We start from the raw sequence: 133,087 nt of genomic DNA on the forward strand, positions 1-133,087 counted from the left end.
CTGGAGCAAGTTCAGGGTGCTGAGGCCGTGTCCCAGGGCTGTTCTTCCGTTCCTGGCCCAGCCTGGAATTGTGCTGGGATTGCCCAGGCCTGGGAGCAGCACCTGCACCTGGCCTTGTCAAACCTCCTGACATGGGCACAGACCCAGCTCTCATTTGTTCGGGTTCGTTAGTGGGAAACCAATAGGTGGCTTTGATAAGGACACTCTGACCAGGACACATTGGTCAGGACACTCTGATTAGGTCACACTGACCAGGATGTACTGATCAGGTCACAAACACCTCCAGGGCAGCAGAGTCCCTGTGCTCATCACCTGTAGGAAGTCGAGGGTTCAGGTTCCAGGCTGGGACACGGAGGGCCCAAGACACGGTGTGGCACCTGCCCACCACGGCTGGGGATCCTGGGGTCCTTGGTGTCACCAGGGCAGTGTCACCTGGCATCAGAGAGGTTGGGCCACCAGCTTTGCTTGTAGCCATCATGGTGTTGGCCAAGCGGGTGCTGTGGGGTGGCAGAGCAACCAAATCTCGTTAATGGCTTAATTGGATTGACCCAAAGTCGGAGGATCTTCACTGCCCAGACAGCGTGCCCCAACCACCGCTGGGGCCCAGCCAACCACCCTGCTCTGAACTGGTCCAAGATAAAGAGCATTCCATTGCTGTATCCATGGCAGTTCCTGTCACTGACACCCAGCATCAGCTGCCAGAGCTCCAGGGGATCAAAAGCGGCACTTTCATTTCTGATTGAGGATTAATTATTTGTTTGTGCTGTGTAAACTGGGTGTGATTATGAGGCTGGGCGTTAATGACCACGGCTCCTTCCTGCCTGGTTGAACCTGTGCCCTGGGGCATCCGAACAGCTTCCCGAGGTCTGTAATCCGGGCAGCTGAGCAGTAATTACCCCAAATGAGGGTGACACCATCAGGCTCTGAGGGCACGTTCTGCTGACCACCCAAATTCAGCATGAAGCCACCCAATGGCCTGACACCAGCGAAATCACAACTGTAGCTGGACTGACCATGGAATTGTGGAATCTCAGACTGGTCTGAGTTGGAAAAGACCAAGAGATGACTTTGTGCCACCACCTATGCTATGGTGCTAAGGGCAGCACCATGAGGTGACACGGTGGCTGTCCCAGCCCTGGGCAGAGGGAACAGGCACCACTGGCCTCAGAAACCACCGCATCATTTATTCAACAATGATTATGAGGGAAAGGAAATTAAAGGAGTTTTCCCCCAAAATCCTTCTCAATCCAGCACCCCCGCCGGACGGCACATTGGGTTTGACTCCAGGCTCATCACCAAACAAGTGATCGGGATGAGGAACAAGGTGGGATTGAGGCTCCAGGGAAGCCCCCCCCACATCCCAAAATTACTCCTCAGCTGCAGCCAAAGTTTTCTCAATCAGATGGTGGGGACCAGCCGGAGCCCCCTCAGTGGCCACGTGTGTTCATTCCTCCTCCAGCCTGTGTTGGAGCCACCCCCCCGAATGTGATCCATCACCACTGGCCCCACTCCGGGGGGTTTGCGGGGCTGACAAACATGGGGAAGGAGTTTGGTGATAATTCCCTGTCGTTCTCTAGCTTGGATGGAGAATTCCCTCGGGGTCAATGTGATCTTGTCCTCCTTGAGGCACCCGTGGGTACAGACCTCTTTGGTCGGGGGTTTATTGTAGGGACCGTGGGCTTTGGAACCTGAGGCCTGAGGCCCCGCCGTGGTCTGGGATTCAATTGTCGCCAATCATGATTAATGATTTATATTCCATAACAATTGGAGCGTGTCCTGGCACGGGGAGCTGGGCCCAGCCCTGGTCCCACAGGAGACCCCCAAACGGCTACGGCTGGGCTGTTGGGACCAGTGGAAGTGATGGGGACAGCGGGCCAGGCTGCGATAAGGGACTGGGGAGCGGCAAATGGGGTAAGGGGTCTGGGGGGGTGGAGCCCCTCGGGACAGTTCACTGGGGCTGGCACTCCCCGGCCCGATGTGGGTGGGAGCCCTCAGGGACTGTTCATTGAGAATGGGGGTGGGACCCCCGTGGGACGGTCCATGGGGGCTGGGGGGTCTCTGGAGCCCTCAGGACAGGCTATGGGGGCTGGGGGAAGGTCCCTGCACCCCGCGTTCCCATTTGGGGGGGGGGGGGTCGCGGGTCCTTCCTGCCCCGCCGGGTGCGCCCGGACACGTTTAACCGCCGCACCGCCGGAAACCCGTTCCGGGCAGGGCGTGGGGGGGGGCGGTGGGACAAACCAAGGCGGGACGGGAGAGGACGGGACGTGATGCGATGGAATGGGACGGGATGGGACGGATCTGGACGGGATGGGATGAGATGGGATGGGATGGGATGAGATGGGAGAGGGTGAGCGGGGCGGAACTGGGCGGAGCGGGCGGCGGCGCGCGAGGCCGGCGGAACGGAAGGACGCGGAACGGAAGGCGCGCGGGCGCGTTTCCGGGGGCCGGCCCGGTGCGGCGGAGCGGCGATGGCGGCGGGCGGGCGGCGCTGAGGGACCGGCCATGGAGCGCGGGCCGGGCCGGCCCAGCCTGCAGCTCGTCCAGCAGGCCGTGCAGGCGCTCTACCACGACCCCGACCCCAGCGGCAAGGAGCGGGCGAGCTGCTGGCTGGGTGAACTGCAGCGCTCGGTGAGAGCCGCGGGCGGCGGGAACCGGGCCCGAGCTCGCGGGGAGGCCTCGGGCCCCATCCGGGGTTGGGCGGGGCACGGAACGGCGGCCTCGGGGCGGCCCCGGGGAGCCCCTACCCCGCCTGTGCCGCTTCCCGCTGCTCTGTGGCTGCTCCATTCCTGGGAGTGCTCTGGAGAGAGACTTTGGACAAGGGCCTGGAGGGACAGGAGCCAGGGAATGGCTTCCCAGTGCCAGAGGACAGGGCTGGATGGGAGATTGGGAGTTGGGAATTGCTGGCTGGGAGGGTGGGCAGGCCCTGGCCCAGGGTGCCCAGAGCAGCTGGGGCTGCCCCTGGATCCCTGGCAGTGGCCAAGGCCAGGCTGGACATTGGGGCTGGAGCAGCCTGGCACAGTGGGAGGTGTCCCTGCCATGGCAGGGCTGGCACTGGAGGGGCTCTGAGGTCCCCTCCCACCCAACCTATTCCCGGGTTCTGTGATTAACACCAGGAGCAACGGACTGGGAGGTTTGGCACAGTCCTGAGGTAGCTGGGAAGGAGGAATCGGCTCCCAGAGGGAAATTTGGGCTCCTTCCGGGCTTCTCCTGCCGGCTGGGCCGAGAGAGCCGCCGGCATCTGTGACGGGATGGAGCCAAGGCCTCGTTCCCCTCCCCAGAGCCCTTAGGGCACAGCCCCGGCTCCTTCCCCCAGCTCCACCCGGCTTGGGGTGTTTGTTAGTGTTTTGTGGCCTCATCTTGTCCTGCTGGAGCCACTTTGTCCCCCCCCTCAGGGGGTGGATGTTCCCCCTCCCCAGAACTGGGCAGTGTCCCCTCTGTGCTGCCCTCGGGGCCCTTGGGGTGCCTCGTCCTCCCCCCCTGCTCTCCCCAAACCCTCCCCATGGGACAAGATTCCCTCACGCTGGGACTGGGGAGGAGCCGTATCCTGCCCCCTCCCTGCTCTGTGTATCCCAGTTTCTGCTCAGCTCCCTCCGGAGCAGCTTCAGCTCCGTTCCCTTCCCACCACTGGGCCAATCTCGAGACTCTCTGTTCCCACAAACTCAATGTTTGCCCCATGTTTTGTCCCCTAAATTCCCTTCAGTGCTGCAGCTACATTCCAGTTCCCATCGGGGCTGCTCCCCCGTGTTCCCCTGGGGAGGGGCTTTGCTGGAACAGAGATCTCAGGGCAGCTAGAGGAGGCAGATTTGCATTTCAGGGATGGGTTCCTGTCACAGGGTCCCCTGAACCTGGGTGAGACCCCAAAACTCCTGTCCCAGGGACTCCCAGGTCGGGGTCACCCACTGGGGCTGGGGGTTGCCTGGGTGAGACCCCCAGGATTCCTGTTGGATAAAGGGGTGTCCTCAGGACAGGCCTCCCCATCCCAAGGAGAGTTTGGGCCTTTGGGGACTGATTGGTATTCCTGAGCACTCTGACCCTCTTCAGGGCCGGGATCTCTGCTCCAGTTCCTCTGGGCTTTTCCCTGCTTGTCTGGGCTGCTTTTGATACAATAGTAGTAATAGTAATAATAATAATAACAACAGTAACCACAGCAATAATTAATAATTGTTATTAAAGCAGCTCAGCCTCAGGTCAGCCGCATTCCTGCTTCTCCCCTTTTATTGTGCTTATTCACCCTGGTCCTTTCTGGGCTTTATTTGCCGGGTCTCAGAAGGAATCCCAGTTATTTTCCAGGTGTTCCGGGCCCAGCCTGGTTCCATCCAGCACCTTCCTCTCCTCGGAGCTGCCGGGTTATTCCAGCCTGTGGGGCAGCGGGAGCTGATGCTCTACAGCAGGAGCTCCCCTGGCATGGGATGGGAGGGCTGGGATGCTCTGGCGGGACCTTTCCCAGCCAGGGGTGGCTGGGGGAGCTGCCTGGAAGGTGTGTGGGGAAGCAAAGGTCCTTCTGCCTTGTTTTTGGGCACAGAGACCAAACCTGGATATTTCAGTGCTCACAGAGGCAAATGGAGCTGCAGGGTTGGGCGTTAAGGCCTTTCCTCGTTACCCATTCCAGCAGACGTGGCTGGGAATGGCAGTGCTCTCGTTGCCCCTGGATTTCATCCACTCAATATGAGCAAAAAGCTCGTAACTGGGTCCTTTGGAGGTGACTTTGCCCGCTGCCCCTGGAGCTCCGTGAGGGCAGGTCCTGCAGGAGCTGCTCGTGGCACCTGCACAGGGCTGTGGCTGTTGGAGGAAAACGGGAAAGAAAAGCTCCTTTCTGGTGTTTCTGGCCCCTCCAGCCCTGCTCCTTTCCCTTCCCGTGCTCCCAAGCGTGGTGCAGCAGGCAAGCCCCAGGGAGCTCCAAGGGAGGGTCGTGCCCAGGGTTCTGTCAGGAATGGAAATCCTGGGAGTGGTGGGTTTGCTGCCCAGCGTCCCTGCAGGGTCCGTGGGGACAGAACTGGCTGCCCACTTGGGCTGGCAGCAGGGACAGGCCCCGGCTCGAGGGTCACTCTGGCTGTGGTGGCACTGGCTGGGCACTTAGGCACAGGCCAAGGCTTGGGGGCCACGGTGACACCGGTGGGACAGGCCACGGCTTGGGAGTCACTGTGGCATTGGTGGCACTGGTGGCCCTGGCTGGGCGCTCCCTTGTCACTGGTGTTTGTCTCTCAGGTCTCCCTGTGCCCTGGTCTGGATCGAGTCCCTGGGATTGACCCCCAAAGGACGTTTGCTTGGATCCTCTTCTGTGGCCAAAACGTGTCCACGCAGTGCCACCTGTCATGGGGTGTCCCTGACATCCCTGGGGCAGGCTGTGCCTGTTCCAGAGCACTCAGCCCTCGTCGGTTCTGTCCCATTTGCCTCTGCTGGGACGAGCTCTCGGGGTTGGGTTCCCACTGTTTTTTGCCTTTCTGGAGTTTTAAGCACAGAATCCTGGAATGGCTGGGTGGGAAGGGACCTCAGAGTCCCTCCAGTGCCAGCCCTGCCATGGCAGGGACACCTCCCACTGTGCCAGGCTGCTCCAGCCCCAATGTCCAGCCTGGCCTTGGCCACTGCCAGGGATGTTGTGTTGAGCTCTCCCTGTTTGCCAGGGGGATCAGAGCCATCGTGGGCATGAGAAGGCAAAGCCTAAAGCTGAGTTTGGGTGCCTGAGTCAATCTGTGGGGGTTCAGGTTTGGCACTGGGGACCCCCAAACCTGAGATCCCCATGGTTTCCATCCCTGGCATCTCTGGCAGGACGTGGGGTTCAGGTTTGTCCGGCAGCTCCTCCAGCAGCCTCGCTCTTGCCTTTCCTGCTGGTTATTCCTGGGAAATGGGGCCGGATGTGGTGGAGCAGCTCTGCGCTTGCTCAGCACTGGAGAGCTCGGCTGAAGGTGCAAGTTGACCTAAATCCCAGAATTTGAGGATCCTTCAGCCAGCTGTATGGTGGGAGTCATGTGAGGGCTGATTCCAGACCCACTGGGGTTTCCTGAGGCAGAGGAGCCGTACCCAGCGGGGGGATTGGCCTCATCCTGGCTTTCTGAGCTTCATGGCTGCAGTTTCTCTGCATCCCTGGTGTCTGGGGCAGAGCTGTGGGAGAATGTTCCACGTGGATCCGTGGCTGTGAGCTGGGTGTTGGGGTTGTGGTGTGGATTGAGTGGAGATTGGTTTGGGTTGTAGTGGTGGTTCAGGAAGTGCTTTCTGGGAAGGAAATCCTCTGGCTTGTAGTCAACAGGGTTCATTGGAGTGGCTGGGTCTGACGTTTCACAGTCCCTTTGATCTGTCCCCAAAGCTCATGTATTGATGACATCGGGGAGCAGAGTGACCCCTAATTAATTAAAAACCCACCAGAGCACCTTGTACCAAATGAAGTGTCCTGGGCAGAAGTTTGAAATCCTTTCCCACTTCTGTGGGAATAAACTCTCCTGGCCCTGTGCCCTGTGCCCACAGGGGCCTGGGAAAGGGTCCCAGTGTCTCCCTCTCCAGGCTCAGCCCTGGCCCCTTGGCGATGGTGATGAGGCCATGGCTCAACCTGTCCTCTCCTCGGGGCTTCAGCCTGACCCAACATGTAGGGTTTGGACTGCCAGGACACCAATGGAAATGAGAAATCCCCGGATTCCTGGTGTGTGCCCAGCGATGAGCTCGCTGGCTGTTTGTGTCCTGGAGCCCTGGGCCACCGGTCCTGGGCCACCGCGAGCGGCAGCTGCGGAGCAGCACCGGGAGTCTGCTTGGGCACAGCCTGGGGTTAAGAAGCCCCTTTAGGCCCTGGAAGGGGCTCCAAGGCCTCCCTGGACATTTCTCTTCTCCAGGTGAGCACCCCCAGCTCTCCCATCCTGTCTCCACAGCAGAGGGGCTCCTCGAGGACTGAGGATTTATTTATTTCCTGACACTGCTTTAAGTTTTTCCCTACCTGTTCTGCTGCCCTGTGCACCTGTTCCTGCTGAATGCTCCATCAGGGTGGGATTTCCCAGGACACTGATCCCAGGTCGGCATTGTTGGAGCTGCCTGAGGGTGCAGGAGCCGATGTCATTCAGCTCTTGAGGGCTTTGTAGAATTCCTGAATGTGCCATGAGGAGTTTCAGGCATAGAAACAGCTTCTTGTAGCCATTGGTGCTCACAGTCCGTTAATAATTGTGCTCTTTGCTGAGTTGGTGGCTCCCAGAGGGATTATCCATGTGCTCTGGGATGGGTGGGTTTGGGAGGATCTCCCATATGTGCCACCGTGTGCATCCAAACTGGGAATTACCAGCCCATTAATTGAGGGGAGAAAGAGTTTAATGAGAGGGTTTGCTGGGATTCTGGCAGTTTTAGGTGTTGAGTGTCTTAACTTTTTGTTTATTCCCAGTTTGGTAACTTCCTGGTGAGGGTAAATAAATCCAGAGGGGACGTTTACAATGCCTCCAGATTTTTCTCACTCTCTGTCAGTGTCATTACGGGTGAGTTTCACACCAGGAGTCGCTGGAGATACTGGAGTTACTGACCTGGAACAGCACATGTCATGGAGGCCGCTGGGAAAGGAGGATCAGGGCCTGGAAACAGCAAAGGAGCTTGTCTGGAAGCTCGGGAAAGGCTCCTTGACCCTCCTGTGGTCAGGGATGGTGATGGAGCGGCATTCCATGGGGAAAATGTGCTGTATCCCATGGGAAGCTGCGAAGAGTTTCCGCCTGGATGTGGCAGAGATGGATCCTTCGGCCATGGGGTTGAGCCTGGCGGGACTGGAGAGCCCTGTGGATGTGGCACTGGGGACGGGGGGCAGTGGTGGCCTTGGCAGCGCTGGGGAATGGTTGGACTCGGTGGCCTCTGGGGGTTTCCAGCTCAAAGGATTCTTGAGGATTCTGTGGAAGGGGAAAGGGAGAGGAGAGGAGAGCAGAGCACATGGGGTGCTGAGTGTCCCAGCCCTCCTCAGCTTGTCTGGGCCCTTTGGGTTCCGCAGTCGGCTCCGGCTGCCTTCCAGGCTGCAGTGGCCGTGGAAAGATTTCCTAGCAGAAATTCTGGGAGTGGGATCAGGAGCTAGGCTCTGTGCTATCACCAGCTATAACGTTTTCCTTTTCCACCTGCAAGAGGTTGGGTTTTCCTGGGAATGAGCCTGGATCATGCTGATCTGGCCTGGTGCTGCCCTGTTGTTCCCTGTTCGATGCTGGAGAGCCCTGGGAACCCTGGCCCAGGATTTGGGTCCGGAGCACTGGTAGGGGTGGAGCCTCTGGGCACCACTGTCCTGCCCGTGGGAGAGATTTGGAAAGGGGATTATTTTTTCTTCCAGGCTGGATTGCAGCTGGAAGCGAGGCTGGGCAGGCGGTGGTTTATAACAATGAGCTGTTCGGCTGTTGGAGTGGCTGGCCAAGGGTTGTGATGGAATTGCCTTTGTTAGTGAGGCTGCAGTGAGGACCACAGATGGGTTTTAGGGATGCAGAGGTTTTATTTCACACTGGGTTGAGCTCAGGGAAATCCTGTGGCCCAAAGGCTGTCAGAGACAAGGGCTACGAAGCTCATGGAATCAGCTCAAGTTTTGCTCCCAGGTTTCCGCATCACCTGGATTTGGGATTTTTAATCATGCTGCCCAGGGAGGTTTGGAGTCCCCATCCCTGGAAGTGTCCAGGGAAGGCCTGGAGGTGGCACTCAGGGCTCTGGGCTGGGTACAAGGTGGGGATGGGGCACAGCTTCGCCTCGATGGTCCTGAAGATCTTTTCCAACCTCAGTGACTCTGGGATTCAGTGACAGTCTGTTCCCGAGCCCCAGCCCAGCCAGGGGGCTCTGGGGTCTGCCTAGTGTTTCCCTGGTTCAGCAGTGCCCCGATCCCACACTCAGGACCGAGCCTTTGGGCTCAGACCAGCCCAGCACTGGCTGGAGCAGCTCTGAGGCCGGGCAGGCTGTGGTTTCCTGCCTGGCTCTCCTCCAGCTCTTGGGCACATCCATGTTCTGCTCTGGAGTCCTGGTGTGGGCCCTCAGATGGGCCTGGTGTCCTCAGTACTGGGATTCCCTGTCGTGATTTTGGTCTTTATCCAACCCCCTCCTGCCACCTGTGCCTTGCTGGGCTCTCCTGTGTTCGTTTCCATGTGAGACTCCACTCAGCCCAGGAAAGCCTCTGACTGAACTTTCCTGCAAGGCTGGGGCATCGGATCTGCTGTGGAATCTGCTCTCCTGGACGGGTTGTGGGGTCTCTGCTGATGTTATGGAGCTGCTCTGTCCCTCCTCGGGTGGCTGTCCCAGTGCCAGCACCTTCCCAGCCCCCAGCCTGAGCTGGGATGGCAGCACAGTGAGGACTCTGCAGTCAGGGGCGTTTGGGGAGTCGTGGAATGGCTGGGTGGGAGGGGACCTCAGAGCCCCTCCAGTGCCAGCCCTGCCATGGCAGGGACACCTCCCACTGTGCCAGGCTGCTCCAGCCCCAATGTCCAGCCTGGCCTTGGCCACTGCCAGGGATCCAGGGGCAGCCCCAGCTGCTCTGGGCACCCTGGGCCAGGGCCTGCCCACCCTCCCAGCCAGCAATTCCCAATTCCCAATCTCCCATCCAGCCCTGCCCTCTGGCACTGGGAAGCCATTCCCTGGCTCCTGTCCCTCCAGCCCTTGGCCCCAGTCCCTCTGCAGCTCTCCTGGAGCCCTTTTAGGCCCTGCAAGGGACTCTGAGCTCTCCCTGGAGCTTCTCCTCTCCAGGGGAACATTCTCAGCTCTCCCAGCCTGGCTCCAGAGCAGAGGGGCTCCAGCCCTGGAGCAGCTCCGGGGCCTCTCTGGACTCTCTCTGGCAGGACAGGGCCATATTTCCATTGGGGAATTTGGACTGTCTGCAGCCCCCTGACCCCCCCACCCCTCAGTGCTGCCCCGGCCCTGCCCACTGACCACGCTGTGGTTTTCCCACAGGTCCATGCTTGGGAGATCTCAGACCAGCTGCTGCAGATCCACCAGGATGTGGAGTCCTGCTACTTTGCAGCACAGACCATGAAGATGAAGATCCAAACTTCATTCTATGAACTTCCCACGGATTCCCACGCCTCACTCCGGGACTCTTTGCTGTCCCACATCCAGAACTTGAAGGACCTGTCCCCGGTCATTGTCACACAGGTGGGTGCTGGTGGGGGAAGGATGGAGCTGCTCCCTCCCTGTCCTGCTCCTGGCAGTTACTCTGGGACTGCTCTCCCTGGGCTGGAGAGCAGGGAAGGCTGATCCCTGCTCCTGCCTGCCACAAGATTGTTTTCCTTCCTTCATCACTTGGTTCCTTCGGTGACATCCGTTACTTCATCCTCGTTTGCTGTGAAGAGAGGAGGAGCAGGGGTTTTCCCTGAGACCAAACCCAGCAGCGCCGTGGGTGTTCAGGGGGATTTCTCTGCACCCTTCATTCCCATTATCCATACGTTCCTGTGGCACTGGGGGGTCTGACACCCCAGGCTGAGGCCAGGGTGCTCCTCCAGCCCCTGACTATTGTGGCCGGGAATGTCACCCCTGGGGGCAGCTGGCCCAGAGCTCCCTCAGGTGATGTTGGGAATGTTTCCGGAGTTACCTGCTGGCAGGGATGGTAGGGGTGGACTCCAGAGCTGCCTGCCAGCCCTTTCTCCTGGGCACATCCCAGCACTCCTCACACTGATCCGTGTGTTTTTGCATTCCCTTCCAGCTCGCTTTGGCAATAGCTGACCTCGCCCTGCAGATGGCTTCGTGGAAGGGCTGTGTGCAGACACTGGTGGAGAAGTGAGTGACTGCTCTGGTTCTGCACTGGGGATTGTCCTGCGGGCAGATGTTTGGTGGGTGGTCCTGTGTGGTCTGGGAAAGGGCAGTTTTTCTCCCATGATCCCTGGTTTCAGGTGCCCTGGGTGGTGGCAGGAGGGACTGTCTGCCGTGCACGCTTCCCTGCCCACAGCCCAACACTCAGCGCTTTTCCTCATCCCTGTTTTGTTTGGGATGATCCCTCTCCCCTCAGCTGGAGCTGTGCTGCGGGATGGAGCAGTGAGGCTGGAGCTGGTCACTGTTGGGTGTCCCCAGGTGTCCCCACAGGATGCCACATGCTGCTGCACAGTGACAGCAACAGCCCCTGGGGCTGCCACCATGCTGAGGTGGCCCTGTGTCCATTGGCAGCAGGAGGGGACGGGATTTGTGCGGGCAGTGGCACCTGGACTCACAGAGCTCATGGGCTGGGAAAGCTTCTGCCACCGCTCTGTGGGAAATCCTGGGCTGAGCCATCCTGGAGGCTCCTCTTGGCAGGGCTGTGCCCCTGTGCTGGACACTGCCTGTCCTTGACGTGACACTGCTGCCAAATCTGTGGAATATGGAGTCCTGGGATGCTTTGGGTGGAAGGCACCTCAAAGCCCACCCAGTCCCACACCCTGCTGCGGGCCGGGATGCCCCTCCAGCTCTCGCTGTGCTGTTCCCGGTGCTGAGGTGTCTCCTGTCCCTGCTCCCGCACTCCAGGTACAGCAATGACGTGACGTCGCTGCCCTTCCTGCTGGAGATCCTGACGGTGCTGCCGGAGGAGGTGCACAGCCGCTCCCTGCGCATCGGGGCCAACCGCCGCACCGAGATCATCGAGGACCTGGCCTACTACTCCAGCACCGTGGTGTCACTGCTGGTGAGCGGGGCCAGGCCTGGGCAGCACCTCCAGCTGCAGCTCCCTCTGCTCCACAGTGCCCAGCCCAGCTCATGGGATCGTGGAATTGTTTGTGCTGGAAAAGCCCTCAGAGCCCACGTATCCAACCATTCCCAGCACTGCCAAGGCCACCACTGACCGTGTCCCCAAGTGCCGCATCCACACGGCTTTTTAATTGCTCCAGGGATGGGCAGCTGTGCCAGGGATGGACAGCCCTTTCCAGGAAGGAATTTTCCCAATATCCCACTTAAGCCTCCCCTGGCACAACTCGAGGCTGCTTCCCCTTATCCTGTGTCAAGAGATGGAGCTGAGCTGTGTCCTGTGCTCAGCAGCTCAGGTGTTGCTGCAGAAGCCTTTCCCCATTCCGTGTTCATCCCGGCAGAGTTCCCTGCCAGTGCCACTGCAGCCATCAGGGCAGCCCAGCTCCACCTGTTCCTAGGAGAAGTTGTCTGAGCAAGCCCTTGCTCACTCTGAAATTCCTTCACCTTCCTCCAGTCCCCATCCAGTGCCACCCTGCCCAGCCAGCCCCAGCCCTGGCTTTTCCCGGGACCCCTGGGGTATCCTAGCTGGCACATCAGAGAGTCCCTGCACTGGGCTGTTCCCTCCAGCCATGTCCAGCCCCAGCTTTTCCTGGGATCCCTGGGAGATCCTGGCTGGCACGCTGGGGACACAGGCAGTGTCCCCTTGCTCTGGTGCTCGTGGCTGCTTGGAGCTGACACAGGATCACCAAGGGCTGGCCCTGTCCCTGCACATTCCTGCTCCCTCTGCACCTGCCTGGAGCTTTCCTGAGCTTTCCTTATTAGTACGAGCACAGGTGTTTCCATCACCTGCCTGAAGAGCCAAATTTACATTTTCTGTGTGGGATTTGAATGCCAAATTCCCATTTTCAGTTACAAGATGGGGGGGTTAAAGCAGCCTTCCAGGGACTGGGATGAGGTCCAGCATTCCACCTTTAGGACTGCAGTGTCAAGTGAGGAGAGAGGATCTCTGGAAGCTCTCGTGCAAGGATGCCTGGGCCAGTCCAGGGGGTCTGGGATCTTTCTCCATGTCCTGCCTGTCCACCTCTTCCCCCTTTCCCTGTGCCTGTCGAGGCTGGGGCTTTGGGCACGGCTCTGCTGGGTTTTGGGCTGCAGCTGGAGCGTTGGCCAGTGCAGGGAATGAGCTGCTGCCTTCCCACATCCCAGCATATCCTGGCTTGGACACTGGGATGGCGTGTTTGGAATGTCCCTTGGGACAGGTCTGGCTCTCAGCACCAGCTTCTCTCTGCAGAGGTGGTTTGTGGGGAGAAGGATTAAACTGGGATTTGTCGTGTGTGAACATCCCTGGTGGCCTGACACAGCATCCTGCAGGAGTGGGAATGAGGGAGGCACTCCAGCTGCTCTTGCTGCTCCTGTGACAGCAGCTGGAGCTGGCAGGAGAGTCTGGGCTCTGTCCCTTCTGCTCACTGAGTCCAGGGCAGTAGGTAACAGGGCTGTTGGGAGCAGCCTGCTTCTGGAATGTTCTCACATGGGCTCCAGAGGATGTTACCGGTTATTTCTCATGGATCACTGCTGGAGTTGGATCCTGACCCGTTCTCCCGTGTCCCCACAGGTGACGTGTGTGGAGAAGGCGGGCAATGAGGAGAAGATGCTCATCAAAATCTTCCGGTGCCTGGGCAGCTGGTTCAACCTGGGTGTCCTGGACAGCACCTTCATGGCCAACAGCAAGCTGCTGTCCCTCCTCTTCGAGGTGCTGGTGAGTGTTTCCCAGGAAGTAGGGGGGCTCCGGGAGTGTTTGGACACCGCTCCCAGGGATGCGCAGGGTGGGGCTGTTGGGCTGTCTGTGCAGGGCCGGGAGCTGGATCTGTGATCCCTGTGGGTCCCTTCCAGCTCAGGGTATTCCATGATTGTTTGATGATTGCTGGGCTTTTGTGCCTTGCAGCAACAGGACAAGACATCGTCCAACCTGCACGAGGCGGCGTCGGACTGCGTGTGCTCGGCCCTCTACGCCATCGAGAATGTGGAGACCAACCTGCCCCTGGCCCTGCAGCTCTTCCAGGGTGTGCTCACCCTCGAGAGTGCCTATCACATGGCTGTGGCACGGGAGGACCTGGACAAGTGAGGGACAGGGACCTGCGCCGTGGCCGGGAGAGGACGGGCAGGGCAGCATTGACCCAGCTGGCGCCATGTCAGCCTCCAAATGGGGATACCAGTGCCAGGAGCATCAGCAGTGCTGGGGGCATGGGGGCTGGGCAGTGCCCGTCCCTGTGCTGGGCACTCAAGGGGTCACACCCAAAGCCTGGGGGCAGGTCTGGGCCCCTTGCTGCAAGAGAGACATGGAGGGGCCCAGGGCCGGGGCTGGGCTGGACTGGAGCCGTACCCTCACACTTGGCACTGGGCTTTTGGAGAAGTATGAGATGAGTATTTCAGCAGATTTGCATATTGGAACCCCGTGTTTGCACCCACTTCCCCTGCTGAGGCGTTTCCCAGCTGCTGATGAAGCAGAAGTTGGGGTTTCTTGCTCTGGCCGTGGCTCTGGGCACATTTTGGCCCAGCCCTGCCCTGCACTGGGGTAAAGCCCGTGAGGCTGATCTGACCCTTGTCCCTCCCCAGGGTGCTCAACTACTGCCGTGTGTTCACCGAGCTGTGCGAGACCTTCCTGGACAAGATCGTGTGCACCCCAGGCCAGGGCCTGGGCGACCTGCGCACGCTGGAGCTGCTGCTCATCTGCGCCGGGCACCCGCAGTACGAGGTGAGCGGGGCAGCCGCAGCCCAAACCCCGCCCTCCAGAGCCCTGCCAGAGGGGAAGGTCTTTCCCTTCCGTTGCCATGCAGTCGTGGCCTTGGTCCCTGTGAGCTGCTGGCTCTGGAATGCCCGCTCTGCACTCGTGGGCAGGACTCTGGCTTCGCGTTTCCTTCCAGGTGTCCTGGAAGTCGGATTGCCAGCACAGCTCCGAAACCCCTGAGAGTGCTTTCCCACGTGTTAAAGTTGAGCTCAGTGGGAATTTGTGGTTCCTGGGAATTTTGCCCTGCGAGTGACTGAAATGCTTCTTGTCAAAGCTCCCACCCACCTGCCTCAGGAGCAAAACTTGTCATTGTTTTGGTCTCTCTTTATCCTTTATTTAATTCTTTATCCTTTGATTCTTCCCAAACCGGTAATTTAGTCCCTGTAGCTGATCCCTGCCTGTGTTCAGTGGATGGAAGGGGCTGCATGGCAGGTTTGCTGTGGGAGGTGCAGAGTGGCTGTGCTCCAGCAGGCCCCACTGCTCACTGGGGTCTCTGGGACCCTTTTCCTCCTTTCCCAGGTCTGTTAAGCTCAGTTTTCCTTGGCCACGGCCTCATCCTGTGCCGTCGGTGCTGAGGGGGACATGGAGCTCTGCAGCTGCTCCTGGGCAAATTGATACTCTTGGTTTCTGTTCAATAACCACACGATAAATGAAAGAACCCACCACAAAGGGGCTGTGTCTGCTTCCAGCCCGAGCTGCTCCCAGAGCCGCCAGTCCCACTCCGGGGTTGTTCCGGGCCGGAAAGGCTTCAGCTTCCAAGGGCTGGGACAGGTCTTCAGGGTCACTGGGGGGTTCCAAGTCCTCCACTGAGTGACAGGCAGAGAAATCAGTGGCTCTGGGGGAACCGATCCCTGTGTCACCACTGTGTGACACCGTAGCACCGACGCAGATCTGTCATGCCACCACTGCCAGCACCTCAGGGAGGGTTTCTGTTTCTCCATCAGTACCACTGACAGTGGGAAAAAATGTTCTGCTGGTAACAAAATGCTGTATTTTTCTTTCCAAACAGGTGGTAGAAATTTCCTTTAACTTCTGGTACAGACTGGGGGAGCACCTGTACAAGACGGACGATGTTGTGATCCACAGCATCTTCAAAGCCTACATCCAGCGCCTGCTCCACGCGCTGGCACGGCATTGCCAGCTCGACTCCGACCACGTAAGGTCCCTTCTGGAACAGCCGGGGCAGTGGGGGGGGGTGTGAGGGTGTGTGTGTCCCTATGGAACAGCCGGGGCAGTGGGGTGTGTGTGTGTGTATGGGACAGCCGGGGCAGTGGGGTGTGTGTGTGTGTCCCTATGGAACAGCCGGGGCAGTGGGGGGTGTATGTGCGTGTACCAGGGCTTCTCCGTAGCTCTGGGGCTCTGCAGGGCAGCATCCTGTGCTTTTAGGGATTCCAGCAAGGTGTGAGAGGGATAAATCTGCTGCATTAAACCTCTTTCATTCACTCAGTTCTTGCTCTGCTGGAGGCTGCAGGGGGACCCTCTCCCACCTTCCCTGGATGGTTCTCCTTGGAGAGCTGTGTTTTCCCTGCTTGAGGAGGTTTTGTTGGGATAAAGCTGGCACAGCTCACTAGCCACAGTTGGCATCTTCTTCTGTGCCGTCTGGGATGGTTTATCCTCTTCTCCCCTCCTCAGCTCGTCATCCCCTTGCTTCCCCTCCCTTCCCCGGCTTGTCAGAGCAGGAATACGCAGTGTGTGCTCAGGCTGGTCTTGTTTTCCTTGGGCACAGCTCTCTGATCCCTCCAGCAGCTTGGTCTGGGACAGGAGGGCTGGAATGATGGATCTCCCTAAAACAGAATCATTGGTGTTCCCCTGGCTGTGGCTGAGTGGGAACCTGAATTCCCCTGAGCTGCCATTGTGCTCTCCCTCCTCTCCCTCAGGAGGGTGTCCCAGAGGAGACCGATGACTTCGGGGAGTTCCGGATGCGTGTCTCTGACCTGGTGAAAGACCTGATCTTCCTGGTGGGCTCAGTGGAGTGTTTTGCTCAGGTAGGTTTGCAGGAGTGCAATGGGGTGCAGGCAAATCCCAAGGGAGGTCACCGAGCCCTGGTAGCCTTTGGGATTGGAGGAGGTCACACACATCTCATGCACGAGGAAGTGTGTGGTGGGAGCTGTTCTGGGAGAGCAGGAGGTGTGGGGGCTGTGGGAGGTGTCTGACATTTTGGGGAAAGCTGCTGTGGTCCCACAGTCTCATGGTGGCCTGTGGAATGTGGGGTTTCTGTGGGCCCACGGCTGGGGTGGGAGTTTGGGGACAGGAGGGGTCAGGAACAGGGCTTTGAGGGCAGGGGTTGGTGCTGGGGGTCCGTGTCCCCTCAGTGACCGTCCCCTCCTGCAGCTCTACGCGACGCTCAAGGACGGGAACCCGCCCTGGGAGGTGACCGAAGCCGTGCTCTTCATCATGGCCTCCATCGCCAAGAGTGTCGACCAGTGAGTCCCACCCGTGTCCAGGGGGGCTGGGGGGCCAGGGCTGCCTCCGTGTGACACAGACACCACAAATGTCCCGAAGACATTCACATTCCTGGCAGTGCCCAAGGCCAGGTTGGACAGGGTTTGGAACAACCTGGGACAGTGGAAGGTGTCCCTGCCCACGGCAGGGGTGGCACTGTGTGGGCTTTAAGGTCTTTTCACACCCAAACCATTCCTTGGGGATCCTTCCACATCCAGGCAGAGTTTTCCTGGGTATCTTCAGGGGAGGTTAAGTCAGTGAAGGCGTGTTTCCTCCACTGTTAGTGACAGTGGAAGCATGGACAGGTGACACCCAGGGTGGTGAACCCACAGTGAGTCCTGTGCACTGCCAGCAGTGGGACAGCCCAGCTGACCTTCCCTGGGCTAGGAATGCTGTCCCTCCCTCCCCTGGGATGATCCTCATCCTTCTCTTCCCTGGGAGGCTGTGATTGCCATCACTCCTTTTCCCAGGCTGGTAACACTATCCCTCCCTTCCGTGTGAGGCTGGGAATCCTATCCCCCCGTTCCCCAGGCGCCTGGAGGAGTCACCTCAGTCCTTTCACGTCACTAGCTCCTGTTATCTGTGTCAAGGCTGCTCCTGCTCATTTTTCCTGTGTCCTGTTCTGGGAGCACTGGCTGGAAGCACTGGGGACTCTGCTCCCACCAGCCCGTCCCACGAGGCTCCGGCCCGGGGTCGCCCCATCCCGCCCTCCCACGCCAGAGCAGGTGGTTCCCAGATAACGAACCCCCGTGCTGGTGGTGGGGCTCTCCCTGGAGGTGTTCAGTGTTGCCTGTCTGTTCCCTGCTGTGGCACTGGTATCTGTGGGGAGCTGCTGGGGTATCTGTGGGGCTGAGCCCCATCCTCACAGGGTTTGTCCCAGTTCAGCGTGTCCGGTTTGGCGGTGGGTCCGGACCCAGCTCCGGCAGCCCCTCCCAGCCCACACCGCGGCGCTCTGGGAGCTGAGCCGAGCCTGTCCCGCAGGGAGAACAACCCGACGCTGGTGGAGGTGCTGGAGGGCGTGGTACGGCTGCCCGAGTCGGTGCACACGGCCGTGCGCTACACCAGCATCGAGCTGGTGGGCGAGATGAGCGAGGTGGTGGACAGGAACCCACAATTCCTGGGTGAGTCCCGCGGCCCCGCGGCCCCACCGCGCCCGCCGCCCCCTGACCCTCTGTCTCCACAGATCCCGTGCTGGGCTACCTGATGAAGGGGCTCTGTGACCGGCGCCTGGCGTCGGCCGCGGCCAAGGCCATCCACAACATCTGCTCCGTGTGCCGGGACCACATGGCCCAGCACTTCTCGGGGCTGCTGGAGATCGCCCGCGCCCTCGACTCCTTCGCGCTGTCGCCCGAGGCTGCCGTGGGGCTGCTCAAGGGTCGGTATCCGAGGGATCTGCCGGGGTACCTGTGGGAACTGCTGGGGTATCCATGGGATCTGCTGGGGTATCCATGGGAGTCGCTCCCCAGGGTGCTGAGCCCCATCCTCACAGGGTTTGTCCCCATGTGCCCCAAGTCCCATTCCGCATGCAGAGCATCCTCAGGAGTTCCCTTGGGGCTGGAGGCAGAAATAAATCCTGGATTGGAAGCTGTCCCCATCCCTGAGGCACAGCTTGGGGGCTGTCTTGAGCTGGTTGTGTGGGAAGAACATGTGGGAAATGCTGAGAGCCAGGCTGGCAGTGGATCACTGCTCCATCCAAACGCTGGGAATCACCTGTTGGACGCAGAGGGTAGAAATTTGGGAATACTGGTCATTTTAGAGAGTTTGAGCCCAAGAATGGAGATTTTAACTGCAGTTTAGACTTGGAGTTTTGGTGTCACTGGAATGTTGGGCACCATGAGCCTCTTCAACCACAGCTGGTTTCAGGGATGTGCCTTAAAGTATTTCCAAGGAATTCCAATGCTGCTGGAGCCTCTACCCCCAGAGCCAGGGAGCCTTCCCTGTAGTTGTGTGCTGCTATGGGAGACAAAACTCCCCTTGTTCCCCTCGATGCCCCAGCACTGGCTGAGCTGCTCTTCTCCCTGTCAAAGGGTTTTCTCCCCCTCCCTTAGAACAAGCCAGGGATTCCTGAGCCAGGGAGATTTTCCCCCGGGGTGGTTGGCACCACAGCCATGCCCGGGCCGGGCGGTGCCAGGGCCGGGCGGCACAGCTGCTGCCCGTGGCACTGGGAGCAGCTCAGTGCTCCTCGTGTTCATGGCTGGGAGCCCTGAAGCACCTTCACTGGAGCTTCCCGGGATCTCATGGTGCTGCTGGGCCAGGACAGGGACACTGGGGACACATGGGGGGCCCAGATGTGCTTGTGGCATCCGTTGGCCTGTCCCTGTGCCAGCATTGCTCCCTGCTGAGACTGAAGCGTTGCAGTGTCTGGTTCCACCAGAGCCAGGTTCAGCTGCAGGGAAACTCTCCCAGGCCCTGCCCTTGACCCACTGCCTTTCCATTTGGAAATGTCATGACCCCTCCGTCCTCCCGTGCTGCGTCCCTGCTCCTGAGCCGTGTGTGTCCTTGCAGGGACGGCGCTGGTGCTGGCCCGGCTGCCCCTGGAGAAGATCTCAGAGTGCCTGAGCGAGCTGTGCGCCGTGCAGGTGCTGGCGCTCAAGAAGGTGTGTCCGGATGGGGGGGACAGTGGGGACAGCAGCTGGGAGGGGACAGTGGCCCTACCATGGCAACTGTGTCCTCAGAGCCAGAAGTGTATCCTAGAGTCACGGAATTGGTTGGGATGGAGAAGCCCCTCGAGCCCATCGAGTCTGAACATTCCCCAGCACTGCCAAGGCCACCACTGACCTATGTCCCCAAGTGCCACATGGCTTTTAAATCCTTTCAGGGATGGGGACTCCACCCCTGCCCTGGGCAGCCGTGCCAGGGCCAGGAAGAATTTCCCCAATATCCACTCTGAGCCTCCTCTGGCACAGCTTGAGGCCGTTCCCTCTCCTCCTGTTGCTTGTTCCGTGCAAGCAGAGCCCAGCACCCACACGGGACATGTCCAGGACCGAGCCCTTCCCTGAGTCCCTCCTGGCTGGGAAGCACCACGCTGGTGCTGTGTCCTGTGTTACACGGGAAGAGAGCCATCCCTGGGAATCACTGTCTGTGGCAGGAGCCCAGGAGTCTCTGTGACCCCGCAAGTGCCGTGGGCAGCTTGCACCCTGCCGCCCCAGGATGGAGCGGGTGGGAACTTGACTCCCCTGTGGGACACACAGCCCCAAAAAGTCATGTCCTGTCCCAAAACTGTGTTGGCCCACGTGACCTTTCCATGCAGACCCAGGAGAGCAGAGCAGAAATCTCAGGATGGCAGGAGGAGGGAGGGAAGCCTCAGGAAAGTGGTGTGCATGTGGTTCTCGGGAGCTCCTCCTGTGGTCCTTGGCCAGATTCTTCCACCTCCCCCCTGCTCCAAGCTCCTCCAGGACCTCTGGGAGCAGGCTCTGGATGTGGAGGAAACACAGGGAGCCTGTGGCCAAGGGTGGAGGAGGTGCAGAGGTGCTGCTGGTGGGGTCGGTGTCCAGGCAGAGTCTTCCCTGGGCACAGGGCTACCTGTGGTCCTGAAATCGTGTCCTTTTCCTTGTTTTCCAGCTGCTCTCCCAGGAGCCAAGCAATGGCCTCTCCTCAGACCCTACAGTGCCCCTGGATCGACTTGCCGTCATCTTCAGGTGAGGAAGGAGCTGGGGCACAGCTGCTCCCCCAGAGCCTGAATCTGCAGCGCCTCTTTCTCCCCAGCCCTTGAGCAATGGGCTGGAAGTCTCTGCTTCCCCAAGTTCCAGCTCCCGAGGTGGCCCCCAAGCCAGTTCCTGGTCCACTTCCCACAGCTCCAACCCTTTTCCTTGGCTTTAACCCCAAACCCCCCTTAACCTTTGGCTGTTCCCACAGACACACCAACCCCATTGTCGAGAACGGCCAGGTCCACCCGTGCCAAAAAGTCATTCAGGAGGTGCGTGGGAGAGGGCTGGGATTTGGGGAGAGGGTTGTGGTGGGGGGTTGTGGGTGGGGGTTTCCAGGTGTGAGGGTACCTGGGGTGTTGTACAGTCCTGGCCCCCGGCTGGGGGGATCTGTGTGTCTGCTCAGGGCTGCACGGGAGAGGAGCTGTGGAGCACCCTCCTGTCCCTCCTGGAAGAAGAGATTGGGGTGTGGAGGGGGAAAATTTGGGGCTTCAACCCCTGGAAGGGGCCCTGGCTCTGGGAATGTCCTGGGTGTTTGGTTTCCCTGCCCATGTCCCGTTTGCCATGCTGCACTGGAGGGAATAAACCACTCCAGGCTCCCCCAGAAAGCTTTTCTCCCCCATCTGCCGTCCCATGCTGGGATCTGGGTGTTCTGGGGACCGGGAGGGAGCGGGGGATGCTCCAGGGTGGCGTGTGACCCTTCTCCCTGTCCATGCCCAGATCTGGCCAGTGCTGTCGGAGACCCTGAACAAGCACAGTGCCGACAACCGGATCGTGGAGCGGTGCTGTCGCTGCCTGCGCTTTGCCGTGCGCTGCGTGGGCAAGGGCTCGGCCGCGCTGCTGCAGCCCCTCGTCACCCAGGTGGGGGCCCTGCTGGCTCGGGGGGCTCTGGGGGGCACTGCAGGCCCGGGGGATGCTGTGGGTTATGGGGGAACCCCAGGGGGACACACTGCTGGCTCGGGGGGGCTCGCTCAGGTCACTGTGGCTGCTGGGAGTGTCACAGGGGTGGCTGCGGGCACTGGGAAGTGCTGCAGTAAATCCTGGCAGGCTCAGAAATTCCAGGATAAACCCTTGGGGAGGGGAGAGGCTTTGGAAGAGGTGGGGGGTGCTGGGAGGTTGTCGAGCCCTGTGTGTGTGTGATTTGGGAGGAGCAAACCCTGCGTGGTGCAGCTCCTCGGGGAGGTGACCCTGCCTGGTGGAAGGATCCATGAATCCCTGAGCTGGGTGTTCCCTGCTCTGCTTGGGCTTTGCCAGGCTCAAAGGGGAAGCTTCCATGGAGCAGCTGTGCCAGCTCAGGGAGCCTCAGCACAGGGATGCTGCCAGGACCTGGGCGAGTGCATTGGGATGTCCCTGCCCGCATGGGACAGGCTGGGACGCCGGCTCAGGCTGGGCTCAGGGGGATGTGGGATCAGGGCAGATCCGGCGGTGCCTGTGCCAGCGCTCCTGTCTCCCCAGATGGTGAATGTGTACCGGGAACACCAGCACTCCTGCTTCCTCTACCTGGGCAGCATCCTGGTGGATGAGTACGGCATGGAGGAGGGCTGCCGGCAGGGCCTGCTCGACATGCTGCAGGTGGGGCCCGCCGGCCAAATCACGGCATCGCTCGGGGTGGAAAATCCCTCTGAGCCCATCCAGTCCAACCATCCCCAGCACTACCAAGGCCACCACTGACCCTGTCCCCAAGTGCCACATCCACATGACTTTTAAATCCCTGCAGGGATGGGGACTCCACCCCTGCCCTGGGCAGCCCTTTCCAGGAGGAATTTTCCTAATATCCAATCTATATAGAATCTCAAACTGGTTTGGGTGAGAAGGGACCTTGAAGCCTGTCCATGGGCAGGGGACACCTTCCACTATCCCAGGTTGTCCCAAGCCCCCTCCAGCCTGTCCTTGGACACTTCCAGGGATGGGGAGCCCAGGCTTGTTCCATGCAGGGAAGGGCAGTTTGAGGAGTGATCCCAGGTGGTTGCTGATGGATCCCTGTTCTCCCCAGGCTCTCTGCATCCCCACCTTCCAGCTCCTCGAGCAACCCAACGGCCTCCAGAACCACCCGGACACTGTGGATGACCTCTTCCGCCTGGCAGCCAGGTGCCACCGTGCTCCTGCCACCTCCTGCCGCAGGACACCAGCCCCTCTCCCCTTGTGGAGGGTCCCCATGGGAGCACCCGTGGGAGCAGTGGAGCGGGGAGGGGGCAGGACCTGCCCCTGACATCCGTCTGTCCCTGGGCAGGTTTATCCAGCGCAGCCCTGTCACCCTCCTGCGCAGCCAGGTGATGATCCCAATCCTGCAGTGGGCCATCGCTGCCACCACCCTGGACCACCGGGACGCCAACTGCAGCGTCATGAAATTCCTGCGGGATCTGATCCACACCGGTGTGGCCAACGATGTGAGTGACACACAGGGATGTTCCTCAGGGGGCTCTCCCTCCATGGGGCTGTCACCATGGGATCATGGAATGGTTTGGGTGGGAAAGAACCTTAAAGCCCATCCAGTTCCACCCCCTGCCATGGGCAGGGACACCTTCCACTACACCAGGGGGCTCTACACCCCATCAGCCCCATCGTCCTCATCAGTCCTGTCCTGTTGTCCCCACAAGCCACCCGGGTTCCTCCACCACTGCTGGCAGAGAAGCTCTGGGAGTTGCCTGTGGAGCAAGGAGTGTGTCCTGTCCCCAGGAGCAGCCGTGTTCCTGTCCCCAGGAGCAGTGTGTCCCTGTCCCCACGCCCTGCCCACCCCATTCTTCTTCCTCCCACAGCACGAGGAGGACTTCGAAGTGCGGAAGGAGCTCATCAACCAGGTGATGACCCAGCTGGGGCAGCAGCTCGTGAACCAGCTCCTGCAGACGTGCTGCTTCTGCCTCCCGCCCTACACCCTGCCCGACGTCGCCGAGGTGCTCTGGGAGATCATGCAGATCGACCGCCCGGTGAGGGAAGGGACCCCCCAGAGGGCTGGGCTGGACCCATGGGACCCCAGAGCTCTGCCAAGGCAGGATCTGGGAGCCGAGTTGGGCTCCCCATTCCGAGTTCCTCCCTGTCCCTCGGCACAGACGTTCTGCCGCTGGCTGGAGAACTCTCTGAAGGGGCTGCCAAAGGAAACCACAGGCGGAGCCATCCAGGTGACACACAAACAGCTCACCGACTTCCACAAGCAGGTCACCAGGTGAGTGGTGCTGGGGTCCACAGCTGGGACAGCTGCTTCCCTCAGGATGGCCCCCAGCAGCCCTGGAGCCCCCAGCCCTTCCTTCGTTCACCCTGCTGGATGTGCCATCCGCCTGCACAGGCACACAGAGCCCTGGGGGCCACAGGCGCCTTTGCTGTCACCCAACGGGTTTTTCTGCCCGGCCCCATCCCTGCGGAGCCGCCTCCTCATCCCCGTGAGTCACTGGCTCCAGCTGCCAGCCCGGGCCTGTCCCTTCCCAGGGCCACCGGCTGCTTTGGGAGCATCGCTTCCCTCTGCCTGGCTCCACTTTGTCCCTGGACAAATCCCAGAGGCCGAGTGCCAGGGGCAGCGGGTTCCTTCACCCAGACACCACCGTGGTGGCACCCGGTCCCCTCCAGGGATGGTCCCGGGGGCTGCCAACCTCGGTCTGCCCCGGTGATTGTCCCTTCATCTCTCCCAGCATCTCGGAGCCAAGCTGCCATGCTCCCAGCTCCCATCCCTCGGCAGGACACCTGCCCTGGGTCCCAAACGTCCCCTTGGGGTCAGCCCCTGGTGTCACCCCTTGTCTTGCAGTGCTGAGGAATGTAAACAAGTCTGCTGGGCTCTGAGGGACTTCACCCGCCTGTTCCGATAGCTCCGGCTCCACGTGGCTCCTGTCTCCCAGGTAAGGGCCTGGCTTGGGGTCCCTCGCCCCACAGGACAGTGGGGATAGAGGGCTGATGCTCCCTTCCTCCTCCCAGGAATGTCTTTAAGGAGAAGACAGGAAACAGCAACCCAAGAATGTGTCCCACAATCAGCCGAGGGCTCTCGCCCGCTCCAGCGCGTCCCGGAGTCCAGAGCCGTGGGAGGACGGCTCGGGGATCCCGCCTGCCCGGCGGCCTCGCACCCCGGAGCTCGGCCACCGCCCGAGAAACAGCCCAACGGGAACACCCTCCAACCCAACTCCAACCCCACCAGGCACAGGAGTCAGACGGATCCACTCGGATTCGCCCGGCAGCAAAAGAAGTAGAAAAACTTTCTGTGAAATGGAGACAAAAAAGAAAAAGAAGGAAAAGAAACAAACAAAAACCAAACAATACAAATTGTTTAGGAAAATGGGGGGTCAGTCTGGGGGTCCTGGGGCGCTGCCCCCCTGAGCCCACCGTGGCCTGCCTGGTGCCGACTCCCAGAGACGACACAGGCGGGACGGACTCTGCAAATAGAGATTTATATTTTATTTTGTTCTGCTTTTTTAGTTTGTTTTCTTCTTTGGGTTTTTTTTCTTTTTTTTTCCCTTTTTTTGGGGTTTTCTTTGGTTTGATTTTGGGGTAGGAGGCGGTGGCTCGAGTGCGGGCAGGGCGGGCGGGCGCATGCGGTTCCCTCTGGGGGTGTGTAGCCATCTCGAGAACAATAAAAAACAACAAAAACCTGAAAAAATAAATTAAAACCTCCCAAGCCCCCTCTGGTTCTTCTCTCGGGGCTGGGGCTGCTTTCTGCCCCCCAGCGCTGGGTACTCCCCATCCCTGGGAGCTCCAGGTCCAAGGGGGCCCCAGCCCCTGTCTTCTTGCTGTTTCCCCCAAAACCCCGGGGGGATTATCCTTGGGGAATCCAGCGAGGGGGGTCCGGCTGCTTCGGCCCCGATAGAGCCGCCCCAGGGTGGGTGGTCCCCCTCGGAGCTCCCCTGGCTGCTGGTCACTGGCAGCTCTGGGGAGACGGGGATGGGGATGGGGACAGGATGAGGACGGTGCTGGGTGGCCCCGGCTCCACCAGCCGAGATGGCCACGAGTGACTCACCCCGGCTGGCAGTGCCAGGGCTGTCCCCGTGTCCCTGTCAGTGGGGCAGGGGGCCGGGGGGCAGCGCCCAGGCACCCGCGGAGGGGCCGGGCGGGGGCTGCGCTGGCGGCAGCCGCTGGTGGCTCTGCCAGAGCTGGTGCAGCTCCTTGAACTGCTCCACCATCCTGTCCTTGAGGTCGGGGTGGGAGATCTGCAGCGGGATGCTGTCGGCCGACCAGGACAGCTCCCCGGAGAACATCTCCAGCAGCAGCCGCGCCGCCACCGGCACCACCTGCAGGAGCCCAGGGCGTCACCGCGGGCAGAGACACCCGCCCGTGTCCCCCGGGACAGCCGCGGGCCTGGCCCCTCACCTGCACCGTGATCAGCTTCTTCTCCTTGGGCTTCTGGTCCGGCCACTCCTCACCAAAGCAGAGGAAGATCTCAAAGGGGGGCGGGGTGGGGGTCTGCCCCTTCTGGAACTGGATGAGGCCTGCGGGGCCCAATGCCGAGGTGAGGGGCAGGGACCTGTGCCTGCCCGTGCCACCACCACCCAACCCAGGGCAACCCCCATCCCAGCTCCGTTCCACCAGGTTCCCAGGTGCCACCTGCTGTCTCCCCATCCTACCTGGTGTCCCCACCATTCCAGCTGGTGTCCCCATTACACCTTTGTCCCCCTCATGCCACCAGGTGCCCAAGTGCCTGGGGTCCCCCCGCCCCAGCTGACCTCTCCATCCCAATCCATTGCCCTCTGACCGTTGAGGAAGCCCTCGAGGCTGAAGAGCTTGGTCCTCCTCTCCCTCTGAATGGGGTTAGGGCCGGGCTGGGGAGAAGCACAGGGCCCCGTCCAGAAGACCTTGCACTGGCAGAGCCGGAGGGCGAAGAGATCCTGGCCCTGGAGCTCCAGGATGAGCCCTCGGTCCAGCACGTCCAGCAGCTGGTGGGTGTAGAAGCGCTGCTTCTCGTTGGGAATGGTGTCGGGAGCAGGGAAGGGCACCTGCTCCAGCGTCAGGGGCCCGAAGAGCTCCTCCTGCTCGCGCGTGGGCTCCAGGCTGCTGTGGAACAGCCGACAGCCGTGGGGGTTGCTCACGGTGAGGGCGCAGACCTGGCGGCCCCGGTACTGGAACTTCAGCTCCAGGTCAGTCACTGCCGGGGGCCACGGGGGTCAGCAGGGGTCAGGGAGCACCCCAGGGCCACTCCAGCTGGCCACCTCCGCCCACCCCCTGGCCACCCTCATCCATCCCACAGCCACTCTGCACCCATGGTCACTCCAGTCCAGCCACCCCACGGCCATCCCATGGCCACCCCACACCCATGACCACCTCTGTCCCACCACCCCATGGCCACCACATCCTTCCAGCCACCCCATCCAGCCCCCCCAAGACCCCCAGCCCCCTCCTCACGTGGCAGCATGTGGGGGCTGACGAGCAGGTCAGGGATCAGGTGCTCTGTCGGTGCCACTGGGCAGGAGGACGAGGGTCCCGGGGGGCCCAGGGGGGGCCCCGTCTCAGCGAGGGCACTGGGGAGCAGCTCAGGGGCCCCATGGGTGCCCCCCACCTCCCCCTGCAGCAGCGCTGGGGGGGGAGGCCCAAAGGGCCTTCCCGAGGGGCAGCAGCTGGCAAAGGTGGGGGCCTCCTCCTTGGACCAGGGGTAGGGGGGCAGCAGGTCCCCCCTGTGCTGCGTGTCTGGAGCAGAGAGGGGGGTCAGGGGTGCAGCCCAACCCCCCGACACCTTGACCCACCCAATGCCCTCCACTCACCATCGATGCTCAGGGATGTCATCTTCTGGAGCTGCAGGGCACAGTGGGTGTTACAGGGACACCCCCCGCCCCCTGAGATGTCCCCGGTTTGGGGATCCCCCCACCCTGAGCCCCCCCGATACCTGGCTGACGTCTTCCTCCCCGCTGCAGCCATAGTCATCCTCATCCCCCCCCTCTGCAAGGGAGAGAGGGGCTGGGAAGTGCCGAGGGAGTTGAGGGGTCCTGGGGACTCATGGGGCACTGAGGCTTCTCAGGGAGGCGGGCCCCTTTTGGGGGGCCAGGTCTCGGGGGGCTCTGAGTCCTTGGGGGGTGTGGGGGGCTGCTGGGGGGCTGGGACCTCATGGGGTGCTGGGGCTTTTGGGTGTGGGACACTTGTGGGGCGTCATGTCCTTGTGGGGTGCTGGGACTTCGGGGGTGCCCAAAGCCCTCCCCAGAGCCCCCCCGTACCTGCGCCCCCGGGGGGCTCCTCGCAGAGCTCGTACACGCGGAAGGGTTGGGCCGGGGAGCCGCGGGGCCCGTCCAGCAGCAGCCGGAACTCGCGGCTCTTGTTGAGGGCGCAGCGCAGCGTGGCTTTCCAGCGCGGCGGGTCCGGCGGGTCCCCGGCCCGGAACCGGCCCGTCTCCTGCGCCCACGCCTGCGGGGGTGTCAGCGCCCGGCACCCCCCGCCTGTGCGCCCCGTCATCCCATCACCCCCACGTCCCCGGTTCCCCTCGCCACCACACCCCACTGTCACCCACCCATCCCATGTCCCCCCATCATCCTTGTCACTGCCACCCAGTGTCCCTCTTGTCACCCACCCCATGTTCCCATTGTCACCCCATCACCCTGTCACCCCCATCCCACGTCCCCATTGTCGCTCCCACCCCGAGTCCCCCGGTGTCACCTTGAAGATGGTGTCGTGGTCCTGGGGTCCCCCCGGGGGGTTCCTGGTGGCGTGTCCCCAGGGGATGACGAAGCGTCGGCGCTCGGGGTCGAGCCAGCGGAGCCCCGGGAAGCGCCGGCTGCTCACCTGGGCCACCAGCCAGGGCTTGAGGCGCACCCGCCGGGGGGGGTCCATGGCCTGGGGGCACCAGCGGGCACCTCGTGACCCCACGCTCCCGCGTGGCACCCTCGGTCCTGAAAGAGGAACCGGGGCTCCCCCAGAGGGGCCGTGCGTGGCACCGGTTCCGCTTTCAGGGCCAGGAGGGTGGGTGAGGCCGCCCCTGGGCTCTGTCTCCCCCGTGGGTGTTGGGGGCGTCACCTACACCCCGAAAGCAGAAGCTGCGGTGGCTTCAGGGAAAGAAAAGTGGAGCTGAGAAGGGGACGGGACACGAGGGACAGGAGGGACAGTGGGACACAGGGGATGTGGGACGTGAGGGAGACGGGGGACAGAAGACACGGGATGGGGGACATGGGGGACGGGGACGTGAGGGACACAGTGAGGACACAGGATGGGAGACACGGGGACACGGGGTGGACAAGGCAGTACACAGGGGACAGGCAACACAGGGGGACAGGGGATGCACGACGGATGGGGGACACGTGTAGCGACGTGGAGGACACAGTGAGGACACGAGGACACGGAGGGACACGGGAAGCATACGGGAGACAGGGGACACGGAGAGACAGGGGATGCACGACGGATGGGGGACACGTGTAGCGACGTGGAGGACACAGTGAGGACACGAGGACACGGAGGGACACGGGAAGCATACGGGAGACAGGGGACACGGAGAGACAGGGGACACGGAGAAGGGAAGGGGGACAGAGGGGTGGCGTGAGGAGACAGGGGACACGGGATGGGGAGGACACGGTCACAGGGTGAGGGGGGACGGGAGACACAGAGACAGAGCAGAACACGGGGTGACACGCGAGGGATGCGGGGTCACAGAAGCCGCGTGAGGGGAGACCACCCCCGGTCCCCTCTAGCCGCGTGTCCCCGCGTGTCCCCCCATCACCGGGCAGCGCCCACGCGTGTCGCACGGACGGGCACGTCCTCGGCCGCGGCCACCCTGCCCCCACTCACGGACGGGGCACTGTCCCCGCGTGTCCCCAAGGCTCTTCCCGGCCACCTCAGCATCGCTCCGCCACGGCGCCCGCTCCCACGGCCCCCTCCCCGTGGGCACACACCCCACGGGCCCCCATTCCCACGGGGACCCACCCGCGAACTCCTCCGCGCCCCGGGTCCCACCTGCGCTCGGGGCCGGTCCCGGGGCCGCCGCCCGGAGCTTCCGCACTCGGGGCCGGGCGTGGGCGTGGGGCGAGACCGGCCGGGACCGCCCCGGGACCGCCGCGCCTGGGGCGTGGACCGGGGCCCCCCCGTGTCCCCACAGGATCCCCCCACCTCGTGCCACCCCTCTCGTGCCCTTCCGTGTCCCCCTCCCCCCGCGGTCCCCACGTGTTCCCCCCACGCCCCCCCACCCTTGTTCCCCTGTGTCCTCCCCGTGTCCCCACCCTCGTGTCGCCCTCCCGGATCTCGCCCCATCTCCCCGGCTGTCGTCCCGCACTGCTGGCAGACCCTTCATTAACATACACTTTGCATATATTTGCATACTCGGTGCCCATCTCGCTCTCCACGTGACGCGCGGGGATCTCCGCGGTGGGCGGGAACCGCGGAGTCCCTCTGCGAGCTTTGATTGGTCGCGCTCGCTGTCATTTATCCCTGGGGCCGCTGTCCGTCAACGAAGGGGCGTGGCCTGTGGTGGGCGTGACCAAGGCAGCAACTGGAGGGGGCGGGGCGGAGCTTGAGGATAGGGGCGGGGCCTGTCCCGGTGGGCGGGGTCTGTCCCGGTGGGCGGGGTCTGTACCCGTGGGCGGGGCCTGTTCGGTGGGCGGGGCCTGCTCCATGGCGCCGGGCGCCCCCCGCCGCACGCCGAGACCCCCCGGTGCCCCCCGCGCCCCCCCGGTGCCCCCGCCCCGCCCCGGGAGGAAGAACCGAAGGAGGTATCGGGACCCCTCCCTGCCCTGGGGCCCGCCGGGGAAGGGGACCCGTAACTGCTGCCGCGCGGGGGCCGGGGGTGCGGGTTTGTCCCCGGGGGGACGGAGGGGACTCGGGGGTCCCGACGGGTTTGGGGCAGTCTCGCCTCATTTAACTTGCGGATTTCAGGGTTTTAATGTTATTTTTTGCCCCGATCCCGGTGCTACCGCTGGGAACGGGATCGGGGCTTTCTCGCAGGAGCGCAGGTGCCAGGGGGATTATTAGGAGAGAGCAGCAGATCCCACTGTATTCAGGGTGGTGGTGGGGAGCAGATCCCAGTGGATTCCTGGGAGAAGAGAAGATCAGATCCCGGTGGATTCCCAGGGAAAGAGACTCAGATCCCTGTGAATGGGGGGGTAGGAGCAGAGCCCAGTGGATCCCCGGCGGAGAGGAGCAGGTCCCGGTGGATTCCCAGCTGGATCACTTCTCTGCAGCTTATCCCACCACTTTGCCTGCACTTGCCTGTCCATCCTGTTCCCAGGATCCCAGTTGATCCCAAGGGACAGCTGCAGCCTGTGTGAAGTCTGGCTGCAGGCCAGGGCCTGATCCCAGATGGGAAACGGCACCAAAACCACCAGTTATGGGATGCTGAAGGGATATTTCCCCAGGGATCCCACCCTGGTATCTGCTCAGGCCTCACTGGGGGTTTCTCCAGAGTGGGATCCTGGGTGAGAGAGCGCCAGCATCGAGCATCTCGGCTGGGGTTCTGGGAAATGGGAAGTTTGGTCATGCGGACAAAATGGGGGAAAACCTCAGGGTTTGGATTATCCTGCGGTCGCTCCTTCTCCCCCAAACCGGCACTGCTGCTGTCGCATTCCCGGGCACGCTGGTGCTCCGGTGGGCTGGAGTTTCCTCCCAGCCGGGCACAATTCCCCCTCTTCCCTTGGTATTTTTCTGGAAAGAGAAACCGGAGTAGATCTCCCGGATCACCTCGTGGTGGTGGCCATGAGAGGGAGCCTCAGCACTGCCCACACCGGAGCTGCTCCCGGCTGGTGTTGGACGGGATTCCCTGGAACTGGGCTGTTGCTTCCCGGGCTCCCGGCCAGCCGCTGCTCTGGGTCCCATCCCGATGGACTGGGTTTTGGGGCTACTTCAGGCGGGTTTGGGCCGTACAGGGAGAGCATGTGGAAACACGCCTCCAGCGCTTTCTCATCCCTAATTTGGTGGCTGTAGAGCTGGGATGTGCTGCCAAGGAACTGCCTGGGGTGCCGGCTCCGCTCTGGGATGGAGATCCATCCCCTCAGCGGGTCAGCTCTCTGGTCTGACATTCCTTTTACTCCACGGCAGCTCCGAGTGGACGATTCAGCGGAAGCTGCGGGAATTCTTTGCCATCCCGCGGTGCCTGGTCAGCGTGTTCAGCCTCTTCCTCGTGGAGCTGATCCGCTTCCTTGGCGAGGCCGTGGTCCAGGTGAGCCGCCCTGTTCCTGCAGAGCCACGGCCGGAGCAGCTGCTGAGGATGTCAAAGTCCTTCAGTACTGGGAGAAGGAACTTCCATTTCCCACTGTCGCACATTTCCCCTCCCCTAGTGGAATTTTTGTGCCTCAGCCCATTTTTGGTGACTCCTGGCAAATATCCCTCAAACTCAGGATTTCATCCCAAATCCAGGCGCTGGTGGTCGGTGTCCTGACAGCCATTGGCGACCATGTCCTGAAGCCCTTGCTGGCGGCGGCGTTTCACAGCCTCCTGCAGCCACTCCTGCTCTTCCTGCTGAAGGTGCTGGGTGGCATCCGGGACCTGACGGATCCTGTCCTGGACGTGGTGGCCCGGGTGTGCTCCCAGCTGGCCGTGCTGCTCCGCGCTGTCCGGCTGGTGGAAATCCACCTGCGCCCAGACCTGCGGGCTGGCCCTGGGGACGGCGGTGGATGAGGACAGGCTGTGGGTGGCCAAAGAAGATCAGGAAGATGAATTCCTGGGAGCTGCGGAAGGGGTCCAGGGGGCTCCGGAGGGACCGTTGTCTCCACACGTGTCCGGGCAGGGGGCAGCACATGGTGTTGCTGGGAGGGGGGTTTGGATCTTCTAGTTTTGCAAACATCTCCTTAACTTAATTAAATTCCAGTTTTATCCATTGGACCATTGCTCCAGTGGGGTGTTTTTCCTCTTCCTGCCTGGAAAACTTGGCTTCTCACTGAGAGGACTTCCCTGTGCGGTCTCTTGCAGCCAGGCGGGCTCCACTGCTGAGGTGCCCAGAGCCTCAAGCACTGCCGGGAGGGGACGGCTTCTGCCGGCTCCCCAGCACTCTGGAATGGTCTCCATAGCTGGTGGTATGGGATAGACTGGGATTTGGGGGCAATCGAAAAATAGGGATTACAATACAACAGAATAACCACTTCTGTGTTCCTAACAACTGCTTCTGGTGCATGATTTGGTGTGGGGTATGCCCACCCTGCCCTGGAGGGACATCTGCTGAGATAAGGAGAGTGCTCAATCTCCCAGCAAGACTCCCTGGAAAGGGAGCCACTTTCATTTACGGTGAGAAGAAGACAGACCCAGAATCCTCTGGGAGACCCCATGCAGATCCTTTGTAACCCATTGGCCTTTATCCTCTGACACCCACCCCCTGTATCCCTATAAAGCCAGCCCTCTGCCCCTGCGAGGGCAGAGAGAAGCCTGTCCCTGGCTCCCCTTCGCCAGACCAATAAAGCTGCCTTGTGCGGAACAGCTACACGAGCCTCTCGTCTCTCCCTGGTCTGGCCTGGAGGCTGCCCTGCAGAGCTGAGCTGGAATCACGAGCTGATATCACTAAAGAGCTGACAGTCTCTGCACGGGCCCTCCTGCCAGCAGCTGAGGGCAGACACCAGGCCTCGGGAAGGCGATTCCTTTTGGGACCATCTCTTCAGACTGGTCACAGCTTCCTCAGTCAGAGCTACTGACCACCCACCAGCTGTCATAACTTGGGTCACATATTCCCATCAGGATGAGGTGGCCAAGGAGCCGAATGGCGGCAGCAAAGCTCTGGGTGTGTTTTACAAACCCTTGGAGGGGTCAGGACCAGGACTGAGCCGTGTTTTGGGGCTCCCCCCACCCCTAGCCCCAGCTCCCTCTGCCCTTTTGCCTCTCCAACAGCGCTGCCTCCTGGGAACACTTCCCCTGGCTGGCGCAATCCCTGTGTTCCCGATGATTCCATGCCCAAAGCCCTTTGCTTTTTATGGGCAGGAGCAGCATGTTTGGAGCTTCCCAGGCTGTAAGATCATCCACCGGCCAGAGCCGGGGCCGGAGCTCTCCTGCTGGGGGCCAGGCTCGCCGGGCTATTTGGGGGGTGCTGAGTTCATGGAGCCGTGACGGGATGTTCCCTTGGGCGCTGAGGGGCAGGGAGCTGGGAGCCAGCAAAGAGGAGTTCTCTGGGGTCGGGTGACCAAGGGCAGCGCAGGATGAGCTTTGAAACCTGCCAGGCAGCAGGAAGCAGCCTGGTGCTCTGGGACAGGCAGGGCCGCACATGGACACAAACAGGACCCGGTCACAGGGATCGAATCCAGGACATCCTGCAGCAAAGGCACCGTGCCAGGACAGCCACACGCAGGGTCCTGGAGCACCACAGGACATTGGGGACACACGGTTGTCCCTGGATACTTCCACCCTTGCTGGGGTGCAGGCCCGGCCCAGCCACTGCTCCCATGACCTTTTCCTGAGGAAACAAACCCGAGGGAGGGGCAGAATTGATGGGAGGTTTCTCATTGTGTTGATTTAGTTGGCAAATCACTTTAATGATTTAAGTGGTTTTAATTAAATTCTGCTGCTCCGGAACCAGGAATTCCATGGTTCAGTTTCTCCTTTTTGGCTGAAGCTCTCCCAATCAAAGGTCCGGCAGATGGAGAGAGCTGGGAAAATTCAACGCCCAGGATGAGGAGAGGCTGATGGCGTCATCTTTGACCTCCATCCGTCATCCTGCAGCGGGAGAGGAGGGCGGAGGAAACCCCCGGAGCCCTCTCTGGCGGCACCCCGGAGCTGGGAGCTGCCGCCTCCCCCACAGCCCCATCCCGCCGCGGGATCCCGGCAGTTCCAAACCGCGGCGGGACAGCCGCTTGGAATTCGTGTTGTAGCTCCAACGCGAGTGTGTCCTGGCAGTGAGGGCTCGGAGGTGCAGAAACCCACGGGATTTTGGGGTGCAAAGGGGGGAGCGGGAGGTCTGGGCCGCCAACTCAGCAGGTGCAAAAACCTCTTTTCTTCCTCAAAATTCACCCGAGCGTGACCGGAGCCGCTCCTGCCGCGGCCGCCGCTCGGGTACCCCCGCGCCCGGGGCTGATGGGGGCCGGGGCCGGTGGCGGTGTCCCGGGGCTGGCAGGACAATGGTGGGTGACCCGTGCGCTGGCAGCGCCGGGGACAGCGCCGTGCTGGGACAAGGACATTTCTGGGCTGGCGCTGCCGGCAGCCGGGCTGGCAGCGCCCTCGCATTGCTGCTCCCTGAGATCACGGCTCGCAGGGCTCATCCCCGGCTCCCGCGGCCCCGGCACACGCAGGGCGGCCCGAGGAGCGGCGATTCGCCTCTCCGGGCCCTCGAGGGCCGTTCCAGCCGTGCCGAGGGCGCTGTGCCCGCGGGACGGGTCCACCGTGGTCCCCAGCCCGCTCCGGGGGAGCGGAGCCGAGGGCTGGCCCGGAGCAGAGGGAGGAGGGGGTGTCGGGGCGGGATTCAGCCAGCTGGACCGGGAGGGGAGCCAGGAGCTGAGCGCGGTCTCCTTGGTTCTTCCCTAAATAGCCGGCGGCGGGCAGCAGGATTAGCCGGGGCATTCCTCGGCTCATCCATCCTCCCACAGCCGCCTTGCTCCTGAACTCCCCTGGCCTTGGGATTCTCCTCCTCCCTCACGCCACCCCTCCAAACCAGCGCGGGGGCAGCCACCCGAGCCCGGCCGGGTTTGTTCTGCTTGGATTTGGCAGCGGCGTTTGGGCTTTTCCCGGTGACGGCGCGGCCCCGCTGGTGGAGCGTGAGGCCGTTCAGAGGCGCTGCCCGTCCCCGAAGGGCCACGGCGGTGCCAGCCCAGGGACCAGTGCACAGGCAGCACCAGGCGGGGTCCAGGGCCTGGCTCCGGGTTTTATGGGATTGGGCCCAGCCCTGCCGCGGGGCTCCGCTCTGGGGTGCGGCTGTGGGACTGGGGCTGTGAGGGAATGCCCTGCCTGTGCCCCCAGCGGGTCCCACAGAGGGTCGCAAGGCACAAGAGCATTGGGATGGACTGGGAATGAGCCATTGGAAGAAGCCAGGAAAGGCTCATGGTCTGGTTTCTTGACACTATCTTCCTTCCCATGGGCTGAGGTAAACCGAAGCAGAGCATGAGTCAGCCTTTCCCATTGGGAGGCACCTCCCAAGCGGCCTCCTGATGGAGGTTCTGCATCCCAGGTTCTTCGTCCCTGGTTCTCCATCCTTCCCACCCAAATTCCCCCACTGCAGGTCCACGTGCTGGACTCAGACTATCCACACCCTCATCCTCCACCCAGACGTGCCCGGATGGCTCTGCCCTGCTCCTGGATTTCTAAAACATTTCCATATAGCCTCTTTTTCCCACATTTCAAGCACAGGTTTTCCGTCCTCTCCTCACAGAGGATGGTCTGGGACCTCCAGGGGCTGTTCTCATATCCCTTGGGTTTTGTCTCTTCCCAGACCACCCCAGATCTTCCTCCAGGAGTTTCTCTGGGAATTCACAGAGGCAAAGCCAGCGTGGAATCTGTGTCTGGGGCCCTGCAGTGGGCGGGAGGGGATCAATAACACCCACAGACCAATAAAATTCCCTCTCTTTTGCCCAAATCCCGAGGCCATCCTCCCTGGAGCTTTGCTGGCCAGGGTGTGTGACAATGAGGCAAACACGGCTGCAGCCAAAAAGCTGGTTAATAAATAACATGCTTTCCTAAATTCTGGGACTTGGAAGTGTCTGAAGGTCCCATTAATAAATATCCAGCTGGGAAGTGTGTGAAAATCAGAATTTTTACCCAGTTTGGTAGCTGGTCTCACCGACAGTTGGGAGTGGGACAAGACCATTGGGGAAGGGAAATGTTGTCTGTCAGTGCTGTCTGAGCAGAGAAACCCCTAAATGTTCACAGTTTGGGCAAAACCAGTGGGACTGAGGAGGTGAGGAAGAAAACGGGGATTGGGAGTGGGTTTTGCCTTATGCGAAGTACTGGGAGAGAAGAGGATCCAGCTGCAACGTGTCAATGGCTTCGAAAGACTGAGAAACTGCAAGAACTGAAAAAAGAAACAATGGGAATGGTCTGAGACGTGCAGAAAAGGGGGTTCATGAGGGACTTGGAGTTCGGAGGTCCTTCAGCTCCTCCAAAAGGGGAATAACACAGAAAGAGCCTCAAATTCCCCTCAGGAAAAACCCCTCCAGGTTTTGGTCGGCATTGTTGGACCATGCCCAGGACTCCAGGCCGGGAGCTGCTTCATGTCCCTGGGATTGAGCACGAGTGTCCACTCCAAGCCTGTTGCTCCCCGAGCCCTCCGTGTCCTGCCGATGTGGGATTCCTCTGTGTCCGGGTCCCTCCGTGCCTGGGATGAGTTCCCACCCCTGCAGAGGGGGAGCAGGGCCTGCTCCCAGGATCCAGCCTTTGCTCCATTACCCTCCGAGGCCTCTGCTGGGATCGCTCCGTGTCCTGTAGATCCACGCACGGGATCCCTTCAGGTCCAGATCCCCCTGTGCCCGGGAGGATTCCCAGCCTCCTGGGAAGGGGAGCAGGTCCCAGGCTGGAACCGCTGGCATGGGCAGGACCTGGGGCAAGCCAGGCTGCTCCTGGTTTTCCTTGGAGCTCTTATTTCCTGTTTCACATGAGATGAGCCTCAGGGGCCCTTCCAGCTGAGGATTCTCTGGGATTCCTTAGAAAGGAAGAAGTCTGGAGTCATCCAGACTTTTACTCCACCGATGTAAAGATAAGCTCACAACCACAAACATTAAAATCTAAAAACCACAAAGAAGCCCAACTCCAAACCATCTTTTATTCAAAAAGACCCCTCACATTTCAACCTCCCAAGCATTTTTATTTAAAAAAACCCCAAAACTCAATGACCCTCAAACCATTTTTTTATTTTAAAAACCCATCTAAACCCTCTTAACTCACATTTTAATAAAAAGTGAAACATTTCAACCTTCCTGAGCCAACTTTTGTTCAAAAAACCATCTCAACCCTGCTGAGACTCATTTTATTAATAAGATAAAAACATCATGCTTTCAGTGCCTGTTCCCCATATCTGGGGTCATTTTTCTCTCAAAACCATGCAATTCCAGCACCAAGGGAGATTAACGAGGGGAAAAACGCAGTGGGAGGTTTTCCAAGGAATTCTGGGCTGAGCTTTTTCAGCCCGTGACTTCACTGTGGGGCCGTGTCCGAGTGTCAGTTCTGGCACGGCTCCCGGCGAGGCCGAGGGTGGGAATTATCTCATTGACTGTAAATATCTGCTGGGAGCCTCTGCCCCGGCACAGCTCCCTTGGAGTGGGAGAGCTGCAGCCCCAGGATGCTCCTGCTGCCCTAATTTAGGCATTTCTGCAGGATGGGATGAATCACGGCCCTGGAAGCGCCGGTTTCTCCTCAGTGACTCTGCGGGGAGTTGGGCAGACGTGGCCGCGCGTGTCTCCGCAGGGATCATCCAGCGGGATCGGCGCTGACCTCAGCCCGTGGCGTCGGCTGATGTGTCACGGTGCGGAGGCAGCGCGGGTTAAATAGAGCCTGATGCTGCTGGGAGCCCGTAAACCGGGATTTGGGTCCTGGGAGACATTCCCTGCCGATGGGATCACACCTTGTCCAAGGGAGCCGCTAAAGCAGCATGGCCTCACACACCAGAGCGAGGTGTATTTATAGCCAGGCCGTCACTTCGGACGAGGAGCCCTGGAACTATTTTGGGATCGATGTGGTCATGGCTTGGGGCACGTCTGGAGTGTGGCTGGGACCTGCATGGAGAGAGAGGGGCTGGGGCGTGTCCAGGGCAGGGAACGGAGCTGGGAAGGGGCTGGAGCCCCAGGAGCAGCTGAGGGAGCTGGAAAGGGGCTCAGGCTGGAGCAAAGGAGGCTCAGGGGGGACCTTGTGGCTCTGCACAAGTCCCTGACAGGAGGGGGCAGCCGGGGGGGGTCGGGCTCTGCTGCCAGGGAACAGGGACAGGAGGAGAGGGAACGGCTCGGGTTGGATATTGGGGAAATTCCTCCTGGAAAGCACTGGCACAGCTGCCCAGGGCAGGGTGGAGTCCCCATCCCTGGAGGGATTTCAAAGCTGTGTGGATGTGGCACTTGGGGACATGGGCAGTGGTGGCCTTGGCAGCGCTGGGGAAACTCAATGGTCACGGAGGATTTTCCAACCAAAATCAGTTGGCAGCAGGCAAAAGTTGTCCCAGTTTTCAAGACGGGCCAAAAGCACAACCTGCAAGCTCCAGGCCTGCTGGTATCCCTTTGGTGCCCTGCACAATCTTGGAATAGATTCCTCTGGGAGTTATTGAGAAGGCTGCAGCCATGGGATCACCAGAGAACATCCTGATTGCCAAACCTCTTTACCTTGTACCACAAGGTACCCCTGAGCTGATCCAGGGAAGCCAGAAAAAATCACTTTGGATCTCAGTAAAGTTTTCCCAGAATCCCAGAATCACTGAGCTTGGAAAAGACCCCAAGACCATCGAGTCCAAGCTCTGCCCCATCCCCACCTTGGCCCCAGCCCAGAGCCCTCAGTGCCATGTCCAGCCCTTCCTTGGAAACCTCCAGGCATGGGCACTCCAAAGCTCCCTGGGCAGCCCCTGCCAAGGCCTGAGCACCCTTTCCATGGGGAAATTCCTGCTGATGCCCACCCTGCCCCTCCCCTGGCCCAGCCTGAGGCCGTTCCCTCTCTCCTGTCCCTGTTCCCTGGCAGCAGAGCCCGACCCCCCCCGGCTGCCCCCTCCTGTCAGGGACTTGTGCAGAGCCACAAGGTCCCCCCTGAGCCTCCTTTGCTCCAGCCTGAGCCCCTTTCCAGCTCCCTCAGCCGCTCCTGGGGCTCCAGACCCTTAATATCTTTCTTGAAGTTTGAGACATTTCAGCTCTGTCTCTCCCCAGATCTTTCAGGACAAAGTGCCCAGCCCAGTTGGATAAACACCGCAGGACACAGAGAATGACTGGAGCTGTGTCAGGGCAGGGTCAGGTTGGAGATCAGGGAAAGGCTCTTCCCCAGAGGGTGCTGGGCACTGCCCAGGCTCCCCAGGGAATGGGCACGGCCCCGAGGCTGCCAGAGCTCCAGGAGCGTTGGGACAGCGCTGCCAGGGATGCCCAGGGGGGATTGTTGGTGATAGGAGAGATGTGTGCTAATGTCTTTACAAACAATTCCATAGGTGAGGGTATGAGTGTTAACATCTTTGAAATGGGTCTTAATGTCTCTACCAACTTCAAGCAGCAGGCTCCTTACAGAGCCCAGACAGCTTAGACAAGCGTCTGCACAAGCCTGAACTTCTGAACTTTGGGGGAAAACTGACGTGTTTAAGGGAGAATATGTGGTAGGCGGTTCGGGAAGGCTGCACCTTCCTGGTACCTCAGCAACAGGGAAAGGAAAGGAAAAGAGCAACATGCAGCCGGGAGTTTGGGATAAAAGGAGACTGCGCCCTCCGAAACCTCGACAGAGAAAACCCCGCAGGTGTGTGCCCCAGTGGACTCTCTCCCTTTATTCAAATAAAGTTGCAGGGTTCCTCTGTCTCCTTCGTGGACACTGGCTTTTCGTAGCGTGACTTTCCGTACTTTGGGATGTCTGTGTAGGGCCAAGAGCTGGATCCATGATCCCTGTGGGTCCGACCCAGGGGACTCTGTCACTGGGCAAGTGTAACTGATTCTGCGGCTCCGTGGCAGCCCGGCCACTCAGCTGGGCCACACCAGCCGGCTGGGAAAGGCCGGGAATGACCAGGGAGTGACCAAGGAATGACCAGGGCAGGGGCACAGCCCTCCCCAAGCCCGCCGCCGCCTCGACTTTCCCGCCTTTTCCACACACGTGACTCTGCCCACCTGGCAGGCGCGTGCGCAGTGCGGCGCGGGGCGCCCCGGTGGGCGGGGTCGGCGGCCGGCGCGCGCCTGAGGACGTGGCGCATTCCAGCCAATCAGCGTCCGCATTCCCGGCAGGGGGCGGGGCCGGAGGGAGCAGGGCCGGAGGAGCGAGCGGGGGCGGGACTGAGGCGGGCAAAGGGGCGGAGTGGCGGCAGAGGAGACCAATCGAAACGCGGAGCGGCGCAGAGGGGGAGGCGTGGCCTTCCTGTGATTGGTTGGCGGGGAGGGCGCGCGGGGGGCTGTGCGGCGTGGCGCGGCGCCGACTTCCGGTGCGCGGAGCGGCGGCGGCGGCGGCGGGGACGGTGAGGGACGGGACGGGACGGGACGGGATCGGGGTGGGCGCCGGCATGGGGGTCGGGGCCGGGGCTTGGGGCCCCGGGAGGTGGTGGGAGCGGCTCTGCGGGGCCGCTGCGGTGTGGCGGTAACGCGACGGCGGCAGCGCCGGGCCCGGTCTCCATGGGAACGGGCGGGAGCGGCGGCGCCGCCGCGTCCGCGAGTTTTGCGGCCAGTCCTGCTGTGCGATGCTGAGTCCCAGGGCGGCCCGTGCACCGGGCCCAGGGCGGGTGGGCTGGGCCGGCGGGGACCGCCGGTCCCGGGGATGGAGCCTCGTCCGCATCTCGCGACCCGGGCGGGACCGGCCCGCGGGGATCCATGGAGTTCCCCGGGGCATCCGCCGGGATAACGGGCTGTAGGACCCCCGGGATAAGGGGCTGTGAGACCCCCGGGACACCAAGATAACGGGCTGTGGGATCCCCGGTGCTGCCCTGCGCGGGGACTCTGGGCCGAGGAGGTGTCACCCCAAATCCGTGATCCTCTCCCGCAGCCATCAGTGACCCCAAAACTTTGGGGCTGGTTTGGGGCAGGACCAGCCCGTTTCTACGCCGGGTTTTGGCTCCCAGTGTCTCCCCCGCATCCATAAATCTTTCTCAGGGCCGGAATTCCCTGAACCCGCACCCCTCACCCTCGCTGTGCCCCTGGGGTGGCACCTTGGGGTCCCAGTTAATTGTTCCCTGGCTGCTCCAATGGGATCAATCCCATTGGATTGATCCCATTGGTAAAAAGCCAAAACAGAGGCTGATACACAAACCTGAACAAATTGTGTTGCCTATGAGGGGTTTTATAGGATCCTATTGGCCTCCCAGACTGGAAATGTGCGTCCAGAGGGGCTTCTTCCCATCAGTTTTCTCTAAATGTCACCACAGTTCTAAGCCCAGTGCAGAATTCCGAGTTCCTCTGTCAGTATCCCAGCAAACCCAATGGAAATTCTGGGTTTCACCATCAATGTTACAGCAAACCCACCTGGAATCCCAAGTTTCTCCATCAATATCCTTGCAATCTCAAGGTCCTCCATCAGAATCCCACCTAGCTCCGCTGGAATCCTCAGTTCCTCCCCAGCTGAGGGTCTGGACCCCCATTCTGACCCCCACATCTTCCCACTACTGTTTCCTGTTCCCGACTTCCCCACAGTTCAACCCTTTATTCAGGAGAAAAGGGATCTGCTGCCAGTGGCTCCTCCTGTGAGGAGAGGGGCTCTGCCTTTTCCTCAGATTGGGATCTCTGCAGAAAATCCGGGGGCCCATCCCGCTGGTCAGCAGAAGCTGCTGGTGCTGCCAGTTTTTTTTGGGTGATTGTTTACGGATCACAGTTGGTTCGTGGGTTTTGGTCTCTCTGAGCACCTTTCCCGCAGCAGCTCCCGGCCCTGTGCCCGGATCCGGTTGGAGGTTGGATTGTCCCTCTTTAATCACTTCCAAGTGCCTCCCAGGCTCTGTGTGGACACTGGGAGATAAAATCGGGGTGTTTGACCTGTTCCAGGTCGCCCTGTGCTCCAGGCTGGGCTGATCTTGGCATCAGCATGAGGCCGGGCAGGCCCCGGGCACTGGGATGTGCCCACAGTGAGCAGGAGTAAGGTCCTCAGCACATGGATATCCAGAGCTCCACTTACACCTCGAATTGGCTTTCCCTCCTGGAATGTTTTTCCTCTCCAGAAACACTAAAAAAGTGACTTTTACTCTTTATAGCCCAAATCCCTTCTCCATACCTCCTCCTTCCCCACTTCACTTCCAAGGAATTGAAATTTGTGGGTTTTCTGAATGGTCCGATAGATCCTTATTCAAAAAAAAAGGAAGGAAAGGGCTTTTCCATGTTCTTTCCCCCATGTCTGGCCACCACTGTCTTGGTTTGACGTGGGAGCAGTCCCAGGTCATTCCTGGGTCACTCCCAGGGCAGAATTCCTTGGTCTGAGTTCAGGTTAAAGGGGAATACCTGGATTTTAAACCACAGATTTAAAGTGCTAAGGAATGGGAATACCTGGTTTACTTTTATGTTTAAGAGCTCTGGGTGGGGAGGACCTGGATGTAAATTGAAAGGGGTAAGGATGGGGAATATCTTGGGTTTAAATTTAGATTAAAGCAATAAGGATGGGGAATATCTTGAATTAAATTTGCGTTGAAGAGCTCTGGATGGTGAGTATCTGGATCAAATTTGGAGTGAAAGAGTTAAAGAACAGAAATATCTTGATTAAAATTTAATGCTAAATACATCAGGAGGAGGAATACCTGGACTGAAGTTTAAAGAGATCAGGATGGGGAACACCTGGATCTATGATGGAATCTAAGTTGGGATCTCAGTGACAAGGGTGGGGAACACCTGAATTTCAGTTGGGATTTAAAGGGATCAGCCTCTGGAATCCTTCCAGAGCTGCCATCGATCCCAGGCACATTTGGGTGGTTGGATTAGGTGAGTTCCAGTGCGGGGGGATCGGGTTGGTGGGGGAGGATTCCACCCACATCGGGTCTGGAGGAGTGTCCGGAGGCGTTGGGAGGAGGCGGCACAAGGGCTTGGGGAGGGAATGTTGGGAGGAGGGAGAGCAGAGGGGGCCTGTGCCGCACGTCCTTCACATTCCTCCCATCTGGATCCACTTCCTCCCTTCCCGCCAGGATCCCTTTCCCCACCCCTGGATCCCTTCCCAGCCACAGTTGCCACTCTGAGGGGCTCTGGGATGGGGTTGGGAGCAGCTCCGGGGGAAACGGGATGTTGCCCACGTGCACCGGGGGCTTGAAGGTCCCTGTGCCCTGATAATCTGTGTTAATTAATCCCCGTTCCTTGATAATCCACAACCATTAATCCCTGTGCCCTGATAATCTGTGTTAATTAATCCCAGTGCCCTGATAATCTGTGTCAATTAGTCACTGTGCCCTGATAATCCACATCCATTGATCCCTGTGCCTTGATAATCTGTGTTAATTAATCCCTGTGCCCTGATAATCCGTGTCAGGGAATCATTTTTGCCCAGATAACCCATATCAGTTCATTACAGTGCCCTGATAATTGGGATCAATTAGTCAATTTGCCCTGAGAATAGTCAGGAATTCATCACTTTCCCAGATAATTTGCATTTTTTAGTCATTTGTGCCCACATAATCTGCACTAATTCCCCATTTTCCCAGACAATCTGCATTAGTTCATTGTCTTTGCCCAGACAATCCATATTTATCATTTTGTCCAGATCATCTGGATCAATTCATCATTTTTGCTCCCATAATCAGTATTACTACTGAACTGGTTTTTCCCCAATAACATGCCCTAATCCCTATTTTCCCCAGATAATTTGCCCTAATCCCCGTTTTTCCCTGACAGCACGCCCTAATGCTGTCGCTGCCCGTGCCGCCCGGTGCCCGTGCCGGCGGGTCCGGCCCATCGCGGTGTCCCTGTCCCCACAGGCCCAGCACGATGCTGTTCCCGCGGCTCCTGCTGTGCCTGAGCGTGTGGGCGCTGTGCGGCTCCGCCAAGCCCACGGAGCGCAAGGAGCGCGTGGTGCGCGAGGCCCCGCTCAGTGCCCGCGAACACGACGATGCCCAGAGCTTCGACTACGACCACGACGCCTTCCTGGGCGCCGACGAGGCCAAGAGCTTCGACCAGCTCACACCGGAGGAGAGCAAGGAGCGCCTGGGGTAAGGAGAGCATCCCGACCCTTCCCAGAGAGAGCTCCGGGCACAGGGAGCGGGGACACAGGGAGCAGCACCGGTGGGGATGGTGGCACGTGCACCGTTCCCCCTGCAGGAGACCCCGCTCCCAGCCTAGGAATTCACTTCCCAGTGCCAGGCATTCCCCAGGAAGTCACCTGGAGCCATTCCCAGTGCCAGGCATTCCCCAAAACTCCGGAGCAGACAATGGGGGGCTGGGCTGTGACGCGCGCACTCTGTGTTCTCCGGGTACCACTAGAGCCCCTGGGATCACGGGTATTTCTTGGCTGGAAGGAGCTGGTTGGGAGCTGGGTAAACAGACCCTGCATGGAGATTCCCCCTCCAGCGTGGGGCTGGGCCTCGGCTGGGACCCAGGATGCGCTGTGTCTCCCCTCAGATCCAGGATGGCTGCGCCTCCCCTGGGATCTGGCTGTGCCTCCCCCGGGCCCCCCCGGCCTGGCCCTGGGATCATTCCCGGGAGCGGAGCAGGGCTGGGTGCCCCCGCAGCAGCTGCTGCTGCAGTTGTTCTGGGGCTCCGGGTGGCTCAAACCTGGGAACTGCAGCCTCCAGCAGGGTGGGGTGGGGGGAACTGGGGAAGCGGAGGCTCCCTGGGCAGCTCTGGACACTCCTCAGGATGCTGGGCTCCAATCACCTTGGAACTGGGTGCCTTTGGCTGGATTTTCTTGGAATGATTTAGCTGGGAAGGGACCTTAAAGCCCATCCAGTGCTACCCACTGTCATGGGCAGGGACACCTCCCACTGTCCCAGGCTGCTCCCAGCCCCAATGTCCAGCCTGGCCTTGGGCACTGCCAGGGATCCAGGGGCAGCCCCAGCTGCTCTGGGCACCCTGTGCCAGGGCCTGCCCACCCTCCCAGCCAAGAATTCCTTCCCAATACCCCACCTAAATCTCCCCTTTTTTAGTCAGACCTAGTTTTTTCAGCCAAGCATCCCAACCTTGCTGTTGCCAGAGCAGCACCTACCGCAGCCCACGGTGAATTTTGGGCTGTTTTTGGGGAATGGTGCTCCTTGATGGGAAAGAAAAGCTCAACCACATGTGGGTGCTGAGGGAACTTTCAGAGTGAGCCAAGTCCCACAGATACAGCGGGATGTGCAGGGCAGGGAGTGCCACGTTCCATCCATCCCTATGGATCGTCCAGGCTCCCAGTGGGAAGGAGATGCTGGCCTCTCCCCCAACACTTGGTGGGCCGGAGGGAATTTCCACCCTCCAGGGACTATTTCAACTGGAGAACCCCATGATCCCTTGGAGCCAGGCCCTGCTTGCTCTGTAAACTCTCAAAATATAGGATCCAGGAGGCTTTTTGCCTTCTGGCAAAATCAGAGCGAATCCCTCGACCCCCCTGGAGCAGCGTCAGATGCCGGGGGAAGCTCAGCGCTCAGCCCCGGCCACCCTCCCCCGCCGCGTTCCCGCTGCCCAGGCTCGGTCACGGCTCAATCCCATTGTTCTGCCGAGTTATCTCCCGGAACGCCGGCAGCGCCCGCCCGCGCCGACTTTCCAGCCGAGATTTTCCGCCCTCCGCACAAACCAGCCGCAGCTTTATCCGCTGAGGCCAGTTCCTGCTATCCCGAGCTGGAATTGCTTTGATAAACTCGTTATCACGGTCTGATTCTATAAATTGTGTGCTTTAACGGGATTGTGCTGCAGGAAGGGCCTGTTTTTCTGCGAGAGCTCCGCCTCCGGCTTTCCAAGTGCTTTCCACGCAGCTCTGCTCACCTCCCTGCCTTTTGGGCCGTCGGGGATTTGGGAACAATGCCCGGGCTGTACCTTGTTTAGTGCCGGCGGCAGTGCCGTTCCCTGGCAGCGGCCCTGGGCACGCGGATCCGCTTGGATCAGGGAGTGGGAACGGCGAGCAGCTGCCGGCCCTTCCCGAGCATCTGCTGCCCTCCCTTGCGGGGGGGCAGAATGGGGGTTTGGGAAAATGTGAGGATTCGGTGGCTCCTGCCCTGGGAAAGCAGCCGGGAGCAGCTGGTGCCGGCCCCGGGCGCGGGACCAGGGTGGGGAGGAGGTTTGGGAGCTTCCTGAGTGCCCGGCAAGGGTTGGAGAGGGTTTGACTTGCCTGGGAAGCTGTTCCCTAATTAACCCCCTGGTAACTGCCCTGGAAAAACTGCTTTGGCCATCAACCCCTGCCGGCTCTGGTCCTCCATTCCAGGGGTTTTCCCCAATGACTCCCTTTGCCGGTGGTGTTACCTTCTTGGGAGAAGGAAACATGGAATTATTTCCCTGAAATAGGAAGAATTTGACAGATTTATCTGTGGTTTATATATTTACATGGACAAATGTTTAGTATTTATGTGATTTTTTCATATTTCTCCGTTTGATCAGGAATATTGGAAGGGATGCTTTGCATATTGATATATAAAATTCTGAAATATTTATATAATAATCTACATATTTATGCATAACTTTGGGCACTACTGATGAGCTGGTTTTGATACTTACATATTTATTTTATGTATTTCTCTATAAAACTGCTCAGGTCTCCAAGCCCTGCTCACTGCCCCCACTCTGGCACCTCCGAAAATTAGTCAGAACTAAATTTCACATTTTTCCCCATTTTCTTCCAGTCTCTCTCCAGTTTCTCATTGCCAGGAACATCCTTTGTGCCACGGAGGAATTCCTGATTGTCCTTGACCAAGGCAATTCTGAAACACGGAAACCTGGCTGTGAGCATGGGTGGCTCCGGTGTCCGGGTTTTCCTTTGCACCAATATTTTTGGAATTAATAGTCCTAGTGGTGATTTAAAATTTAAAAATTCCATGTTTTCCACCTGTCTTCTAAAATTCCTCAAATACCCAGGCTGGAGCTCAGGATTCCTGAACGGGTTTTCTGTTAAACCTTCATATTAAAGGAAAAAACCAGGATCCTGCTTCACCAGGCAAAGGATTTTGGGACCGTTACCCCTGATTTTCATCCAAGGAGCCCGAAACTTTCCCCGCACAGAGCTGCGTCTGCTCCGGGGAGCGAGCCCTGTGGAGCGCTGTGGATCAAACAGCCCCCACCCCCCGGCTCCATCTGCCCCTGGATCCTGCATTCCTGCCGGCTTTTCCTACAGCTGCTGCTAAAAATAACGGAGGCACGCGGCCGCTGCGGCACTGGGGCTGCTCCGGTTGCTCCCCCGGGCAGCGGGTGGGACGTGGGACAGGCCCGGCTGCTCCAGGGCTGCTCCAGGGCTCCTCTGCTCCACTGGGCTTGGGCTGGGCTTGGGCTGGGCTTGGGCTGCTCCAGCTCCTACTGCAGAGCCAAACTTTCCGGGTTTAGCAGAAATGTGCATCCGTGCTCCTCGCCCGGCGCCATCGAGGTGGGAGGACACACAGATGGATTCCTAAGATTTAACAGGGAAGATTTTCCTCTAAAATTTGTAATTCCTGAAGAAACCAAAGCCTGAGTGGTTCAAGAGTGGCCAAGCTGCTGATTTCCATGTCTGAGCCAATGTTTTCTGCGTCCGGGACAGCGTTTTGGCAGCTGACCCAGTTTTTCAGCAGCTAACTCAAATGTTGGTTTTAAAGATAAACTCTTCAAATGGTTGAATTTGCAAATTCTATAACCACCTCAACTTTCTCCTGGCATCACCAGGGGAGGCAGAGCCAATATTCCCATTTTTAATATAAATATGGGTCCATGCTCATCACCTGGTGCTGTCTTGGTCAAAGGACGCATGGATAGGTCTTTCCCAGGGGCTAGAAAAGAATTTTTTCCCTAAAACTGATAATTTCTGAAGAAACCAAAACCTGAGTAGTCCAAAAATGGCTGAGCCAGCAATTTTCATGTCTGAGCTGAAGCTTTGGCAACTGAACCATATTGTTGGTTTTAAGGATGAACTCCAAATACTTGAATTCCCAAAGTCTGTAACAACCTCGACTAACCCCCTCTGCCCCTTCCCATTCCCTCCCTGCTAACCCCTCATTCTTCTTAACTTTTGCTGGATTTCTCTGCGTTTCCCACAGGAAGATTGTAGGGAAAATAGATGAGGATGGAGACGGGTTCGTGACAGTGGAGGAGCTCAAGGCCTGGATCAAGTTTGCCCAAAAGCGCTGGATTTACGAGGACGTGGAGCGCCAGTGGAAGGGCCATGACCTCAATGAGGACGGGCTGGTTTCCTGGGAGGAGTATAAAAATGCCACCTATGGATATATCCTGGGTAGGTCCTGGCTCTTGGGATGAGCCTTTCCTGGAGCCAGCAGTTGGGACGTCCTGCTCTGCTTTAGAGTGCGAGGGCTGGTGGGGTGGAGGTGGATCAGGATGGGCTTGTAGCATGACAGTCAGTGGGATGGACATGGATCCAGAGGGGGAGTTTGGGGCCTGGATTAAGGAGGCCCAGAGGAAGTCTGTGGTTGGGAGTGTGGAGCGGCGGTGGCAGGTGTTTGGCTGACCCGAGATGGATTTTTCCCCTGGGATAAGCACAGGAATATGATGTAGGGCATGGCCTTGGTATACATGGGGCCAGCTGGAGCAGATGTCCCCGAGATCTCACACTTTAAAACCTACAAAACTCTCCAGATTTATCTCCTGGTGGCATTAACAAAGAGAAATCTAAGGAAAAGAACCCAAAATACATGGAAATCCCCCAAAGGGCATGTTTACAGCCCCACCCATCCCTTTTTTCCCCTCTGCAGCCACGTCTGGGCATTATTGATGTTCCCGGTGACAAATGCAGCTCTGGGCTGAATGCAGGTGATTTTGGGATTAATGGCATGTGGGAATGGGGGTTTCTGGCCCTTTGGAATTCCTGGCTTGTGGGGGCATTTGGGACTTGCAGGTGGAACCGACTGACCTGCGGCTGTGGAAGCACCTTGGTGTGTCCATTGCTTCCCTGAACCCACAAAAAACCATTAGCAGAGGTTTCAATCGCTTTCCTTTATCCTGGGAGCAGTGTTAGACCCCAGAACTCGGAGATGTTGGGACACGTGCTGGGCCAGCAGTGTGGCACGGCTTCAGACATCCCTGGGAGTGTGGGAAGCAACAGCTCTTGTGGGGTTAAAACCTTAAACCCTAAAGCCCTGTGCCAGCTCTGGCCTCCGGCACTGTAGACTGGCCCGGGTGGAGGAGCTGCAGCTCTGGAGTGTTGAATCCACTCTTATTTCCTAAATATTGCCAAAAATAGTCAAACTGCTCCGTGGGATGTGCAGAGAGGGAACTGCTGCACAGCACAGGAGGCTCATCCATCTCCCTTGGGATCAGGGAGGATCTGGATTTGCTGTGTTGGTGGCCAGGGAAATCCCCGTGACACCCCCAGGCTGGGGCAGCGCTTCCCAAACCTCCCTTTTCCCTGGATTTCTGGGGTCTGGGCTAATCTGCCTGTGTAAATCCAGCCTGGAAGGGGAAAGAGAGGTCCTGGGAAGGGTTTGAGCACTGAGGAGTCTGGGGTGGGATTTAGGACGTGCAGCTGTTGGATAGGGAAAAATAGGAACATTCATGAGGAAAAGCCTTAATGAGAAAACCCTGAATTAATGGAATCCCCTTGATGAGCTTAAGGAGAAGTTCCTTCCCACAGTCAGAGCAGCGAGTGGGAGTGCCCAGCCCCCGGCACGGCCGATTCCAAACCTGGAGCAGTGCTGGAGGCCGAGTGCCCTTGGCAGGCCCCGATGGAGCCTCGACTCGTGCTGCTCCCACATACTTGTATCCTTACGGAGTGCCGGGAGGATCCTGCCTCACGCTCTGGCTCTGGCTCCTCTCGGCAGGAATTACTTTTCCACAGCTCCTTGCTGCTGAAGTGTTCCTCTCTCTTCTCCTCGCTCCCCTTCCTGGCCAGAATGGGGCTGGAATGCCTCTGGAAGTGCCTTCTGTGTGTTGAGCAGTGGCCAAGGGATGCATGGGGCCAGGCATCGCCCTTGGCTGCTCTGGAGGGTCCAGAATGTGGTGTTTTGTCAGCAAAATGAGGTGCTGGGACCGGTTTTATTAATTAATTAATTACATGCCAGGATGAGTCACTGGGTGGCCCCCAGAAGTGTCACGGAGCAGTGTGGGGTTCTGCTGGGGGGAATCCTGGGAAGCAGGGAATATCAAGTGATAAATGTCCAAGAGCTTCATCTGAGACTGGAAATTCCTTTGAAACTCCCTTCAAAATCAGAAATTATCATCATCATCATTCCTATTTTTGTTAATTCCTCAGTCCCATGGTAGGATCCAAAACCAGGAATGTTTGTCCCAGGAGACAAGACATTGGGTTGAGCTTGTGGCTTTGCTGCCATACTCTGAGCAATTCCCCAACTCTGTCTCCTTCCCCTCCATCTGCTCCCCCAAACCTCTCCCAGCCCAGGGACCAAGACAGGAAGTGACTTTGGGGGCGTTGGGAGGGTTTAACCCTTTCTAACCCACCTGCCTCCCACCACTCCCCCATCAAACCCATTAATTAGCCCAACAGCAATTAAGGAATTGGTCCTGAAGGTTTCCTTGTTCAGGGCTATGCTGCTTCTCAAGGCAAAACCTTGGGAACAGAATGAGGAATTTGGGGTTCATTCTGCCCTAGAGCTGCCTCAAGTCACAATCTTTGGATATTTAATGGCCCCAGGGCTGCTCCAGAGCTCCTTAATCCAGGGCTCCCTATGCCTGCCTTTTGTCCCAGGTAACAGAGCAGGGACACAGGGACTTTTGGACCCTTTCTTTAGATTGGGCCTGGCTCAGGTTTAACTTAACCAGAGCGTGGCAGTGTCCCCCAGCATCCATGTTCTCCATAGGCTGCTGGACACTGCTGGCCCTGTGTCCTGGAACTCCTGTCCTGCTGCTGGCAAGGCTATGCCAAGAGGCCACGCGTGCCCCGTGATCCCACCCAGCTGAAGCCTCCTGGCCCTGCCACCGCCCCGGCAGCGAGTGAGATCCCCTTACACATTCCCCTCCCAAAATAGCTCAGGTTGAGCCTCTGGCCGTGCTGGCCAAACCCCCCGAGCCTTGTCTTTTGGGGCCTCTCCCTGGGAATGTCATGATCCCAGGGCTTCCACAGCTCCTCCTCCTCCTGGGAGTGGGCACAGGAGAGAAGTGGAGGCTGCAACTGAGGTTTCATTGGCAAAGTGTTGGGAGGTTGTGCTGAGATGGAGGAAGTTGAGTTGAGGAGTTTGAGGTTGGGTGGAGGATGTTGAGGTTGCATTGAGGAAGCTGAGGATGGAGAAGGTTGGGTGGAGGATGTTGAGGTTGCATTGAGGAAGCTGAGGATGGAGAAGGTTGTGTGGAGGAGGTTGAGTGGAGGAGGTTGGGTCGGGGTAAAGGTTGAGGTTGGGTTGAGGAGGTTGAGGTTGGGTTGAGGAGGTTGAGGTTGGGTTGAGGAGATTAAGGTTGTCCTGAGGTTGAAGTTGTGAGGAAGTTGAGGTTCAGTAGAGGAGGTTGAGTTTGAGTTGAGGTTGAATTGAGAATGTTGAGTTGGGTTGAGGTTGGTTTGAGGTTGTGTGGGGTTGGGTTGATGGGTGCCATGGTCCTTCCCCTGCCCAAGCTGACCTGGGTGCTCCCTGTGCTCCCTCCCAGATGATCCGGACCCTGACGACGGCTTCAACTACAAACAGATGATGGTGCGGGATGAGCGGCGCTTCAAGATGGCCGACAAGGATGGGGACCTGGCAGCCACCAAGGAGGAGTTCACGGCCTTCCTGCACCCTGAGGAGTACGACTACATGAAGGACATTGTTGTGCAGGTGGGGCCAGCACAGAGGCATTTTGGGAAGCTCTGGTGGCGGGTGGTCACTGAGGGGCCGGAATTGCTCTGGGCTCGGCTCACACCACCATCTTCTTGCAGGAAACCATGGAGGACATTGACAAGAATGGCGACGGTTTCATTGACCTGGAGGAGTACATCGGTGAGACACTGGAGCTCCACGTGCTCTCCAAATCCTCTCAGTGTCCCCGTCCAGTGGGAGCCGCTGCTGCTGTGTCCTTCCCAGCCCTCCCCCTCACAGAATGTTCTTCTCTCTCTCAACTTCCACCTGCCCCCATGCCTCCATTGAGGATTTTCGGGTGAAATCATGACCCAGATGGTGCTTTTGGATTTTGGGGATGGATTTAGGGAGCTCAAGGCTTTGGGTCAATCTTTGGGATGGGGTGGGGGCCATAGGGCTGATCCTGATCCTGCTCTCCCCACAGGTGACATGTACAGCCAGGACGGTGACGCTGATGAGCCCGAGTGGGTGAAGACAGAGCGGGAACAGTTTGTGGAATTCCGGGACAAGAACCGGGATGGGAAGATGGACAAGGAGGAGACCAAGGATTGGATCCTGCCCTCAGACTATGACCACGCCGAGGCCGAAGCCCGGCACCTCGTCTATGAGTCTGACCAGGACAAGGTGGGCCAGTGGGATATCGGCAGCGGGATGGGAGGAGTGGGGAAATGGCAGGATGGGGAAATAGCGGGATGTGGCGTTCCCTGCAGGACGGGAAGCTGACGCGGGAGGAGATCGTGGACAAGTCGGACCTGTTCGTGGGCAGCCAGGCCACGGACTTCGGGGAGGCGCTGGTGCGGCACGACGAGTTCTAGGCTCGACACCGACACCTATTTATGGGCTCCGTCCCTCGCCGAGGCTGTTCCTGCCGCGGAGAAACCCCATCCCGGCTCCCGGGGATGGGGCTCGGGAAAGCCACACTCCCCCGGCACTTGGGGCTTGTCTTGTTGTGGGTTTTCCCCGGGTTTTAATGACTTTTGGGTTATTTTTGTATGTTTTGGTTTTACCACGTGTGGAAACAGCTCCCCTGGCGCGGGGGCAGCGATGGGGCTGCCCAGGGCTGCGGGGCCCGGGGGCCTGGGGGGGAATGGGAAATTCACAGAGGGATTGGGATTGGAATTGCCGTTGGAATAAAAATTAGAATTGGAATTGGAATTAAAATTAAAATTGGAATTAAAGTTGAAATTGAAATTAAAATTGGAATTTTAATTGGACTGAAATTTGAATTAAAAATGGAATTGGAATTAAACATTGAAATGAAAATCGAAATTGAAATAGAATTGGAACCGAAGAAGTGAAATTGAATTAAATGGAAACGTTGATGTGAAATTGGAATAAAAAGTGAACATTGAAATGAAAATTCAAACCCAAGAAAACCCCAAAAACCGTCGGAGCAGCAGCAGGACCGGGGGAGTGACCCGGAGGTGGCCCCAGGGCGGTCGGACCCTCCTCGCCCATCGCCGCCCCCTGGGATCTGGGCAAGACCCTTCCCCCCGCCCCGCTCCAAGTGCCTTGAACCCCCCAAACCTCTGGGGGGGGGCTCATCCCACCATCCCACCCCGCTCTGGGACAATTCCCAAGGTTTTCTCTCTTCTGTGTTGTTCATCCCCCTGCAGCCACCGGAGCTGCAAGGAATCAGGCCCGGCCATTTCCAAATGCCCAGATTTTCCCTTAGGTCCTTTCCCAAAGGTTTCCAAGGGCTGACCGGTTCCTCCCATCTCCTCCTCTCTCTATTCCTCCTCCTTTCCTCTCCTCCCTAAATCCAGGGGTCAGTGGGTTGGGAATATGCCCCCATGCGGGCCTTGGGAATCTGGGAATGCTGGGGGTGATCTGGGAGTGATGTGGGACGCCAGGGATGATTCGGGACAGCGTAAGTGATGTTTGGAATACTGGGAAAGCCTGTGGTGCAACCTCACCTCTGGTGCAGCCACCCAGCCCCACAGCAGCCCCTCTCCTAACACCCCCTGCCCATCCATGAGGATTTGGGACCCTTTGACAACTCCGGACACGGATTTTTCACCTCCTCCAGGTTTATTCCTCGATTTTCTCCTCGGGCTGATTGAAGGGATTCAGATCGGTTGGAACTCAATAAACCTGTTCACCCCCTGATGGGCCGAGGGGGACGGACCCTAATTCCCTGTTTCCCCCTAAACCGGGATCTGGGGGAGCCCCCCCCCGCCTGAGCCAGAAGGGTTCAGCCGGGGGCGCCCTGAGGAGGGGAGTGGGGGGAACTGGGTGGGGGGATGTGGGGTGTGGGGGGATGTGAGGCCTGTGGGAGTCCTGCCCCTGGGGCTTGGGGGGCTCAGCCTCATAGAGGGAATCCAGCCCCACGGATGGGGGGGCTCAGCCCCACCTCCACCCCACAGATGGGGGGCCCAGCCCCACCCCAGCCTCACAGATGGAGATGGGTAGCAGCATCCCACCTCCCTGCCCCCCACTGCCCGTGAGGCCTGAGGGGGACAAGGGAGCAGAGTCCACCATGGCATCACCGTGGAGCACGGACACCCATGGGACCCCATCCTGCCCCACTGCAGAGCACGGCCACCCATGTGACCCCCGTCCTGCCCCACTGCAGAGCACGGCCACCCATGGGACCCCCATTCTGCCCCACTGCAGGGCACAGCCACCCGTGGGACCCCCATCCTGCCCCACTGCAGAGCACGGCCACCCATGGGACCCCCGTCCTGCCCCACTTCAGGGCACAGCCACCTCCGGGACCCCCGTCCTGCCCCACTGCAGGGCACAGCCACCCATGGGACCCCCATCCTGCCCCACTGCAGGGCACAGCCACCTCCGGGACCCCCATCCTGCCCCACTGTGGAGCACAGCCACCCATGGGACCCCCATCCTGCCCCACTGCAGGGCGCAGCCACCTCCGGGACCCCCGTCCCGCCCGACTGTGGGGCAGTTTCCCCTGGGACCCACTGTCCCTCCCTGCCATGGGGCACAGCCACTCCCAGGACCTGTCCCACCCTGCTGTGGGGCACAGCTACCCGTGGGACCCCCAGCCCAGCCAAGCATGGGGCACAGCCACCCCCAAGACCCCTGTCCCATCCCACCATGCAGCACAGCCACTCCCAGGCTCCCCCATTCCCACCCTGCTGTGGGGCACAGCTGCCCCTAGGATGCCCATCCCATGGATCCCCCGTCCCATGGGCCCCAGGTGCTCACTGGGTCCCTGTTGCGCTCAGACCGCGGCCATGGTTTATTGTCCCACCCGCGCTACATCCTAGGCTGGCCGGGGCCCCCAGGCCCCCAGGCCAGTGCCAGCCCCACACTGGGGGCAGCTGGGGGGTAGCTGGGGGTCCCGGGGGGCAGCCGGGGGTCCCGGGGGCTGGGGCGGTGCCAGAGCCCCTCAGCTGGGGCTGACCTGGCTGGAGGACACAGAGGAGACCTCGGTGCGCTGGGCCGAGCTGGACACCTCGGACTCGTCTGACATGGGCCGCCCGCACACCGTCTCCATGATGCAGGCGCGGAACTGCAGGGACACAGACAGGTGACACGGGGTCACAGGACAGGGGACAGCTCAGCCTGGGGGTCCCACTGGTCCTGTGTCGAGCCCTGGCACTGTCCTCACACCCTCTGATGCTGCATTGGCCCCATCTCCTGTCCGTGGGGTCATGGTACCCCCAGCCATGCAAGTGTTCCCGGATGCCCCTTATACCCCACATACCCCATCTCCAGGTGTCCCTGGTCCCCAGATGTCCTTGGGCAACCCTGCATGCTCCTGTTGCCCCAGTGTCCTGAGGTGTCCCCTCATATCCGTGGGTGTTCCCCATGCTTGGGAGTCCCTGGGTGTCCCTGGTCCTCAGATATGCTTGGGCACCCCTGGATGCCCCCATCACCTGGTGTCCCGGGTGTCCCCCCTATCCCATGTGTCCCGGGTGTCCCATCTCCTGGGTGTCCTGGATGTCGCCCCTATCCCATGTGTCTCTGCGAGTGTCCCGGTGTCGCTGGTGTCACCTGTTTGTTCATGAAGCAGTAGATGATGGGGTTGTAGACGCAGGCGCTCTTGGAGAAGAAGGCAGGGACGGTGACGAGGCGCAGGTCGAGGCCATGGTCGCGGTTGTTCACCATGTACATGGCCAGCGCCGCGTAGGGGACGTAGCACAGGCAGAAGGACCCGACCATGACCACGACCATGCGTGACACCTCCCGCTCCGCCTTCTGTGTCGTGGCCGACTCCTGCTGCTGCGCCGCCACCTGCGCCAGCAATAGGACACCTCGGGCCTGCCCGGGCTGCTGGCCCCCTGCCCCCCCATCCCCTGTCCAGCCCCCTGACCCCCTGCCCAGTCCTGTGCCCGTGCACCTGTCTGCCCCCCACCCATCCTCCCGCCTGTGCTCCTGCCCAGCCTTCTGTCCAAGCAACCTCCCCTCCCTTCCTGCATCCCTTCATCCCTCCAGTCACCTCTCCCCTGCTCCTGCTCCCCATCCTGCCCTCCCTTCCTCCCCGCTTCCAGGCAATTCTCCATCTCTCCATCCCTTGTTCTCTCCCTCCCTCCCTTCTGACCCCCAGCCCCTCTCCACTCTCCATCCCTCCCCCTCAGGCACAAGTGTGCCTGACCCCGATGCCCCCCATGTCCTCCATGTCCCCCGTGCCCCTGGGACTCACGGCCCGCAGGGCTCTGAGCAGCTGGGAGTAGGAGAAGATGATGAGGGAGAGGGGGACGAGGAAGCAGAAGATGAAGAGGAACCAGGTGTAGTACTCGCTCTTGTACTTGGTGCCGACCGTGTACCAGTCAGGGCCGCAGGAGCACTGCAGCCCCTCGGGGACGTACCTGCAGCACCTGTGCTCAGCCCCTGCTCTGCACCGTGTGGCACCCCCCTGGTGCCCCCACAGCACCCCATGGCACCCTGTGGCACCTCACGGCACTTCTGGTGTCTCAAGCACTCACCTGGCACCCTCATGGCACCCCTGTGACCCACCCATGGCACCCCAGTGACCCCCCACTTGCCACTCCTGGAGCTGTTCCACACCCCGCTCACCCCCTGCCCACCGTGCCCGCCATGTCCTCACCTGCTCCAGCCAAGGAAGGGGGGGATGGCGATGCTGATGCTGATGACCCAGGTGGCCGCCACGACCAGCAGTGCATGGCGGGAGGTGAAGCGGAAGTTGCCGAAGGGTTTGCAGATGACGATGTAGCGCTCGACGGCCAGGAAGGCCAAGGACCACCCTGTCACCAGCCCTGGGGAAACATGGCTGCTGGCCTCACACGCCGCCCGTGGCCACCAGGGCCACCAGGGCTACAGGTCACCCCAACACCCGTAGCCCCCCTGGCCACTGGGTGATCACAAGTCCTACAACCCCAGCAGAATGTAGTAATCACCCCTACCTTCAGCCATACCTTCAGACCTCACTCCAGCCACAATAGATCACAGGGCTCAACCCTACCCATGGCCCTTACCCATTTTGTCACCTCCAGCCCCACCAGACCACGATGATCACCCCAATTCCCCCGGCCCTAGAAGAACGTGATGGTCACCCCCACTTCCAGCTCCACCAGATCCCAGTGGTCACCCCAAATCCTATAGTCCCACCAGACTACAGTGGTCAACTCCTAAAGGTCCAGCAGGTCACTTCAATGCTTGCACCCCAGCAGCCCGTGGCTGTCAGCCCAACTGTTACAGCCTCAGTAGAATGTGGTGGTCAACAATACCTCAAGCCCTACCAGACAGACCATGGTGGTCACCCCAAATCTTCCAGCCCCATCATGGTCACCCCATGATGGTCACCCCAAATCCCACAGCCCCAGGAGATCACAGTGGCCACCTCTGGCCCCAGCAGCCCCCAGTGGTCACTCCATCACCTCCGGCCCCAGCAGCCCCCAGTGGTCCCCTCGTACCTCCAGTGGCCCCCGCAAAGCCCTCCAAGGCACACATGTGCTTCCCGAAGATGAAGTATCCCTGGGAACTGGAGATGAAGACAGTGAAGACGCTGAAGATGCAGCACAAGAAGCCGCTGAAGGAGATGTTCACCAGGATGTAGTTGAGTGGCTGCCGCAGCTTCTTGTACTTGACGGTGACGATGAGGACAATGGCGTTCAGGGGGGTGCCCACCACGAACACCACGCCCATGAAGATGGTCTGCAGGTAGAAGGCCCACATGGGCGCGATGTGGTACTGGGGCCCATCCCAGGGCCCCACCGACGACTGGTTCTTGAACAGGTAGAACTCGTCCTCGTCCATGGTGGCAGTGGGGGGGGGCGGCGCCCACCCCTCTGATATACCCTGCGCCCCCAAAGCCGCTTAGGGGGGATCAGGGCTCAGCCCGGCCAAACTTGGGGATTAGGGTGGGCTAAACCAGGCTCAGCACCTAATCGGCCCCCTGAGCCGGGTCGAGCCGATTGCCGGTGCTCTGGGGGATTTGGGGGGGGGGCGGGTGGAAGGGCTCCCCCCCACACCTGGGTATGGGGAGGGTCCCCAGGGGTCTCCCAGCTTGATCCTGCTCCTGCTGGGGTGTTTAGGTGTCCCCAGGTGTTCCCAAGCCCAGTCTTGGTCCCACCATGATGGCCAGAGTCCTGGTCCTGGTCCCACCAGGGTCCTCAGTGCTCCCCAGGGGTCCTCAAGCCCAGTTGTGCTCCCCCTAGTATGGCCAGGTATCCCCAGAGGTCCCCAGGTGTCTCCAACCTCGATTCCGCTCCCCCAGGATGGCCCAGCCCTGGATGCCTTGGGAAGAACTTGGAATTTCCCTCAGGAGGTCACCCGCTGCCGCCACCCCAGCACCCCAGGGTGCCCCCCGCCAAGTGCCTCCCCCCTCAAGCGATTGCCCCCAGTTCTGGGCCTGGGGAGGTCAGGAGCCCTGTGCTGGGGAGGTCCCAAGTGAGGTGGGGGGAATCTGGGGGTACCAAGGGGTGGGGGGGAAGATTGGGGGGGCACTGCTTGAGGCGGGGTGTCTGACAGGGGGTGTTCATTTTGGGGGTGCAGTGCTGGGGGGTCATTGCTGGGGGGCCACTTTGGGGGTGCACTGCTGGGACTCAAATCCCAGAAGACTCCCAGCGTTTCCTGCCCTCCCTCCCCGCCTTGCCCTCCCCCAGGCTGTGGAACCCCCGGGGAACAGGAAGGATGAGCAGAAGCTGCTTAGGGGGGGGATTAGAGGCGCTGGGGCCCCCCCGGGCTGGGGGCACCTATAAAGGCCGGTGCAGGGACCAGGCTGTGGCACCCGGGACCCCCATGGAAGGGGTGTTCAGGCGGGGGGGGACGCCTCCAGGAGAAGCTGTGTCCTGGGGAGTGTGTGTGGGGTGCCCACCCTGGGGGTGCCCTGGGGTACCCCTGGGGTTGTGTCCAGCTCTAGGGCAGAGATGGAGACAGGAGGGCTCAGGGATGGGGCCAGGGGAGGAACAAGGGGATTGGGTGAGCTGAACCCCCAGCCCATGTTTTACTGGGCAGTACTGGCTGGACTGGGCTGTACTAGATCATTCTGGCCTGTACTGTACTGGTTTGTACTGGGCTGTACTGTATCCTACTGGGCTGTAATGGGCTATACTGGACTGCACTGGGCTGCACCGCCCTGTATTGTATCATATGGGATTGTACTGTGTCATACTGGGCTGTACTGCTCTGGTCATACTGTACCGGGGTGTACTGGGCTGAACAGGGTCGTAGTGGGCTGTACTGGGCTCTACTGGATCAGGTCAGCTCTGCTGGTGCTGTACTGGGCATCCCCATGGAGGGGCACCCCCAAACAGGCATCCCCCAAATGGTTGCCACAGGGATGGTGATCCAGGGGACAGACACCCCACCAAGGGTCCCCATATCCCTCTCTGTGTGCCCACCGTGTTCCCCATGGAGCTGCGGTCACTGGGGACACCGAGGCCATGGGGCTGTGGAGGGGGGGACGCAACACAGGAGGAGTGGGGGCCACAGCAGAGCTGGGGCACAGTGGGGAACAGTCAGGCCTTGGCAGGGGCTGCCCAGGGAGGTTTGGGGTCCCCATCCCTGGAGGTGTTCAAGGAAGGCCCAGATGTGGCACTCAGGGCTCTGGGCTGGGGACAAGGTGGGCATCGGGCACAGCTGGGACTCCAGGGCCTTGGAGGGCTTTTCCAGCCTCAGTGGTTCTATGGTTCTGCGACTCTGGGATGGTGGCCATGGAGCAGGGAAGGGACTCAGGGGGCAGTGGGGTGGTGCAGAGCAGCCGCTCCCCCCGTGGGCGCAGCAGGAGGTGCTGAGTGCAGGGCTCCGGGGGCTGCAGCACCAGCCCTGCCAGGACCTCCCAGCGCCCACCAGTGCTGGCACCACCAACCCCCCGGCACCCCCTGGTACTGGCAGCACCCCTGCCACATGGGACCCATGGCCCCCACAGCCCCCCCAGCGCTCTGTCTGTAGCACCCATGGGACTCCCAGGCCCTCCAAGTCCCTGCTCTTGTGCCCTCCTGGATGTGGCCCCACACATGTCCCTGCTGTCCCCATGGCCATATTCCCTGTGTCCCACTGTCCCTGTCCCTTGTGCCCCCCAGCCCTGTCCCCCTTGTCCCCATGGCCACGTCCCCAGTGTCCCCCTGTTCCCCTCTCTGTGCCCCCATGCTGCCCATGGTCCCCTCCTCTGCTTCCAACCCCAGTGCCCAGAGGAAACCCAGGGACAGGGTGGGGGGACACGGGACTCGGGGTGTCACTGCAGGGGGCAGTGGCTCTGCTCTCTGTCTCCTCCCCAGGAGACACTGGCGGAGCCAAGTCCTTTGTCCCTTCATCATTGTCTCCACCATCATCTTCCTCTGCCCCGACTCCAGAGGGCACCGGGACGCCCTGCGAAGCACCCTGGCCCCCCTGGCTCCCCCTGACCTGCCCCGGCAGCATCCTGAACCCCCATCCTGGACTATACTGACCCCCCTGGAGCGCCCTGACTGCTTAGACCCTCCTGGACCACCCTTGACCTCCCCAAAAATCCTGACCCCCACGTCCCAGACCACCCTGACCCCCCAAACAATCTACTCGCTCCCCTTCCTACACCTGCCATGGGTTTGAAGGTCCCGGTGGGGGACCCCTTGGCGTTTCACCTCCACCCCCGTTGCGTGCCCCCCAGCCCCCTCCCCCGGGATATTTTGGGTGATGGTGTGTTGGGGTGCCCCCCCACCGCGTGCCCCCCCGGGTATTTTGGGTGCCGGTGCGTGGCTCTGACTCGGCAGGTTATTTTTAGGTGTTGGCGCAGGCGCCACCACGTCACCCCCCCCACGTCACCCCCCCACGTCACCCCCCTGTCACCCGTTGTCACCTCGGGGTGCACCCACACCGCACGCCCCCCCCCCCCCCTCCCACCGCTGGAAGCTTCCAGGGCAGGCACCGGAACAGGGGGGAACACGATACCCCCCAAATTACCCCCCCAAAAGGACCCAGATGTGGGTCACCCAAGTGTCCCCGCACGCCCCTCTCAGGGGTCTCGAGAAGGCCTCGGGCGTCTGGAGTGGGGGGGGACACAAGAGAGTTTCGGGGGGCAGCGGGGTTCAGGGGTCGCCCCCAAATATGACCGAACCCCCTGCCCAGGCATGTGTCACTGCTATGGGGAATGAGGCACGGCCAGGGGGACCACAGCTGGAGTCACCGGGGGGGAGTGGGGTGCAACCGGGGGGTGCTGGGTGGGGGTTCCACGCCGGGGGTGGTTCTGGGGGGGGGTGTCCCGGTGGGTTTCCCCGGAGGGGGATCCTGAGAGGGTTTGTGGGATCTCCGTTGTGCCCCTGGGGGCTGGGCGAGGATTTTTATGTGAGTTTTTCCGGGGTTCCCAAGTGGGAAGGGAGGAGTGAGGGGGTTCCGAGTAAGTTTAGGGGGCATCTTTGCGGGGTGTTTTGGGGTGTGTTGCGCTGCTGGGGGGCTGCGGTATTGGGGTGCCTGCAGTGTTGGGGTATCAAGGTACAGGTATATCAGGATAACAGGGTGTTGGGGTGCCCGGGCTATAGGGTGCTGGGGTTTTGGGGTGTCGAGGTTGCAGGTACTTGGGATTATTGGGGGTGGATTTTAGAGTTTGGGGGTGCCTAGATTTTGGGGTTCCAGGGTTGTGGGGTTTTGGGGCGTCACAGTTTCGGGGATGTCTGGGTGCCAGGATTTGGGGTACCAGTGTTTCAGGGTAGGGAGGCTGGGGTACTCGAGGGCCGAGGTTTGGTGGTGCTGAGTTTTGAGGATGCTGAAGTTCAGGCATGCCAGTGGTTCAGCATGCAAAGGGTTTGGGGGTGCCAATGTCTGGGGGCGGGGGGTGGGGGTTTTGAGGTGCCAGAGTTTAGGAGTTTGTGGCACTGGACTTTAGGGAATTTGGGGAGTTTTGGGGTGTTGGGGTGCCACTGTTTGGAAGTCTGTGGGTGCCGGTATTTTGGGGTGTTTCTATTTGTGAGTGTCAGTGTTTGGGTGTGCCGGTTGTTTGGGGTTACTGTTTTGGGGAGTTGGTGTCTGGGGGTTTGTGGGTGCCGGCGTTTTGGGGTGTCAATATTTGGGAGTGTCGGTGTTTGGGTGTGCCAGTGTTTGAGGTTACTGAGGTTTTAGGGATGTCGGAGACTTAGGGGCGCTGCTGTCTGTGCGTTTTCGGAACTGCTGGCATTTGGGAGTTTCGGGGGTGCCGGGGTTTGGGGGTCCGGGGTGTGCTGGGATCCGGGGTTTGGGAGGTGCCGGATTCCGGGGTTTTGAGGGTCCCGGAGTGCGAGGTTTGGGGAGTGCCGAAGTCCGGGGATTTTGGGGGTGCCGGTATCTGGGGGTCCGGGTGTGAGGCCGGGGCTATAAATAGCGACGGCCGGGCCCCCCGCCCCCTGACCGCTCGGGCGGTCTTTCCGTCCCTCCTGGTCGGTCCCTCCCCGGGACGGGGCGGGCCGGGCCGGGGCAGCGCTTAAAGCCGCCGCCGCCCCCCGGCCCCGCCACTTGCCGCCGTCGCCCCCGGCCCAGGAACCCTCCTGGAAAGCAGCGCGAACACTCAGGACCCCACCGCGAACCGCCGCTCCGGGAACTCATCGGAAACCGACCCGGGAACCCACCGGACCCCCCATCCCTCCGGGACCCGCCGCTCCGCTCCGGGAACCCACCGGGAACCAACCCCAGCACCGGGAACTTGTACCGGGACAGACCCAGGACACCAGCCCCCGATTCCGGGAATAGGGACGCCTACCCGGGACACCGGAACCGAGCAGCGAGACCCTCTCGGGACACCGGGACTGAGACGGGACCCCGTCCCCAGGCACCCGTACTGACCCCGGGAACCGGGACCCTCCCTGAGCACTGGGACTGACCGAGGACACCGTCCCCCATCTCCGGGAACTGGGACCCCATCCAGGACACAGACACCCACCTGGACCCCCACCCAGGAACCGGGACTGACCCAGGACGCCATCCCCCAGCACCGGGACCCCATAGCGGGCACCAGCACCCACCCAGGGCCCCCACTCAGGACACCAGCTCTGACCCAGGACACCGTCCCCAACCCAGGACACCGTCCCCCAGCACCGGCTTTGCCACCGGGACCCAGAACCCTCACCCCGGGCACCCACGTTGACCCAGGACTCCCACAGTGATTTGGGACCCACACCCACGGGACCAGGATCCCTTCAGGACACCGGGACTGACCCAGGACTCCCACCCAGCACCAGGAGTGACCCAGGACTAACCCCCCCCCCCCCCCACTCAGGACCCTCCACACCACTCAGCAAACCCCCTGCTCATCGAGGACCCCCCCAGCCCCTCCAGGATGAACTCTACTTTTGAGGCAGCACCGGGTGAGGACCCCGAGGAGCTCCCAGCCACCGAGAAGGACCTTGCAGAGGACGCGCCCTGGAAGAAGATCCAGCAGAACACGTTCACGCGCTGGTGCAATGAGCACCTCAAGTGTGTGCAGAAGCGCATCGTGGACCTGCAGCGTGACCTGAGTGACGGGCTGCGCCTCATCGCGCTGCTCGAGGTGCTCAGCCAGAAAAAGATGGGGCGCAAGCACCACCCGCGCCCCAACTTCCGCCAGATGAAGCTGGAGAACGTCTCGGTGGCCCTCGAGTTCCTGGAGCGGGAGCACATCAAGCTCGTGTCCATTGGTGGGTGTGCAAGGGGCATGCGGGGGGGAACAGTGTCCATGGGTGGGTGTGCAAGGGGCGTGTGAGGGGGGAAAGGGCGAATGTGCTGGAGGGTGGAAGAGGAACGGGAATGGTGAGTGTGCAAGGGCAGGGGCAGTGGTGGTGGAGTGGGAATCGGGTGACTGTGAGAACAGAGGAGCGAGGATGGGGCTGGCGATGAGCGTGCAAGGGCAAGGCCAGTGGACAAATGAGAAATGAGTGTGCAAGGGTTGGTGTGACGGAGGGATGGGAAATTGAGGGTGAGTGTACAAGGGCAGGGGTGGACAAGTGGGGATGTGGGTGAGTGTGTGAGGAGATGGATGAGTGTGAAGAGGATGAGAGTGCAAGGGTGGGGGATGGAGGAGTGGGACTGAAGGATGGCTGTGAAAGGGGCATGATGGACAAATGAGGATGGGCCCGTAGGTGAGTGTGCAAGAGTAGGGTGATTCATAAATGGGAATGGAGGATGAGTGTGCAAGAGCAAGGCCGATGGACAGATGAGAATGAGGATGATTGTGCAAGGGGAGGGGTGACAGAGGAGCAGGAGCGGGATGAGTGTGCAAGAGCAGTGGAGGAATGGGAATGGGGGTGAGTGTGCAAGGCTGGACGCAGCCGTGGGGCTGTGGACGTGTGCAAGGGGCGAGCGTGCAAGGGCCGTGCGGGCTGTGGGCTGACCCCGCGCCGGGCCGGGCAGAGCCGGGGGGGTCCGGCCCTGGTGCGAGGGGCCGTGCGGGGGGGCTGAGCTCACGCTTGGCTCGGGGCCGCGCGCGGTGAGCTCAGCGCGGGGGGGACCGGCCCTCGCACGCTCCCGCGCCCCTCGCGGGGCCCCAGCGCCCACCCCCACCCGACAGCTGCAGGGTGACCCCCCCGGCACGGGGGGAGGGCTCGCAGCCCCCCCGCACACACGTTCGTGCACAGCCCCCCTCGCACACCCGGGCCCGGGGGGTGCCAGACCCCCTCCCGCGGTGTCACCTCCCCCTCCCCACGCGTGTCTTTGCTCCCTCCCGTGCCTCCCCCCTCCCCCCCCCAGATGTGACCCCAAGTTTTGGGGATCTCCCAGGTGTTGGCTCCCCGGGAGCTCCCGGCGGGGAGGGGCTTGTCCCGCCCACTCCCACATCTCCCCCATTTCCTCCCTGAAACGCGATCGCTCGTGGGGGGAAGTGGCGGGGGAAGGGAGCGGGGGAGGGTCCGCTCCGCAGGGCGGTGGGGGAGGGACCGGGATGCCTCGGGCCCCCTCCCCCCCCCAGCCGTCCCCTGCCTCAGTTTCCCCATCCTGGCACTCAAGGAATCCCTTGGGGAGGTCAGGGGTGTGGCACCCCAGGGTGCCGCGGGCGGTCAGGGGACCCCCAGGGTGCTCACTTGGGGACCCCCCGGGTGCTGCCAGTGTTGTGCCCCCACCAGGCACTTCCTGGCAGGCTACTGGGGTCCCCCCGCACGGTGTAGGGTACTCGGGGAGGACATGGGGCAGTGTCAGGGAATCCCCAGGCCCACAACAGGGACCCCCTCCTTTGCCCCGGGGCGTCGGGGTGTTCCCAGGCGGGTGTCGGGGTTCAGCCCTCACTTCCTGTGCCTCGGGGTGTCCCCAGGAAGGTGTTGGGGTGCAGGGTCCCGTGGCACTGCCGCGGGGTGTCGGGGTCCCTATGGTGGTGCTGTGGGGTTTCGAGGAGCCCCAGGCGGGTCCTCCCATTATCCCCCCTTCCCGCAGACAGCCGGGATGGGACCCTGAAGCTGATCCCGGGCTCGGGGCTCTCAGGGTGCGGGGATCCCCCCGGCGGGTTCCACAGGATGTCGGGGTGCCCCGGGGGATGGTGTGGAGTGTCGGGGTCTGTAGGGTGTCGGGGTGCCCCCGGCAGGTCCCGCAGGATGTCGGGGTGCCCCGGGGGGGGTTCCGAGGGATCTCGGGGTTCAGCCCCCTCGTTTCGCCCCCGCAGACAGCAAGGCAATCGTGGACGGGAACCTGAAGCTGATCCTGGGGCTGATCTGGACCCTCATCCTGCACTATTCCATCTCGATGCCGATGTGGGAGGAGGAGGACGACGACGAAGGCCGCCGCCAGACCCCCAAGCAGCGGCTGCTGGGCTGGATCCAGCACAAGGTGCCGCAGCTGCCCATCACCAACTTCAATCGCGACTGGCGTGACGGGAAAGCGCTGGGAGCGCTGGTGGACAACTGCGCCCCGGGTGAGGAGCGCGGCGGGGGCAGAGGCCATGGGGGCGCGGGGGGCGTGGGAGGGACAAATGGGGGGGAAAACTGCGCCCCCGGTGAGGAGGGAGTAGGGGGCGGGGGGTGCTGGGGGCAGAGGGTGGGACAGGGGTCAGCTGGCAGGGGTACTGGGGGGTACGGGGTCCAGGCTGGCTCGAGGGGCACTGATGGAGATGTTGGGGGGCACTGGGTGCAGAAGGGAGGAGGCGCAGGATGGGGGGATCAGGACGAGGATCAGGATGGGGGTGCACTCCTGACCCTTCTGGCCCCCCCAGGTCTCTGCCCAGACTGGGAGAAATGGGACCCCAACGAGCCGGTGCAGAACGCTCGGGAGGCCATGCAGCAGGCAGACGACTGGCTGGGAGTCCCCCAGGTATGGGGCACAATGCGGGGCATGGGGGACGCTGGAGGTCTCCCGGGTACAGGGCGTGGGGGGGGCACTGGCTGTCGCCCAGGTATGGGATGCAGGGGAGGAACACGGGGGGGCACTGGGAGAGGACACTGGGGGTGCAGGGGTGTGCCTGGGGGGCGTCCTTGGGGATCCACAGGGCTCCCTGGGCATTTGGGGTACCCCATGGCACCTGTGGGTGTGGTAGGGGTGTGGGTGTGGGGGGATTCCCCAGCAGGGCGGGGAGGGTCTGATGGGTGTCGGGGGTCTCAGGAGGGTCAGGCAGGAGGTCCCTCCTGGTAGTGGGGTGCATGGTGCACCCAGCAGGGTCCTCCTGGGTGGGGGTGCTGGGAGGGTCTGACCGGTGTTGGGCTTCTCCCCCAGGTGATCGCCCCCGAGGAGATCGTGGACCCCAACGTGGACGAGCACTCGGTGATGACGTACCTGTCCCAGTTCCCCAAGGCCAAGCTCCGGCCGGGGGCCCCTCTGCGCCCCCGCCCCCCCCAGCCCGGCCGTGCACGTGCCTACGGGCCCGGTACGGAGGGCTCAGGGAGCTCAGAGGGGCATGAGGGGATGTGGAGGTTTGTGGGGGCACCAGGAGGCTGGGGACTTGGCACAGATGGGACACATGAGGGGCACGGACCCCACACAGGGGGAGGTCAGGGCACATGGGGGCTGGCACAGGGGGCACACGGAGAGGGGTACTGGGTGGGGGACATGGGGAGGGCTCAGGGGGAACCCAGTGCAAGAGAGCACCTGGGGGCTATGGGCTGTCAGGGCATGGCAGTAAACCATGGGCCCCCCCCAAGCCCAGGGACTCCTCTCCAGTCCTGGGGTGTTACCTGTGCCCAGGGACACCTGCGGGACATCCCAGGGTGTCCACCTGCACCCAGGGTTCTCCAAGAGTCCCCCCATGCCCAGGGACCCCTCAAAGTCCCCTCGAGCTCAGCCACCCATACTCGGGAGACCACCACTGACAATCTGGACCCCCCTGCTACCACCAAGGACAACCTGGGGCCTCCAAGTCCTGGGGGGTTGTGGGATGCTGGGGGTTGTGCTCACTCCCCCCACCCTGCAGGCATCGAGCCACAGGGGAATGTGGTGCTGCGCCCAGCCCAGTTCACGGTGGAGACCCTCGAGGCAGGGACGGGCGAGGTCCTTGTCTATGTTGAGGACCCCGAGGGACACACTGAGGAGGTACAGGGGACCCTGGCTCCATGTCTGGGGAATCCCCCCAGTCTCCCTCTCTGGGAGACCCCCCAGTGCCCCAGCTCTGTGTCACCCCCTCTCCCCGGTTTTGGGGTCTCTTCCCATCCCAGGCCAAGGTGGTCCCCAACAACGACAAGAAGCGAACATACAGCGTCACCTATGTCCCCAAGGTCGGGGGGCTGCACAAGGTGAGCCCCTTGGTGACCCCCCCAAGGCACCCCTTCTGTGACATCCTCTTGCTGCCCTCCCTGCAGCACCTCTCATGATACCCCAGAACACGCCCCCTGTGATGTCCCCCGTGACACCCCCACCCCATGACACTCCCCCACTCTCAGAGTGGTGGCTGCCCCTCCCACACCCCCCCGCAAGGGGGATGAGGGACATTTGGCACAGTGGGGTTTGAGGGTCCCTGGGGGGCTCCCTTGGGGTCTCCTGGGGACAGCCCTGGGGTGCCCCTATAGGGTCCCTGGGGTGCCACACTGAAGTCCATGGGGGAGGTGTTGTAATGGGGGGGACCCTGGAGTGTCCCGTTGGGATTCTTGGGTATCCTATGCATTAGAGTCCCTGGGGGGGCAATAGGGAGTCCCAGGGAGGTGGTCACTGCTGGGGGATCCTCTTCAGGTTGTCATCCTAGGGGGGATCCCGGGGATGTCTCACATGCTGTCTCCATGGGAGTCCATGGGGGATGTGGTGCGGCCATGGAGGCCGTGGTCCCCTGATACCCTTGACGTCCCTGTGCCCTCCAGGTGACAGTGCTGTTCGCGGGACAGAACATTGACGGGAGCCCCTTTGGGGTGACTGTGGGCATGGCTCTGGGCGATGCCACCAAGGTGACGGCACGCGGCCCTGGCCTGGAGCCCGTGGGCAACGTGGCCAACAAGGCCACCTACTTCGACATCTACACTGCAGGTGGGGGCACGGGGGGAGCTGTGGGTCTCTGGGGACATGTCCTTGTGGTGGTGTTGCCATGGCATGGCCAGGTGACTGGGGATGTGCCTTCATGGTGGCATGACCATGGCATGACCCAGACACTTTGAGGACGTGTCCTTGTGGTGGTGTGGCTGTGACATGACTTGGTGGCACTGAGGTCATGTCCTCATGATGACATGGGGTGGCCTGGTGGCTCTGGGGATGTGCTCTTGGAGTGGCAGAGCCATGGCATGACCATGGCATTATCTCATGGTGGCTTGGGGACACGTCCTTCTCATTCCAGGGCCAGGGCATGGCCAGGTGGCTTTGGGGCCATGTCCTCAAGGTGGCCTCAACGTAGCATGATTTGGTGGCTCTGGGGCCATGCCTTCATGGTGACATGGCCATGGGGTGGTCTCATGGTGGCAGGGCCATGGCATGGCAAGTGGCACCAAGACTGTGTCCTTGTGCCGTGGCCATGGGATGGTCTGGTGGCTGTGGGACCGTGTCGTCAGGGTGACAGGGCCATGGCATGGCTGGGTGACCCTGGGGACCTGTCCTCATGGTGGCCTGGCCATCTGATGGCCTGGTGGCTCCCCATGGTGGCCTGGCCATGGTGCTGACCCCGTGTCCTGGTGGTGACAGGGGCTGGCCCGGGCGATGTGGGGGTGGTGATCACGGACCCCCAGGGCCGGCGGGACACAGTGGAGGTGATGCTGGAGGACAAAGGGGACAACGTGTTCCGCTGCACCTACCGGCCCATCCTCGAGGGACCACACACCATCTGTGTCACCTATGCTGGCGCTCAGGTCCCCAGGAGCCCCTTCACTGTCAACGTGGCTGAAGGTGAGGCTCCCCCCAGGTCCCCACGTGGCTCCACAACATTTGTGACCTCTGTAGCTAATGACAACTATCAGAGGCCCCCTGTCACCCAGCGGTGACCACGGTGGCCCCAAGGCACCCAGTGGTGACCGTGGTGGTCCATGACACCAATGAGTGTCCACGGGCGAACCCATGGTCCCGTCACACTCCCCAGGGTGTCCCTCTGGCACCCCTGTCCCCGGGGTGTCCCTGTGTCACCCATCAGTCCCAGGGTGTCCCCAGGGGTTGGTTCCTTGTGCCCCTGAGGACCCCATGGCACTCCCTTGTCCCCACGGCATCCCCAAGGCATCCCCATGGGCCCCTCCCAGCCCTGGGGACACCCCATCCCTTCCTGTCCCTGGGGTTCCTCAGGGACCTCCCAGTGCCCGATGGATGCTGGTGGGTGCTAATGAGAGTTTGCAGCCTGCACCCCCTCAGCGGTCCGGGCCACGGGCCGGGGGCTGCAGCCACGGGGGGTCCGAGTGCAGGATGTGGCTGACTTCAAGGTCCTGACACGGGGCGCGGGCAGTGGGGACCTGCGGGTGACTCTGCGGGGACCAGGTGCGTGTCACTGTGGGGGAGCACGGTGGGGTTGGATGGTTGGGGGGCACCATAGGGTTCTCCATGGGGGGCCCGTGGGTAAGGTCCCACTGGGGATCCCATGGGCTGAGTGTGTGGATCAGGGTTCCCCATGGAGGGATGGATATAGATGGGAGACCCATGGGGAGTCTAGGGTTGGGGGACACCGGGGGGGGCCACGGGGAGGTGGGTGTGTGGGTTAGGGTCCCGTGAGGGTGTCCATGGAGGTTGGATGGTTGAGGGGCATCCTGGGGTTGACCATGGGTGGGGGGGCACCATGGGAAGTGCGTGGTTGGGGGGTGCTGCTGGGGCGGGTGCCCCGTCTGACCCCCTCCCACAGGGGGCACGGAGGAACCAGTGACGGTGCGGGATGTCGGTGACGGCGTCTACGAGTGCGAGTATGTGCCCCGGGTGCCTGGCAGCTACCAGGTGTCCATCACCTGGGGGGGCTACGCCATCCCCCGCAGGTCAGTGGCAAGTGCAGGGGTCCTGGCAGGGGGAAGTGAGTGGGGTGGGTTTGTGCGGGGGGGAGGAGTGGTGTACAAGCCCCGCCCCTCACTGCCCCTCCACCTCCCCAGCCCATTTGAGACGCAGATGTCTCCCTGGGGGGTGAGGGGTTTTGGGGCATGTGGGGGGTGTGTGTGGGGTACAAGCCCTCCCTTATCCCCCCAACCTATTTGAGGTGCAGGTGTTCCCCCAGGGGTGGGAGATGTTTGGGGGGGCTGGGGGTGCAGCTGTGTGCAGGTGTAGTATAGCCCTCTCCCCCCTATTCCCCCCAGCCTGCTCGAGGCGCAGGTGTGTGGGAGTGAGGGTGTACAGGTGTGTTACAGCCCCCCCTCACACCTACCTGTTCCCCCCAGCCCGTTTGAGGTGCAGGTGTCCCCCCAGCCGGGGGCACAGAAGGTCCGGGCCTGGGGGCCGGGGCTCGAGGGCGGGGTTGTGGGACGCCCCGCAGACTTCGTGGTTGAGGCCATCGGCACTGAAGTGGGGACCCTTGGTGAGCCGGGGGGGATGTGGAGGTGGGGGGCACTGTGGTGGGGACCCTGTGTGAGCCCTGAAGGGGGGAACATGGAGAGAGGGTCAGGGGCACCATGGTGGGGACATGAGGACAGGGTTGGGGGTAGTGTGGTGGGAACAGGGTGGGGAGCTACATGGTGGGGACAAGAGCATGAGTGGGTGACATCCTGCTGGGGACATGGGGACAGAATGGGGGGGGCGCCATGAGGGGATACAGCACTCTGAGGGGTGTCACTGTGGCGGGGACAAGGGCAGGGAGTGGGTGAAACCCCACTGGGGACATGGGGACAGGCTGGAGGATGGGTGCCATGGTGGGGTCCCCAACTGCTGGGGTGACACAGGCACACAGAGGTGGGGACATGGGGCAGGCTGGGGTTGGGGTTGGCCCCAGTGGGGTCGTGGGGACATGGGTGGTGCCACCCTGGGGACGTGGTCACAGAGAGGGGACAATGCTCTCAAGGTCCCCACTGTGGGGATATAAAGACATGTTAGGTGGCACCCTGCTGGGGGCATGGGCACAGAGCGGGGACAAGGATGGGGTCTGGGGCTCCTGGCATGGGCACAGGGTAATGGTGGCTGCGGTGCCCCCAGGGTTCTCCATCGAGGGCCCATCCCAGGCGCGCATCGAGTGTGACGACAAGGGCGATGGCTCGTGCGATGTGCGGTACTGGCCCACGGAGCCAGGGCTCTATGCTGTGCACGTGGTCTGTGACGACGAGGACATCCGGGACAGCCCTTTCATGGCTGACATCCGCCCAGCTCCCCCCGACTCCTGGCCCGACAAGGTGCTGCAGCCCACGGCAACCCACAGATCCCCACTGTGCCCTTGTTCCCCATAGTGCCCTGCTGTGCCCCACTGCACCCCATTACACCTCACCTGTGGGTGCTGGGGGTGCAAGCACCCCATTGCATCCTCCTAACCCCCTCTCCACAGGTGAAGGCCTTTGGGCCGGGCCTGGAGCCCACTGGATGCATCGTGGACCGCCCAGCCGAGTTTACCATCGACGCCCGTGGTGCCGGCAAGGGGCCCCTCAAGCTCTATGCACAGGTGGGAACTGTAGGGGGGCTGTTGGGTGGTGCTGGGGGCCATGGAGTGGTGCTGGGTGCTGTTGAGTGACATTGGGTGGTGTCGAGCACCTCTGAGTGCTGTTGAACACTGTTGGGTTCCATTTAGTGTTGTTGGGCGCCATTGGATGCCCTTGAGCACTACTGGGTGCTGTTGGGGACCGCTGGGCACCACTGGGTGCCGTTGGCCAACACTGAGTGTGTTGGGCGCTGTTGGGTGCCGTTGGCCAACATCGAGTACCATTGGGTGCTGTTGGGTGCTGTTGGCCAACACTGAGTGCCATTGGGTGCTGTTGGGCGCCGTTGGGTGCTGTTGGCCAACACTGAGTACCGTTGGGTGCTGTTGGGTGCCGTTGGCCAACACTGAGTGCTGTTGGGTTCCCTCACCTTCCCACTGCTGGTCACAGGACGCCGAGGGCTTCCCTATTGACATCAAGGTGAAGGACAATGGTGATGGCACCTTCCACTGTGTCTACGTCCCCACCAAGGCCATGAAGCACACGGTCATCGTCGCCTGGGGGGGAGTCAACACCCCCAACAGCCCCTTCCGTGTGGGTGTCATAGGGGGCCCATGGGGTGCTGGGGTGGCTATGGGAGGGGGTGCTAGTCATGGAGGGTGTTAAGGTGTCAGATGTGGGGCACAGGGGTCCTGTGGGGATGGGGGGCCAGGGTGGGGCTGGGAGCCCATGGGGTGATGTGGTTGGAGAGGGGGGTCTCATGGGGTGCTGGATGTGGGGATGGGGGTCCCAGACCTATAGGGTGCTGGGGAGGGGTTGGAGGTCCCCTGAAGTACTGGGGATGGGAGTCTGGAGTGGTTGGAGGGAGGCAGGGTGCCAGTGGCAGGGTTGGAGGTCCCAGTCCCATGGGGTGCCAGGGAAGGAGGGGTCCGTGCCCCTGCCCCACATGTGACACTGTGGGCCCGCAGGTGAGCGTGGGTGAGGGCAGCCACCCCAGCAGGGTGAAAGTCCACGGGCCGGGTGTGGAGAAGACGGGGCTGAAGGCCAACGAGCCCACCTACTTCACTGTGGACTGCAGCGAGGCTGGACAGGGTGGGTGCCATGGAGGGGGGCACCCTGTGAACTTCTCTGAGGGCATGAGGCCTGTGTCCCTGGGCCAGCATCCCTGGTCCTGGACCATTGCCGCTGGTCCTGCTCCATCATCCCTGGATCAAGAGTCCTTCATTCTGAGCCCATCAATTCTGGTCCTGGTCCTGCATCCCTGGTCCAACTTCCCTGATCCTGCATCCCTGCTCCTGGTCCGTTGTCCCTGCTCCTGGTCCAGGATTCCTGGGCCTGCATCCCTGTTCCTGCACCTGCATCCCTGGTCCATAATCTCTGATCCTGGTCCATCAACCCTGATCCTGTCCGTCAGCCCCAGTCCTGATCCAGCCCTCTGCCCCATGTGCCTGGTTCCACTCCTCGGTGTCCCCCTGGCGAGTGGGTGCCACTGACCCGGCCAACCCCACAGGTGACGTCAGCATTGGCATCAAGTGCGCCCCAGGAGTGGTGGGGCCGCTCGAGGCGGACATTGACTTTGACATCATTAAGAATGACAATGACACCTTCACGGTCAAGTACACAGCGCCGGGCGCGGGGCTCTACACCATCATGGTGCTCTTTGCCAACCAGGTGAGAGTTCCGGGACTGCCCCACATCCCTGAGGGCCCATCCCCCACTCTGTGGGGTGCCCCCAGCCCCCAAGGGCCAGGTGGGGCTGGAGCTTCGACCCCGTGGTGCCGCTGTGTCACTGTGCTCTGGTTTTGGTCCCCAGGAGATCCCCTCCAGCCCCTTCCGCATCAAGGTGGATCCATCCCATGATGCCACCAAGGTCAAAGCTGAGGGACCTGGGCTGAGCCGGACAGGTGAGGGGCCAGGGGCAGTGGGGTGGGGATGGGGGACATGGGCTGGGGGTGATGGGTGCTGTGAGTGCCGTGGGTCCTGCATTGGCTGACAATGGGGTGCAGGGGTGGAGGTGGGGACCCCCACCCACTTCTGGGTGCTGTGGGGCAGGGACTGTGGGTCCTGTGGGTGCCATGGGTCCTACAGTGACTTGACGATGTGGTGCAGGGGTGGAGGTGGGGACCCCAACCCACTTCCGCGTGCAGACGCGGGGGGCAGGGAAGGCTCCCCTGGACGTGCGGTTCATGGGGACGGGGCCTGGCCCGGCTGTTGCTGACTTCGAGGTCATCGACAATCACGACTATTCCTACACTGTCAAGTACACCCCGCTGCAGCAGGTGGGTCCTGGGGGCACCCTGACCCTGGAAGGGGGCACCTTGACCCATGGTGGGGCCCCCCAACCGCTATGGGCACCCACCACCAAGCAGACCCCACTGCAGCAGGTGGCTACCAGGGGACAGCCTGGTATGGGGGGGGCACCCTGACCCATGGGGAGACCCCATGGAGGCACCTCAACCTGTCTGGGCACCCCAGCCCATGGGGTCACTCCATGGGGGGATCCCCCAGATATAGGGACACCCCAGCCCATGGGGTACCCAAGAGGGGCCCCCTCATTGACACCCCATTCCCTGGGCTCCCCCAGGGACATGCCCCCATACAGCCTAGTGTATAGGGACACCCCCGTGAGCACCCCCTCCCCACAGGCACCCCCATGAGCACCCCAGCTGCTGGGAAACTCGCCCCTATGAACACCCCCTATCCCCATGGGCACCCCACTTCTGTGGCCACCCCCCTGGGGCAGCTGCAGCCCCACATGGGTACCTGTCAACCCAGGGCACCCCCAGATCCACGGGTACCCCTCATCCCTGGGACTTTCCCCTCCCCAGCACCCCCATGGATGACCCCCAGCCTCCCCCAGCCTGATGGCTGCGTGTCCCCTGGGACCCCCTTGGGACCCCCCAGCACCATCCCATGGGTGTCCGCCCTCTGCCCCATGACTGGGCGCTGTGTGGGGGACCCCTGGCAGCACCCTGAAGTGGAGTTGTTCCTGCAGGGCCCCCTGTCTGTGGTGGTCACCTATGGGGGGGACCCCATCCCCAAGAGCCCCTTCCCCGTCACTGTGGCCCCCCCCCTGCAGCTGGGCAAGGTCAAGGTGCAGGGGCTCAACAGCAGTGAGTGGTGGCACTGGGGGAATGGGGGGGGGGACCGAGGGAGGGGAGCACCCTGCATGTGGTGTACGGTGGGGGGGTACCCTGGCAAGGGACACTTGAGCATTGGGAGCACCCTGGGGGAAGAGACCCTGGAGGGGATATTTGGGTCAGGGGATCAGCCTGGGGGGGCACCCTGAATGTGGGGGCACTTGGGGAGGGCACCCTTGGGTGTGGGGCTCAGCATGGGGTGAGGGCACATGAGGGCACGGACACTGCATGTAGGGGTACCTGGGTGGGGGATATACACCCTGGTTATGGGCTGCAACTTGGATATGGGGGGCCCCAGGGGTGGTTTGGGGAGCATCCTAGTAGGAGAGGTTTGGGACCACCTGTGTGTGGGGGCAACCAGATATGGGGGACAGACATGGGTGAGGGCATTGGGGGTCACACCCTGTGGAGAGACAATACCCTGGATATGGGGGACACCCTTGGGTGGAGGTGACACACCCTGGGACAGACACACACACACCCACCCCCAGGATCTGGGGGACACATCCGGGTGTGGGGTTCCTCATGGGTCTGGGGGCACCCCAGGGTGTGGGATGCCCCTCTGATCCCCCACTCCCTTGCAGAGGCGGAGGTGGGGCAGGTGCAGGAGTTCCAGGTGGAGGCACAGGGCGCAGGGGGACAGGGGCACCTGGAGGTGAAGGTGACGGGCCCCTCGCGGCGCCCCGTGCCCTGCACAGTGGGGCCTGCGCCCCCTGGAGGCCCCCACCCCGTCACCTTCACACCCTCCGAGGAGGGGCCCCACCGTGTCGAGATCACCTACGATGGGCACCCGGTTCCAGGCAGCCCCTTCCCTGTGGAGGCTCTGCTGCCCCCTGACCCCTCCAAGGTGAGCATGGCACACGCGTGTGCAACAGGGGTGTGTGTGTCCCAATCTCTGTGTGTCCCTCTGCCCTCCTGACCCCCCTGTGCCACTCACAAGCCCCACATGTGCCCATGCCCCCCCCGCATGTCCCCCCGACCCCTACATGTTCTTGTGCAAACGGGTGCTGGCCTCGGGGCTGGGGCTGCAGGGCAGGCGCATGGGGGTCCCCTGACCGTCACCTTCCCCCTGTCCCCCTTGACCCCCCTCCATGTGTCCCTCTGTTCCCCCTGACCCCTACCTGTCCCTGTGTCCCACTTGACCTCCACCTGTTCCTGTGTTCCCCCTGACACCCATGTGTCCCTGTGCCTGCAGGTGGTGGCCTCGGGGCCAGGGCTGAAGGGCGGCCGTGTTGGGGTCCCGGCACCGTTCTCCATTGCCACGCAGGGTGCGGGCAGTGGGGGGCTGGGGCTGACAGTGGAGGGGCCCTGCGAGGCCAAGATCGAGTGCCAGGACAACGGGGATGGCTCCTGCGCTGTGTCCTACTTGCCCACGGCGCCCGGCGAGTACCACATCAACATCCTCTTCGCTGGGCGCCACATCCCGGGCAGCCCCTTCACAGCTGCAGTCACGGCTCCCTTCGACCCGGCCAAAGTGACAGCGTCGGGGCCGGGGCTGGAGCGTGGCCGTGCGGGCGAGGTGGCCTCCTTCTCTGTGGACTGCTCACAGGCTGGAGAGGCCGAGCTCACCATCGAGATCCGCTCCGAGGCCGGCGCCAAGGCTGAGGTGCTGGTGCAGAACAACCGTGATGGCACCTATGCCATCACCTACACGCCGGCCTGTGCTGGCGCCTACACCATCACCATCAACTATGGCGGCCTCCCGGTCCCCAACTGCCCTGTGCGCGTCACTGTTGACCCAGCCATCGACACCAGCAGCGTCAAGGTCTACGGCAAAGGCGTGGAGCCGCGAGGTGAGGGAGGGGCCATGCAGGGGCTGCTCGCCATGTCACCTCCTTCCCTTGGGCGGGCATCTCCTTCCCATGGGGATCTCCTTCTCCCCAAGGGCATTCCATCCCTGTGGGCATCTCTTCCTCCTGGGTGGGGGACACCACAGACACACCCCACAGACACCACCACAGGCATCTCCCCTCCATGAGCATCGCCATGGGCACTCCATCCCTGTGGGTACACCCTCCTTGTGGACGTCCCTGCTCACAGGCATTCCAACCCCACGGGCGTCCCATCCCTATGGGCACCCCATGGACAGCCCTTCTCATGTGGGGGGGTCTCCTGGGCACCCCGTGGACATCCCTCCATGGGCACCTCCCCCTTGCCTGGACAACCCTGTGGCCATGGACACTCCCATGGTCATCAACATCTCCTTCCCATGGGCACCCCCTCTAATGGGGGCTCTCCTGGCCACCCCACAGGCATCTCTCCTCCCCTGTCCCCCTTGCCCCCACCACTATGCAGGGGACTCTGTGGTTTTCCTTCCACTCATGGGGGGAAGGTTTGGGGGTGCAGGGGGTATGGGGTGGGACCCCAAGGGTGCGCCAATTCCTCCTTGAACCCCCTGTGTGTGCCGAGGGGCCATGGGCTCTCAGAGGGTGCTGTAAGGGACCCCCAGATGACCTCTGGGCCCCCTTGACGCCCCTGTTCCCCTCAGGGGTGCTACGGGAGGTGGGCACTGAGTTCATGGTGGATGCACGGGCACTGGCCCCCACCGGGGGACCCCACGTCCGGGCACGGGTGCTGAACCCCTCAGGGACCCCCATCGACACCTTCGTCACTGACCTTGGTGATGGCACCTACCGCGTGGAGTACACACCCTTCGAGGAGGGTGAGGAACCCCCACAACCCCCCTGGGAACCCCAACACTCCTGGGGACCCCCAGACCCCCTTGGAGAACACAGACACCCCCAGGGGACTCCCAAACCCCTAGGGACCCCCACCCCCTGGGGAACACCAACACACTCCGGGAGCCTCCAGGGACCATGAGCACCCCCAGGGACTCTGTTCGCACACCAGACCCCAACACACCCCCGAGACCCCAAGTTCTGGCCAGGCATCCTCCATCCTCATGAGGAACCCTCAGAGAGGCCCTTCCCATACCACGTCCAAGTGGGGACCCCCTTCAATTTCCCCATGGTCCCCAGAACCCGGAACCCCCAAGCCCCAAATCCCAACCAGGGACTCCCAACCTCCCCCCAAAACCTCATCCAGGGATCCCCAAAGCCCCCAAGACCTTCCAAACTCCACCCAGTGACCCCCAAAATCCCCTGAAAATTCCCACCCCACCCCCCAGAGACCCCTTGTGCCCCCTCCATGGACAGTATGCGATGGTGTCCCTGTCACAGGGCTGCACCTGGTGGAGGTGACATACGATGATGTGCCGGTCCCCAAGAGCCCGTTCCGTGTGGGGGTGGCCGAGGGCTGCGACCCCACACGTGTTCGGGCGCACGGCCCCGGCCTGGAGGGTGGCCTGGTGGGCACGGCTAACCACTTCACTGTGGAGACCAGGTGGGCACTGACCCCCGACCCCAACCCAGTCCTGCTCCCCAAAGCCCCCCAACCCCTGCCTTCCAAATCCCCTTCCCTATCCCTATTCCATGCCCACCGACCCCCCATATTGTTCATGCTGGGGGTTTGGGGTGGGTATGGCCACCTGCTTCAGTGTGGAGACCAGGTGGCCACCAACCCTGAGTCTCTCCATTCCCACCCTGCCCCCCCCCACACCCACAGATTCCCCCCCCAAGAGGTGTCACCTCCATCCCAAGCCACCAACCCACCATCTCCATCCCCTGCTGTGGAAGTGCCACCACTGTCCTCTTGCACCTGTGCCCTTCGTGTGCGTGTACCACCTCTATCCCATGTCACCAACTTGCCACCTCCATCCTGTACCACCACTCTGGCATCTCCATGTTCTGCCACAGAGGTCCCATGTCCATCCTCTTGCATCCTCTACCACCTGTGTCCCTTCCCATGGATGTACTACCTCCCTCCCACATCACCAAATGGGCATCTCCATCCCCTGCCGTGAAAGTGTCACCTCCATCCCACGTCACCAGCGTGGAATCTCTGTCCCCTTGCCATGGAGGTGCCACCTCCATCTCCCCACCATGGCTGTTGTTCCCCCTGACCCCATCATGCCTGTGTGACCCCTCTGAGTGGTGGCATGTCCCCAGGGGCGCGGGCACTGGGGGGCTGGGCCTGGCCATTGAGGGTCCCTCGGAGGCGAAGATGTCCTGCAAGGACAACAAGGACGGGAGCTGCGCAGTGGAGTATGTCCCCTTCACGCCTGGTGACTACGACGTCAACATCACCTTCGGCGGCCACCCCATCCCTGGTGCGGGGTGACAGAGGGACGGGGGCTGGGGGGAGAGGTGTCCTGGTTGTCATCTGTTGGTCACAGGGCTTCACTGTGGTGACGCCACCCATGGTGGCCTCATGGCCAAGCTGTCCCCTGCCTGTGCTGTCCCCATGGCCATGGCTTTCATACCCCCACGGCCACAGTGACCCCATGGCCACACTGACACATGGCCACACTGACCTCATCTGGAGCCTTTGCCCGAACTGTTTCCATGGCCATGCTGTCCTTGTTCCCATGCTGACTGTATGGACATGTTGACCCCATGACCATGGTGATCCCACACTGTGCTCATGCCCATGTTGAGCCCTTCCCCATGCTGGCCCCTTGGCCATGCAGTCATTGGGCCCACACTGACCCCATGGTCATGTTGACCTTCTGGCCATGTCCCCATGCCCATTTTGAACCCATAGCCATGTTGACCCTATGAATGTATTGACCCCATGACCACATTGACCTCATGAGCACACTGGCCCCGCACTGTGCCCACGCACGTGATGGGCACACCAACTCTATGGCCATGCTATCCCTGTGCACACATTGTCCTCATGGCCATGTTTATCTTGTCCTCATGCTGACCCTATCCCCACAGTGGCCCCCTGCTAACATTGGCAGTGGTCACACTGCCCCCATCCCCACCCTACCCTGCCCCATGCTGCCTCCCCCATGTACTGACCCCCTTCTCCATACAGGAAGCCCATTCCGGGTGCGAGTGCGGGATGCTGTGGACCCCTCCAAGGTGACGTGCTCAGGGCCAGGGCTGGGCCCCAGTGTCCGTGCACGGCTGCCCCAGAGCTTCACCGTGGATGTCAGTGCCGCAGGACGTGCAGCCCTTGAGGTGACGCTGCTGGGGCCCACTGGTACGTGGGGACACAGGGGGCAGGGGGGACTCGTGTCTTACGGGGTGTCCTGAGCTGTGGGGTGTCCTCCCTCATGAATGTCCTGCTCCGTAGGGTGTCCTGCTCCTTGGATCCCATGGTCTATAGAGAGTTCTGCCCTTTGGGATGTCCTGCCTCATGGGCTGTCCAGCACCATGGATGCCATGTTCCATAGGGTGTCCTGCCTCATGGTGTCCCCTGTTACATAGAGTGTCCTACCTATGGATGTCCTGCTCCTTAGGGTGTCCTATCCCATAGGACGTCCAGCCCCATGGATGTTCTTCTTCATAGGGTGCCCAGTTCTATGGGGTGCCCTCCCCATGGATACACAGATCCACGGGGTGTCTTCTCCATGGAGTTCCCTGCCCAGGGAGGTCGTGCCCTCTGTGCTGCTCTATACCCCCCATGTCCTCCTGTCCCACATGTCCCCTTGCCTCACATGTCCCCACCCCACATGTCCCACTGCCCCACAGGGCTGCCGGAGCCAGTGGAGGTCCGAGACAATGGTGACGGCACCCACAAGGTCACTTACACCCCGGCCACCGACGGGCCCTACACCGTGTCTGTCAAGTACGGAGGGCAGGAGGTGCCACGCAGGTGAGACCCCACCTAGGCTGGGCAGATGAGGGGACACAGGATCCCCACACAGCCTGGAGATCCCGGCACCCTCCTGACTCCCTGCTTCCCCCAGCCCCTTCAAGGTGACGGCGCTGCCCACCCACGATGCCAGCAAGGTGCGGGCGAGTGGCCCCGGGCTGAGTGCAGGAGGGATCCCTGCCAGCCTCCCTGTCGAATTCACCATTGATGCCCGCGATGCTGGCGAGGGACTGCTCACAGTGCAGATTCTGGTCAGTGTGTGAGGGGGAAACATGGGGGAGCATGGGGGTCGTGGGGGGACACATTGAAGGTGGGTGAAGGGGTGCTCACAGTCCAGATCCTGGTCAGTGCAGGGAGAGTCATGGGGGTGCTGAGCCCCACAGGGTGCCCCCAGCATAGAGAACTGATGGGGGTTGCCTGCAGGACCCCGAGGGGCAGCCCAAGAAGGCATCAATCCGGGACAATGGGGATGGCACCTACACAGTGTCCTACGTGCCCGATGTGCCGGGGCGCTACACCAGCACCGTCAAGTACGGGGGCGACGAGATCCCTGCATCGCCCTTCCGCGTCCTCGCCGTGCCCGCTGGCGATGCCAGCAAGTGCCTCGTCACAGGTGGGGCTGCCCCACAGTGTCCTTATGCTGACCTATGTCATCCCCTTGCTGGCCCATGGCATCCCCTTGCTGACCCACAGCATCCCCTCACTGCCCCATGATGTCCTCTTGCTGCCCCACCGCACCCCTCCCTGCCCCACAGTGTCCCTGCTGCCCCATGGCATCCCCTCCTGCCCCACAACATCCACATGCTGACCCACAGTGTCCCCTGGCTGTCCCACAGCACCCACCCCAGACACCCCTGCCTCACCCCCCACCACCCTATGGCTGTCCCCCAGCACACCCACCTGCCCCACTGCTGCCCCTCAGCATCCCTCCCACCACCCCCAAACCTGCCCCATGGAGCAGTGGGGATGAGTGGGTGCCCCCAGGACAGGATGTGCCGGCCCCCCCGGAGCCCCCCGGCCCCCTCGGCACCCCCGGCCCCCCAACCAGCCCCCCAACCCCTTCTCACCGCTCTCCCTGGTCTCTCTTGCAGTATCCATTGGGGGCCATGGACTGGGTAAGTGGTGCCAGGGGGCAGTTGGGGGGCTGGGAGGAGGCAGCTGGGGGATAGGTTTGGAGTCCCCCCATGGCCCTGACCCCACCCTCCCCCACAGGTGCCTGCCTGGGCCCCACGATCCAGATCGGGGAGGAGACGGTGATCACGGTGGATGCAAAGGCGGCGGGACAGGGCAAGGTCACCTGCAAGGTGTCAACACCTGATGGCGCTGAGCTGGACGTGGATGTGGTGGAAAACCACGATGGCACTTTCGACATCTTCTACACTGCTCCTGAGCCCGGCAAATACGTCATCACCATCCGCTTTGGCGGGGAGCACGTCCCTAACAGCCCCTTCCATGTCATGGTGGGTGGAGCACTGGGGGGGTCACTGTAGGTCTGGGGGGTTGTGATGAGCATCATGGGTCAGAGTTTGGGAGACCATGGTGTGGGCAGCATGGAATCGAGAGACCATGGTGGGTGCCATGGGGCAGAGAGCTGGGATCATGATGGGCACTGTGGGGTTGGAAGATCATGGTGGGTGCTGTGGGGCAGACAGGTGGGGCCATGGGGTTGGGCAACGGTGGTGGATCTGAGGGGCAAAGAGTTAAAAGGGCACAATGGGCACCATGGAACAGATCTTGAAGATGAGGGTGACACCATGGAGTAGGACAACCGTGGTGGGGTTGGAACATCAAGGTAGGCACCAACAGACAGAGCACTGGGGCCATGGTGGACACCAAGGGACAGAGAGTTGAGTCAGTTAGCATGGAGTTGCAAGAGCACAATGGGCACTGCACAGTTGGGTGACCATGACAGGAGTTAAGGGACTGGGGGACCATGGTGGAGCAGTATCAGGATGATGGTGGCCATCATGGAGCTGAGAGAGTTGGGAGACCATGGTAGGCACTGTGGGGCTGGATGACCCACCATGTTGGCCAGGGTTGTCGTGTGGGGGGTTGGGGTCATGGCAGACACCATGGGGTTTGGAGGTCATGAGGATCATCACAGGGCTGGGAGCCCACCGTGGGGGTTCTCATGTCCCCTCTATGGCCACCCTGGGGCTGAGATCCCACCACAGAGTTCTCACCCTCCCTCTCTGCCCCATGATTAGGCCACAGAGGAGCCCCCAGCCACCTCTGAGAACCTTCGGCCCTTTAACCTCGTCATCCCCTTCACCGTGCAGAAGGGTGAGATCACAGGTACAGTGCAGGGTTGTGGGGACAGGGACCACCCCCTGAGGTACCAGCCCCCCTCTTGGTGCCCCCACTGACACGGTATCCCCAGGTGAGGTGCGGATGCCCTCGGGGAAGACGGCGCGGCCCAACATCACCGACAACAAGGACGGGACGGTGACAGTGCACTATGCCCCCTCCGAGAAGGGGCTGCACGAGATGGACATTCGCTATGATGGCAACCACATCCCCGGTGAGCCACTGGGGGGCACTGGGAACCACTGGGGGGCAGTGGGAGCCACTGGGAGGTGGCTGAGGAAGGTTGATACCACTATGCCCTGGTTGGGCTCCCATGGGTCAGGCACCCACCATGGTGTGGAATGTCCCTGTGGGGTGTCTCTGTGGGGTCCATGGTTGGTCACCCTTGGGTTGGGGTGTCCTCATGGGTCCCTGACCGTTGTCCCCTGTGTCCCCAGGGAGTCCCCTCCAGTTCTATGTGGACGCCATCAACCCACGCCACGTCAGTGCCTATGGGCCTGGGCTGAGCCATGGGATGGTCAACAAGCCATGCACATTCACCATTGTCACCAAGGATGCTGGCGAGGGTGAGTGATGGCCAAGGGGGGGCTGAGAGGTTGTGAGGACCCCCCAGTGCCACAAGGAGATGTTGGAGACCCCTGGTGCCCCCGATGCCTCTTGTCCGGTGCCTTCTGACACCCCCTGTGCCTCCAGGTGGGCTGTCGCTAGCGGTCGAAGGTCCCTCCAAGGCAGAGATCACCTGCCAGGACAACAAGGACGGGACATGCACCGTGTCCTACCTGCCCACAGCCCCTGGTGACTACAGCATCATTGTGCGCTTTGATGACAAACACATCCCAGGCAGCCCCTTCACTGCCAAGATCACCGGTGAGACAGGCTGGGGGGCGCAGTGGGATCTGGGGGAGTTCTGGGGGTTCTTGGGGCTTCCACATGGCCATGGGGGCACCTGGGTAGCCATAGAGACACCTATGGAGTCATGGCCATGAGGGCATCTGTGTGGCTGTGGGGGCACCTGTGGGGTAGTGGGCACACTTGCCCCATGGCCATTGGGACAATTGTGGTGTCTCTTGTCCATCCCTGGCCACCAGGATTCCCCCTCCCATGGCCTTGGGGAAACTGAAGCCTTGGAGACCCCAGCCCATGACCATGGGGACATCATGGAGCTTTGAGGACCCCATCACAAGGCCCTGTAGACCTTGTGAGGACCCTATCCTTGGCCTTGAGGGCCCTATTCACACATCTTTGGGTGACCCCTCGTTCTGGGGACCCTCTCCATAAGCCATTGGGACCTTGTGGGGCTTTGGGTATATCATTCCATCACCATTGGGACCCTATTCCATCCCGTCCTCCACCTTGGGTTGATGTCCCTGCTGATGGCATCTCTGCAGGGGATGACTCCATGCGCACGTCCCAGCTCAATGTGGGCACCTCGACTGACGTGTCACTGAAGATCGCAGAGACAGACCTGAGCCTGTTGGCAGCTACCATCCGTGCACCCTCGGGCAACGAGGAGCCGTGCCTGCTCAAGCGGCTGCCAAACCGCCACATTGGTGTGTAGGGACACGGGGACGCTGGGGGGACACGGGCACATGCAGATGTGGGCACAGGAAAACTGGGACATGGGCACATGAGAGGAGGATGTGGGACTTGGGGACTTGCTGGGACAGGGATCAGTGGGGCTACGGGGTCACAGGGATGGGCCTTGTGGCATTGGGTCAGTAGGGGGTTGGTGGCCATGGTCAGGGGACTTAGATGGTGACCAGCAGCTGATGGAGGTGGCCAGGGGCTGGTGGCAATGGGTAGGGGATGGGGATGGTGCATGGGTGGTGGCCAAGGCTGGTGGTGGTGTGTGACCACTGTGTTCCCCCCCAGGCATCTCATTCACACCCAAGGAGGTGGGCGAGCATGTGGTGAGCGTGCGGAAGAGTGGGCAGCACGTCACCAACAGCCCCTTCAAGATCCTGGTGGGACAGTCAGAGATTGGTGATGCCGGCCGGGTCAAGGTGTGGGGCCAGGGGCTGCTGGAGGGCCACACTTTCGAGGTGGCCGAGTTCATCGTGGACACACGCAGCGCTGGTGAGGCCACGGTGGGGGATAACTGTGGGGGAGGTGGTAGCCATGGCTAAGGGCAGGATGGGATGATGGCCATGACCATGTGTTGGTTGTGGTCACCCAAGGATGAGGTGGAGGCCATGGTTATGGCTGTGGTTTGCTATGGCCACATGCATTGGTGGCCAAGGCTGTATGTTGCCAGGAAGGGATGGTGGCTGTGGTCATGGCCAAGGCAGGACGGTCACTGTGGCTGGGGTTGGTGGCTGTGGTGGTGGTGTGGCCATAGCCAGGATGATTTGAGGGCCATGGCCATGCCACAGCTGTGGCCAGCACAGGATGAGATGGTCGCTATGGTGTGACCTTCATGTGAATGGGATGGTGACCATGGTGGTGGCATGGCCAATGCCCATGTGAGAGGTGGTTAAGGCCATACCATGGCTGTGGCCAACACAGGATGGGGTGATGGCCATGATTATGGCCATGGTATGACCATGGCCAGGCCAGAGTGGTAGCTGTGGCCATGGTGCCACTGAGAGGGGGATGCTGTGGTGACCATGGCGTGGCCATGGCCAGGATGGGGGTGATGACTGCGATTGGGTGGTGACCATGGCCACTTTGGGCTGGTGGCCTTGGTGTGACCATGGACAGGACAGGGACAGCCTCCATGGGACACCTCTGAACATATCCCCATGGCCACCCAGGTTACGGCGGACTGGGCCTGTCCATTGAGGGCCCCAGCAAGGTGGACATTAACTGTGAGGACATGGAGGATGGCACCTGCAAGGTCACCTACTGCCCCACTGAGCCTGGCAACTACATCATCAACATCAAGTTTGCTGACAAACATGTCCCAGGTGGGACTGGGGGAAACATGGTGGGGCAGAGGGTTGTGGTGGGGAGAGGTGCTAGGACCCCCAGGGGGTGACAGGTCCCTGAGGTAACCATCTCCCACAGGGAGCCCCTTCACCGTGAAGGTGACGGGCGAGGGGCGGATAAAGGAGAGCATTACGCGCCGGCGGCAGGCACCCTCCATCGCCACTGTTGGCAGCACCTGCGACCTCAACCTCAAGATCCCAGGTAGGGTTGGCCTTCTTCCTCCTCCTCCTCCTGCTCCTCCTGCTCCTGGTCCTTCTCCTCCTCTTTTCCTCTTCTTCCTATTCCTTCTCCTTCATCTTTCATTCTCCATCATCCTCCATCATCCTCCTCTTCTTCACCTTCCTGCATTCTAATCCTCTTCCTCCTCCTGCTTTGTGGGCCATGGGGATGGAGATGCATCTTAGCCACTCCAGCTCTGATTTCTCCTTCCTTCTTTCTTCTCTCCCCTCCATGCATCTGTGTCCATGTCTGTGTCCCTCTGTGTGTCTGCGCTTGCGTCCATGCATCCCTCTGTGCATGCCACCACCCACCGATGTCTCCATCCACACCTCTGTCCATGTGTCCATTCATATGTCTGTCCGTGTGTCCATCCCTGGCTTCATCCACCCTTGGCTTCATCCATTCCTGCAACTATCCCTACATCCATCCCTGTGTCCACCCCTCCTTGCACCATCCTCTACTTCCAACCTTGTGACCACCCATGTCTCCACCCATCATGATTCCATCATCCCTGTGCCCATCCTTGTCTCCATCCCTCCATGTCTCCACCCATCCACGTCTCCTCCCATCACTATGTCCATCTCTGTGTCCATTCATCCCCATGTCCATCCATGTCCTCCTGTGTCCCCATCACCCCTCTGTGCACCCTTCTGTTCCCCCACCTGTGCCCACATCCTGTTGTCCCCATGTGTCCCCATGTGTCCCCGCTGTCCCTCTGTGTCCCCACTGGGTGTTCCCCAGGGAACTGGTTCCAGATGGTGTCGGCGCAGGAGCGGCTGACGCGCACGTTCACGCGCAGCAGCCACACGTACACGCGCACGGAGCGTACTGAGATCAGCAAGACGCGTGGCGGCGAGACCACGCGCGAGGTGCACGTGGAGGAATCGACCCGTGTGGGCGGCGCCTTCCCCCGCGCCCCCCCGGAGCCCTTCGGTGCCTTCGGGGCCTTTGGGACCCGCGAGGGCATTGGCGCCTTCACAGCCCCTGCACGCGCACACGAGGGTGCGTCCTGCACCGGGGGGTCCTACTGTGCATGGGGGTGTGCAGCAAAGTGGGATTGCACAGGAGCGGGGCGTGCATGAGGGGCAAGTGTGCATGAGGGCTGGGTGTGCAGGGCACTGGGCTTGCACGAGGGCTGGGTGGGCATGAGGGGAGCGTGAGTGCAGGGAAGTGTGTTTGAAAAAGGACTGGGTGCATGGGAGCACCAATGTGTGTTTGCACAGAGCTGTGCTTGCACAAGGGCTGGCTGTGCACGAGGCCTGGGGGTGTGTGGGCAGGGCCCTGTGCTGGCACAAGGGCTGGGTGTGCAGGGAAGTGGGCTTGCATGAGAGCTGGGCACACTTGCCGTGGGAGTGCTCTTGGATAGGGCTGCGTGTGCTCACACAAGGGCGCACCTGCGTGTGCCCAGGACACACCTGGGACAGACTCCCTGGCACACGCGTTGGGGCTGCTGTGCCCTTCACACGGGGATGTGTGCGGAGGTGGGGGGCAATGCTGGCTCTTTGCACAAACAGGTGCACACCTGCTCACGGGGTGTGTGGGCTCATGGGGAGTGCACGCCTGCCCAGAGGGCTGTGGGTGCCCTTGGCATGAGTGTGCAGTCTCACAAGGGTGTGTGCACACGTGTGTGTGAATGCATGCGTGTGCATGCTGGCAAGTGCACGTCCTGTGCATGCTCGCAGGGCGGGGTGCACCCAGCGGGGTTGCACGTGGGCTCTGGTGGGTGTTGGGGTGTCAGGGCACACTGGGGGCAGGGTGGTGGGATGACAGTGACAGGGTGTCCTGGTGGTGGGCTGACAGGGTGACAGAGTGATGGGGTAGCAGGGTGACGACGGTGCTAGTGTGCCTGGGAGTCCTTGGGATGATGGTGAGAAGGTGATGGGGCAATGGGGTGCCCCAGTGCCCTGGTATCAGAGTGATAGGATGCTGGGGTGATAGGATGCAGGGGTGCTGTGGTTCCAGGGTGATGGCTTGCTGGAGTGACAGGGTGCCACTGTGACAGCATGACAGGCTGCCCCAGTGACAGGTGCTGGGGTACCATAGTGACATGGTAATAAAGAAATGGGGTGCTGAGGGGCCAGGGTGCCCTGGTGCTGGGGTACCAGGGTTACAGGATGATGGAGTGATGTGGTGACAAGGTGCCCTGGTGACAGGATGACAGTGTGCCATATAGTGATGGGGTGCTGGGGTGCCACAGTGGCGCAGTGGTGGGGTTACAATGGGGTGATGTTGGGGTGTCCAGGTGCCTGCAGGGTGACATGGTGTGTGCCTGCAGCTGAGGTTGTGGTGGTGCAGGAACTGGGATGCCATAGTGATACGGTGTTGGGGTGACACTGGGGTGTCGATGGGGTGTTGGGGTGCCCACAGTGACGTGGTGTGTGCCTGCAGGCGAGGCTTCAGCGCAGGAGCTGTCGGCGCAGGTGCTGAGCCCATCGGGGCAGCGGCGTGAGGCTGAGGTGGTGCCGGGGGGCGCGGGGGTGTACAGCGTGCGCTTCGTGCCCCAGGAGACAGGCGCCCACACTGTCAGTGTCAAGTTCCGGGGGCAGCATGTGCCCGGGAGCCCCTTCCAGTTCACCGTGGGGCCCCTGGGCGAGGGCGGTGCCCACAAGGTGCGTGCAGGGGGCACTGGCCTGCAGCGCGCTGTGGCCGGCACACCAGGTACGGGGTGGTCTGCCAGGCATGGGGGGTGATGGGGGCTCTGGGGGCGACTGGGGGGATGTGGGTGTGATGGGGATATGGGGGCAATGAGGGGTGGGTACTGTTGGGGGGTGGGGGTGTATGAGGGTCTGGGTGCTATTGGGGGGTGTGGGTGGCAATGGGGGTGTAGGTGCTATGTGTGTGTGGGGTGTTGGTGAAATTCAGGGTCTCTGCGTGCTGTGATGGGGGATTTGGGTAGAGTGGGGTGTGGGTGACAATGGGGGTGTAGGTGCTATGTGTGTGTGGGGTGTTGGTGAAATTCAGGGTCTCTGGGTGCTGTGATGGGGGATTTGGGTAGAGTGGGGTGTGGGGGCAATGGAGGAGTGTTATGGGTGGTCTGGGTGCCATGAGTGGAATGTGGGTGCTATAGGGGGTGTGGGTGCCATGGGGAGGTGGGTGCAGGTCTATGCTGGGTGTCGCCATCCTGGGGTGCCGTTGAGGGCCAGGGTGACCCCGGTGACCCCCCCCAGCTGAGTTCAGCATCTGGACACGTGAGGCGGGTGCCGGGGGACTCTCCATTGCCGTCGAGGGGCCCAGCAAGGCTGAGATCTCCTTTGAGGACCGCAAAGACGGCTCCTGTGGCGTCTCCTACCTGGTGCAGGAGCCAGGTGAGAGGGGGCTGCACCCCAACACTCCCAACGTCCCAACCACCCTAACATCCCCCAGGGCGCTTGGCCTGTGGTGGGGGCCACAGGACCCTCATGCGAGGAGGGACCCACATGCAAAGGTATCCCCAGTTAAGGGTGTCCCCAAGTGTGGCTGTCCCCATGAGTGGTGTCTCTGTGCATGGGAGGTCCCATGTGAGGGTGTTCTCATGTGAGTGTTCCCATGTGGGGGCTCCCCGCCTGACTATCCCCATGTCCCCCAGGTGACTACGAGGTGTCCATCAAGTTCAATGAGGAGCACATCCCTGACAGCCCCTTTGTTGTCCCTGTTGCCTCCCACTCCGATGATGCCCGACGCCTCACCGTCACCAGCCTGCAGGTACTGGGGACGCCCCCTGTGACACCCTGGGGCACCCCTGGGCTCACATATGCCCCCTGGGTCCCCAGGTCACTCTTGGGCCATTCTGGACCCCTATTGCACTCTTGGGACCCCCCACTGTGTGCCACCTTTGGGTCTCCTGTGGCACCCTTGGACCCTCTGGGGCCACCTCTCCCTCCCTCATGTTATTCTTGGGGCTGCCTCTCTCTCCCTCATGTCACCCCCTAGACCACCTTTATGCCCCTCCATGCCAGCCTTGGGACCCTCTCTGGTGCCAACCTCCTGTCCCCCGTGTCACATTGTACCCCTGTGTCACCCTTGGGACCACTGTGTGGCCCCTTTGCCACCCTTGGGATCCCCTGGAGCCACCTCTCTCTCCCACATGTCACCATTGGTCCCCTCCCTCGTGCCACCCCTGTGTCCCTTGCGTTAATCCTGGGCCACCTTGCGTCCATGTGTCACCCTTGGGCCCCATGGTGCTCCCCCTGCCCCACTGCCCTCCCACTCCCTCATGTCCCCCCATTCTCTGGGGCAAACCAGCTGGCCTCATTCATGATGTCCCCCTGTCCCCCCATGTCCCTGATGCCACCATGGTGTCCCTGCAGGAGACAGTGGCAGTGAACCAGCCAGCGTCCTTTGCGGTGCAGCTGAATGGGGCGCGTGGCGTCATCGACGCCAAAGTGCACACGCCTGCAGGGGTGGTGGAGGAGTGCTACGTGTCTGAGCTGGACAGCGGTGAGGGGACACTGCAGGGATACCATGGGGACACCAGGAGACCGGGTCTGCAAATGTGGGGCTGTGGGTGCAGGACACAGGACATGGGGACAGGGGATGTGGGGACTTGGGGCTTGAGAATATGGGGACATGGGGGATGGGGACAGAGTGCCATGATGGCATCCCCCAGACTAGTACCCGCTGGGGTTCTTGCATGGGGTGTGGGGACACGGGACATGGGGACACAGGACACAGGGATATGGAGACGTGTCTGTATCCCCCTGACTGGTATGTGCTGGGGTTCCTGCTGTGCAAGAACAGGGGTGTGGGGACATGGTGGTGTGGGGACATGGCGGTGTGGGGACATGGGAACACAGGGGCATGGGGACATGAGGACATGGTGACATGTCTGTGTTCCCCAGACCGGTATGCACTGGGGTTCCTGCCACGTGAGAACGGAGTCCACTCCATTGACCTGCGCTTCAACGGGCGTCATGTGCCTGGGAGCCCCTTCAACATCCGTGTGGGCGAGCAGAGCCAGGCCGGGGACCCTGGGCTCGTCACTGCCTTTGGGCCAGGCCTCGAGGGTGGCCGCACAGGTGACACTGCTGTGGATACAGGGACAGGGATACGGCTGTGGGAGGGGGGTGGGGACGGAGACACAGCCATGGTGGTGGCAGGACAGACATGGCCATGAAATGGTGATGGGGACAGGGCCATGATGGAGATGTGGCCAGGGTGGTGGCAGAGGGGATGTGGCCATGGGAGTTGCCATGATGGGAACGTAGCGATGGGTGGTGACCACAACGGTGTCCTGGTGTCCCCCCATGATGCCATCCCCATGTCTGTGTTCCAGGGGTGCCCTCAGAGTTCCTGGTGCAGACAGCCAACGCAGGGGCAGGAGCACTGGCCGTCACCATCGATGGACCCTCCAAAGTGGAGCTGGACTGTACTGAGGTCCCTGAGGGCCACCGTGTCACCTACACCCCAATGGCCCCTGGCAACTACCTCATCTCCATCAAGTATGGGGGTCCCCACCACATTGTGGGGAGCCCCTTCAAGGCCAAGGTCACTGGTATGAATGAGGGGGGACATGGGGATGGGAAGGGACACAGGTTTGGGGAGGGACATGGGGACAGGCAGGAACATGGGAACTAGGGGGGACACGGGACTTGTGGGGGACGTGGGGATACCGGGGTCCCCACTGCATCATGGGCAGCCCCCTCAAGGCCAAGGTCACTGGTACAAATGGGGTGGGGGTAGACATGGGGATGGGGAGCATGGATAAGGGAGATGGGGGGAGGAGAATATTCAGGTCCCCAGTGTGGAGTGACAAGGGGTCAATGATGGGCATGATGGAAGGCTGCAGGAGGGCCACCCTGGAGGACCCCCAGGGTGACATGAAGGGGGGAGTTCCCAGGGGGGTCACAGTGGGTCCTGGGGGTGACGTGGTGTAGGAGCCCTGACACTTTATTGTGCCATAAATCGAGTCTCCTGATGGGAGAGAATTTGCCGAAGGTCCTTGCAAGGAGTTTAAAAGATAAAGCGAGATGTCTTCTGTAGTTTCAGGATGACATGGTGGGGGTCCCGGGAGGAGGGGGGGTTGTCCCTGGAAGATGTCCTCATGTGCCCCCAGCATGGTGTGATGGGGGGTGTCACCACGGTGGGGGCTGACGGTGTCCCCCCTGTACTCCCCAGGCCCACGGCTGTCGGGGGGACACAGTCTGCACGAGACCTCAACAGTGCTGGTAGAGCCGGTGGTGAGGGGGGGGTCACGGGGCCCCCCCGCCTTTGGGGGGGTCACCAAGGCCCCATCGGACGCCAGTCAGGTGGTGGCCCGGGGGCCAGGGCTGGCAACTGCCCGCCTGGGCCACAAGAACCACTTCACCGTGGACTGCAGCAAGGCCGGTGAGGGACGCTGGGGGTCCCGGGGGGTTGGGGTGGCTGGGAGGGGGGAGGGCATATGGGGGCTCAGCAGCGCAGTCCAGGGGCTCCTAGGGGAGTGCTGTGAGGGCTTGGATGGGAGGTGGTGGGTCTATGGGGTGTTCAGCGAATTCTGGGGGATCTTGAGAAGGGATGGGGTGGGTTAAAGTGGGGCCTGGGCATCCTGGGAGGGGATGGGGTGGGTAAGAGGGGGAGTGCGGTGAAGGGTCTGGGATGCAGGGGGGGAAGCTTGGGGTGACCCTGGGGTCTCAAGCTCACCCTGCCCCTGTCCCCCGCTAGGCACAAACATGCTGCTGGTGGGGGTGCACGGCCCCAAGGCCCCGTGCGAGGAGGTGCACGTGAAGCACGAGGGGAACCGCGTGTACACGGTGACCTACAGCGTGCGGGAGCGTGGGGAGTACGTGCTGCTGCTGCGCTGGGGTGACCGCGATGTCCCGGGGAGCCCCTTCCGTGTCACTGCGGCCTGAGACCCCCCAGGGATCTCAGGGGGTCCCAGGCCTGTCAATAAAGCACTGGGAGAGGAAGAGTGGTCCGAGTGATGACATGGGACACAACACGGAGTGGGGCTGGGAGGGTGCCAGGGTCCTAGGGGACTCTGGGGAAGGACACCAGATCTAGGGGTGTCCTGAGCAGGACATCAGAGTTCTGCGGTGTCCAGAACAGCACAGAAGGGTTTGGGGGCGGTCCTGGGGGTCCGGGGCAGGATGATGGGGCCCGGGGGGCTCCAGAGCAGGACATCGTGGTACTGGGGGGGTGGGGGGGTGGGGTTCTGGGGGCTCCAGAGTGGGATCATGAGGTCCTGGTGTGAGATGGTGGGGTCTGGAATAGAACAGTGGAGGTGGCCTGGGAAGGTCTGGGGCAGAATGACCGAGTCCTGAGGGGGCCCTAGGGGGGTTCCATGGCAGAGCAGCGGTATCCTGGGGGGCGGGGAGGCTCGGGGGGTCCCGGCAGCGCGGTCCGGGCTGCCCTGCGGGGCCCGCGCCGTCCGGTAGGGGGCGGTGTGCAGGGGAGCGCCCCGCGTCCCCGCAAGGACACGGCGCGCTGCGCATGCGCGCGGCCAGGCCGCGGGGCGGGGCCGGCGGGACCGCGAGGGGGGCGTGGCCACGGCGGGGGCGGGGCGGCGTGGGGGCGGGGCGGCGGCGGCGGAAGCCGGAAGTGGCGGCGGGTCCCGGTCGTTCCCGATCGATCCCGACCCCGACAGCCGCTCCCGGCGGCGCATCCGGATCCCGCCGGGTCCCCGCAGCGGCTTTCGGAGCGTCCTGATCCCGGCGGATTCCGTTCTCAGCGGGCCCCGGGCATGGCGGGCCGCGGGAAGCTGATCGCGGTGATGGGCGACGAGGACACGGTGACCGGGTTTCTGCTGGGCGGCATCGGGGAGCTGGACAAGCACCGGCGGCCCAACTTCCTGGTGGTGGAGAAGGAAACAAGCCTGGCCGAGATCGAGGAGACCTTCCGGTGTGCAGGGGGAACGGGGCCGGGGGGGCACGAGGCGGTCTGAGGAGGGCTCTGGGAGTGTCTCAGAAGTGTCAGGGGGATCAACAAGGTTTGGGGGGTGTCTGAGGGGTCCGTGTGTTAGTTTGTGAGTCCCTAGAGGGGTCTCTGAGGAGGATCCAGGTATATTTTGAGGCCTAGGGGGTCACAGAATTCCTGGAGGGGAAGGAGAGGGCTCCCAGGAGTCTCAGGTCAGAGTCCCAGGAGTGTTTAGGGGGATCAGGCGGCCCAAGGGGGGTCCCGAGGAACTTGTCCCACCTCGCTGGGGCGCCCGTGGTGCGCTCTCTGTGCCCCCCTCACTCTCCCTTTTTTCCCTGTTCCTAGGGGTTTCCTGGCGCGGGAGGACGTGGGGATGATCCTGATCTCGCAGGCCCTCGCGGAGCAGATCCGGCCGGCAGTCGCAGCCCATGCCCGGGCGCTGCCCGCAGTGCTCGAGATCCCCTCCAAGGACCACCCCTACGACCCGGCACGGGACTCAGTGCTGCGCCGTGCCCGGGGGCTCTTCGCACCTGATGAGCTGCGATAGAGCCCCCCAGGACTCCCCAACCCCTCCCGAGACACCCCCAAATCTCTCTCGGACCCCCTCTAAGCTCCCCCCAAACAGTTCCCCTGATACCCCCCAATATGTGCAAACCCCCACGGCACCCCCAGACTGTCCCCTCCATCCTGCGCCCATGGCCTCTTTGTACCCAGCCACGGGTGATGGGCACTCCCAAACAGTCCCTGGTACCTTCCCAGCACCCCCAAACAGTCCCCCACCACTCCCCCAACTTCTTCACACTCGACAATCTGTGATAGCTGTCCCTGGTACCCCCAAACACCCCCTGGCACCCCACGGGGTCACAAGCCTGGCCTGGGGGTCTCCACCCGGGGGTCCCCAGCCCACGTGGGGCAGTTGTGCCCCATGCCTGGGGGTCCCCACCCCAAGGAGTCCCCAGCCCATTCCATGGTGCTGCTGGGAGGCCCCTGGGGTTCCCAGGGTGTCCTTCAGGTGCTGGGGGGCTGTGGTTGCCCCATGGGTCTGAGGGTGACGGGAAACCTGGGGTGTCTCTGACAGTGCCTGGTGGGACCACGGGGGCCTTGTGGGTGACCTGTGACCATGTCTCAGCTGTGTCCCGTGATGGGGAAGTGCCACCACTGTATCCTGCTGAATCCTGCCAGATCCTGCCTGTAGGCGGGGAGGGACAGCTGGGGGGGGGAGTAAAGGATCACCCCAAGGACACTGGGAGTTGTCGCCGTGACCTTGTCACCATTCCCCCAGTTCCTCCCCAGCCTCCTCAGCCCCAGCAGAATCCTGGGAGGAAGGTTGTTATTTATTGTACCCCCCGGTGCCCAATTGTCACTTGTGTCCCCCATGTGTCCCCCCCCACAGTGTCCCCAACATGTGTGTGCTGACACCACTCATTGTCTGCTCTGCTCTGTGGGCTGCTGTGAGGGATGGGGGCATGGGAGGGACAAGCTGTGGGGCACAGTGGGGACAGAAATGGAGGGGACTCAGGGATGTGGCGCAGGAACATGCTATGGGACATGGGGGGACAGAGACATGGAGGGCTTAGGGCACAGGAGCACCCTGAGACCCCCCCATAACCCCCAACCTCAGGGGGGACAGCAGGGATGATCCCCTGCACCCACAGTGATCCCCAGGGCCTGAGGGGCATTGGTCTGAGAGCCTGGGGGCTCCATCCACCCAGCCCTGCCCCCATGTTTCTGTTCCCATCCCGCATGTCCCCATACCCCCTCCCGCCCCCTCAGCGGCCCATGCTGTGCCCCTGGGGACAGGGGTGATGCCTGGAGAGGTCCCTGAGGCTTGGGGGAGTTGAGGGGGAGCTCACATCTCTGGGGGGCCTGGGTGGTGGCCATGCTGGGGACACACAATGGTGGGTGGGCAAGGGTGGACACAGGTGGACACGGACACAGGTGTCACACACCCAGGGGTATCACACACAGGCCACGCAGGTGTCTCACATACAGGTGTCACACGCATGTCACACACACACACACACATTTATCACACACAGAATCCCAGCTGGAGTGGAAGGGGCCCTCTGGTGATGATCCAGCCCAGCCCCTGCCCAGGCAGGGTCACCTGAAGCAGGTGACACTTGCCCAGGTGGGTTGGGATGTCTCCATGGAGGGAGACCCCGCACCTTCCTCGGGCAGCTGTCTCAGGGCTTAGCCCTTCCGTGATGGAGGGAAGTTCTGCCTCATGCTGAGCTGGCAGTGGGAGTGTTGGAGTTCAGGGCATGGCTCCTCATCCTGTCACTGGGTACCAGGCTGGGTCTGGCACCATCCTCATACCCTGGGGAGATTTGTGGGGATTGGTGGGATCACCCTGCACATATTTGTATGGATTGGTGCAATCCCCTCAAGTGAGAGATTTGTGTGGACACGTGAGCAGCAGTCCAAAGCCCCATGTGGACTCAGGAGCTCTGGCAGCCAGTCAGGCACAGAGAGGGCATTGCCAGGAGCAGCACGGGAGATTAAAATGGCTCCGAGCAGTGCAAGTGACCCAAAGCATCGTGGCTGGGGCAGGCAAATAGGACGTGGAGCAGCAGCAGGACATGGCATGGCAGTTCAAGCAGGAGGGTGTGTAGGAGTGCACAGACACCCTCCTGGCTCCTGAGGTGAGCACACCTCGTGGGGGTTGTTTTTTTCTCTTGTCCAACTTGGTTAGACCCAGCAGTAGTTTACACACTGACAAAAGCCATTGCTGGCAAGAACACGCAGACCCAGACAGAGCTCCCCAGGAAACATGCAGCTGTCCAGGTCTCCGGCTGCAGGGAGTGTCTGAGCCTACTGTTACTACTGGAGGACAGTGGAAATGACACCTGTATGTGCTGTGAATGGGTGAAGGGTCTTAAAGAGAAGGTGGAGAGGCTGAGGAGTATCAGGGAATGCAAAGGAGAAATAGCCTGGTGGAGTTGCACCCTTCCATCCAGGAGAGAAATGCAGTGGATGGAAGCTCAGGAAGAGTCAGAGTGGCCCTGACCCTCTTGCCATCAGGCAAGAGGATACTTAAAAGCTGGGGAATGGAAACATGTCCCTGCTTGGGGAGGTAGAAGAACTGGCTTCCCTCGCCTTCCCAGGTGCCCTTACAGAACAGATACAAGGTCCTGTATTTTGAGGGTCAGGCAGGTGAGAGTGAAGAAGAAGGTCTACCTGGAAGGTATCCCAGATCAGTGCAGTCAATCAGATCACAACTACGGGTATTAAGAAAAAAAGAAGGGTAGTTGCAGTCGGTGACACTTCTGAGGGGAACTGAGGACCCTGTATGCCAACCAGACCCATCCCACAGGGGAGTCTCCTACCGCCCTGGGGGCCAGGCAAGGGATATTGCTGGGAGGCTCTCTGGACTAATTCAGCCCACCAATTGCTGCCCACTGCTCGTTGTCCTCGTTGGCAGGGATGAGGTTGATGAGAAAAGTACCAGGGTAACAGAAAAGGACTTCAAGGCACTGGGTTGCCTGGTTGAAGGGACAAGAGCAGAGGTGGTGGTCTTGATTCCTTTGGTAGTAGGAATGAATGCCAAAATGATCAGGAAAACCCATGAGATGAAAAAGTGGCTTAAAGACTGGTGCCATTGGTGGAGTTTTGGGTTTTTTGGTCATGAGGTGGTTTGTATGGCACCAGGCTGGAGACAGATGGGATTCACCTCTCTAGAAGAGGCAAAAGGGTTCCAGCCTGTGGCAGGGCTGATTGAGAGGGCTTTAAACTAGGTTTGAAGAGAGAAGGGGATGAGACCACGCTCACTAGAGATGAACCTGCGGGCAGCAGGCCAATGCTGGGGAGAAATCGATAGCCTAGCTGAAGTGCATCTACACCAATGCAGCAGTGTGGGCAACATACAGGAGGAGCTGGAGGCCATCGTGCAGCAGCAAAGCTCTGACATAGTTGCCGTCACAGGCGAGGAAGGAGAGGTGGTGTGATGACTCTGTATGTTAGGGAGTGTTTTGACTGTCTTGAGCTTTGTGGCAGTGACGATAAGTTCGCTGGGTCATGGGTGAGAATCAAGGGGAAGGCAGGTAAGGCAGATAGCCTTGCGGGAGTCTGTTCTAGACCGCCCAACCAGGATGAAGAGGCGGATGAATTATTTTCTAAAGTGCTGGCTGATATTTCATGGTTGCCAGCCCTTGTTCTTGTGGGAGCCTTTAACCTGCTGGATGTCTGCTGGAAACAACATGGTGGAGAGGAGACAGTCTGAGAGGTTCCTGGAATGTGTGGAAGAGAACTTCGGATGCGGTAGGTGAGCAGCTGACCAAGGCAGGGGGGCCCGCTGGACCTGCTGTTTGCAGACTGAGAAGGGCTGCTGGAACATGTGGTGGTCAGGGCCATCTTGGGCACAGTGACCATGAAATGAAGGAGTTCTCAATCCTTGGTGAAGTAAGAAGGTGTGTCAACAAAACCTCTACCCTGGACTTTCAGAGGGCGAATTTCAGCCTATTTGGGACACTGATTTAGAAAGTGCCTTGGGAAGCAACCCTTAAAAACAAAGGGTCCCAGGAAAGCTGGGCATACATTAAGAAAGAAACCTTGAAGGTGCAGGAGCAGCCTGTCCCTATGTGACGAAAAATGAATGGGTTGGGAAGTGATTGTCCCCCTGAACTTGGCATTGGTGAGGCCACACCTCAAGTCCTGTGCCCAGTTCTCAGCCCCTCAGTTCAAGAAGGACATTGAGCGGCTGGAGTGTGTCCAGAGAAGGGCAGTGTAGCTGGGGAAGGGTCTAGAGGGTGAATCCTATGAGGAGCAGCCGAGGGAGCTGGAGAGGCTCAGCCTGGAGAAAAGGAGGCTCGGGGGGGACCTTCTCACTCTCCAGAACTCCCTGACAGGAGGGTGGAGCCAGGTGAGGGTCAGCCTCCCAGGGAACAAGGGACACGACAAGAGGGAACAGCCTCAAGTTATGCCACAAGAGGTTCAGGTTCGACATGAAGAAAAATTTCTTCATGAAAAGGGTGGTAAGCCATTGGAAGGGGCTGCCCCATGGAGTCCCAATCTCTGGAGGTGTCCAAGACTGAACGTGGCACTCAGTGCTCTGGTCTGGTTGACAGGGTGGAGACCAGGCATAGGGTGGACTCAATGGTCTAGGAGGGCTTCTCCAATGTAATTGATTCTGTGGTTCTGTGTGATTCTGTGTTTGAGATATTTGTATGGATTGATGGTATCCCCTCAGAGATTTCTGTAGATTGAAGGGATATTTGTGTGGATTGATGGAATCCTTTCTCAGCCTTCTCCAGACTAACCAGGCCCAGCTCCTGCAGTCTCTCCTCATCACCGACATGCTCCAGACCCTGAATCATCTTTGTGGCCTCCTTGACCCTCTCCAGCAGCTCCTTGTCTTTCCTGAGTTGTGGAGCCCAGGACTGAACACAACAGTCCAGGTACGGCCTCCCTCACCTGGGCAGGACAGAGGGGCAGGATGAGCTCCCTGACATGCTGGCCACGCTCTGTCCAACACCCCTGTGATGTCCCACCCAAAAGGGAAGGGAGAACCTGGGATCACAGATGTGCAGGAATAATTTAGTATCTTTGTTAATGACAAGGATGAAGGGGTGGAGGGCACCACCAGCAGGTTTGCAGGTGACACCAAGCTGAGTGGGGCAGGTCTCCCCCTGAGGGACCTGGATGGGCTCAAGTGGTGGCCCATGGGAACCTCATGAGGTTTGACAAGACCAAGTGCAGATGCTGCGTCTGGGGCAACCTTTGGAATCAATCCAGGCTGGGAATGAGCAGAGGGAGGAGCCCTGGGAGAAGGATTTGGGGGTGCTGGTGGATGGGGGTCTGGACACGATCCTGCCCAGAACCCCTTTGTCCTGGGCTTATCCCATAGCATGGGCAGCAGGGGATTCTCTTGGATTGTGTTGTGTGAGGGAGGTCAGGTGTGCTGACCGCCTTCCATCCAGAGAGCTGCAACTGTATTTTCCCCTATAATTTCATACTGTTATCTTTTTACCCTCAGCCATCCTCCCACAAAATACTTCAAGAAATTACAGAGCAAAAAAATGAAACTTTCAATTAGTAAGGTATTTAATCAAAGTCAGATGCCTTTCTGAAATGGATGTAAATAAACATATGTAAAAGGTGAATGTAGGTGAACTAGCAGAGCACCGCTGTTTTACAGCAAGGATCACAACATTTTAAATACTCATTCAGGGTGGGAAGAAGGGCATGACAGGCTGAGTTATGGCCGGTCAGCCTGGAGAACAGAAGGTTCCAGGGAGACTTTGGTGCCCCTTCCAGTACTTAAAGGGGGCTTAGAAAAAGGCTGGAAGGGTACTTTGGACGAGAGCATGTAGTGATAGGACACAGGAAAAATGGCCTTAAGCTGAAGGTGGGCAGGTTTAGATGAGGTGTTGGGAAGGAATTTCTGACTGGGAGGGTGAGGAGGCCCTGGCACAGGTTGCTCAGGGAAGCTGTGGCTGCCCCTGGATCCCTGCAAGTGTTCAAGGCCAGGCTGGACGGGGCTTGGAGCACCCTGGGATAGTGGAAGGTGTCCCTGCCCATGACAGGGATGGCACTAGGTAGTCGTTAAGAGTCCCTTCCACCCAGACCATTCCATGCCTCTATGACTCTGTGCTGCCCCTCCCTGCCATGGCCAGCACACAGAACCGGCCCCTCTGTGACAGCGGCCCTGGGCTGGGGCACTGTGAGCACCACGAAGCCTGTGGCCGCTGTGTCGGTGGCCGCACTGGAGGTGACACCGCAATCCTGGCCACTGCCACCTGCACTGGCACCGATGGCTCTGCTGGGGCTGCTCGTCCTGCTGGCCCTGGTTGGGCCCGTGGGCGGCACCTGGGATACCTGTAGGTGAGCGGCCCCAGGGGCTGGGAGGGAGCTCGAGGAACACTTGGGGGCTTCCCTGGCAGAACTGGGGGAGACAGATGCCCCTTGGGGTTCTCTGGCCCTGCTGCCCTCAGCACCGGGTGGGACCTTCAGCCTGAGCAGCAGCAGCCACCGAGCAGAACACTGATGGCTTTGTGCTTCCAGAGGGACCTGCGGGCTCCGGCCCATGGCATCTGACCACAGCTCTGGAGTTCTCGACTACGACTCTATGGCTTCTGCTGATGGCACATCTGGTGCTGAGGGTGGCACCAGTGTCCAGCCAGGGGCCTGGCCTGGCATCGTCAGCATCCAGGCCACCTGGGAGAACGGCACGTGGCACATGTGTTCAGGTGTCCTCCTCAGCTCCCAGTGGGTCCTCACAGTTGCACACTGCTTCGCCAGGGGCGGGTAAGGAGGAGCCGGACAGAGATGTCCCCCGAGCACGGGCAGGTGGCCAGGTCACAGCACCACATGCCACTTCCATCCTGGCTCTTTCCTCTCTGCTTCTCTCTCTGCCTTGGGAAGCAGAAGGCCGGGAAATGCTGGGCTGCTGCAGCCTGTGGCTCTGCTCCCTGTCACCCCTCTCTCCATCTGCTCTCCAGGGGCGTCTCCACGTGGGAGGTGGTGATTGGGACCACAGACCTGACTCAGCCGGGCCCCGAGTCCAAGGTGCGCCACATCCAGAGGCTCCTGGTGCACCAGCACTACGTGGCTGCCACGGCGAGGAACGACATCGCCCTGGTGGAGCTGGACCAGCCCGTGGAGTGCAGCGACTACATCCAGCTGGGCTGTGTGCCCGACGCCTCGCTCAGGGTCTCCGAGCTGAAATCCTGCTACATCGCCGGCTGGGATTTTGCCAAAGGTGGGTTCCCAAACAAGATGTGTGCGCCGAGGGTGAGCTGGGCACCCTGGGAACACGGACTGGGCACCCCAGGGACATGGGCTGGCCACAGACAGGGTCCGGCTGCAGGACGTCAGCGGGGCCGGGGCTCGGAGCAGCCCGGGCTGGGGGAAAGAGTCCTCGCCCAAGGCGGGGCGTGGAACAGGATGAGCTGTAAGGTTCCTTCCCACCTGAACAATTCCGTGACTCTGTGAAGCCTCTGGAGAGATGGGTCTGGCCCCTCCCCCAGAGCCAACAGCAGGGACACAGCTGGACACCGTCGCTCCATGGAGAAGGGGCAAAGCCAGTCCCAGAGAAGGGGCAGAGCCAGGCCCGGGGTAGGGATTCACCCCAGGCAGGGGAGAGGATGGGTACCGAGCTGCTGGGGGCTCATTCCCCTCTGTGCCCACAGCTCAGGGATCGGGCATGGTGCTGCAGGAGTCCAAGGTCCACCTCATGGACACGGAGCTCTGCAACAGCAGCCCATGGTATGCGGGGGCCGTTCATCTTGACAACCTGTGTGCAGGGTACCCCCAGGGCAGCATCGACACCTGCCAGGTAGGAACACAGCCCAAACACAGCCCAGCCTGTCCTGTGTCCACCCCACCCTTCCCCGCTCACGGGTCCGTGTCCCGGGGCTGTCCTTTCCCATCCTCCCATCCCTGTCCAGTGTCCTGGGGCTGCCCTTCCCCATCTGCAGGTCTCTGTCCTATGTCCCCTTGTCCCCAAGGCCTGGTCCTGCCCACAAAGTCCATCCAGTGTCCCCAGCAGACCCAAAGCGAGGATGTGACCCTGGAACGTTTGTCCTCCGCACATCTGGGACCAATGTGCAGAGATGGGAGAGCCCCCAAGCTGCTCCCAGCCGAGGGCCTGGAGGCTCCGGCCCCTGAGCAGAGCCTTCCCGTGCCGGGAGTGCGGACCTGACAGGGGCTGGGAGAGAGGAGCCAGCCCTGGTGCTGGCAGCAGCCCCCCACAGCCCCTGAGCCCCCTCTCCTGCCGCAGGGGGACAGCGGGGGTCCCCTCGTCTGCAAGGACAACGAAGCCGACTACTTCTGGCTCGTGGGAATGAGCAGCTGGGGCAGAGGCTGTGAGAGAGCCCGGCACCCCGGGATCTACACCTCCACTCAGCACTTCTACAACTGGATCCTGCTCCAGACGGGCCTGAGCCCAGCAGAAAGAGCCGGTCCAGCACCAGAGCCAGTCGTCACCTCGGCCCCTGAGCAGCGTCTGAAACCAGCACCAGAGGAAGACATCAGCTTGACCCCTGAGTACAGCCTGAGACCAGCGCTGACATCCTCAGGCACGTTAATGCCCATGGCATTCCCACACCAGATCCTGGTGCAATTCCGGAATCTGCTGCAGGAGTTCCTGCAGTTCCTGAAGGACAAAAAGGCTTGAGCAGCAGCGGGACGAGCAGGAGCCAGGGCTACAGTGGACCACGGCATTTCCTGCTGGGCCAAAGGTAGCCTTGGGGCCAGAAGCTTCTCTGTCCTGCCCATGCTGCTCCGCTGGGGCCACGCCGATGCTGACGTGACTGAGGTGTTGAAGTAAAGTTTCTGTGTTCACCATTAACCTTGTTTTCAGCCCTGCTCAGTGCACCCGCGGGCTCGGAGAGTCCCTGCTCTGTCTGTCCATCTGCTGTGCGCTTCACATTCATTCTTCAGCCTGCAGAGGGCTCTAGGGAAACCTCAGTGCCCCTTCCAGTGCCTGAAGCAGGTTATAATGGGGGAGAGCGGCTTTTTGCACGGGCGGGTCCTGACAGGACAAGGAGTGGTTTATATCTAGAGGAGGGGAGATTTGGATGAGGTGTTGGGAAGGAGTTTTTACTCAGGGGGTGGTGAGGCCCTGTCACAGGTTGCCCAGAGAAGCTGTGGCTGCCCCTGGATCCCTGGAAGTGTCCAAGGCCAGGTTGGACGGGGCTTGGAGCAACCTGGGACAGTGGAAGGTGTTCCTGCCCATGGCAGGGGGTTGGAATGAGATGGCCTTTTAGGTCCCTTTCAAACCAAACCTTTCCATGATTCCATGAATGTCTAAGAGTGTGTGTGTGTCCAGCTCCCTGGAATGCAGCATCTTGTGCGTGCACACACACACAGACAAGAGCCATGGCCAGATCCAACAAGCTGGGACAGAACCAGCCCATGGGTGTGAGCCCACCTGTGTCAGCTGTAGGGACCTGAAAGGAGAAACTTCCTGCGCTCAGCAGCCCATGGGATCTGGCTGTTCTGGGGCAGAACAGGGACGGGAGCCCAGGAATGTTGTGGCAGAGGTCAGGGGTGGACAGAGGCAGCACTGGCTCAGCTGTGACCAGGCAGGGCTGGCCCGTGGCCTTATACCACCTGGGACGTGCCTCCTTATGGCAGCAGTGCAAGAAGGATGTCATCTCATAGCTTTGTAAAAAATATGCTTTAGTGTTTGCTTTCTGCAGCAGGAACCACTACAGCATCTGGGCAGGATCCTTCCTGCAGGTCCAAGATGGCTCACCTCTCCCAGCCAGCTTTGTCCTGAAGGAGCAGTAGGAATGAGCAATGATCCATGTGGAATCATGTGGATTCTCCCATCCCTCCCCTGAGTGAAATGTGCAGTAGTGAGGGCTGAGCCAATGAAGATCCTGCCCAGACAGGCTCCCACAAGAAGGGAAGAGGCCCAGCTGCCCATCACCACATCTCTAGGGCACGAGAAACATCACTGTCCTGTGTGCAGGCCCCAGAGATCCAGAGCCAAGGGAAAACCAGGCTCAGGGTCCAGGCCTAGGCAGATGGGGGCTCCTCTTCAGTGCAGCTCTTCCCTTCATCCAAGAAATCCTTGCTTGTCTTCTGCAGGTCAAAGCTCTGGAAAGGAGCAGGACAAGGAACTGCTGAGAAGTGACAGAGACTGCAACAACAGTATCTGCTGTGGCTCTTTTAGACTCCACCTAGGGCACTGAGAGCTCTGGTGATGGTTCCCACTTTCCCCCCCCCCAGCCCAGACATGAGCAGCACACAAAGCCCCCGGGATCACCAGAGGGCAAAGCTTCCCGTGCTGCGTAGTGTCCCCCCTTTGCCACAGGGGAAAAAGAGCAGAACTGCTCATCCTTCAGGAGAAGCAGGGACAGAGGCTTCCCTACCTTCAGCTCCCGCAGGACCTCGTCCATGAAGTCTCCCGAGTGCTGTTTGTAAGCCACGGCCAGCCTGATGGCGTCGTTGAAGAGCTGGTGGGAAGGACAAGGCCCGTCACTCACAGGATGGGGCACATGGGCATTGAGTTCCTGTAGCAGATGGAGACTGTTCCCACATCCCAAGGAAAAAAAACCCTCTGCAACTCTCCATAGCCACCAGCTTCTCACATGGAGCTGAAATGATGGACCGTTTCCTGCTCTCACAGCAGCCCCCGAGCCCCTGGGCTGCCGAGGGGCCTCATGGACACCAAGCCCAGCAGTTGAACGCCCATCTCACCTTCACCACGTTGGTGCCATCAGCAGCAGACACGAAGTAAAAGGGCAAACTGAACTTCCGGGCAAAATTGAAGCTTTTCTGGGTCACCTTCATATCCACTGAGGCAGACAAAGAAGACATGGTCAGTCAGACACGGCAGGAGGTCCAGAAGGTGGGTGTCTTCTGTGTAACGTCAGCCACTGCTGACCCAGACAAGCCACAGCCCCAGCGACAGCAATCATGAACGGCTGGCTAGCATTCCTCATGAGAGGGAACCTTCCAGCCTCCTGCAGAGCCAGGTGAACAGTTTTGTCAGCAGGTGCATTGAGACACATCAGCACACAGGAGCCTGTGCAGGCTGAAGGAGCAGCACCAAGGCCATCCCTGACTGGTCCAGGGAAGCTACAGAACAGCTTTTGCCTCCTTTTGCTGCCATTTTTGACCAGGTGTTGTTCCAGCCACTTTTGGGTTCTTGCTGGATAGAATGGGCAGTGTGGTAAGGACAGAACTGGAAGAACATCACTTGAATAAAACTGAAATGGATCAAATTTGCACTTTTAACTGCTGGCGACACAGGACAGGCACCTGTGAGACAGCAGGTGAGGTCAGCATAGTATCCAGCCCTGGAGGACTCAGGAAATCTCTGGACCCAACAGACAAGGGACATTTGTTCTCAGTCAGGACAGGAGCGAATCCCACCACAACCCTGGCAAGCTGGGAGCAGAAGGGACACTCACCATCAATCTTGTTGGCCACTACGATGCATGGAATCTCTGGGCGGAATTCCCTCAGCTCCTTGTACCAGCTGTTTAGGTTCTTGTAGGTGACCTTCCGCTGCACATCGAACACCTTCCAAAAGAGAACCACCTATCCCGGGGCCAGCCCAGGACAGCTCTGACTGACCCAGGACAGCTCTGATCACTCTGTGGGGCCAAGCTCAGGCAGCTCTGACCAACAAAGGACAGAATCCAGAATGTTCCCAGGAAGACACGACAAAGGGAACTGGGTGTTATTAGAAATGGTGAAAGACAAAGGGACAGTATCCCCAAGCCCAGCCAGCAGGAAACAGCCCCTTGATGTCCTTTACACTGTCACTGTGTCCTGTGACAAGTCCCTGCCACCCCACAGAGGGAGCAGGCACTGGGAACAGTTTGTGCCAAGCAGGGTAAGATGTGGCCTCCTCTGTTCTGACAACTAAACCACCAGTGAAAATGACTGGTGCTCCCAAGTGGTGAGGAACAGTGGAAAGTGAGAGCGACAGGACAAACCAGGAGATCTGAGCAGGTGAGGAGCCAAGGAAACTGGGAACAGGGGCAAACATGAGGACATTGAGAAGACATCAGAGCCAGAGGATAGAGGAAAGTGTTACCAGGAGAGACAGACCAGAGCTAACCAGGTCCATCTACAGGGGGTTTATCTGGTGAGAGAAGAAAGAATAATCTAGGAAAGTTTTGTAAACCACTGGAAGAGACAAGGAACACACAGCAGTGTAACCATAAAAGTAACACAAAGGCCAAGTGTTGCTGAGACTATTCTGAGCCCAAATCCCATGGATCCCAGCTGAGACTCCCTCACCATGATGCAGGCGTGGGCCTGGTGGTAGTAGGAGGCATGCATGCTCTGGAAGCGTTCCTGGCCTGCCGTGTCCCAGAAGTCTGTAATGCAAGAACAGCTCAGAATGACACAACTCACCAAGCTCTGTTCTTCTCACAACTTACACCCAAGGGGAAAAGCCCAGCCCACCTGCTCAGGGACATAAATTGAGTTTCACCTCACCAATCTGAAACAATCCAGGGTTAAGAAATTGTGCCAAACTGGGATCTTTTCTTAGTTGGGCTCAGCTGTGGGCTGTGCTGGCACTGGCCATCAACAAAGGAGAAGCCATCAGTGACACGAGTTTTATGGGACAGCAGGACCAAGACAGGCAGAAGTGCAAAGAGCAGTAGCAATGTCTGGCACTGTCTCTAGGGATGACAATGGGAAACTGCCTAAAACTGCAGAAACTGCTGGACACTGCTGGTTTCTGGCCCAGTGATGGTCAGCCAGGGCCTTGCTGTGGGAAATGCTCCAGCTCCTCTTGCAGACATCTGACTCTGCTCTCCCAGGGGCAGGACTCACTCTGAAGTGCTGAAGGTAAGTCAGCCAGAGGCAAACAGGTCCCAGTCCCTGAAGTTCTGTGTACACCAGATATCATGAGACAAACCTGGACATGACCATGCCTTTTGCTGTTGATGCAGCTCAGGTGGAGATCCCCCACCCCTCACTGGGTTTGTAGGCTCACATCTGAGTCTGGTTTGCTGTATACATTTGAATAGCTTCAGTTAAGCACCTCAATGTAGTCACAACTCTTGTCAGCTGGACCCAAGCGTGGCACTGTACCCAAAGCCAAACAAACCAGTTTCCTTAGGGATTCCTTTGCACTGACACTGTGTCAGACCTGTTGGACAGTGACCTTCTTAAACTGCCCAGATACAGACAGGTCCCTATCAGACCACATTTGCATTCACTGTCTATGTCACAACAAAGATGTTGAACAGTGCCAGCCCCAACCCTGACCCTGAGGGACCCCTGAGGGCCCCCACTTGTCCAGGTCTCCACAAGGACAACGAGCCATGACCAGTGACTCCATGTGGTCATCCAGACCATTTTTCATCCCCCGATTCTCCATTCATCCATCCAATCCCTGTCTCTCCAGCTCAGAGCCCCGGACATTGCGGGGACAGTGCCCAACACTTTTCCAAGCCCAGGGGGATGATGGCAGTCACTTTGCACCTGCAGCCGCGTCACAGAAGGGCACCAGTTCTGTCAGGATGTTGTAGTCTATCAAAACCCCTAAGCAAGATCCAGACCAAGATCCAAGGGGATCTCCAGTTCCCAGCTGTTCCCTCCGCCATGGCACCGCCAGTCCCCGGGAACACGGCATGCCCCCCCTGGCCCTACTCACCCACGCGGACCTCCTGCCCGCCCACCCGGGCGCGGTGCTGGTACAGCGTCAGGGCGAACGTGGAAAACTGCTGGGGGCGACTGCGGCGCGTTAAGGAGCCGACGGAGAGGTGCAGACCCCGTTCCGCCGCGACCACCGGGCCAAGCCGACGCCGCTTCCCGTCGTGCCTGCAGCGCTCCCCCGCTCCCCCGCTCCCAAGGATACAAGCCGTCGAGCAGGAACCGCTCCAGCAGCCTGCGGAGAGAGCACGCGCCGCCGTGAGCCCGCGGGACCCGCCGCTGCCCCCGCCCGCCCCCGCGGGGCCCTCCGCGCCCCACGCACTTGGACTTGCCCACGGCGCTGTCGCCCAGGCAGATGATCTTCACCGTCTCCTCAGCGCCGGCCGCGGCCTCATCGCGGGTCCCATCCGGGGCTTCCTCCCGGGCCCCGTCCCCGCCGCGCTCCTCCGCCGCCGTCGCCATGGCAGCGCCTGCGCGTCCTCCGTGCCGCGCGATGAGTCCCGGTCCCGCCCCATCCCGGCCCCGCCCCATCCCGGCCCTCTGCCCCGGCCCCGCCCCATCCCGGCCCCGCCCCATCCCGGCCCTCTGCCCCGGCCCCGCCCCATCCCGGCCCTCTGCCCCATCCCGGCCCTCTGCCCCGGCCCCGCCCCACCCCGGCCCCGCCCCATCCCGGCCCTCTGCCCCGGCCCCGCCCCATCCCGGCCCTCTGCCCCATCCCGGCCCTCTGCCCCGGCCCCGCCCCACCCCGGCCCCGCCCCATCCCGGCCCTCTGTCCCGGCCCCGCCCCATCCCGGCCCTCTGCCCCATCCCGGCCCTCTGTCCCGGTCCCGCCCCATCCCGGCCCTCTGCCCCATCCCGGCCCCGCCGCCCTCGGACCCCGGCCCCTCCCCGCCCGTAGCCTCTGACCCCTGCCCTGCCCTCTCTGCGCCGGCGCCTCGGCCGCGCCGCTGCGGCCTGGCCATGGCGGCCCCGCGCGGTGGCGCGCGGCGGCTGCAGTTGACTCTGGCGCTGCTCAAGCCGGACGCTGCGGCCCATCCGCTCGTGCACGAGGTGAGCGACGGCCGGGCAGGACCGGGCCGGGCCGGGCAGGGCAGGACCGGGCCGGGCCGGGCACAGCAGGGCGCAGCAGGCCTCGCCACGGCTCGCCCTCCCTCCCCGCCCCAGCGCCTCCTCTTCCCGCAGGCTGTGCACGCCGCCATCCTCCGTCACCGGTTCCTCATTGTCCGCGCCAAGGAGCTGCGGTGCGGCCCGGAGCAGAGCCGCCGCTTCTACCGGGAGCACGCAGGTACGAGCGGGACTCAGGGGCTGCTAGAGCGGGATGCTGACTTGGGCCGGTGCACATGGGCCGGTGCCGACTCGGTCTATGTCTCTTCGCAGGGCGTTTCTTCTACCAGCGGCTGGTGGAGTTCATGGCCAGGTACCTGCCGCGGGTGTGCGGGGCGCGGGGAAGCCCCGCGTTGCAGGTGACCCGTGTGTGGAGGGGCTCGCTGGGATGTGCGGAGGTGGGAAGCTCTGGCCATAGCAGGAGGAGTGTCGGGATGCTGCCCTAATGTGACAGCAGCGGTACCTGGTGGGTGGCACCCCCGGAGGTGGTGGAGGTCATCATTTGGAGTAGGTCACCAGTGCCAACGCCGTGGCGTCGGTGCCGTGGCAGGTTCGTGCCCCTCCCCATGGCCTGGCAGGCCAGGGCCCGGCATGGCAGCCCGTGGCAGCCGTACTGTGCAGGTTCGTAAGGACGAATAACCTGTTTGTAATGAGCGCTTCTTCATCTTTTCTCCTGTTCTTCCTGGGCCGTTGCCCCAGTGGCCCCATGTGGGCTTACATCCTGGCCCACGAGAATGCTGTCCCTCTATGGAGATCCCTGATGGGACCCACTAAAGTGTTCCGAGCCCGACACAGTGACCCAGACTCCATTCGAGGTGCCTACGGCCTCACGGACACCAGGAACACGACCCATGGCTCAGGTAGGCCTGGCATTCTTGGATGGCACTTGGGGAGGCAGTAATGATGGTGCTTTGTCTGCCTTTGCTTTAGTTCTGGGGCTCCAAATGAATGATTTGTTCCCTTCTGCACACCCCACGCACATCTGGCCAGGTGTAGCCTAGCCAGGTGCCTTTGGCGTGTTTGTGGTGGCAGACTGGCATCTCTCTCTCTCATTGCCTTTTCTTCTCTTTTGACAGACTCACCTGCCTCAGCCAGCAGAGAAATTGCCTTTTTTTTCCCTGAGTTCGATGAGCAGCGCTGGTACGAGCAGGACGAGCCCCGGCTCCGCCGCGGGCAGCTGTACTACAGCGCCGAGGAGCGTGTGCACCGCGTGCTCAGGGCAGAGGAGGCAGAGGTGACCTGAGTTACCTGTGGTAGGGTTTGGTTTGCTGACCTGGCAACATGTGTGGGCACTCTCTTGGGGCACCAGACACAGAGCTGTGCTGTGGTTTAGGGAGTGTGGGAGAGCAAAGGCCTTGTGCACATTGTGCTGCATGAGATTAGGTTGCACTGCCTGGGATCACATTATTGGTGTAACAGGCAGATACTGGCGTGCTGTAGGAGGAATTCCCCTACAGAGGGTCTGGCCATGCAGCTCACTGGCCGCTTGAGTTTGTTTGGGTGTGAACAGGACAGGTGAGTTTGTCAAGGGCCAGGTGAAGGATGGGTTGCTTGTTCCAGATCGGATTGGCCTGGGTTTGCTGATGGGAAGCCTCATGTTCTCCTGCTGGCTGTTCCCACAGTGCCTTAGGGAGAAAAGAAGGAAAAAGAGCATGAAGAAAGGTATCAGCAGGGCAAGATGAACTGTCCTGTCCTCGCTCACCTGCAGCCAGGCTGGGAAGTGAAGAGCTTTGCTAATAGCTCTTCATGTGAGACTTTGTGACAAAACACCTGAGGGCAGCTGGGAACCCTCAGTGTCCATGGCCTCACTGGGTGCTGGGGCAGTTCTGTGTCCTTGGGAAGTGGGATGGACAAAGACACTGAATTATCCATATATGTGATGGAATGATGATAAGGTGGTGCAGGAGGGCTTGGTTGGGAGGTACAGAGCCAGGTCCTGGCGGGCTGATTTGTGTTTCTCTCTGGGATGCTGTGTGAGATGTGTTCCTGGACGGGGTTTCAGTCCATTTACGCCATATCCCTGCGGGCTCCTTACAGTGCTGCCGTTTTAGTTACAGTGCCTTGTTGTACTGTGGGAATTTCTTTTGGGCAATCCCAAATGCTCGGGCTGGGGAAGGCATGCAGTGCTGTGCTTGGGGCAGGAAAGCTGAGCCGAGATTCACCAGTGCCGTGGTACGTCACAGATCCAAGGCAGGGACTTTCTAGGTGCTTCCAGAATTCTGTGAGGTGTTGGGTAGTGACTGACAATGCTCTGTTGTGGAAAGCACTGCCCAGAGCTGCCGTGGTTAAACTCACCTGTGTTTGTGTTCTCTCCTCCTCCTGTCTGGGATCAAATGGTCATTGTTCTGTTCCAGGTACAGAGCCAGGGATCTGCGGGACATCACTGCTGTCCCTGTCCTCAGCAGTGTCCAGAGTGGATCTGCTCAGGATCTTGTGTGTCTTCACACAGGTCTGAGAGCTGCTGTCCCCAGTGTTGTTGATACTTTATTGACATTGCATCAGTTGTTTTGTTGATTCCTGGAGGTTTAGCTCAGATCTATGTGTTTTTCTTTTAACTATTAAACTTCACTATTTTTCACCTTTTCTCTTTCATGTTGCACGTTCCTTTTTGGATATTACTTGGGAATGTCATTAACTGGTAATTCCTGGCTCACACTTCCCATTTTTAAAGTTTTGGTGTTTTTTCCTACTAACTTGCAGTGGTTACATTTGGGAAAGGGCCCCTTTGAACATTGCCAGTGCAGAGAACTCGTGACAGCAGGATTGTCACAGAGTGATGCCACCTCACAGCCTCCGTGATTCAGGTAGCTGCCAGGTGTCACCTTGACACTGCCCTGGCCCTGAGGCTGTACCTGAGCACAGGTGCTCAGACTGGGCAGTCCATTGCCCCAGACAGAGGGTTTATTGTGCAAATCTAAAGCTGTCCAGCAAACTTTATCAGAGACCTGAGGTTGAAGCACTTGGTGTTGGATGCAGGAGACAGTGTCAAAACTGATTTTTGGTCTCCAAGGAAGCCTTATGGAATGTCACAGGTAGTTCTGCTTTGAGGGCTCTTATCAAAGTGGGTTTGTGTTGGAGTGAAAGCTCCTCTGGATTCAGGCCCAGAGGGAAGCCAAAGCACGGGGGTTGAATTAAAACCTTTGGACAAGCTGAGATACATGAAGTCACACCAAAGTGAAATAGAAATACAGATTTTTAACTTCGGTAGAAATAGATGCTAAGTGCCTTAAACATGAAAAAGCTGTAGCACAGACCTTAAACACAGTTCTTACTGCAGCAGTGTTACCTTTTCACAGAATTCTTTACTTTAGACAAAATCTAGGTAGAATTACACTGTTCACATTTTTTAGATGGAGTGTTCACATAAACAATAAGAGCCGATAGAAACTGCATACTCAAATCTGTGTAATACCTATGTAGTACTTGTGTAAGGCTTATGACTGTTAGAATTAGGCCAGGATAGGTTAAGAAAAGAAAAACTAGAATCATGTATTAATCTTATTGGTCAGTTAACAAATATAATCCACACTTCTGTAAGAAAAAATATATGGAGCATATAGAACATAGAGAAGAAGCTGGTTTTGCCTGCTGTTGCTGCCACTGCTTGGCTTTATCATGTAACCCCCTTGAACTCTGCCTTCAAGACAGCTGTGAGACTGTGAAATAAAGAACTTAGCAGAACAGCAGCCTCCTCTGCTCTTTTACCCTGGTCCGAGAAGGAAGGGTACCCCATCAAAAGCTCAACAAGGTTTGGTTTGGTTTGGTTTTTTCATTTTCTTTTTCCCCTCCTTGTAAGTACCTACCACATGGTTTTTCACTTTTCTGATGGTGCTTGCCCTATCCCAGGCAGTTTCTTGGGCTGAGCTGGATGGGCCTGGAGCAGCCTGGTGTAGTGGGTGACATCCGTGTTCATGGCAGGGACGTGGAGCTGGATGAGCTTTATGGTCCTTCCCAGCCCAAGCCATTCCATGCTGATGGGTGTGGCACCTCAGTATAGGTGTGAAGGGCAGTTTGAGATCCCTGTTTTTTCCTGGAAACTGCAGGTCCCTGGCCCACTTGCGGCGTGGGTGTGCAAGGGAACACAGGTCTGTGCATAGGGCTGGTCACAGCTGTGCGTCTGCAGCAGGTTCCACCTCAGGTGCTGCTGCAAAAGCACTGCCTGGGGCCACAAGGTCCAGCCCAGGCACCTGCAGAGATACCTCAGGTGTGGAGCTGGCCCAGGGAGTCTCACTGGGACATGTGAGTTTTGGGTATAAACTTGATCTGCTCTTGGAAGAATTGAGCAGGTTTGTCTCAGCTCTGGAGGGGATGACATGGCTTGGCCTGGGAGGAAGGGAAGGAAAGGCTTCAGAGGGAAATCAGTACTGATCCCATCCCAGGCTGCTGATCCTAACCCAGGCCTGGCCTTGGTCCCTGCCACCATGGGCAGAACCCTCTCAGCTTGAGGAATTTCACTTGATTTATTGCTGTAACACAAACTTTTAGTTACTGCTTCAGATACCGAGGAAAACCCGAGATGACCATTAAAGAAACACCTGGGGAAACACCTTTCCTCTACTTTCCCAGGTTCAGCTTCAGTCTAGCATCTTTTCTTCCCTCTTTCCCTGCAGGTTCTGCCCAGTCTCTCCCAGTCCCTGGGGGAAGTGACATAGCACAGGGGGCTGGGGCTGGGCTTTGCTTTCTATTTGTTGTTTCTTCCTCTTTCCTTCTTGTTTACTCACTCATGGCACACCCACAGGCCTCAGTCCCTCAAGTGTGTACCTGCTCTGCCATGGTCCTCCCTGCGCTGATCCCTTCAGGGAGAAATGGGCCAATGGGAATTTCTTGAAGTTCGTAGAGGGAAATGCCATATCCTGCACCTGGGCAGGGGTATTTCCATTTGTCAACACTCACATGGGGGACCAGAGCAAAGTTGCAGAGAAGTACCTGGCTGTCCTGATGGGCCGTGAGCCACCCCTGAGTCAGCAATGCACCTCCATGGTCCCAGAGCATCCTCAGGTGTGGGAGCCAGAGCACTTGCCCACAGGTAGGGGAGACCCCATCCTCTCCCTGGGCCACAGGTAAGGCCACATCTGGAGCCTGGCACCAGTTTCGGGCTCCCCAGTACAAGACAGCCCGGTCAGAACTGGAGACCAGCATGGATTGATTAGGACATCTGAGAATCTGACAGGTAAGGAGAGGCTGAGGGCTGGGACTGCTCAGACTTAGGAGCTCAGCGGGGTTTATCAATGGGTAGAAATACCAGGTGTGAGCAGTGAAGGGAACCTCAGGTGTCCCAGGAATGGACACAAGGCAATGGAAACAATCTGAAACACTGGCAATTTCACTGAGACATAGAAGAACCTCTTTTATTATTGTTATACTTCCAAGTGTGATAAAGTAAGGTCAGGAGCCCCTGTGCCAAGGCAGGGCTTTGGGCTGAATAATCTCCAAAGTTCCTTCTGTGCTCTTGAGACTCGGGTGCCTGTGGCACAGGCGAGCCTGTGTGCCACAGGCGTGGACCCTGGGGTGTTGCTGCAGTGGCAGGGGATGCACAGGGGCCACCTGGGCAGCAGGTCAGGCCTCTCCTTCCTGCAGCACAGCTGTAATTCGTACCAGCCCCACCTTGGGAGGGCTGTGTTGCTGTTCAGTGTTTTCATCTCTGCAGCTGATCTGCCCTTTTACCAACAGCCTGTGTCCTCCTTTTCCCAGGTCTGGGGATGAGGATAAATGGATACAATGGAAATAAAGACAAAGTTATCGCTTCAGTGCTGACTGCACGTGTCTCTGCTAAAGCTGCATCTCACTGTACAGAGCTAGAGACAAGGGTGTTGTGGGTTGCCAAAGATTTTGTGGATTTGATCTTGTTATCAGGCTGGGGGTTTTCACATGGAAAAGACAGCCTGGAAAGGCAGCCACATGATCAAATCCCAGGCAAACAGAAGTAAGGTGTTCAGGGAAGACTGTCCCAGAGAGATCCAATCCATCCCCGCACTGAAAGTACCGAGGAATAAACAGTCATCTTGGGTGTGAGGGTCACAATCCCGCTGTCCACAGTTTTCCCACAGAGCCGCTGTATGATGCAGGAGAACAAGGAGCGAGAGAAACACCAAACTGCAGAAAAAATCCTCATAGATTGGGACTGTTTTCTCCCTAGCACAGAAAATAAACACACTCCCCCCTCAGGCCCCAGACAGGCTCAGCAGGGGCTGGATCTGGGCACTGACCAAATGTCATCTTGAGCTTGATGTTGAGCACAGACCAGGAAAACCTCATGACAGACCATACTCCTGTCTACATGGAGAAGCCATCCACATTGGCTCCTCCTCACCTGTGTCCAGACAGGCACATCTCCATGATACACTGTCCAAAGCCCTGGTAGACTCCAAGAAGAACCAGTTTCCATCTCTCCATCAAATCCTGATCCCAGTTACCAACATGTCCAGGACTTAATTGGCCCCTCCGTTCACACATGACTATTGAGTACTTTTATTAGCCAGATCTCCTCATTAATTGCTCCCCTGCCTTCCAAAACATTCCAGATTAACAAAACATGATTCTGTATCTCCTGCAGCACCCAGGGAAAGTTAAAAGCCATCAGTTATGCAAAACTGCTGCTGCTGGAGCTGAATATTTAAATTTAACCTGGGGCTGTGTTGATCCTTTCCAGAGAAAAGATGTTCTACAGAAGCTCTTTAGAAATCCATCCCCTCCCTGAGTGCAAGGAGACTTCTGGAAGCAATGGGAGGGATGAATTATGGTAGCACTGTGGCGTGTCTGCCATCATGAAGCAGCTCCTGCAGGAAGCAGCATCCGTGGTTCAGTGTTCCCCAGTCTGATCCCTGGGTACTGGCTCCCTGCGCAGGGGCAACAGACAGGAGAAGTTTAAGCATTGGACAGAAGAACAGCTGCCAAATTACAGATGTGAGATTGTGGCAGCATCAGCCATCACAAAACTAAGCTGAACCAGCATTCAGGTAATTGTTTTTGTTATTTGGAGATACAAAGTTTGGAGGTCAAATAAAGCAACAGAAAATCTTTGTGGCAGAGAAAAACTAGCCTGAGGCAGGCCCAGGTCTCTGGTTTCAGCTTGGTCTGTACCTACAGATCAGGGATGGGAAAGGGGCAGCAAGGAGAAAAAAATGAGATAAATTGTGTTAAATTAAACCCTTTGGAAGTTACAAATCAGAGGTGACTCAGCATAGGACCAAGAGGCACCAGTATGACACAAACAAGTTATGTATGAGATATGCAGTGGTGTAATAACTGCTCCTACCTACTGTGGGGTATACTGTGGGGTGTGGCTGGAGCAGAGCAGGAATTTGGGCAGGAGGTACAACCAGGATTGCAAATAGCCCTGGAATCTCAACACTGTATTTCTTGTTGCAAAACAGATGTTTTCAAAACACCTGTCATCCAGCTATTTCCCAGGGCCTGTCAATGCACTGGCCAATTGCTTACTGTTTTCTCTTTTTATTATACTTCAACAGTGTTGTGTCCACAGACATTTCAAAGGTGGTAGGTCTGTGCAGACCTGGGCCTTCTCGCTCCAAGTGCCTCTAGGATGTGACTGATCCCAGCTGGTGTGAAGGAAGTGGCTGCCTTGAACTTTTACCAGCCCAGAACTTTTAACAGCCCACTGTGGGCCTTGTTTACACGTTCACAAACACGCCAGGTGAGCAGGTGAAGTGCTCTGGGCTTTTGTAATTGGCACTGGAACTCCTGTGGTCTGCTCCCCACAGATAGCAGTCTGTGGGGAGTGGGACCAAGTGGGAAAACTGGGAACACAGGAACTTCTCTCTCCAACTTCAGCCTCCTGGTGAAAGTGCACTAATTGGCCTCAGGGGCAGAGTTGGTGCCCACACCTGAATGAGGAACCTCAGAGCTGGCTTTGGGAAGAAGGATACAGGCAGCAGGTGCCACAGCTGCCCAGGAAGGACCATGAGCAACCATGAGGAAAAAGTGCTGCTCAGTGGTGACAGGAGAGAATTCCCTTGGTGCTTTCTCAGCACAAGTTGGCCAGGAAGAACCAGTGACCCCAGGGCTGGTGGCAGGAGCACACTTTCCATTTCCAGGCCCCTGTAGGTGTTGGACCTCCCCAAACTGCGCTGCGCAAGGGTGATGCCCCAGTGTAACAGGCCACTCACTTCATATGTGATTGCAGTGTTTGGGCTTCTGCAAACGTCAGCACATTACAAACACATGTAAATCTGGTCAGCTTTGGCCAGTTTATGGTTAGACCATAGAACTGCAACCCTTCTTGCCCTGTGTCCTTAAGTGTAGATGACACTGGACAAAATCTTGAAACTGTACAATTTCTTCAGACAAAAATCTCCTTGTCAAGTGTTGGCAGAGGACTCTGGCAGGAATCCATGACCTCTGCCACGAGATGTAGGGTGAGGCTGTTGTCCTGTCTTGGATAGGCCAAAGTGGAAATGCCAAATTTAGCTTACTCTTATTCCTTGCCTGGTCCAGGAAACAGGTGGCCCTGACAGCTAAAAATAATTTGAAAAATCCTGAAGGAAGTGTTTACCCTGAGGAAATCACTGGGAGGACCCCCTGAAATATTATTCTTGAAACACCTGGTGAGAGTTTCATTCCAGCATCAGACTTGTGACAGTGAGCAGGGGCTGCTTTGAGCAGGCCCTGGTAGCAGAGGTGACTCCGGCTGTGAGGATGCTCATCTGTGGGCAGGTGAGTGCTGAGTATCCCCAAGGTCCGAGTCCAGGGCCTCTCAGGGCCTTTACCCAATGCCCAAAGGGTTTTTCCCTGAGATCCAGTGAGGATATCTCCTGTTCCAGCTTGTCCCAGTTGCTTCTCTGGTCACCATGCAGTTGTGAGAAGAGTCTGTACCCATCACCTCTCCCCAGTAATACAAGGCATCTGCAGACTGTGGTCAGAGCCCCCTTTTCCTTGTTCTAGCAACAGTGGGGCTTATGAGAAAATCCTACAGAAGAGTGCCCATGGAGAGTTTTAAAAAGTGGTGCTAGAATCACAGACTCTCAGATTGATTTGGGTTGAAAGAGACCTTAAAACTCATCCAGTTCCACCCCCTGCCATGGGCAGGGACACCTTTCACTAGACCAGGCTGCTTTAAGCCCTGTCCAGCCTAGTCTTGGACACTTCCAGGGATGGAGAAACCCAACCTGAGAAGAAAAGGAGAACACACAAGCACAAGCTCTAGGTTGTATGAAATCTGTTGGAACTGCTGTCTGGGTGACATCTGCAGGACAGGACAGTTTTAGTGCCCTCAGAACTACATCTGAGACAGCCAAAACCACTGAGGTGAAAAACCTGAGCAAGAAGCTGTTGCAGCTGCGGGGAGAGTCATGGCTATTAACAACCCACTGAGCTCTGGAGCCAGGTGTGGCTGCAGGGATCCCAGGCCCAGAAGCTGTCTGGGCAGCAGCGGGGTGAGCAGAGATGAGGGCAAGGAGGGCACTCAGCCGGCACATGTCAGAGCAGCAGCAATGTCAGGGAAAGCACCTGCCCGGGCCACCAGGTCCAGAGGGTGGTGTGAAGAAGTCATGCTCTACCTGGGGGCAGGGACAAACGGAGTGTCACCAGTATCTGTCTTGGCCCATGTCCTGTGGAACATGCTCATCTCATCAGTTGTAGGAAAGAGGTAACAGAGTGTACTCCTGTCAGGGTTGTGGCTGACACAAGTCAAGCGGACCAGTGCTCCAGGGCAGGGCCAGAAGGACATGGACAGACTGGGAAATGGAGCCGGAAGGAACTGGTGAAATTCAACAAAGACAAATGCCAGGTCCTGCACCCAGTGCTCCCTGAAACAAAAATGCACCAACAGTCTCAGGAGAGGTCAGTGAAGACCCCCCCAAAAGGCTAGGGCTGGAGTCCCATGCTGAGAGCAGGGGCTGGAAGTGCTGAGTGGATTCTGCCAGCAGGAGGAATGGCTTTGGGGACACCAAGTAACCATTTGTCTGCCAGTCCCTACAGGGAGATTATCCCAAAACCAGTGCCATGCTCATTACAGTGGGACACGGAGGGAGGAGGAGGGGTGGCAGGCAAAATCCAGACAAAGTCCACCATTTTCTTGTCCCCATCCTCAAAGGAAGCATTTGTGCTCATATGGCAACCAGGACCAGCTGGCAGTGCTGCTGCAGGGAGCTGTGATACAAGCGAGGGTGCTTTCTGCTGGAGAAAGAATTCTTGAGCATCCCTCAAAACAAGCAGGGAAACAGGACTGGGAGAAGTTCCTGGTGTTACAACAGTGCACTTGGATCTGGGAAGTACAACACATGCTTGGAGAAGGTAAGTTAAGAGTCTGATTTTCAGAAGTGTTGAGTATTTATAGGATCTGGGCCCAATACTGAAGGCTGCACACCCAAATTGAGGTATTTGGTTTAAAAAACAACTTCCTTAACATTTCACAAGTTCATGGAGATTTGATTTACTGCTGGACACCACTGGCCAGGTTTGATATCCATCAGGAGACTAGAGGGGGACACAAACAATGGTATTTCTTATCCTAAAGGCTGTACTGAAGATGTGGACTACCAGAACTGAAGTTTCTGGCATCCTGGGAGATTTCAGTATGTTTTAATATTTGTGCCAAGTATTGATGGTCTCAGTGTTAGAAAAGTCCCTTTTCAAATATCAGAGTGGGAGGGGGTTTCTCCAAGTGCTGCCAGCATGTGCCTTCCCTACAGCCTTGGGAGAGAGGCCAGGTTGTACTGGAATGCCACGGCACCGAATTTCTGTGTGAAACAAGGAAATGCTCATCATTGCTGCAAGAAAGAGGTGCAATTTTGTAAACTCAAAGCAAACGAGTGAAAAAGTCCCATTATTGTGACCCCCTCTCCCCTGCCAGCTCAGCTGCCCTGCCTGAGAGCTGCTTGAGAACAGGCAGAGCCCAGAGTGACTGCTCCATGTAAACACAGGACACAGAGTTACAGCCACATGCACACACAGGGTCACAGTCACAGCTGCTCTTTTTTTACCACCTGCTGCTTATCTTTTTCAGCCCCAGACACCCTCTGACCCGCATTTCCCCTCACTGAGGCTGCTGCTCCCTTGGTATCTGTGCTGGATTTCCACACAGGGTGTTCATCCCATTCTAGGGTTGTAGCCTACACTTTCCCTGCTCCCCAAAAGGCATTACTGCTCGGGCTCTCATCTCTTGACATTCCAGATCCAGAGCTTATGCTTGGACCATCTCCTACTGCCCCATCATCAGGAACAGAAGCTGCAAGGACACCGCAGTGAAGCAATACTGCTTCCCTGCTGCAGAAACATCACGGTGCTGTCTCGACCTCCAGACTCACTCCCTGTGGCAGTCCTCATGTTTCCTGGGGTTCCCACTTTACATTTCCATGTCACTACATGGTGAACTCCAGCTAAACTTACTCCTTCTACCAGGAATAGCTCCAGGCTCTGAACAGGCAATGTTCACCCAGCCTGAGTCAGAGCCATGTGTGCCGGTTTGGCCAAATTTAGAAATATATCCCCTGAGAGAAGGCAGGTTACAAACCACTCCTCCCCCACCACTTTTTCCTCGAAGGAAAGTGAAAGAGATAAAAAATAATGCTAAATATTACAATCTCTCACTGCAGAGAAAAACCTTGTCCTCCTTTTGGTCTCCCTCCTCCTCAGAGCTGGAACTTGGCCCAGGGCCAGGCCCTCTGTGCTCGGTGGAAAGTCCTCCTGATGTGTTCTGATATTGAAGCAATCCAGCAGAAAAAAGGGAAAAAACAAAGACCCAGGAAAACAGAAGTTCAGCTCTCCATCTCTCTCTGGAGAAAAAGAAAGCCGAACACTGCCTGCAAAGCAAGCTGTCACCTTCCGCTCCCGCCGCTGCAGAAACAGACCAGTTTTATCTCTGTGTCCTCGAAAACATGAAAACAAACTGCAAAACTGCTTTGAAAGTTTTGGTCAGGTTTTTCTCATCTCAGGCTCAGTTTAAAGGCACAGAAAGGCACAAAATTAATTTCTGGGCATAGGGCAGCAACATGGGATACACATCATAAAGTCACCCCAAGGCACCATGTCACTGCTGAGCCCTTCAAACACACTGGACACTGCTTGGTGCCATCTGTGTCTGGTCAGTGCCCCTGATAGGGCTATGTCCCACCTGTCCAAGTCCTCTTCCAGGCCTCTGGACCACATAATCTCCTCCAGAGAGCTCTGCACTGGACTGGGTGGGCATGGTTAGCACAGGTGGTGAGAGCACAGGGGAGTGTAGGCACCATGCTGTGTCCCTACAGCTGTGGTGCTGCCGGTCTGGCCAAAGGCAGCATCACTGCTCTCCATCTCTGCTGGCACCTCATAGCCCTGCAACAGGTAAAATGGGGCTGTGGGAAGGATTGGGGCCCAGGAACTGCAGCTCCCAGCCCCTCTGGCATCCTCCTCCCATGCCCAGATGCTGTGCCCAGGTGCCCGAGAGCTGCAAGGCTGGAGTGGGGTCTGGCACTGGTCTGCACCTGGCACAGCGTGGAGCAAGATGGGAGGTCAGCGTGGGTCCGGTGTCAGATGGGCTTGGTGCCGTGGGCTCAGATCCCACTGGTGCAGGCTGGTGGGTGCTGCTCCTCGCTCTTTGCTCCTGTCACTGAACAGGAGCCACCTCTGAAAGCCTCTCCCCAGGGCCCCTGCAGGGTTAAAAGCTTCTGCTGCGCTTACAGCATCGAGGACATGTGAGCTTCTCCTCATGCAGGTAAGACAAACCAGGCAGCACCTGGGACATGGCTGAGACATGGAACATAGGACAGCACCTGGGGACAGCTTACTAAGGAGTAGGTGCCATCCAGTCTCTGCTCTTGGCTGTGGAGGTGAGGAGGGGTGAGAGGGCAGGGCTTCGCCAGGTTCCTGTCATGCACTGCTTGGGGGGAACCTGGTGCTGGCCCCCAGGGCTCCTGGGTGGTCTGGGCAGGCTGTGGCTGCTGCTGCTGCCTCCAATAGAGGCATCCAGTCCTTCCCAAGAGAAATGAATCCCGTGTTGTTATCTGCTCCCTCAGTTCAGCTGTACCCTCACACTGGGCTTTGGCTGTGCCCAAGGCTCAGGACCCCACCTCCCAGTGCTGTATGCTCCAGGCTACTCTGCTCACCTGAGTATGGATGCAGTGGCTTGGTGAGGAGAACTGCATTCTCCTGCAGGAGCAGCTTCCCTGGCAGGTACAGAGCACATATGTGCTCCTGCACGAGGAAGGGTGAGAGAATGGTCCCCAAAACGCTGGAGTTATGCAGAAGGTCCCCTGCTTCAGGGAGGGCACCAGAGCAGGGCTGGGTCTCCGGCTCATATGTCACCATCACAAGGGTCCCTCCCATCTCCCGAGGAAAGGACAGCAACCTGACTGGCACTGGTGGCAGCTGTGTTCCCTCTTTGCTCCCCATCCAGCCTGTCTGGGCAGAGTGTGTGTACCTGTGCTGGTACCTGCACAGGGTAACACCTGGTTGGTCAGGAGTTACCATGAGAAATCGCCTTCAGTGCGAGAGAGGGAGGAAAAGGGTCGAGCAAGGTGGAGGCTCTTTCCAGGCTCATTCCTGTGCAGTCCAAGGGAGACAGGGAGATTCTCCTCCCACATCTTCCTATTCCTTGGTGCGCAGGATGTCTGAAGACAAATGGATTAAATCTGGCATCTCTGAACTGCGGCTGTGTTTGCTGACTGCCGCATCACTCCAGGGTGAACGTTAGGGTCATTCCTCTGCACATTCTTGTGGCTGCTCCGCAGCCCTGGAGTTCCATGTCCAATCCGGCCTGGATTTGTCAGCATGGGGAGGGCACCAGCTGAGCTCTCCAGCCCTTGCTGCCCCTCCTGCAGTGACATTAACCATTTCCTGCATTCTGTGACACACAGGGTCACTGCTATGCACCCATGGTCCATGCAGGGCTCAAGGTTCATTTCCTGGTGTGATGGACTTAGACACCTCTTGCTCAGCTGCTCTTTTTCCAGGTGTTGAGCCCCAGTTTGGAGCATGAACAGGTGACTAACCTTTATATGCCCAACCTCCTACTATTGAATTTATTCACATTTTTATTACTCTGGTCCCTGAAGTCCCCTATGCAACAGGAAGATCCCCACCTTTGCCAGTGACAGGTTCACCTGTCAGCAGCCCCCTACCTCTGACGAACAGGTCAGCAGGAGTAGCATCCAGGCAAGTCCTGGACAGAGCCTTCCCCTCTCACCCCACACAACAGGGGTTGCTATACCCTCACAAAGCAGCTGCCTGAGTGCTGTGACAGCTCACACAGCCTGAATTTCCAGTGCACACAGGTGCACGTGCACACCGCAGCACTGCAGCAGGGACAGCGGGAGGCACGAGGCGATTCCCGGGAAACTGCACCATGGGCTCCCCCAGCTTTCACCCCCTCAGGACCCGCTCCCAACTGCAGCACTGGGACAGGCATGTTGGGCTACTCCTTCATCGAAACGCTGTTGGCTCAAGCTGGAGCTGGAGGAAAAGCAATGGTCTGAGATTTCCAGACCATGGGATGATACAGTCCTTGTGTCCCTCTCTGATGTGTGCAGAATTAGTAATCTAAAAAAACCCGATGTGTGCAGAATTAGTAATTAAAGAATATGTTGATCTGGGCAACAGTTTGAGAGCTTGCCCAGGCAGAGGTTTCCCAGCCTGGCACATCCTGGATGGAGTGACAAGTTAGGATGTCACTGTGCCAGGCAAGGAAGAACTCATCTGCTGACTGAACATTTTCCTCTCAAAGTTAAATTTTTTAAAAAATGTTGAAAAATTAGCAAATGAAAGAGAAAGGAATCAGAACTTAATTCTGCTTCTGCTTAGCAAACCCTGGTATTGCTCCCAGTGCACAGGGAGAAAATACCCTCAGAGCAGGATGGTCTTCAGCTGGAGGACCTCAAAGTTATGAATGAGACAGAACTGACTGGAGCAAATCCAGTAGGAAAAAGCACACAATTTTAACAGTGCTTTGACGGTTTCCTGTGGTAAGCAGCTGTAAGAAACAAACTCCCAACAGAAGCAGTGAATTCTCCAGCACTTAATGTTATAAACACATGACTGATACACAGATACAGGCTTCAGGCAGAGAAATTAAAACCAGATTAATGGGTCTAAAGCAAGGGAACCAACCTGAAATTTAATCAGGTTGTTTAATCTCCTGAAGAGACGTGACAATTGACTTCTGTTGCAAAAAGTATGCCTATAAAGAGGAATGGGATGCTTTCTATTTTCTTTCTTCTTTTTTTGGTCTTTGCTCACTGTATTTTCCCACTGAAGCACCACATGGCCCCACCTGTGGAGTCCATGGCATGGGCAGGGTGGGCAGCAGCAGCCCTGGCCATAAGCGCCCAGCACATGCCACCCTCACCAGCCTTTGGCCGAGGTTCCGAACCTTAAATGCTTCCTCGTGCCTCCTCCACCTCTTGGACACGGTGATCACAGCTCCATGTGCCTGTGAGCAAAACCCTTGTGTCAGCGTGAAAATTGAAATAGGATGATGGAAAAAAGGTTGGGAGGTCCAGGCCAGGAGATGCCTGATAGCTTAAATTTTCCTCAACAAACCCCATGTGGTGAGTTGCCCTTTGCTGGAACCTGTACTTTTGTAAGTGGAACCCCTGTTTTGTGAGTGTTGGTTATCACAGAGCAGGAAACAGGATAAAGAAAAAGCATTCTTTTAACTGGTGCAGGGTGATGCCATATCCCCAGCCCGGGGCTGGGGAAGAGCAGGCTTAGTGGCTGTGGCATCTAGGGAATGCTGTGACCTGTCCAGGGGCAGGGGAGCATTTAGTCACCATAAATACATCCAGGAGGGGGAGAGACACATGCTTGGAATAGTCATCAGGACTAGGGGCTGGGTTGGCAAGGAACTTCAAGAGGTGTGGGTGGATGCCCCCTGCTCTTGGGTTTTTCTGTGTGCTTCTTCTCTAGTCAGGTACCCAACACTGGATGGCAGTTCTTTGGACTCCAAAATCCCAGTGTCTGTGAAATCTGGACATGGGAAACTTTCAACCACTAGGGAGATGGGATCAGAGCTATACCACCAGTGAACTCCTGGCCTCATGGGGGTCTGTGGTCTAGTCCCCTGGCTCACAGTCCCCCCCTCCTCCTCTGTGCTCAGTTGTGGCCAAAGACTGACCCAGCTTGCCCCATGGAAGGCACGAACCACACACAGGTGACGGAGTTTGTGCTCCTGGGCTTTTCCCACGGACAGCCCTTCCTCTTTGCTCTTTTCCTGGCCATTTACCTGGCCACGCTGCTGGGGAACTCCGCAACATTCTCCCTCGTGTCCCTGGACCCCCATCTCCACAACCCCATGTACTTCTTCCTCAGTCACCTGTCCTGCCTAGACCTTTGCTACTCATCAGTGACGGTGCCCAAGATCCTGGCAAACACTCTGCGCCAACAGGCGACCATCTCCTACCGTGGGTGCCTGGCGCAGGCGTTCTTCCTGATGTGGTGCGCGGGGGCTGAGTGCGTGCTGCTGGCTGTCATGGCCTACGACCGCTACGCGGCCGTGTGCCAGCCCCTGCACTACGCCCAGGCCATGAGCCGCAGCACCTGTGCGATGGCTGCTGCTGGCTGCTGGCTCTGGGGGCTGCTGGACTCAGCTGTGCACACCCTCCTGGCAGCCCAGCTCTCATTCTGCGGGGCTGCCAAGCTCCAGCACATCTTCTGTGATGTGCCGCCACTGCTGGGGGCTGCCTGCAGTAACACCCGCCCCAATGAGCTGGCCCTCCATGTCTCCAGCATCTTTGTGGGACTCAGTCCCTTCCTGCTTGTCGTAATCTCCTACCTTTGCATCCTGGCTACCGTCCTCGGGATGCCACTGGCCACCAGCCGGCACAAGGCCTTCTCCACGTGCTCTGCCCACCTGCTTGTGGTCATCCTGTACTTCGTGGCGGCCAACCTGAACTACAACCGGCCCAGCTCGGGCTATTCACCAGCAGCTGGCACCCTGGTCTCTGTGTTGTACTGCATCATCAGCCCCATGCTCAACCCCCTCATCTACAGCCTTCGCAACCAGGAGGTATGGGAGGCCCTGCGGAAGGCTGTGCGGGTGAGTGGCACACCAAGCTCCTCAGGCAACAACGCCTGAGCAATGCCAGGGCTGTGACAGGCTGCCGACACGGCGCTGGCACTGCAGTGTCCATCCATGGGACGTCTGTGACAGCACAGTGAGCTTGGGGCTCCCAGCCCAAGCACATGGCACACTGCCATCACTCGTCTCACCCTCAGCGTATCACTGATGGCAGAATGGAAAAATAAAGTCAGGAACAAGGCTACAGGTCCAGGATCTGTCTTTATTTTCCAGATGCCGTGTGCTGAGCTCAGCACAGGACCTGCTGCAGCTGTGCTACTGCCAGGGAACTCTGCAAAAGGCAAATTCATGTGACGCCAGACATGTACTGGCCCGGAGCACGGCCACGAGCTCTGCCTCAGGGCTGCCCCAGGTCTTGAGTCACGCCCTGTGCAGAACAAGGGCAGTGCCTTGTACTGCATAACCTGGCCTGAACAGAGGGGCTGTCACACAATCCACCTTCCCCACATGCCTTGGCTTTGAATCTGATGTCTGCTGGGTTTCCCCAGGCTGTCAGGGAGGCTCTGCAGCACTTTGTACATAAGCACAGCCGCTTGCACAGGCCACCCATGGCCTCAGTGCTGCAGTCAGACAGGGAGGTCTCAGCACTGAGCTGTGAGCTGGTGGCACTGAACTGCTCACCAGAAATGCTTTGCTTTATGGCCAGAAAAATCTACCTGTGCAGCTGTTGTGTGTGGTGTGGCTCTGGTTGACAGCAGCTGAGGACTGGCTGGGGACGTGGGGCTACTGCCGCTGCCTCAGTCCCCTCTTCCAGCAGGGGGTCTGCAGCTGGGTCCAAGCTCAAATGACTGGGTCGGTAATGGCCAAATCTGCAGGTGCGTACATGAGGAACAGCAGTGTTCAACACTGTGGCAGAGCCAGGAGCAGGGACTCACTGGGGCAAGGGAGATGACACAGGCAGGTCACACCTGCAGTCACACAACCTACATCGGCTGGAGGTCAGCTGGACCCAAACATGCTCATCTGTAGCTCAGTTACCAAGAGATACCCAGCAATATCCAATCTGTTCCCAAAGAAACCCACTGGAGAGTCAGAACTGGGACTAGGAGGCACATGGCCTTGTTGGGAGCAGTTTGCCATTTCTTAATGCACAACACATACTGATTTTATTCTTCAGGGAAAGAAATGTTTCTGTAACCCACTGTTGGGTTGGGCTGTTCCTCCTACCCAGACAGGCTGCGAGCCCCTCAGTCCTCCTTCCTATACGCCCTTCTGGATTCTAAAAAGTCCTTGAACCACCCTCAGTCCAGTGTCACTGGACACATCAGAGTCTGCCCAATGAACCCCTTTCTGTAGAGCCCCTGGAAAGCAACAGCAGAAAACACAGCAGGAACTGCACAAGAAAAAAGGACTGGGGAAGTTACCTCAGAGAAACAAAAAAATCAAAGCACTCCAACCAAACAAAACCCCCAAAGCCAACCAAACAGAAACCCAAACAAGAAACCTCTGGAAAACTTACATTAAAATTGATAATTTTTAACTTGAATCCCAATGCACCTTTCCTGTAACAGACACAGCCTGTGGGTTTTCCCAGAATCAAACACTGAGCAGGAATGCCACACTCCTGCCCAGGTAGTACAGGCTTGGTCAACTGCTGTGTGGTCCAAAACTCACCTGTGAACCACACTGAACTCTAAAGCTTTAGTGTCACAATGGGACCCTGTGCACCCCCTTCTGACAGTGGCAGTGACTGGGGTGTGCTTCCACAGCCCCTCAAGTGCTCCCACAGCCCTTCAGGTACTGTTCTACTCAGCTGTTCCTGGTTTATTCCTGCTGTGATGGTACCTGCATCCCACAGAGCAACAACTCCCACAGCTGAGCATCTGCCTATGTACTGGCTTGAGGGAGGGATTTGCTTTGCCTCTTGGGCATAAGACAAAACATTCCCTCTGACACTGCCAGTTTGCTCCTTGATATTTCTCTCAATGTGTATACACCAAGCTGAGCCAAATGAAGCTGATAACATGGAAAAGGCTGAAGCAGAGAGAGGCTGTCATGGTTTGACACCGGCCAAACGCCAGGCACCCACGACAGCGGCTCACTTGCTCTCCCCTGCCACAGTTGGGCAGAGGAGAGAGAAAAAATTTAATGAAGGGTTCATGAGTTGAGATAAGGACCAGAAGAAAACACTCCAAGGGCAAAACAGGCTCAACCTAGAAGTACAAAGTGAATTTATTACTAGCAGAGTCAGAGAAGGATAATAAGAAGTAAAATACGCCCTTAAAAACACCTTTTTTCCCCCAACCCCTCCCTCCTTTCCACCAACTGTGCAGGGAGACTGGACGTGGACGGGTGGATCTCTGCATCCCCCGTGGATACCCGGGGGCTGCAGGGGCACAGCTGCATCACCATGGCAATCACCACGGCCTGTAGAGGAATCTCGGCTCTGGCTCCTGGAGCACCTCCTGCCCCTCCTTCTCCACTGACCCTGGTGTCTCCCTGCAGAGATCCACCCACAGCCCTGGGGATCCACGGGGGATGCAGACGTACATCCGCAGCCCACGGGGGAGGTGTCCATGCCAGAGCAGGTGGATGCCTGCAGGAGGCTGTGATCCAGTGGGAGACCCAGTGCAGAGAGAGGGCCCTGCTCCCAGGCTGGAGCAGCCTGGCCTTGGAAGACTGCACCCCGTGGAAGAGTGACCCACGCCGCAGCAGTTTTGGGAGAACTGCTTTGCCTGTGGGAGGGGCTCAGGTTGCGGCAGTTTTGGGAGGACTGCTGCTCGTGAGATTGGACCCACGCCGGGGGAGTTCACAAAGAACTGTCTTCCCTGGGAGGAAATCCACGGTCTCACAGGGGAAGGACTCCTCTCCCTGAGCAGCAGCAGCAGATCTCAGGTAACGAAATGACCAAACCTCCACATCCAGTCTCCCTGCACAGTTGGTGGGAAGGAGGGAGGGGCTGGGGGGGAAAAAAAGGTGTTTTTAAGGGCGTATTTTACTTCTTATTATCCTCCTCTGACTCTGCTAGTAATAAATTCACTTTGTACCTCTAGGTGGAGCCTCTTTTGCCCTTGGAGTGTTTTCTCCCAGTCCTTATCTCAACTCATGAACCCTTCATTAATTTTTTCTCTCCTCTACCAGGCTGTTCAAGGGGAGGGTGAGTGAGTGACTTTTGTGGGTGCCTGGCATTTGGCCAGTATCAAAGCACGACAGAGGCAAAAGTTTGGAAGGAAGTAGCTTGCACTGTGCTCATTTCATTGCAGAAGCTTCACATAATTTGCTGGGAAGAGGCCAACTCTGCCATGACACTGTCCCCGCCACCAGCCTTCATCCACCATCTCAATGTGCGTGATTGTGTCATCAGGATCAAAAGAAATCTCATCATCTCCATCTGCAAAAATTGTCAAGAAAAGACAGTCATAATGCAAAGAGAACCTCAGAGAGAGCTGGTTCACATTCCTCCTCCCACCTTCCCCCAGGCAGGAGAAGACAGAACAAGTGCTCTGATAACCCCCAAGAATTTACCTCACCCAACCCCATCCAACAGCACAGATAAAGCAGAGAAAGAACAAGACATCACAGGTAAAAGATGAAGTTTCTCTGTTCTGTCCGGGTTTGGGCCATGACGAAGCTAATTTTTTGCAGTTGCTGGGAGGGGCCATGGCCAAAACATGGAGATTATTCTATACCCCCTCACGTCATTGCCAGGGGTGGGGGAAAGGGACTCTCGATTCCGAGGAAGACGGGGCTCCTTCTGGTTGAGAAAATGTGGTGGAGGGAGCCATCCAACATTGTCTATTATTGGGTATTTTTCCATGTGAATAATTTCTTTTCTTACACTTTTTGTTATTGATATTGTTGCTGTTACTGTTCACTTTCTTATTGCTGTTTCCAGTAAATTGTTCTTGTCTCAACCTGTGATCTTTGCCTTTTTTTGCCTCCAATTGGAGAGGGTTTTTTTTTACTGAGAGTACTAAACTGGAGAATACCATTCCTAAACCATGACAGTTCCCAAGCCAGGTCTCATTCTGCTTCCCAGGAGGAAGAAATTTAAACCACCAAGTCACAATCTTTCCCCCTTTGCTGATGCAGTGAATCCCTACGGCCCCAGGGCACAGCCCTGCCGGGGCACAGCACCTTCCAGACCCACCTCCTTGGTAATCATAGAGAGCCACCGCACAGATCCCAGGATTCTGCCCCTCATAAGCACTGTCCATGTTCCCTGCAGAACACAGGACGGACAAATGAGACAGAGGCTGAAGCAACCACACAGTACTGGTCAGTGCCACCCTCTAGCCCAGCTTTGGGGAAGCACATCCAAACCCTGTCAACAAGGAGAGGTGCACCACATCCCCTAAGCAAGGTGTGACTTCCCTCCCTTTCTTCAATGAGACAGTTGGGTCCTGATCTTTCATGCTCCTCCCCCAAGAAAAAGGTGGGGAATAACTCCAACCTCTTCACTTGCCATCTCCAGTACCAGCAAAGCTGCAACAGAAGCACCGACAGCAGCCCATGCAGCTTGCTCCTGTGCTTAGACAAAGGCTACCTGCACTCCTCACACCAGGAGACTCCACCAGAACACCAGCCACGTGAGGAATGGGCTGAACCAGAGGCACCCTCAGGCCCTGGTGCAGCACTGGCAGCCACTTGCCAGGAAACTGCAGCAAGAGCGTTGGTCCACATCCAGCTTCTCCTGAGCCTGTGGCAGCCTCCTGCCCAGAGCCCGATCCAACAGATTCCTGCTGTCTGGTCCAGCATCCCATGCAGCTCAACTGCACCTTAGAGCTGGACAGGGGAGTGGGACACAACCAAGTCTCCACCAGGAGACTGCTATCCTGATCACAGTAGACTGCTGGAGCTGCTATCCTGATCACACTAGACTTCAGGATAAAAATTCCCTCTGGACTTTGTCCCATACATTCAGTGAGGTGAGTGGACAGGTACGAACTCCCCAAGACATGGGCTCTTCCATCAGTACTCACCCACATGCAGCTGGGTCTGCCTGGGCTCCTGAGGAAGGATCACCTCATAGTCTTCACCTTCATCTCCTCCAAAGTCATAGGTGGCATCCGGCTTTCCCAGTGGGGCTGGCAGCTCCTCATAGTCAGCAACTCCACTGGTACTGTCACAGTAGTCAGAGGGCTCTGGCAGCTCCTCATAGTCTCCACCAACATCCGAACTTACACTGTAGGTGGGCTGACCTTGGCTGGGGACCTTGCACAGCTCAGCATTCAGATCTGCTGGCCTTGGTGGCAAAGTGGGTGGTACTTCTTCATCCTCCCTTTTGGCCTCCTGCCATGAGGTGAGAAAGTGACAGGAAAGTCACCTGAAAAGCACCCACCACAGGCAGCTCTTCCCCGACTGCCAGCACCTGACACAAGGCAGCCCCTTTACTGCTGCCAGGGCACATCATCCCAGCACACATCCTCACACAGCATCATCCCCTGCACACCAGGGAAACAGCTGAGCTACTCGGGCCATGCTGAACCAGCACCTGGGATTGCTCTGGAGACCCTCAGGGCTCATGTGTTTGAACTCTGTTCATACTTCACTACTGCCCATGGTACTGCCACTGCACTGACCCACTCCCAGAGCTTGTCCCATGGGGTCAGGTGCTGTGCAGCCAAGTCCCATCCCCATCCCAAAGCTCCCCCTTATCCTTCCTCTCACATGCTGGGGCTGTGCTCCACATCTTCCTGCAGCGTGCCCACAAAGCACAGCCCCTCTCAGGTGAAATCCCCTCCGCCTGCTCCCCTTCCCAGCTCTCCCAGGCTGCCTTGGCACCTGTTCTCCTGGTGACACAGGCTGGTCCCCAGCAGTGCTCCTGGGGACCCTTGCTGGCACGGCTGGAGAGGCTGCCCCGGTGGGTTCCTTCTCTCTCGGTGGGATTTCCTGCTGGAGAAAAGCCATCAGACCGTGCTCAGTCCCTTTGAACGAGTCCCCAACAATGGCTCTTCACATTCCCAACAGAGCAACTCAGAACATTTTCCTCCACCTACAAACCTGCTCTGGGCCTGGGCACTCATAGGCTGGTGACAACAGAGGGGCAGCCCCGAAGAGGAGCATGTTGGGGGGAACAGGACAGCTTCACTGTCAACACCCCTCTGAGTGCAGGAAGAGCACCAGGTAGGAAGGCAAGTAAATATAGGGGCTGGGTGCCATCTCCAGTTTGCTGGAATGCATCCCACATACAGACTGCTGGGATAGCAGTGCTGGGGAGGAGTAACCACATTGTTTGCCAGGCACCAGAGGCAAAAGGAGCTGAGTCCAGAGCACAGGTGCCATGGTTGGGCGCAGGTATGTCCTTATATGAGTGTTTGGTGTGCTGAAAAGGAAAGTCCAGTGACAACTGTGAAGTTCAGTGGCCATTCTTGGCAGGTGCAGGGAAGCAGTTTAGGCATGAGATTACCCTCAAGACACCAGATAGAAGGACATGGAGCTGCCTGGCTCTGAGGAAAAGTCTGTGTCACGAGTCTTGGAGGACACGGCAAGATGGCCCTGGCTCACCTGCTGCTGAGCCACTGGGTGCTCCCGGGCCTGCCGCCTCACCCGCTCCTCCTCTGCCTGCCTTCTGCTCTCCTCCTCTGCCAACTTGGCCATGTGCTCAAACCGTGACCGCAGGCTGCTGGTGCCGCTGGAAGCTCCTGTGAGGAGACAGCTGATTGACTGTGTTGGGTTGACCCTGAGTTGATGGACAGTCTTTAAGACCAATTACGCTTCTCACAATTTACATATTTAAACCGCACAGAAAGGCGGGACTTCCCTTTTTTTGGTCGGAGCTCGCCTGCTGGAAGGTGGGGGGGCTCCGAGCCTCCCGGCCCCGCTGGGCTGGGCCGGGGCCACTGCCCCTTTCCCCCTTTCTCAGCGCCACGGCACGGACCCTGGGTCGCTGGGGGGGACTGTCCCAGAGCCGCAGGCAGCTAAAACCAGCCATGGACTGCCACAGCTAAACCCATCCAGCGCGGCTTCTGGGGACAGGCGGGTCCCTCTCCTCTCCATGCGGAGCCGGCGGAGTCAGCGGGAGCCGGCGGAGCCTCCTGTCTGCAGCCAGCACACTTCATGCTGAACTGAAGAGGAC

At 59.6% G+C, this 133,087-nt stretch overlaps 11 protein-coding genes across 37 annotated transcripts in view; 7 read left to right on the forward strand and 4 right to left on the reverse strand.

The window, feature by feature from the left end:
- Positions 1-2,437: 2,437 nt before the first annotated feature.
- On the forward strand, positions 2,438-24,800 carry TNPO3 (transportin 3). The gene is made up of 23 exons (XM_032106493.1): positions 2,438-2,628; positions 9,862-10,062; positions 10,610-10,683; positions 11,401-11,557; positions 13,166-13,309; positions 13,496-13,671; positions 14,167-14,305; positions 15,348-15,494; positions 16,216-16,323; positions 16,670-16,761; positions 17,762-17,901; positions 17,964-18,155; positions 19,286-19,377; positions 20,342-20,418; positions 20,636-20,696; positions 21,145-21,285; positions 21,880-21,996; positions 22,418-22,512; positions 22,655-22,811; positions 23,181-23,348; positions 23,472-23,584; positions 24,158-24,248; positions 24,325-24,800. The coding sequence occupies exons 1-22, from the start codon at positions 2,503-2,505 to the stop codon at positions 24,216-24,218; spliced, it is 2,778 nt and encodes a 925-aa protein (XP_031962384.1). The 5' UTR covers positions 2,438-2,502; the 3' UTR covers positions 24,219-24,248; positions 24,325-24,800.
- Positions 24,801-24,856: 56 nt separating this feature from the next.
- Positions 24,857-29,727, reverse strand: IRF5 (interferon regulatory factor 5). Of its 10 annotated transcripts, none has more exons than XM_032106494.1 (9): positions 29,605-29,727; positions 27,976-28,152; positions 27,540-27,726; positions 27,215-27,267; positions 27,093-27,123; positions 26,737-27,018; positions 26,090-26,479; positions 25,708-25,826; positions 24,857-25,628 (listed from the first exon to the last, which is right to left on the reverse strand). In XM_032106494.1, the coding sequence occupies exons 1-9, from the start codon at positions 29,725-29,727 to the stop codon at positions 25,395-25,397; spliced, it is 1,596 nt and encodes a 531-aa protein (XP_031962385.1). In that variant the 3' UTR covers positions 24,857-25,394. The 10 variants fall into 10 exon arrangements, with proteins under 10 accessions (XP_031962385.1, XP_031962387.1, XP_031962389.1 ...); XM_032106496.1 differs by having other exon boundaries at positions 27,540-27,758; positions 29,605-29,692; XM_032106498.1 differs by having other exon boundaries at positions 27,976-28,361; positions 29,605-29,669.
- A 10,533-nt stretch (positions 29,728-40,260) lies between these two features.
- On the forward strand, positions 40,261-53,761 carry CALU (calumenin). The gene is made up of 7 exons (XM_032106779.1): positions 40,261-40,309; positions 43,727-43,957; positions 47,933-48,126; positions 51,441-51,607; positions 51,709-51,769; positions 52,053-52,252; positions 52,339-53,761. The coding sequence occupies exons 2-7, from the start codon at positions 43,737-43,739 to the stop codon at positions 52,441-52,443; spliced, it is 948 nt and encodes a 315-aa protein (XP_031962670.1). The 5' UTR covers positions 40,261-40,309; positions 43,727-43,736; the 3' UTR covers positions 52,444-53,761.
- A 1,048-nt stretch (positions 53,762-54,809) lies between these two features.
- OPN1SW (opsin 1, short wave sensitive) lies at positions 54,810-57,830 on the reverse strand. Its single transcript, XM_032106778.1, has 5 exons — positions 57,472-57,830; positions 56,646-56,814; positions 56,241-56,406; positions 55,592-55,831; positions 54,810-55,106 (listed from the first exon to the last, which is right to left on the reverse strand). The coding sequence occupies exons 1-5, from the start codon at positions 57,812-57,814 to the stop codon at positions 54,984-54,986; spliced, it is 1,041 nt and encodes a 346-aa protein (XP_031962669.1). The 5' UTR covers positions 57,815-57,830; the 3' UTR covers positions 54,810-54,983.
- A 4,609-nt stretch (positions 57,831-62,439) lies between these two features.
- Positions 62,440-92,941, forward strand: FLNC (filamin C). 4 transcript variants are annotated; one of them, XM_032106578.1, is made up of 47 exons: positions 62,440-63,615; positions 65,565-65,813; positions 66,111-66,208; positions 66,608-66,758; positions 67,302-67,420; positions 67,543-67,620; positions 68,179-68,341; positions 68,987-69,187; positions 69,626-69,763; positions 70,122-70,248; positions 70,642-70,778; positions 71,390-71,583; positions 71,733-71,846; positions 72,271-72,414; positions 72,789-72,912; positions 73,331-73,491; positions 73,634-73,724; positions 73,930-74,099; positions 74,816-74,933; positions 75,545-75,807; positions 76,156-76,753; positions 77,449-77,622; positions 78,140-78,302; positions 78,968-79,128; positions 79,842-80,009; positions 80,501-80,624; positions 80,719-80,875; positions 81,048-81,237; positions 81,716-81,739; positions 81,837-82,084; positions 82,832-82,919; positions 83,005-83,145; positions 83,369-83,497; positions 83,625-83,798; positions 84,320-84,481; positions 84,804-85,007; positions 85,685-85,837; positions 85,938-86,060; positions 86,820-87,080; positions 88,467-88,736; positions 89,246-89,383; positions 89,644-89,759; positions 90,365-90,494; positions 90,896-91,072; positions 91,330-91,548; positions 92,172-92,381; positions 92,697-92,941. In XM_032106578.1, exons 1-47 carry the CDS (start codon positions 63,279-63,281, stop codon positions 92,882-92,884), a joined length of 8,067 nt encoding a protein of 2,688 aa, XP_031962469.1. In that variant the 5' UTR covers positions 62,440-63,278; the 3' UTR covers positions 92,885-92,941. The 4 variants fall into 4 exon arrangements, with proteins under 4 accessions (XP_031962469.1, XP_031962471.1, XP_031962470.1 ...); XM_032106580.1 differs by lacking the exon at positions 86,820-87,080; XM_032106579.1 differs by lacking the exon at positions 81,716-81,739.
- A 597-nt stretch (positions 92,942-93,538) lies between these two features.
- On the forward strand, positions 93,539-95,121 carry ATP6V1F (ATPase H+ transporting V1 subunit F). Its single transcript, XM_032106492.1, has 2 exons — positions 93,539-93,872; positions 94,233-95,121. Exons 1-2 carry the CDS (start codon positions 93,715-93,717, stop codon positions 94,432-94,434), a joined length of 360 nt encoding a protein of 119 aa, XP_031962383.1. The 5' UTR covers positions 93,539-93,714; the 3' UTR covers positions 94,435-95,121.
- Positions 95,122-95,306: 185 nt separating this feature from the next.
- Positions 95,307-103,176, forward strand: LOC116442877 (acrosin-like). Of its 3 annotated transcripts, none has more exons than XM_032106489.1 (5): positions 95,307-99,283; positions 100,890-101,132; positions 101,327-101,586; positions 102,017-102,162; positions 102,607-103,176. In XM_032106489.1, the coding sequence occupies exons 2-5, from the start codon at positions 100,912-100,914 to the stop codon at positions 103,000-103,002; spliced, it is 1,023 nt and encodes a 340-aa protein (XP_031962380.1). In that variant the 5' UTR covers positions 95,307-99,283; positions 100,890-100,911; the 3' UTR covers positions 103,003-103,176. The 3 variants fall into 3 exon arrangements, with proteins under 3 accessions (XP_031962380.1, XP_031962378.1, XP_031962379.1); XM_032106487.1 differs by lacking the exon at positions 95,307-99,283 and adding an exon at positions 100,374-100,709; XM_032106488.1 differs by lacking the exons at positions 95,307-99,283; positions 100,890-101,132 and adding an exon at positions 100,374-100,709.
- An 812-nt stretch (positions 103,177-103,988) lies between these two features.
- On the reverse strand, positions 103,989-108,471 carry LOC116442878 (rab-like protein 2A). 2 transcript variants are annotated; one of them, XM_032106490.1, is made up of 8 exons: positions 108,280-108,471; positions 108,163-108,192; positions 107,959-108,038; positions 106,590-106,669; positions 105,752-105,863; positions 105,036-105,133; positions 104,708-104,848; positions 103,989-104,432 (listed from the first exon to the last, which is right to left on the reverse strand). In XM_032106490.1, exons 1-8 carry the CDS (start codon positions 108,417-108,419, stop codon positions 104,352-104,354), a joined length of 762 nt encoding a protein of 253 aa, XP_031962381.1. In that variant the 5' UTR covers positions 108,420-108,471; the 3' UTR covers positions 103,989-104,351. The 2 variants fall into 2 exon arrangements, with proteins under 2 accessions (XP_031962381.1, XP_031962382.1); XM_032106491.1 differs by having other exon boundaries at positions 104,708-104,791; positions 108,280-108,468.
- Positions 108,472-108,867: 396 nt separating this feature from the next.
- NME6 (NME/NM23 nucleoside diphosphate kinase 6) lies at positions 108,868-111,645 on the forward strand. Of its 4 annotated transcripts, XM_032107188.1 has the most exons (7): positions 108,868-109,007; positions 109,140-109,242; positions 109,335-109,374; positions 109,761-109,921; positions 110,138-110,291; positions 111,150-111,259; positions 111,411-111,645. In XM_032107188.1, the coding sequence occupies exons 1-7, from the start codon at positions 108,918-108,920 to the stop codon at positions 111,539-111,541; spliced, it is 789 nt and encodes a 262-aa protein (XP_031963079.1). In that variant the 5' UTR covers positions 108,868-108,917; the 3' UTR covers positions 111,542-111,645. The 4 variants fall into 4 exon arrangements, with proteins under 4 accessions (XP_031963079.1, XP_031963075.1, XP_031963078.1 ...); XM_032107184.1 differs by lacking the exon at positions 111,150-111,259 and having other exon boundaries at positions 108,870-109,007; positions 110,138-110,295; positions 111,416-111,645; XM_032107187.1 differs by lacking the exon at positions 111,150-111,259 and having other exon boundaries at positions 108,870-109,007; positions 110,138-110,314; positions 111,416-111,503.
- A 13,458-nt stretch (positions 111,646-125,103) lies between these two features.
- On the forward strand, positions 125,104-126,243 carry LOC116443288 (olfactory receptor 5V1-like). Its single transcript, XM_032107361.1, has one exon. The coding sequence runs from the start codon at positions 125,119-125,121 to the stop codon at positions 126,064-126,066; it is 948 nt and encodes a 315-aa protein (XP_031963252.1). The 5' UTR covers positions 125,104-125,118; the 3' UTR covers positions 126,067-126,243.
- Positions 126,244-129,125: 2,882 nt separating this feature from the next.
- Positions 129,126-133,087, reverse strand: part of LOC116443320 (hematopoietic lineage cell-specific protein-like) — a 17,369-nt gene continuing 13,407 nt past the window's right edge. For 7 of the 9 annotated variants that reach the window (XM_032107422.1, XM_032107421.1, XM_032107420.1 and 4 more), the window contains 5 exons: positions 132,517-132,653; positions 131,794-131,904; positions 130,992-131,301; positions 130,160-130,231; positions 129,126-129,400 (listed from right to left, as the gene is read on the reverse strand). In XM_032107422.1, coding sequence (XP_031963313.1) covers positions 129,264-129,400; positions 130,160-130,231; positions 130,992-131,301; positions 131,794-131,904; positions 132,517-132,653 — 767 coding nt within the window. In that variant the 3' untranslated portion in view covers positions 129,126-129,263. Of the gene's footprint in view, positions 129,401-130,159; positions 130,232-130,264; positions 130,495-130,991; positions 131,302-131,793; positions 131,905-132,516; positions 132,654-133,087 lie in introns of those variants that run through there. The other 2 variants (XM_032107425.1, XM_032107426.1) reach the window with 2 other exon arrangements.

The sequence above is a fragment of the Corvus moneduloides genome, chromosome 4 (genome assembly GCF_009650955.1).
Source record: "Corvus moneduloides isolate bCorMon1 chromosome 4, bCorMon1.pri, whole genome shotgun sequence".
Classification (NCBI taxonomy): Eukaryota; Metazoa; Chordata; class Aves; order Passeriformes; family Corvidae; genus Corvus; species Corvus moneduloides.

What these genes read in the sequence shown, in the direction of transcription:
- LOC116442878 (XM_032106490.1), bottom strand. Translation starts at nt 108,419, where the DNA reads ATGGCGACGGCGGCGGAGGAGCGCGGCGGGGACGGGGCCCGGGAGGAA. An exon ending in CGGTTCCTGCTCGACGGCTT is followed by an intron (nt 108,039 to 108,162) that starts GTATCCTTGGGA and finishes AACGCGCCGCAG; the next exon opens with TCGCCCCCAGCAGTTTTCCA. An exon ending in CGGGCAGGAGGTCCGCGTGG is followed by an intron (nt 106,670 to 107,958) that starts GTGAGTAGGGCC and finishes CTTGCATTACAG; the next exon opens with ACTTCTGGGACACGGCAGGC.
- ATP6V1F (XM_032106492.1), top strand. Translation starts at nt 93,715, where the DNA reads ATGGCGGGCCGCGGGAAGCTGATCGCGGTGATGGGCGACGAGGACACG. An exon ending in GAGATCGAGGAGACCTTCCG is followed by an intron (nt 93,873 to 94,232) that starts GTGTGCAGGGGG and finishes CCCTGTTCCTAG; the next exon opens with GGGTTTCCTGGCGCGGGAGG.
- NME6 (XM_032107188.1), top strand. Translation starts at nt 108,918, where the DNA reads ATGGCGGCCCCGCGCGGTGGCGCGCGGCGGCTGCAGTTGACTCTGGCG. An exon ending in CTTCTACCGGGAGCACGCAG is followed by an intron (nt 109,243 to 109,334) that starts GTACGAGCGGGA and finishes GTCTCTTCGCAG; the next exon opens with GGCGTTTCTTCTACCAGCGG. An exon ending in CTGGTGGAGTTCATGGCCAG is followed by an intron (nt 109,375 to 109,760) that starts GTACCTGCCGCG and finishes CCGTTGCCCCAG; the next exon opens with TGGCCCCATGTGGGCTTACA.
- LOC116442877 (XM_032106487.1), top strand. Translation starts at nt 100,468, where the DNA reads ATGACTCTGTGCTGCCCCTCCCTGCCATGGCCAGCACACAGAACCGGC. An exon ending in GGCACCTGGGATACCTGTAG is followed by an intron (nt 100,710 to 100,889) that starts GTGAGCGGCCCC and finishes TTGTGCTTCCAG; the next exon opens with AGGGACCTGCGGGCTCCGGC. An exon ending in CACTGCTTCGCCAGGGGCGG is followed by an intron (nt 101,133 to 101,326) that starts GTAAGGAGGAGC and finishes TCTGCTCTCCAG; the next exon opens with GGGCGTCTCCACGTGGGAGG.
- OPN1SW (XM_032106778.1), bottom strand. Translation starts at nt 57,814, where the DNA reads ATGGACGAGGACGAGTTCTACCTGTTCAAGAACCAGTCGTCGGTGGGG. An exon ending in CCCTTCCTTGGCTGGAGCAG is followed by an intron (nt 56,407 to 56,645) that starts GTGAGGACATGG and finishes CAGGTGCTGCAG; the next exon opens with GTACGTCCCCGAGGGGCTGC. An exon ending in ACTGCTTCATGAACAAACAG is followed by an intron (nt 55,107 to 55,591) that starts GTGACACCAGCG and finishes GTGTCCCTGCAG; the next exon opens with TTCCGCGCCTGCATCATGGA.
- IRF5 (XM_032106494.1), bottom strand. Translation starts at nt 29,727, where the DNA reads ATGACAGCGAGCGCGACCAATCAAAGCTCGCAGAGGGACTCCGCGGTT. An exon ending in GGAGCCCCCCGGGGGCGCAG is followed by an intron (nt 27,268 to 27,539) that starts GTACGGGGGGGC and finishes TCTCCCTTGCAG; the next exon opens with AGGGGGGGGATGAGGATGAC. An exon ending in AGAAGCTGATCACGGTGCAG is followed by an intron (nt 25,629 to 25,707) that starts GTGAGGGGCCAG and finishes GGGCTCCTGCAG; the next exon opens with GTGGTGCCGGTGGCGGCGCG.
- TNPO3 (XM_032106493.1), top strand. Translation starts at nt 2,503, where the DNA reads ATGGAGCGCGGGCCGGGCCGGCCCAGCCTGCAGCTCGTCCAGCAGGCC. An exon ending in ATCGCCAAGAGTGTCGACCA is followed by an intron (nt 16,762 to 17,761) that starts GTGAGTCCCACC and finishes CCTGTCCCGCAG; the next exon opens with GGAGAACAACCCGACGCTGG. An exon ending in CAGGAACCCACAATTCCTGG is followed by an intron (nt 17,902 to 17,963) that starts GTGAGTCCCGCG and finishes CTGTCTCCACAG; the next exon opens with ATCCCGTGCTGGGCTACCTG.
- LOC116443288 (XM_032107361.1), top strand. Translation starts at nt 125,119, where the DNA reads ATGGAAGGCACGAACCACACACAGGTGACGGAGTTTGTGCTCCTGGGC.
- FLNC (XM_032106578.1), top strand. Translation starts at nt 63,279, where the DNA reads ATGAACTCTACTTTTGAGGCAGCACCGGGTGAGGACCCCGAGGAGCTC. An exon ending in TCACCGTCACCAGCCTGCAG is followed by an intron (nt 89,760 to 90,364) that starts GTACTGGGGACG and finishes GTGTCCCTGCAG; the next exon opens with GAGACAGTGGCAGTGAACCA. An exon ending in CTTCAAGGCCAAGGTCACTG is followed by an intron (nt 91,549 to 92,171) that starts GTATGAATGAGG and finishes TGTACTCCCCAG; the next exon opens with GCCCACGGCTGTCGGGGGGA.
- CALU (XM_032106779.1), top strand. Translation starts at nt 43,737, where the DNA reads ATGCTGTTCCCGCGGCTCCTGCTGTGCCTGAGCGTGTGGGCGCTGTGC. An exon ending in GAGAGCAAGGAGCGCCTGGG is followed by an intron (nt 43,958 to 47,932) that starts GTAAGGAGAGCA and finishes CGTTTCCCACAG; the next exon opens with GAAGATTGTAGGGAAAATAG. An exon ending in CACCTATGGATATATCCTGG is followed by an intron (nt 48,127 to 51,440) that starts GTAGGTCCTGGC and finishes GCTCCCTCCCAG; the next exon opens with ATGATCCGGACCCTGACGAC.